Here is a 143,563-nt window from a genome sequence, read left to right as displayed (position 1 = left end):
GACTGCGACGATGACTACAACGATGCCTCGCTGCCATTTGTGGTGGCCTTGCCCCCAGCCCACAGACTCGGAAACAACAAAAAGTGCACCACCCACCCACACACTCAACTGGGGAGAGGATAATGCTATGTGTTAAGGGTCATAAAGTTAATGCAAACCAAACACTAACAACAAAAACAAATAACCAACAGGAATCAAGAAAAAAGGGGACAGCTGGAAAAGGTGCCAGCCGCAGCCACAGAGAATGGATTGCAAGGGGACCAAGTGTGCAGAGACGAGACTGTCTGTCGTGGCACGTTCCAAAGGTGGCAAACAAATGCAAAAATTCTACAAAAAGCGAATGGAATATCAAATGAAGATTTCAGAGCAAATAACTAACCAAAAACTGGAAGCATTAGTGCATATAAATACATTCTGTTCAACCCTTCCAAATGTTTCTTTAAAAGAATATTCATTCTTTTTATCTGGGATGAATATCATTTTAAACATTCATGGGTTTCGAGAAATGTTCGGCATATGTTCTTTTCAGTACAAATTCCTACACCTTAAAATTTAATTCTTAAACTTCAGTAAATAAAATTCAATTATTGAAAATAACCTATACAATATGTTGCATTGCTATAAATGAAATGAAATTAGCATTTCAGTACGCAAATCACGATATTTGTTTAAACAAAGTAAGCCCAGACTAGAGAGATAGTTGCAGACTGATCCTTGAGACATAATTTGATGAGAGACCCAGACCGAACAAAATTAAACCAAAACCTGGCACACTTCGACTATAGCCTCAGATGTCCGTGCGTGTTTGCGTGTGTGTTGTGTGTGTTTGTATGGGTTGCAAGGAAATGTAAACACGTTTTAATTAAAATACTAAGACAACAATAATAGGAGAGGCTCTTTGCCGTAGAGAATGGCCAGGAAGGATGTCAAAGTCAGCAGCTGGGCGAGCAAACCTGCAGCCACAAACTGGAGCTTGTTCAAATGAATTTGTGGTGGCTGGAGTAAGGATAGGACAGGTTTTTGGGGAGCAGCCTGGGAGCAGAAGGAACAAATCTAATCGCATTCAACGTATGGTTTTCCTAAGGATTTTGTTTGCATGTGCACGACATAAACAACAGAAAGGGGCTCCAAGACACTGAACGAAAGGAGAAAGCATAAGACACCTTCATCAAAGGCTTCCTCTGAACAATCACCTCAATTTCTCTTAGTGCAGCTGGTCTTTCGGGGCACAGGAAGCTAGTCAGTTATGTGCAAGTGTTGAAGGGGGGGGACTTAAAACACAGTCCTAGGCAGACAACTGCCTAATGGTTGTGGCTAATGAATGATGACAGCATTTAATGTCTCTCTCTCTCTCTCTCTCTCGGCCACCTCCTCCGCAGCATCATTAATAACCAGACGGGACAACAGTGACAGTACCACCAATAGTAGCATCGAGCAGCACCTTGACCAATAAAATCTAATTAAAAGCAACAACAGCCGTGATGGTTACCCTAAAAGTAGGCGCGATGCAGGACGAATTATAATTGATGAGTGGACCACAAAACAGAGGACAACCACAGCCACACCCATTTAAAATTGATGCCCACCCATAGCTGTCCTATCTCTGCGTGCTAACACTGTGGCCCTGGTTGGCCATTCGTAATGGATCCTCGGATCCACGCGGCGGGGGATATGTCTACATCTCTGCATGGACTTCATCCGCCGACTGCATCCGTCTGCTAGCTTAGTCCGTGGTATACACATAATTACTCTTGGCTCTCGTCCACTGCAAATTAATGATGCTTAAAAGCAGGGGGAGTGGGAGTGCCGAGTGAGAGGACTGCAGCCATTGTGCGTGCGGTCGTTTCTGACCACAGCTGACTGCATTACTCATACGCACCGTTGCACAATTAACTCACTTAGGCCCCGAAAACGCCACCGGTATGCCTGCGTGTGGAAATTATTAAAGGAATTTCGGGAGTTATTCAAAGTTAAGCTTAATAACCGTCAATTGAAGTTGTGGGGATTGGGTGGAGCTTTTGAAATTCCCACTACACAAAAATATTTGATTAAATTCGAATTGTTTGCCCTCATTACACGCCGTTTCATTTAGCCAATAAAAACATAAGCAAATATTTAATTTGGATATTTTATAATTTAGAATTTTAAATGGAAACTCAAATTGTTTTGCTGACATCAAAGGATGCCCCAAAAACTGACCCGAAAAACCCCACCACACCCATTCAAATGGGGTTGCGTGTGTGTAAGTGTTTGTGGGTCGTGGGATTGTCGTCATTATAGCAGGACATTCGATGTGTAACACTGATGTTGGCTTAGTTGCGGGATCCAGGCCCAAACCAGACCCAAAGCCAAAGCCAAATGGCAAACATTGGATACGATGACCGGGCGCAAACCTCAGAGAAGGCAAACAAAGTGTTGCAATCTCCATTTAGCCTACTCTGTTCTGCGAATGGTTTAACCGGAATGGGGGCGCTGCACTAAATATAATTGTAGCATTTAACTGGCAAATCGCTGGACCTTCCGCGACTATTATTATTATTAGTATTTGTTGTAGCCGCATTAGAAGTTCCCAAATTGGTTTCATTTCAGCTCTTTCGGTGGCCTTCGCATGCACGGCATCCCAATGGCCATGGAAAATAATTATGCAGGACATTGGCTGAGCTCCAAAAATTTTTCGCATATTTCAGTTATGCTCGGGACATACGTAAATACCGAATAGTGTGGAAAAACAATACAAATATCTGGCATATGCGAGGGTCACTCATACATACAAACATATGTACTTACATAGGTTCATTCGCATAGATTTGCATACGAAACGAGCTACCTCGGACCGGGGCACATCGAGCTGACGGTGGGGCTTCTCGCTTCTGTCCGTAATTATATGGAATTATTTTTGTTGAATGTCCAACGGCTGGAAAAATGAAACTAATATGGGTGGAGCTCTCGTCTACTGAGTTATCATTTTGATGTTGGTTTCGGCCATATTGAGCTACTACTAGTATGAGGAATGATGTTGCAACGAGAGTTACTGAAAAAGTTAGAAACAGAAGGCTTGGCTGGTCAATCTTCTCAGATCAGATTAACCCCTTTCCAGGACTCGTTCCCCATATCACCCGCCATTTTGTAAGCACACTTTCCAGCTTTAAGCTGCAGCAATCACTGGAGGGCTCTTCCTGACGCTGATGTCAATGTCGCCATTGACTTGGGACCTGCTCGAACATGTACCATAAAATTGGGGGAAACACTCGACTCGACAATTTTCCTTTTATGGCACACTTCGCTGACAACGGCTTCGATTTTCTCGATTTACTCGCTTTATTGAGTTTATTGCTGGGAAATGCGCTGCGAAAAAATCAACAATAAATGCATACAGATGAAATATATTTAAAAAAAAAAGTATGTACATATCTGGCATATGTACAGATATATGTATGTATGTAGCACGAAACCCTGATTATTTGGTAAACATGGTGAAACGAGGGAACCAGGACAACTGTTAAGATGGAGGGTGTGGATGATAGGACGAAAGAAGGAGCGAGTGGGCTTTTTGGCAGAGATCCTTTACTTATAGGAATCGATTGGGCATATAAGCCTATAAGTCGCAAGAATCCGTACACATTCATAAATTAAACGAAAATAAGGAATGGGCATCGATATGCTATGGCTGCTTACTCTACATTGGATTAAGTGGTACTTTGAGCATTGAAAAGCGAGGGCTATTTTGTTTAATTTTGTTTGTTTAATTGCTTCTAGAATCACTCTTATCTCTTAAGATTTTCTCAGAGATCCGAAGTCCTTCACTTGGAGAGAGTGTATTTAACTTCAGTGAGACTGGACATCCAACATATTCGTTTTTATTGTGCGTATTTTTGTACAGAGTCATATCTGATGTTCCAACAGTCAATTCGCCCACAATTTCCAGTATGTAAATGTGTTTTTGGGCGACATTTATTATGCATTTCATTTTTAATGACAGCAGCAAAAACAAAATGAGTAGACTTCCACAGACAACTAACGACTAGGGGATACTCTGGGAAAGAGAAAAGATATGGCAATTGAAATGCTCTAAATAGGATTTGCTTGGTTATCTGGTTTATCTTGTGATAAAGAAAAATAAACTTAAGAACGGATAGACATACGGACATCTGCAGCTCGGCACAGCTTGGTTTACCATGAATATATTCAATAGTACGTCATACTTTTCCAAGATTATATGACATCCCTGCCAGCCCTTGAAAATACCGGGAATAAAAAGCGAGCAGCTGTCTCCAGAGAACAACAATGCCATATTCGTATTCATACTACTATGTACGAGTATCGTAGGTAAATAACCAAGCCATGTATCTCCCCATGGATGTACATATGTTTCGCAGCGCTTATGTATACTGATGTATACATTCCGCCTATGGAGCTATAATTTTTGAGTGCTGGCTGCAGCGTCATGGCATAGAAGGGGCTGAGGCTGAGGTGGGATTCAGCCCCAAACTGCAACACGTAAATCAATCGGATCAATATATTTTACCATTTTGATTGATAAAATCATAAAATCAGGCCATGCATGAAGAACGCCAAGGGAGGGAAACCCCGAACAAGAACAAAATCGGGCAGACAAATTCATCTGTGCATTTCGTTTGGCGGTGTGCGTTCAGACGGAAGAAGAGGAGCGCAGAGGGTCCCAAAATCGGGACTCAAAGTTAAAAAACTTTAGAGATTGTATGGAAATTTTTGTTCTGTGTATCATATCTTCGTGAATTTTGGGATATTTTTTCAGAGTGCGGACGAACCTGTAATTTCTCTACCCTTTTGTTTCTACCTCGCAACTGCTGCCAAAAAAATACTTGCTAACAAGATAAGGCTAACAGCGTCATAGGAGGAGGTTAGTGAGAGACTCTCCAACGCTGAGCCAAAACTTTCACATAAACATTTTTCAAATGAAATATGCACCACTGCAGCCATTTCAGACATCAGAAACTCGCCCTGAAGCCAAAAGGGGGAAAAAAAATATCATAAATAACAGTTATTTACACATTTAATTCTCGTTTATTTATGGTGCCCGTCGAAGTGAAAGTCACTGGTGGGGAAGCTACGTGTTATAAGGTGAGCTGTAAGGCAATAAACAGCTATTATAATAACAAATATATTTGAATATGTGTATGGCGTGTATTTATTTAGATTTTAAATGCTTGAAACTATATCTACCGCCAACGAGTACAGTTGTGCAATGAATCTTCGCTGAGAAAAGTTTCGCAGGCAGCACGCTCTTTGTCCCTATCTTTAGTTATCGCTGTTCGTAAAAGGGACGAATTGATGTATTGGTTATTCCGGTGAGGAGTATTCCGCGTCATAAAAGATGGCAAAAACAAAGAGAGAAAGCGAGGAACCATGACCGCTAGTTGTGTTCTAATGTTAATTCTCGAGCTTCGCTTATCCCCCCTTCCCCTTAATGACCTATTTCTATCGATTCCACTATTAATATTGTTCAGGAATGTCCATACTTTACGGGTTCTGGAACGGTTCCTTCTGGGTGTCACAATCCACATCCATCACAAAACTAGTAGTCTTTAAGTACCTGGTATAGCCATTTAAAGTCAAAAACTTGAAATCAGATTCGAAAGTAAAGATAGGCCAGTCTCCAAAAGCAATTCCTCTTCTGAGTTCTATCCACTGCAGTCCCGTCATGAGTTTCTGTCCAGTAAGGGAAAGGGCTGTGGCCCATGGAATTGTGAGCCCACCCTCTGATACGAACATTGGAGATCGCCATCATAAGGCGGTCCTTATGCTTCCAGATTTAAAGGAGCGAGCATCCATGTCGGCCATGGAGGGCCTTTACGAACTATCACAGAAGCTAGCGGTGTCATCCCCCAGGCTGTTAGCACTCAAGGGTGTAGAAGATCAAACTGAAGATTACGACAATGGGAGTTCATCTCTCGTTCAGGTACAGCAGAGAAAAGAGATCACATGACAAGAGAAGGGCCAGCAGCCTGAAGAGCTCGCAGGCCAGGAGATGGTCCAGAGACCAGAGGGTGAAGGTCTTAGAGCAAGGCTAGAGCAGTGTCAAGAAGTTGCACCACTTGCCCCGTTACCGATTTACGCCAGCTGGTACAAAATCATACACCGAAGAAAGCGCAACAAGAAGAGCCACAAGACCTACATATTCTAAGGCTTATGTTTCCCGAAAGCTTAAGGAATTTTTATTCAATCAAACTGACACCGAAGAAGGCCCGTATTAAAAGAAAGTAATTAAATTTCTGAAGAATACTGGTAAGGATCGATCACTTTTTATAGCATTGATAGCAGGACCTCCGATCAATTCGATTTATCCACTGCAGTGCTCCTCCTGCTCTTGAGCCTGGTTTGCTTTATATTCATATTATTCTACGGCATAGAGGAATAATTGGAAAAGAATTAAGAACTTTTCAAAAACAATGAAACCTTATCAATTTTATATTTGTTACCTTTCTTACATCCAGAAATCCAACTGCTTCCCCTTTCGTTTGACTTTAATGCCACTACGAATACGATCGTTCTCGTACCTATTTATGTACATTATTTTGTTTTATTTTATTTTATTGTTTTAATTATACTTATCCCACCCACTCGCATGTGCAGAGCTTTCCAGCTCGTCAAAATCACATGGATGAGTAACTTATTCAGCATATTCCTGCACTCCGTCTATTCTCTTTCCACCTGACAATGAAAATATATCAGACCTGCTTAAGTGATCACTGGGTTCGCTGTGTTACTTATGGTTCCCATTGAGACATGGGACAACCTTATCGCTTTCCTAAGCCCTGATTTTTGTATCTAGCCTTAAGAATGGAGCTCTGTAAGTGATTATACTTTACCTACATGCATTATTATTGAGTACCTATTGCCATTGCTTAATTCCGGGAAGTTTATCTAACTGAATGTGATCCTAAGTGAGTTCTCTTTATATGCATATGCAAAATTTATAAGAGTCTGGATACAAAATGTGGTTGCTCTAGTGGAAATTTAATTTCTTCAAGGGCTTAATATCCATAAAAAATTAGCCATGAATGGAAGACGTTCTCCTCTGTATTAATTATATCCATAAATATTCTTTCCCTTCTAATTAACTTTGACGCCATTGATCCAAGCGCCAATAAGTAATTGGAATTCCTGCACCGCTGATTGGCACCCTAACAGAACAGGATGCATAAGGAAAAATGATTGAAACCTAGTAAATATGTTTGCATTTGTTTGCCTTGTCTTCGAGGCAATACTCCTTACCGACAGAACCCCTATCTTAGGACATGCCAAGACCTTACAGGGAAAATGTTTTTTCATTACGACTGGCAAGTGCGCTTTGTAGTGGGGCTCAGAGTGTTCTTGTCTGTCTCGAGTGCACTTCTCTGTCTCTCTGGGTGTGCAACCTTCCTCCGCTTTGAAGCCCTACCCGAAGAAAGTGAGGGAATTTTTCATAACGCCAAGAAAAAGACAGTGACGAGGACGATGCTGATGACGATGATGACGACAAGGACCAGGACCAGGACCAGGACGAAGACGATTCAGGGTCCTCTTCACAAATGAAGCGCAATTAAAATGTAATTTTTATGCAAATTCCGTGCATAAGTGAACTTTTAATTAATTCAGCGCGAAAATAAATGAGAACTTTGCCCATAATTATGCATTCCTTGGCCCCATCCTTCTTCAGACTTCTTCTGCTTGTTGCATTTCACCTCTTTGGCAGGAGAGCCTGCCACCTTTTATCTCATAGCAGTTTGTGGAAAGCTGTTGTGTAGCTGGAATTATGCGGAGCTTCGACAACAAGCAACTAATTATTGTTGGACAGATTTCCCACCATCAAATATACATATATTTTCTGTTCATCTGGTTATCTATGATGCAGACAATCTACCAAATAGACAATTCAGGAAATTCTAACCTTTTAAAATGTGGAATATTCTATACTGTATTTGAATGAAGTTAATGACTGAAGTCCGCCTATGAAGCAAAACGAAATGCAAATGAATGAAAAAGAACCTGGCAATCTGCCCGACTGATTATGGTCTCGGTTTGCAAACATATATTATACACTCCTCATACTGAGGTCCTCACTAAACGCTTAATTAAAATAATAAATGTTCTATTATACGAGTACCCTGAGGCAAATTTCCTTATGGATGTGCAGCCCTTTTGGCTGCCCGAAAGACCGACAGGCAGCGGCACAAAAAACCGCGACACGTTTAGCAAAAAAAAAAAAATATCAAAGTGTTAATTTAAATTGCGATACGTGATGGGAATCCAACGAAGGCGGAGCCTTCCCTCTTTGCCTCGCCGCCACCCACTTTTCTCTTCTTGCGTTGGTTTCCTGCCCCATGGCTCATGCCGCCTGCCATGTACGCCGGGACTGCGCACAATTTTATGCACGTCCAGCGTGTAAAACACCTAAAGGAACGCCATCACGCCGGTGCCACGCCCACTTTAGCTAACAACCAACCTCATTCGCCCCACTCTACCCCCTGCGGTAGTTTTGCCGGACTGGCCCCGCACTGCCATCGATTAGTTTTCATTTTGCGAACAATTTTTGCATTGGCTGCACTGATTACAGCCTGCTGAGCAGACTTTTTGGGCGGCTATAGAGGTACGTTCTTCCTCTTTTGTTCCTCTACCCCTTGCCACTGCGACCGAGCTACCATTTACTCCTTGCGGCCCATTGAACCGTGGAGCAATTCTGGTCTTTACACCATTTTATTAGTGTCTACTATCCAGACCCTCCACCCGAAATATAGCAGCTCAGATTAGATTAGATTAGTTCTGGCGATCGTTTGGGTATGTATGTAACCTCTTCACGACCTTTGGATGCCGTGAAGCGAAATCTATCCTGTAGTAGGAAAACGAAACTCAGTAAGAAACGTAGTAGTACAAATTATTATACAAGAAGAATATTCTAGTTCTACATTTAAGATGCAAAATGCAATAGTGTTAAGACTTATTAATTGGCTCTTTTAAGGCAAGTTATGGGTAAAATCCAAAAAGTGAGAGTGGTATCAATGGATACCAATGGATAACATTTACAATTTCTCTAGCTTCAAGATGAGATAAATAGGGATTATTTAAAAATCTTTTGAAAGTTGAATGAATATGGTATTTAATCGTATGCGTAGTCTGACAATAGTGGCATCCAAGAGCAACGAAAGGGGAAGCAGTTTGATTTCTGGAAGTAAGAAAGGTCAGAAATATAAAATTGAAAAGGGAAGAGCTCATTGTTTTTCGCAAGCAAACACTCACACGTATTATGAAAACTTCTTAATTCTTTTCCACTTATTCCTCTATGTCGTAGAATAATATGAATATAATATAATTTGTTAATTTAATAAATAAATAAATAAATAAAGCAAACCAGGCTCAAGAGCAGGAGGAGCACTGCAGTGGATAAATCGAATTGATCGGAGGTCCTGCTATCAATGCTACAAAAAGTGATCGATCCTTACCAGTATTCTTCAGAAATTTAATTACTTTCTTGTAATACGTGCCTTCTTCGGTGTCAGTTTGATTGAATAAAGATTCCTTAAGCTTTCGGTAAACATAAGCCTTGACATAAGCCTTAGAATAGGTCTTGTGGCTCTTCTTGTTGCGCTTTCTTCGGTGTATGATTTTGTACCAGCTGGCGTAAATCGGTAACGGGGCAAGTGGTGCAACTTCTTGACGCTGCTCTAGCCTTGAATTGTGTCCTTCACCCTGGTCTGTGGACCATCTCCTGGCCTGCGAGGACCTCATCGTATTCGGAAGAATATACGGATTTGGATACGGGCTTGGATAGGGGTTTGGATACGGATTTTGATAAGGATACGGCAATTTGCGACTTTTTGAACTATAGAGATCTTTTTTCCAAAGGAACTGGAATGTTGACTGCTGAATGAAGATTGTAGCGTGCAGTTGTGGGATAGCTGTCGTTTATGCATACTAGTATGAAGAGATTTCGTGTGCACCTCTAGCTATGGTCTGAATAAGCTCGCCGGTTTGTCGGGGTTCGTTCAACTCTCTCCTATCACATACTGACACACACTCGCAAAAAGTTTTAGGTGCACATTTAAAAAAAAAACGAGGGGGAACGTTGTGAGTTGCTGCGGACATCGCAACTGTACATTTATACCCGATACTAAGTCAGTATGGCTCTCCTCCGGCAGACGCCGCTAATATTAAACGACACGAAGCAAATTGATTTGTTCCTTTTGGCTATAAAAATGATCTGATCTGATCCAGATTCAGCAATCTAATAGATATTATCTATGATTCTTTGAATTTGTGGATGCCACAGATTTTCGCCCTTTGTGGGGGCGGAAGGGGGCGGGGCAAAGTTTTGAAATATACTTGTAGCAGTGACATATCACAGAAGTCCGGATATAAAACGTCGTTGCCCTAGCTTTTATAGTCTTTGAGCACTAGGCGCTGATAGGGGTCGGAAACGATTCCTTCTGGACGTTACACACACATCTACTTTTACCACAAATCTAATATACCCTAATACTCATTTTGAGTATCGGGTATAATAAACTAACGTAAAACTAACACCAGAATCCAGGTTTAACCGGAGAAAGAAATTGGTTATTGGACTAACTAGTTGGTTGTGGAACGTGTGGACATACTTATCAATTACTCTACTCAAATGATGAGAAACTCCGGTGTTAGTGAGTATCTCTATCTTCTCTACCCTCCCAACCTATTCTATTCAGGTAACCTAACCGTATAGACCCTTGAATATCGTTAAACAGTTTTCATTCCACCACTTCGATCATGCCTTTTTGAAGACGGACTTCTGAATTTAGAACATATTATGATTGTACTTCATAATCAAATCATATATGGGTAACAGATTCTAAGGGGGTTAGAGGTACCAATACATTATGGTTACGTTATCATAAAGGTGATATCAATAGAAAACTATGGGTAACACACAGGTTACTTCTCAGCTCAGTGCATGTATGTACTTGTTTTTATTTGAAAACTCACAACTCGTTGAGCTCAATGATGACGTTGGTGCATACTTCTAAGGAAAAGAAAAGATATTTAATACGAGTATATGCACGTGAGTGTACTGCTTTGTAATCTCAAGAAAAATGAAGGTTGCTCTCATACACATTAGTTTCCAAAACCATTATGTTGGCTGGGTTACCTAACTAAATATAAAACTGTATACATCGCCTGGCATATGAAATCTAGAGGAAAAAGGGGCGTGTGTTACATCGACCAGTAACTACGATCCTCTATGGACGTGGTCGTGAGACATGTCAGCCAGGCTGAGTAGAATTGCGCCTCCGGAAGAATCCAACAATAATGCAATCGCTGTCGCTGGCGCAGCTAAATCAGTTGACGATGGGGAACATTAGCTCCTTAGATTGACTTCACGTTGCCCATCCGATTCTTTCATTGAAGGCTCGATAAACGGGTGGCGTCAATGACGCCACGAGGTATGGCGTAGATGCCAGAAATGTTCGTTGGCTAAATATATACATTTATTTATTTATTTATTTATTCTCGATTTATTCAATCGATTCTTTGTCAAAAACTACAGCCCAACTTCTGCAAGTTCAGCTAAACGGTACTGTACCAAAAGCTCGAGGATCGGATGATATTTGGGAACTTTAACTGCATAAGCGGATGATCTTTCGCCCATTTTGGCGGAATTTCGGTCATCCATGCTCTCCCTACGCTTAAATGCGTGCGCTGTGCGCCGACTCTCTTTAGAAAGCTTTTCGGAAAGCTTACGATCCACTTTCGGAGTTACTATTGATCGGTACTTTTAAGCATTGCAAATGAAAACTATACTAATCCGTGATGTTCGACAGTTTCAAGAGAGTTTTAGTTTTTTGTTAGTTTTTTTGAAGTATAGATTGAAAGTATCTGTACACCCGGTACTCAATGACTATTAGTTTTGTGATGGATGTCGATGAATGTAACACCCAGAATGAAGCGTTACTAAACCTTTAAAAAATTTAGTCGATAAAGCTTTGTCTGTCTGTCCGTCCGTCTTTTTGTCGGTTCGTCCGTTCCGATGACCGCCTAGATCTCAGAGACTATATGATTTAATGTATATATATGTAGATCTGTATGACCATTCCTTAGTATAATAAATATAGAAATATCCTCATCTCTCTTCCACACAAGTTATTCTCTTTGCAGGGTTCCCTAAAAAAGAGGCGCAATATCAGCAGCGAGAATCTTGTGTGACAGTAATTTTCAGTTCATTGCATTAAATGTGCCCCTATTAGCTTAACAAGTACCTGACAAATAAGTTAATTCCCTTACGTGAACATCAGCGTACATTAACGCTTTTACCCGCACCTCTGAACCGAAAGAGACCTCCGACCCCCTGTGGAGGGTGCGAAGAACTCGACTCGGAGTTAATGTGGAAACGCCCCCACACTCGCACAAAGAGAAGCAGATGCCAGACAGCTCCCCTCGGCATTTCATCAACTTGGTCCAATGCACAGAAGCAGCCAGCCCTACGGAAGTTGAAGGGGAAGGGGCGAAAAAGTTGGCCAAAAATATCCTCAAGTTTTGGTTGGATTTGGCTTGTTTCTGCTTATGTACCTTCTAGAGGGTACTAAGGATTTGGCTAGATGTTTTGCATGTAGAGGAAAAAGGACTTTGCAGTCTATAGTTTATCATTTTCAATAAAGAGTCATTATAGAAGATATGTCTTTAGCTATCCAAAAACGTGCCTGAGTTCTGAAACATTTTGGGTACAGATTTGTATACATCAATGCATTTTTATAATTATAGATTTTGAAGGGTATCTAAACCTTCGACTGCCAAAGCTGTCCGCCCTTTCTTGTTTTTATTTTTATTTTGTTTTTTTGCTCATTTCCGAATACGGGCAACCTGAGGTTTGTTTTAATTTGCCGCTTGTCTATGAGGCCGAGGGGTTGCACGGTCCACAGCCATTGTCTTACCCGAAGCAAGCAAAACTTTTGCATTTTCTCATTTTCGGAAAATGTGCAAAGGGATTTGTTTTCATGTCTGCTACTGGTACTCCTGCTGTTCCGGGGATCTGTTGTCCTGCTCCTACATCTCCCATCCTCCTACTGTTACTGCCACGCATTCGTATATGATTTCTGCCTTTGTCCTGGATATACGATATGTGATTGTGTGCCTGTGTGTGTGTGGGTGTATGTTTGTGAGCTCCTTTGAGATTATTTTTGTGATGCGGTGGCACAAAAGACAACAAGCGGGGCCCCAAAACATAACCGTCCCCCACTCCAGTGGCCCCAACTCTGCAAATAAATAAACCCAAATACATCTGTTTTCCCATAAATTGTATGAGCAACTCTGTGGTATATGTACGTACGAGGGTACCTACTCGTATCTGTGTGTGTTTGAGTACTTTTAAGAACAAGTACGAGCATGTGGCTCTATATATATGTATTTGTATGTATTGGTACGAATGAAATGATATCTTGTTGGGTTTTTGTTCTGCCAGAGAAAGTTTTCGGTTTGCTGCTGCGGTTTCTTTGGCGATAATCTGAAATTATCTTTTGTGTACTCAATTTCAGGGCCACGGCTCCGGCTCTGGCTCTGGGTCACCCTAAGCTGTACCATAATGTTAAATGGTTTCCTGGCTGGCAAAATACATTTGAATATTTATAATTACACCGAGAAAATTGTTTTGTTGTTTCCTATTTTTTTTTGGCTCTTTTGTTTTTATTTTGGCTGAACTCGAGTCAAGTTGCAATGATATATTTGGACATTTCTTTAGGGGAGAACCACTTCATGTTTGCGTGTGTGTATTAGCTTCCCTTTGTGGTCGAGCATTTCCTTGTCGTCCTGCCGTGTAGATTAGATGGTGCCTGGTGGGGCATTTGCCTATTAGGCCACGTTCTCGGCTTCCTGTGGTACACTGTTTTATTTGAATTACGATTTTTCGTGGCCAGAGAGGGATGTTTCCATTTGTCCATGTGTCCGTCCCCATGGCTGGCTGTTCCTGTCCTAGACATGAAAGCTGCTTTGCTGTAATTTAATTTGTCCCACTCAGACACAAATGCATGTTTATGTGATTGTCTGAAGGGAGCTTCCCTCTTAATGGAAATGGGAAAGACCCCACCTTCATGACGATGATTTTCCTCCCACTGACTGCGGGCATGCGTGATATGAGATTATAGACCTTAATGCGTTATTTGATTTGCATTATTCACGGGGTGCCAAGAGTCAAGTGGAGTCCCTCATTATAATTGAATAAATCAGGATAGCTCGTGCGAAATTCCTTTGACATTTTCACGTATGTTTCGAGCTCTTTAAACAATTAACCTGGAGAAAACTTCTCAATCCCCGGGCTTTCAAGGAAGGCTGAAGACTGTATGTTCCAGTAAACAACTGCTAGGAGACACGTGGAGCTGCTACTCAACCAAACTCCGCTCCACTCAACGGAGTTCAACTCTTTTTTTGGCTCGTTTATTTTTGTCTGCTGGGATGCTACGGCGAATCCACCGACAGGAAGGAAATCTGCTCTTGCTCCCGCATCGTGCTTCGCTTTCCGTGGTCCGTTGTCCGCGCCGCGTGGCACGTGGCACCTCTTTGGTGGCGCGAAACAACTGTAAATACCAGGATGATGACTTACTTTTTGGTGCCAAGGTAATAAATGGCCAAAGGACATCATTGTCCTGCTGTCGGAGCTTGTCCACCGCTTGGCTGCCCACAAATTGTGTTGGAAGTACTTTCCCTTAGACGAATCCCATAATGCACTCCAGGGAAATTAAGTTGAGGAATTTCTGGAGGGTGCATAAAGATTGGGAAATAGGGGAAAGGAAAGTCTTGTACATATGTATAATTTGAAGATATAATTGAAATTATTTTGAAGTGAAAAGCGCTTTAAATGTGAGATCTATACCCTATATGCCTGCTCTTGTCAGTACTCTATCATCTTATGATTTATGTAACGTGTACAATATATTATAAATGTAATTATACTTAAGCGGGTACACAAAATGCACAAATTTAAGACCAACGAGACAAAGCTCAAATATTATTGATTCAATGGCAGCTGAAAATCCAGCCATATGCTGCCATCAGCGGACATCGTAAAGTTTTCCCTGCCAATGAATAAAAAGTAAAAACTCCCGAAAATAGTCGAAAGAAAATGTGGAAAAAGTGCAGGGATGGGAAGGGGATTAAATGGAGAACTGGACACGGGACTCGACATTAGCACCGCAGGATAAAAAAACCTACATATGTGCCGGGCCCGTGGAAAAATCGGACGCGAGGAAAAACCTACGTGAAGCTGGCAAAAGAAGAGCGACATTCGAGCGGGTTCTTGTGTGTGTCTATCTACTACTTTGTTGGAAGACATATGCTTGGCACTTAGGTGCCCTGCGAGCTGCGCGGGTCTCCTTTCTGGTGTGCTCTGCTCTGCACTATTCTGTTCTGTTCTTTGCTTACCTGGCAACGTTTTTCCAGCTCTTGGGCAAACGCTTTTCCTGCATTAGTTTTTTGCACATCTCATGGCGTTTTTACAGCTTTCAGCTTTCTTGCTCCTCCTGGCATTTTACACTCTGTTCCTGGCTTTCCTTCCACCCCTACATACATACATACATATGTGTAGCAGAATGGTTTTGTGGTAAATGTTTTTCAATTTCTTTTTGAGTGCAAAAATTTTCCGGCCACGCACTGCAACCGTCGAAATGTACACAAATTTAGCGTTTTATTTGCACCTGCTTCGCTCTGCCACTGAGTGCGAGTGCGGCTGCGGGTGCCGGTGCGACGGGTTCGAAGGTGTGTGTAAGTGCCTGGCAATTTGGTGTGGAAAGGCGGAAATGAAGCTTATTATGGTTGCCCACTCCACTTACACACTTTCGACCAAGCAAGTCAAAAGGGAGCCAAAACCTGAACCTGGGCTCGGACCACGACCACACAGACCTTCACTCGATTCGCTCATTTCACAGTTTCGCAGATGGCTTTGAATCGGTATTGAATGGAGGGGCAAAGAAGTGCCATAGTATGCCCATAGAATTCAGTCTGAATGGAGACTTCGTTTACCACATATTCTCAAGGGCCGCTCACAGACTAGTCCTTCTTTGATTAGATATGGCCCAACACATTTTGAAGCATTTTTCGCCCATTTGTGGCTCATATTTATGGGTGAGACTTCCCCTTGACTGTGGGAAAAGCGGTATCTTCTACGAAATAGTAATCCGAATCACATGCAACCCAAGATGAATGGTAATTATCTGTTGATTGGTTCTGATTTAACCATAATAATTGATTGAAATAAAATATTTTCCATGGAATGGGCAGCGAAGCACAACAATCGCTGCGAAAATACATAGAAATAGTGCATTGTAAATACAAGAAATGCGCATCAATGCATTCAATAAAAAATAAATTGACTCGAAATGGAGAAAGGAGAACGCAAAATGGGGATTTCAGAGGGCAGAACCGGAAGCGGAACTGCAGCAGCTGAACCTGAATCGGTTTTCAAGGCATGGAAAATGGCACGCTGCAAATACTTCAAGAGGCGATGCGGAATATCCTACCTTTAAGGCAAACCCAAAACAAATGAAATAACTCTACATTTTTATAAGAATTCACTAACCCATTTGCCATTGGATTTTCTCGTGACCCGCTCTCTCATGGCATACCGCTTGAAATCTGTTTGGCAAATTACGCAACCGACCCGTTGTACAGCTTGGAAAATGCCAAAAGAACTACAAGGCTGAGCGGAAAGGGGTTTCCAATACATTTGATTTGGTTTTGCCATTGCATTCCCTGGCACTGACCGCAGCTTCTTTTCTATGCTTTATGTGGAAAAGCAGGTGAAATTGTTCACCAAACAAAATGTTTGAAGAACAATCCAAATTATGCTAGAAAATTGCAGTAAAAATATGTGCTTTCACTGTCGACAAAAGAGCATTTTTGTTAAATTAAAATCTCAACCAGAGAGGGAGATACAAATAGAGAGAAATATTCAAATACAAATACTTACAGAAACGAATGAGAGATGGAGACATAAATGGAGAAAAGGAGAAAGAGAGAGAAAAAACGGAGAAACAAACTGACAGACCAGCTGAGTGAAAAGTTCATAAATTGTATGCGTGCGTGCTGCTAAAATTGTCTGAACTTTTGTCAAGGCTGCCACAAAAGCGAGATGGCGACACAGAGACAGTGCACGGGAAAAGGGACAGAGATGCAGAAAATGATGAGGAGGGGAATAATTCCTTGTTCAGAGAACGACATGTGCTGAGTGCCCCACAGCCGAGCCTGAGTTGTGGCCTCTGCTCAACAAATGTCACTCGGGCCAAAATGGAAACTGGTCGTCCGGGGTGCCGGGGTGCTGGATTGCCACACAATGAAATTTGAAATTTCGGCAATACCAACACAGCAACAGCAGCAGCACCCCCAGCAGCAAGACAAACAGCAACAACAATGTCCACATCGACAAATGTAATTGACATTTCTTTAAGCGTTCATATGTTCACATCTTGAAAATATCCAAAAACCAGAGACAAGAACAAGAACTTCTGGTTTATTCCTCGTTTTGCGGGCAAACAGCAGCATGTTGCCGTCTTAGTGAGTGTTGGTTCTCATCCAAGTACGTGTCTGGAGCGGAAGTTGGTATCATTCTCCAGGAAGAACATTGATAGCCATTCTCTGGTCAGATGATGAACATGGACATTGGACAAGGAGCTAAGCCGATGTCACTTAATCTGCAATACCATTGACAGTGGTGATGTTTGGTAATTTTCAAATATTTCTCAACGAACAGAGGTAACTAAGCGTTAGTCAAGTATTGTGTTTATATAGACCTTAGAATATATCTATAAATAGCTATTAAAATGACAGAAAATATATACATATAACGATGCAAATACGTTTCTACCCTGTTCATTACAACAGCCCTTTTTAATTTTTTTGGGGGTAGAAATTACTGCTCTGATTTATGGTTTTAACCTTCATATGCCTCCAGGAGGATAATATACGCTATCTTTTCTAATATTGCAAATCAAGTGACCTTCCCGAATATTAACGAGGTAATCCCAAGTAAGAGAGTACCCGTAACAGCATCCCCTCATAAAATCATAAAAAGAAGGCAAAGATGAGAGGCGGAAGAAATGTGAACCCCGAGCAAATCGAAAAAGTTTTCGCTTAGGCCTTATCCACACATTAAAAACTTGGCAGCTTGTTATGTTCCGAGTCAAGAGCCGATGTAGTTTCAAGAATGGGCTGGGAAGAATGGGAACCCTCTTCCAAATTAAATCCACAAACTGTAGACAAAATGCAATAAAATAAATTGCAACAATATCCGCAGAAACCGAAGCAAAGAACAAAATAGAACTTCCTTATAAATGATGTAGCAAAGGTGCTGCCCTTTTTTCGGTGGGTTGTTTTTGGAGTGAATGTAATATAAATTTCCCAAGGAGCTGCAGGCTACAAGTAGACCCTACCAAATGAAAGGTGACAGCCTGAAGAGAGAGAAAGAGAGAGGGAGAGTGAAGGGCAGTGACTATGGCTTAACAATAGTTCAGGAAAAATAAGTTAAAAACGAGTGAGAAAAACTTAAGTGCCCGTTAAATTTCCCAGCGGACTAATGATAAAAGTTACGCGACTACAGCTGCCTGCCTGCCTGCCTGCCTGCCTGCCTGTACGCCTCTCCGGCGCTACCTTTCTCCACTAAACCTCCGTTGGAATGCCTTCCCTTCCGGAATCCTTCCCGGACACGTTGCACCATTCCTCTCTTGGCTTGTCGGATTTGTTTGCTCTTTAACCCTTTCCATTTGCCGCTTGTTCATTGTTTTTTCCCCTTCTTTATTTATTTTTTTTGTTGTTCTTTTTTCTGGCCGGGAGTAGCGGTAAATACATTGCGGCATTCAAGTTAATTTACCACAAGAAAGGAGCCAGAAAGGAGCCTGAACGGAGTGGAAAAGGAGTAAGAGAACGTTGCCGAGCGGGAACAGAGGCCGGGGCAAGAGCCAGAGCCACAGGAAAGAAAAGCTGCCAAGGAAAAAAATGCAATGAAAATTATGTTGAACCAGCAAGGGATCGTAATTAGTTTACTGCCATTTAACTTGCTACATTAGTTGCAATTAAGGAGTAAATATTGTTCATTTAATGTGTAATTCATTTGAATTTTATAAGCTTGCTTGCGGCTATAGCTTTGCGAGACTATGTAGAATTCTGAAGAGGGGGATATCTAGTGGAATACAAACATTTATTGGAGAACTAAAGTGCTCTCATAGAGGTCTCAAAGATCTGTTGGATCAGGTATTTATGTATTTAGGTCTTCAATTTGAAGTAACTCTCTTCACATTTTCTATCCTTTATATATGGATAAAAATATCTTGTTGGTCGGTTATCTTAATTGAAACTACAAAGCTTGCTCTGAAGTTTTCTCCCTATGCTATAACTAATCCTTCATAATTTGGACATCACTTTACATCTTACAGCTTAATTGCGTAAGTGTCCTCTATACATTCTCGGCACTACGAAAATCTCCAAAACTCATTGAAATATTTCAAGTATTTTCCCCAATTTAATTGATGCGTATTGCTGTTGAACCTTCCGCTTAAATATTTTACTTTTTATGTCTCAGTGTTTGCCCTGGTTCATGGTGTTGATTGTGCCTTTTTGATTTTTGTTTGTTATGTGCTTTGCATAATTTAACACTTTGCCTTAAAAACAATCAAATTGTCAAGTGTCAAAAGGTTCGTGCCCGAGCAGAGCAGAGCCATGGCCATAGTCAGGGCTTTTTCCCTACGTGTTTGTTGGAAAATGTGAATAAAAATGCATTAAATATGTAGTTGTAATTTGCACACTCACACACTGAAAGTGTTGGGTAGGGATCCGGAGCCCCACCCTTAAGTGGATGCTTGTGTGCAATATTTTGCATTTGGCTGCCAGTTTTTCCGGTTTACTCCGACCACAAAGTGTTGGCCATTAACCGTAGAGCAGCCTTCTCCCTGACCTGCCTGACCCACTGACAGACAGATAGACAGACAAACAGACAGACATGCAGAAAGAGACTGAGAGAGACGTGGGCTGACGCGTGTTAATTTGAATAAATTATTAAAGCACGTGATGAGCGCGACCTTTCAACCAATTGTGGCAGCCACTACCCCTACTGCTCACCCACACTTAACCGAACGAGCTCCCAACTGGATCCCCCGCATGCCAAGTGCAATTAAGCACGAAAAAACCAATCAAACTGGAAATAAATTGCACCATAGTTGCAACAGCCGCAGCATGAAAGCTCGCCGAGAGACCAGGGCTGCCATACGGCGCACATTTTTTCTGCCGAGCCAGCAAAATGCCTCCCTCAAGGTATATTATCCTCAAGGTAAGGTAGTACAAGTCTGTATATGCTGTCTGTCAGCATCCGCGCATATGAAGGCCCCACAATCACCGAAGATTAGAAAATCAGATTTTTCGGACAGTTTTTTCTTCTGTTCAATATATCTTGCGCTCTTTGGGTGTGTATGGGTGTGGGCTTCTTTTTTTGGTGTTCGCTGGGGGTTTCCCCTTTTATTGTGGCCGCTGGGCGAAAATTGTTTGCATTGCATTCTCTGCTGATGCATGCGAATCGAGAAATATTTGCAATTTAGCAAAATACACCCGGAAGCGGTCCCGGATTGAAGCTGGAGCTGACGATTGCCATAATGATTGCGATTCGGTCGCCTATTTGTATTTGGTCTTTGCATTTCGCATTCGAGCTCCACTTTCAATCGCCCTCGAAGTGCGTGCAAAATGATGGCAATTAATGTGTTGCTCTTCTCGTTTTTTTCTGTTGTTTTTTATTTCTTTTTTTTTGTACCTGGAAAACACTGCGGGAAATGTGATGTCAATAATTTGGAAAAATTGTGTGTTTTTCCCTGAAGCGGTTGATAAATATTTTTGCTTGAAAAAGAAATTCAACGTTTTTTTGAACTAAATACACATTCAATAAAGTCAAGAGAGGTCAAGGATCGGATGACAAAATGGTAGAAAACAGAAGGGAAACTTTAAACATTAATTTTAAAATTTAATAACAAAGTTTGGATTGGAAAATTGGATCATGTATTTGAATAAATAGATAAAACGAAGAAATATTAAATATCTCTAAGACCTTATTGTCAGCCGCAGCAAATAGCTGAGAAAAAGCTATGTGATATTCCCTTAGATGTTAAATCTGATCTGTACCTTCAGAGATTCTCAACGCAATGCAAGTCTAACTTTATGTAATACATATAAAGCATTCAAAATGGATACATCGATTGGCAGACATACCCTTATTCACTACGCCAGCCCAGGATCAATTGTTGAGTGCAGTGATGCAGGAAGGGATAGAATAAAGTATAAATACAATTTGTATGCTTGATGTAATTTCATTTCCACTTATCTTGGTATTTTCTCTGCATTTTCCTTCATGCGATTGATTTATCGCACAGAAAATAATAGGCAGCCAATGCCTGTGCATCCTGTCGAAGGACTCCACCCATATCTATACATCCGTTCTATCCTCTGAGCCTCTGCTTCAGTGGGGTTCAGTTTATATTCAAATGCTTACGCTTAAATGTCAATAATACGTGAAATTGAACTGCCAATTCAATATCCACAACTACTTCGTTCGCTCCTTGGTTCGAAATCATTTCCATATAAGCGTTTTCCCATCTCTCCTTTATTTATATACATATATTCCTCTTTTTGTTGAGCAAATTCTTTCTGTTCATATGTGGAAAAAACTATTTGCAAAAGTCTCAAGTGTGTTTGGGGTGGGGTTTGGGAATTTTTGTAAACGACGGGCTGCAAATTGTACGCAGATCACATTACACTTGCTCCAGCGGACTGTATGTGCAACTGCAACTCCAACTCCAACTCCGACTCCTGACTGCCACTAGGAATCGCTTCACATTTGGCTGCACTTCCCTGAGCCAGCCGTAGCCCCCATCGCCATCGCGTTTCCCAATTTCTTCTATTCATTCGAAAAATTGAAAGATTTATTTCTTAGTTCTTTGCGATTACATTTCCACCGAGCTAATGTGTTCCGATCCAACGGCTACGTCGTGTCGTGGCAGTTTGTCAACTGTCATTGCATCAGACATTGAATGGCAGACCAGTGAGAAGAGGTGGAGGGGAAAGAGGAGGTCCCAGATACAGAGTCGCATTTCGTTGACAACTACATTGCAAATACGGCAAAGTAATCAGTATTGTGTAAATAACAAGTTATGTGTCTGGCTCTGACAAAGCGAGTGGTAAGCGATATGCAATCAAGCGAGGATAAACCCTTGAAAGGGTGCAGAGGAACGAATAAATCCTATGAAAGGGTGAATAGAATGAATGGGGGAAAGTCAATGCTATGGCATGTTTTCATATTAAATAGAGTGATAAAGGAATTTAATATAATATCAAAAAACTAATATTTTGTATGACAATTGGATATACATATTTTATAGCATACTTTTCTGCGTTTATCCAAATGCTTCTTCAGCTGAACCGGAAATGATTCAATTTTGTTACCAAAGGCCAGCTACTAAGCATCTTAAATTTAAAATGAAAGAGAAACGATTTCAACGGTTCGTTTAGTTGCCTTTTCAATGGGCAGTTGTCAGACTTCTGGACGAAGGCAAATCGTCGAGACGAGGTGAAAATATCCAAGAAAACTTGGTCAGCGGGCCAGTTAGCCGCGACGCTTGCCAATGAGAGGTTGTGTGAAGTGAAGAACACAATACAAAATTTCAATTGGTAAAGAATATTAATTGACCTAAAATATTTTTCAATTCTAGCACCAATTGTAGCCGTTGCAGCGCAAATGGATACCACGCTAAAAGGCTTCGATTAATCCAGTAAACTTCTATACTCATCTCAAGTCCCTCAAAATGGTTCCAGAAACCCTACAGGAAATCATCATAAATTTATGCAAATTATTTTCCCAACGAAAACGTTATGGAAGCAGACACGTCTGCGTGGCGCCACGGAAAACCCAAAATCAATTAAATTGATCGATTGCTTGGAAAACGGGTAGAAAACAGACTTAAAAAAGAACGATGAAATCTTTGTTGAGCTTTCACATTTCGCCCAGTTTTCTTTTACGTTTACCTTATTTGCCTTCACACGTCGTTTTGTTTGCACAGCGAAACCCCTTCTGTTTTTCCAAGACAATGACCTAGTTCAAGGTCAGGCTTCCCAAATACTTACTTCTTATTCTATCTTTTTTTTCTTTTTCAGTGGGTTGCTGACCATGAAATGGAAAGTCTTCTGCTATCTTTTACACTGAGCACAGGACAAGAGGAAAGCTAAGGGGAAAAGTGCCACAAAAGATTTCACTTTTAACGTTGAGCGGAACCATAGAAAACTTCAGACATGGAGCAAGGTGGAACTGTTGAACCAGTGGTGGTAGCCGCGGTGGCTTCTGCTTCTCCTGCCGCAGCGCCTGTGGCACCCCAACCTGTTGCTGCCACAGTGGCAGCAGCTGCTGCACCTGCTCCCGTGGTTGCTGCAACCCCTGTTGCTCCTGCTCCGACTGTAACTTCGCCGACAGTTGCTGCCCCGTCACTTGCTACCACACCAACTCCCCATCCAACGGCAACAGTTGCCACTTCAGCAACAATTGCTGCCTCAATAACTCAAATTGCTGCTCCGACTCCAGCTGCACCCATTGCTTCACCGATACCGAATGTTTTGCCTCCAACTACTGCTGTTGCTGCTCAGAGCCCATCTGCTGAGCTGCAAGCTGGTGTCCAACCCATTGCTGCGGCAACTCCAGCTACTGGGTCACCTGTACTTGCTCCAACGATTGTTTCTCCACCAGCTGTTGCGGCGATTCCCGCTACTGCGGCTACAGTACTGGCTCCAACGCCTCCTAGTCCAGCGGCTGCCACTCCAACAGCCGTGCCGATTCAAGAACCAGCTGTTGCCGCCCCTCTTGTTGGGACTACCACTATCGATGCACCTGTCCAGACTTCAATAGCGACCCCGGAACCAGTCGTTGCTGCTGTTCAGATAGCTCCACCGATTTCAAAACCAGTTGCTGCCATAATAGAAACACCAGTGGCTGTTCCTTCTGTCGAGGCTCCGGCTGTGACTCCAGCGGTTGTCTCGCTACCCGTTATAGTCGCCGTGCCAATTACGGAAACAGTTCCTGCTGCTGCAGTAATACCAGAGCCAGTCCCGCAGCCAGCTGTAGCCACCGTAGAAGCACCTGTGCCCACTCCGGTACCCCAAGCTGCTGCCGTCCCTGAAACTCCCGTGATTTCTTCAGGCGAGACAATTAGATCGGAAACGTCTGCTGCTGTTGCAGATGTACATATACCTTCGGCAGCTGCGGAGCCAGTTATAGCTACAGTCGTAGCTCCCGTAGCGACACCAGCTTCAGTTATTGCTGCCGTCCCGGAAATCTCTGCTGTTTTTGTTGCTGAAGTAGTAGTCCTGTCTCCGAAACCAGTTATAGTCGCCTTAGAAGCTCCTGTCGAAACTCCAATTATTAATGCTGCCGAATCCACAGCTTCGACGCCCTTAGTAGAGCAAGCACCGACTTCAGAACCAATTGTTGCTGCCGTCATAGTGACTCCTGCAGCAGCGATCGTGGAACCGTCTCCTGCTGTTGCAGATATACCTTCGTCCGTGCCGGAGCCTGTTACAGCCGTTTTAGAAGCTCCCACCCCAGCCGAGCCAGTCATCGAAACTACTCCAGTCCCTACTGCCGAAACTATTATGGAACCAGCTGTTGCCGTTGCAGATGCACCAGTGTCCACTCCCGAGACAGTTATAGCCCCTGTAGAAGCTCCAAAACCGATTCCAGAACCTGTTATTGTTACCGAGACCGTACCTTCTACGGAACAAGTCAATGTTCCAAACCCTGGGGCATCAGTTACTCCCGTCGTGATAGAAGTTTGTCCAAGTCCAGTGGCATCCGCGGAGCCAGTTCCTGCTGCTAAAGAGGTGGCAAGTCCGTCACCCGATCCTGTTGTTGAAACTCCCACAGCCAATCAGGAAACAGTTCTTGCGGCTGCTCCAGCTGATCCAGTAACAGTCGAAATTCCACCTGTGTTGCCCGAACCAACTCCGATTGACACATTTCAGGAGTCTGTTTTGGATCCATTAATTTCTGCTGCTGTTTCCATTTCTGAACTGGCAATTCCTGAGGCGCCAGTAGCTGCAGCTGTTATAGAATCGCCAGTAGCTGAAGATGTAGTAGAAAAGCCAAAGGTCATTCCTAGTTCTGAGACTCCACAAGCTGCCGAGGAGCCCAAAGCTTCCGCCGCGGAAACAGCTGCAGCTCCTGCAGAACCCACAGTTGAAGTACAAGCCACTGCGGAACCTGGTTCTGCTCCTACAGAGATTGCTGCCGAAGCAGAAATTCCGGCAACCATTTTAGAACCATCTATAGAGAATCCCACTGTTCCTACTGCCGAAACTAAAGTGACCGATCAGGACCCAATTACTGCCGCCGTTATAGAGACTTTAATCCCAAGTCCTCAACCATTAGTTCTTGATGTAGAAGTTTCCGTACCAGAACCACTGGATACAGTAGCTTCTCTCGTTGTCGAAGTACAGATTCCAGTACCAATTGTTGCAGCCACTCCTGAGACTCCACCGGCCATCATTGAAGCCCCAAAAGCTATTGAAGTGGCTGGGATCTCTGTGACTGTTGCGCCAGAGGTTCCAGCAGCCATCTCCACTCCAGATTCTGTCGAGGATTCCACTAAAGAACCAATAGATTCTGCATCTGCTGATCCCAGCTCCGTGCCAGTAGCCAAGATAACGCCTTTACTGAGGGATTTTCAAACGACAGATGTGTCGCTGTTGGCCATTGCGGCAACCCTAGACGCCATTGGGGAGAAGCTGAAGGACCAGAAGGATCGCAATCAGCAAGTCATGGACAGACTCTGCGAAATCGAAAAAATACTAGGTCCTCCAAAACAAAACTAACTAAAGCAACTTATTACTAGCATGAAATTAACTATAATAAAGTTGAAAACTAAACAAGTATAAATACGCAAATTCCGATTATTTTAAAGATCCAAAATTAACTTCTTTCACTCCATTTTATTTCATTTCCAACCACTCAAGAAATGAACACCAAAATACTAATAAATCAGAGCTGTTCAAGTTGTGTTTTGCACTCATTATTCTTGGTAATATTCATGAAACCAAAACAAATCGACCATTTGCAGTGTTGGGACACATTTAGGGGGAGTGGCCTCGACCAGGCAATAGAGAGGCAATTTGCTATCAGGGCAAAATTTTCCACGCCAGAAATTAGCATCTAAGAGGAGGATAAAAGAAGGAGCTCCTTGACGACCCAACCTAATAAACTCGCAGAAGGTGCAAATGAATGAATTAATTATATTCCTAATTTACTTCCCCTGTCAGCATGGAAAAACAATAAATTTGTATTAACGACTTTGATGAGTGCTTCCCACTTTAGCCACCATAATTTTGGCGCGACTGGTAATTGATAATTTCTCAATAAATAATTTAAATTTGGTCACAACGACACTCTTAGGCGAAGAAGAAGCCTTTGTCCCGACTACATTCCAAGCCCAATTTAAGACCATAAAATTCACTTTGGAGCCGAAAGTCAATCGAGAGTAATAAAACTGTTTGAATGCTGAAAATTGGAAACTTTTATGGCGGCAAACAGAAAATTTGTGTTTATGGGAGAGGAAATGCTGGGAAAAGCTCAAACACCTACGGCGATTATTCTAATCATTTGCATTGTTTTCCCATCTCTGCCCATCTCTGGAACTTTCCGTTTGGGGGGATGTTAGGGGATGCGCCTTAACCCAGAGCCACTGCCCAGCCCCCAGTAACATGTTCGACAGTTCAATACAAATCTTTAGGCCACTCACACAAACACACGGTATGTGATGGCAAAAAACTGGATGCTAAAAACCAAATTCCCATTTGACCATTTTGTCTGGAAACAATAAAATGACCTCTTCCACACATACACACATACTGGCACTCTCATCCGGATACGAGCACACATGGACGGAGAGCAAACATACGGAATCCCATAAATGTTGCAAATGGAGCAACAGAGTGGAGTTGTCATGCAGAGGCGGAATGCCTTCCTCCAGCCATGTTGCTGTCTGGAACAACAGAAACAACTACACAAGGATTTTCCTTTTTTTAGACTTTTTGGCACTTTGCGAAAACCAGAGAGCCAGAGAAGGAGACGGAGACGGAGAGCATACCCCAGTGTCTCTTGCGACTCGGATGAAGGTTACACAATCTAACCGCATTAATGCCAGGACAGTACGGGTACGGGTACGGGTCCGGGTCCAGTTCTGAGTTTGGATCCAAATGTGTAATTGTTGCCTAGAGGATTTGCAAAAAGATTTTCACTGTCATTTGAATTGTATTTAGGGCTTCATTTACTGAACTCCTACTCACAGTGTTTACTGCCATAAATGCCTGCTCTCTAGTCTGTTTAAATTGAAATTGAAATTGTCTCTGTATGGTGGGAGTAGCTGGCGTGATATGATAGTTACTCGGGGACAGTCAAACAATTAAAGAGCATGAGGGTACTGCTGATGCTGATGCTGACGGAACTATCGTTCGTTGAGCTCTGTCAGCCACAGGAACATGGAATTCATTCAACATTTACTTGTCGAGCGGCTCCCGAGTGCCAAATCAATCAGTCCGCAATGCATAAATGACACAGGCAGGTCCGACCAACCTTCACTCTGGGATGTGCGACGACTCTTGTCCAGCTGTCACACATGACCATTGTGGCTAATGCGGTCCCTTGTTGCATCACCAACATTCAACCATCACCAACATTAGAATTCCTCTGTCCCCAGTCTATGTCTATGTCTATGTCCCTTTCCCTATGCTTTTCACATTAGCCAGACAGGATGAATGTGTCCGAGTCTGGGCCCTGATGATGCCTCAGTAGTTGACTGTGTATAAATTTTGAATTAATTGGTGGCTGGTGAACATTTTTGCCTGCAATTTATGCTTTTCTGCCAGCTATCATTCTTCCTTCCGTCAGGCTCTGATTTTGGGCAATTATTAACTGGCGAAAAAAGCTTGCACTGATTACTGTTGAAGCCATTTGTTTGGCCGTAATCGCTGTACTAGTAGCACTGTTCTCCAGTTAGCTCCTGTCGCTGACAGTCCACAGCTTAATTAAAGCTCTCAACTGTCGAAGCCTCTGGCTGTGACTTCATTGTCTTGTCCTTAACTTAATAGCCATTACATCGCTTCTCTCCCTCTATCTCTTTAGACATCTTTGGTACTGCTCTTCCTTTTAGATAAGCTGGAGAATCTGTTTTCGAACTTAATTTGATTATCTTTTATGATCGGAACAAGCGTTTGTCCAATTTAATTCCCCTTTAAATTCACTGACCCACTTAACCGGGCGCATTCTTATTCAATTTTTTATCTCATGCTTGAGTAGTTTTATAATTTTTTTCCACAGCCCTTCGTCCGGGTTCGTCGGTGATTAATGACTTGTGAGGAAAAAGTGAAAGGTGCGCAAAAGTTTAAGAAGAGCAAAAGGAAAAAGATCAGCAGGGAAATTAAATTCCATGAGTCCTGCATGATTGAGTTCTATTGAGTGAAATGCAGTGCTAAGCTGAATTCTCTGTCCTTTATTGAGAATGGCAGAGGTAAGTCGTGGATTCTTAATAATGATGTTCTTTGTATTCAAAGAAATGGAAAAAAGTGTGATACAGTGCAGGAATAATCAAATAAACTCTAAAATGTTCTGAATAAAACCAATATTTCCCAAACTCCTAATTGGACTTGAGTTCCCATTAAATGGAAAATAAGTGCAACAACCATTTCCCCCATTTTTGTGGAAAAGAATTTCATGTAAAAGTTAATAATTGTTAAATTCCAATTTCGACCAGAGCTTCACAAAATTTCTGCATGTAAAAATCATACGGGAAACTTTTGCTCTCCTCTCCGGCCAGCTGCAAGTGAGAGCTCTCCACACAAAACCGGATACATAATTGTGGATACTTTGTTGGATACCCCTGAACCTGCCCCGGCACCACCCATAGTAACACATCTAAAACCCCACTGTAATGAACTCTGGTAAATTTTTGTGTTATTGACAAACGATTTTGGAGTTTTCCTTTTAATTATTTTCATTTTATGCAAAAATAATCAAGTGCGGGCCCCATCCCATGGAATGGCACAAAATGAGAATAAACAAAGGATTGTACATTTCTATAGATACAAAAATCGTTTTAATTTGCCAATGATTGTGTCTGGCAATGGATTGTTCAATTGTTTAACTGCATAAACAATAAAAATGGTTGCATCTGAGTGTATGTGAGTGCATATGAGAGTGTGTGAGAGTAAATTAAAAAGTGAATGTGTCTTGTGCATATACTACAGCCATTGTTTTACAAGCCTTTTGTGGGGGTAGTAGCTGGGATTGCGATTGGGATTGAGACTGGGGGATGGGCCCCAAAGCCGAAACTGTCAGTGACAGCGCAACGTAAGTAATTTCGCGCATATGTTACGATCGGGGAGGCGATGAGGACTGATGGAGGGAGTGTGCCCTGGCCAGGCACCATCATCCGGCGCCCGCTTTAAAGCCGGAGTTTGGCATATTCATGGCTGCTGCACACGACAAATTGAATTTTATGCAAAAGCTTCCGCTTTTCCTCCAACACCCCACTTCTAGTGCAAACTGTCTTGTCACCCATCCACCCCAGCTTTTCCCGCCTTTCCTGCCAGTCGCGGCGACATCTATGCCCTGTTCGTCTGCATTATAATTTGAACTTTTGTTCTTTTACCAGCATTCCCCACTGCTGCTCCGCTCCTCTGAGCTTTTCCGCGACATTCTTGCTCTGGGTTATCCTTGTGTTTTGCACTTTGCCATTGCATATCCGGCCAAGACGCGTTCTCAATGCGGTTTTCTCTGTTGGCCCACTTTCCTTCGTATTCCTTTCAAGCGCTTTCCTTTTTTGGCTCTGGTTTCATTTTTTTGGCCAACATTGTGTGTGAAGGAGTGCCTTTCTTCGACGTTAATGAGAGATTATGTTATCGCACTGTTAAGCTGTTTGTAGCGTCCCTTTACCATCCAAACCTCTTTCCATTTTAAGGTTTTAATTGATGTCATTTGAATGGTTACAAAAGTCTGTATAGAAGGTCTAGTGTTATTGTAATTACTAAGAGTAAATGCTTTCTAAAATCAAAATTTCAAATGAGCAATTTGCATAACTGAATGCTGAGTGCATAAAGCATTTTTATTATCAATAGAACAATTTAGGCTTGTAATTGTAATTCTTCTGTTACTAGGGCTAACAAAGCCAACACAAAATGTTGTTTAACAGTGGTGCTCTCTTTCTCGTCTGAGTAACAGACTCTCTCTTTCTCTGCTACCGCTTAACAGGAAGATGTGAGTGATGCAAAATCAAATATTGCGTATACGTCACGAAGTTTAACCGAAGTAAGTTCGGGTCACGATTCGCTGGACTATGTTAAGCTGTCGCCAGTTGGCTTAGTTTCCTTTTAGCCGGTGCCAAGCGTGGTACGTTCCTCGCTCCGTCACTTAACCTAAGCGAAACGGTTAACAAATTCAAAGATAGAAACTGATATGGTTAACAAACAAATATAACTTACAATGAGAATGGTCCATAGTTAAAATCGCTTGATATAACTTTGTGGTTGTGGTTTAATTAAATTGAAACTTGATTAACACTAATATTCTGGTGCACTCTAACGATTGCTATGGGAATAAAGATTTAAACAAATATGTTTATGTTTATAGCAAATATGGAAAAATTTACAACTACTAACCATCAAAAAGTGAAAGACTAATTATTATAATGAATTTTGTGTTCAAATTGAATAGAAATGACAAAAACTAAACCAAACTGAGATCAAAGAGATGGATCTACCGTATAGTCTAATACATTTCTTATTTGATAAGCTGAAAAGCAAATCAATAATACTACATTAACGGCAAGCCATTAAACAAACATTTCAGTAGCAACTAATTCAGTAATTAGTTGATCAATCAATGTTAAAAAATAAATTACATTTTAATCAAACTTTTATTATCATAAGAGTAACAAGAGTGCAACAAACATGTTATATTAAATCATTCAAATCTCATCAATGTCATTAATAAATATTATAATGGCAGATCAAAATTTGTTGAAAAGCTTAAATCAAATGAAAAATGATCAGACCATAAACCATAATAAATTTGAATACTTCTCATATAATTAATCTTGTAATGCTATCAAAAAACAACACCCTTGAAAAATAGCAGATAAAATTCATGGTTTAATGCCTGAAGTGCCTTTGAACAATAACAATATCAACATAATCATATATAATAATATGAAATTGCTGCCATAGTTACGAAATTGAATAGCAATTGCAATAAACTAAATTACAAGACACGAGAATTTCCCGCTTTCCGCGCCGCCGAGCAACGACTACAATAATCAAGAAGCAGATGGCAAAAGCCAAGACCAAGACCCGACCGGGGACGGACAGCAGTTAGGAGTCTTTTTCCAGAGCGCGGGACCCGAAACGGGAGTAGAAATAGGAAGAATTGTGTTAAATCATTCACACTTCCGCTGCTGTTTTGTTTGTGCAATCAATTTAATATTATTTGTGTTATCCAAGACAACCGGAGCTGCTCAAGGTCCAATTTCTTTTCCTTTTCCCTTATCATTTTCCCCTTTCCGCATTCGCTTTCCCTTAATGCATACAACTCATTCGTCCGGAACATTACATTTGTTTAACATTTGAGTTAACGCATCATTGGGCCACCTACTACTCCACGGCCATTACTTATGTATGGTCCTGGCATCTCTCAAGCTCCAGCACCAGCTCCAACTTGGACTGAGACTCAGTCTTGTGTAGACTCGCACTTAGAGCCCATCTGTTGGCTGAGACAAAACAGCATTTAAATCATTATTTCCAGCCAGACGTGGCAGAGGTCCCGACCTACCTACACCTACATATACCTAAGTATATCTATACTACACGTACACCTTGCCTGGCCATGGAGAATCCTTTCAATTCAACCAGCGCATGTCCTGCATTTGTAAGTTGACTCGGAGGGCGTGTTGGTCCGTCTGCTTATATTCCTGGATGCCCGACTGGCTGGCTGGTTGGCCATATGTACTCCTTTTACGCCCCACTAAACACCCGCATAAATAAATTTCGTTAATGCCAAATAGTCTGGGGCGTAAAAGAAAGATGAGGTAACACAAGCAGCCACAACAAAAAGGAAACCGGGCAAGCGGCAGAAGCATTTGGCCAAATGGAATGCCCAACCATAAGCTTATACAACGACACATACGAGTATCCAGGTTCTGGGAAACCTTTTCGCTTTGAAATCACCCCGCTTTGGGAAAGCAAGAATTTAGATTCGAGTGTGGATTCATAGAGAAGTTAAAATAATGATATCTCACTTAGGTTGAAATCTTATTGTTTAGAAGAGTACGTCCATAGATAATCTATGATAATCGTTATACGAGAAATCAGTTGGATTCCCGGTAGATCTGTTAATAGTAGCTCTATCGATTAGAATTCAAATTTTCCAAAGAAAACTTTTTACTTACATAAAGGGTTAATTGATTCAATCCCTAACCCATTCTCATTTCCCACATTACGGCGTTTTTCTTGGTAGTTTTGCAGAGAATTGTCATAGGTTGGAACACAATGGTTGGGCAACAAATGCCAAGAGGGCGCCCACATAGCCCCAGCCAACCGAAAACTTACACAAACATATCAAAACAGAACGCGGCACAGAAACGTTGGCCATAAACTGGGACTGGGACATGGGACTTAGGACCCAGAGAACGTTAGAAGATAGAACCTAGTACATGACCCCAGCTCGGTGGACGCTTTGTGGGAGAATATTTAAAAGTGGCCACGTTGTTGAGTAAGGTCTGCACCACATTTTCTGCTTTTAGTTGTGTTAGATTATCCCTGAAAGCTTACCGCGTGCAAGCGCAATTTGAAAATATGTTAACCATGCGATTTTGCGCGCCAAAGAACCCACTGGGAGAAGAAGATATCGCTGCAGCTCGTGTCAAGACGTATAAGCAGTATTAACAACAGCCACAACGATAACGAACATTGCCGGGGCCCAAGAGCCCCACGCGCAGGATAAATTTGCACAGGCTTCAGCTTCAGCTCCAAGCAGCCAGACAGCCGATGTGACCCAGTTAAGGGATATTTAGCTGGCCAAGGAGACACCAATCCCAACCAAGCCAAGGAAACGGGAATCGCAAGTCGCGAATCGCGGAACGCGGAACGTAGAGCGTTCCCGGACACAGCGTGTCACGGAGCAAGGATTATCAATTTGCTTGGCATTTTAATGGAGTTGGCCACGATGCGACGCGGCCTGATCCTCGTCTTGGCGATGGCTATGGCGTTGCTCGTCTGTTTGCCGGGTAAGCTCCGTCAAATATGAAATTATTTCTCACGATACATTTGTCGCATATTAAATTACTTTCTCTCACTCTCCTTCACTCACTTTCTCTGGCACATTTCTCCTTCTCACTGCGAATCTTTTCCCATGTTTTTCTGGAAAAACAATTTGATATGCGCGGCTTAAAAGCATTTTGCGGGTGAATTTAAAGCATTTGCTGCCGTGTGTACTCGTATCTTCGGCCTTTGTGCATATTTTAGCAGGCACTGTATGTTGTTGAAAGGGAGCCAGGGCAGGACATGGGTATTAGGCATTGCTCGGCTTTTTTTTTACTTGGTTTGTCTGGGGGTCAATTTAAATTATGTTGGAATTTGTGCGCGGGAATTATGGGTGGAAGAATGTAAGCTGTTTCTGGTTGTAGTCAAATAGGAGCAAACAAAATTCTTACGGAGAGAGGTGCGGGGAAATTCGCAAAATATATGCAAAATAAGCTTTAATCCCTCCACCGTTTGAGGTTTAATTTTCCAAAGGCAGTAAATTAACTTTATTTTCTAAAAAAACGGGGACTATGAACAACGATTTGAGATTTCGATTGGAAGAAAAAGTTGGCTGAGATATGTGATGCGTCAGTCAGACACATAGGTAAATGTATAATCGGAGCTCTGAGTAGGACGATGTAGTAACTTAAGTGAATACAATTAGTAGACAATTCAAAAATACATACCTATTTTAGGGTCCTGCCAAATCAATCAAATCTTTCTACCCAAACAACATCGCCAAATTGTTAACAATTTGTACCTTTAACCATTAAAAATAAGACCCATAAGGACCCGCCCTTTGATGGAGTCCTTGAGCTGCAATGTTAAGCAAAAAAAAAGCACAGAAGGAGAGAAAGGTAATTAAAATCAAAATGGCAACATGAAAAGGCACAAATTGGTAAACTAAAAGTACGGGAGGGTGAAAGCATAACGAAAGTGACTCTCGACATTTCCATCAATGAACCAAACTCGATCAAACGGTCCCCGCCCCGCCCAAAAACCCCGCCCCCGTTTTTGTGTGCAATAGAAAAAGTTCGAGTGCAGCGGAAAAACTGCAAAGCAAGGCCGAGTGGTGGGTGAGCGATGATGGGTGTGGCTGTGGATGCTTTAAATTGCGTTAAAAGCTTGGAACTTTGATTATCCCCGATCCCCCGTATCTTCTGGCGATGGACCTCTAACCCCATTTTGGTTGTTCGATTCGTTTGGCCATGAAAGTGATGGCCGAAACGCCAGAGGAGATTCCGGCAATTGAACGAGAAATAACAACAATCAAAATAACAACAGAGAAAGAGCGAAAAAAAGTTAAAAAGTTTTACTTTTGTTTAATCAAATTCTGTTGGCCAGTTGAGCATCATTCAGAGCCTGTAACCAAAAGTGAAGGCAGTCTGGAAAGCAGGCTCATACCCTCGAGAACCCAGGCCCCAAAGCCTGTACCTAGATCAACCGCAGACCCGGTTTCTCAGTCACTTATTCTACACCCACTGTTCACTCTTTCAGACTCCAGTGGACACTCTCTTTTGCTCACTTATTCTAGCCCACTTTTACCCCACTCTTGCGCCCCTTTATTGGAATTTTGTTGGCTTTTTGGCCTGCTAGCCATGCGGTAGCGATAAGTTGCTCAAGTCTCGGGTTATACTCCCACGAGATGCCATTCGGTTAGCCGCCAAAGTGGCACGCCCCGACTTAAACGCTTAACAACAATTATTACACAAAGTTACGGCCCGGTTCTGGTTCTGGTTCTGGGCCTTCTGCCTCTCGCTAGAGGGTGCCACGAAACTAGGCCGGCATTTTGATGAGAGTGTCCTGTCTTGTCCGCATCATGTCGAGTGCGGTGTGGAGTGGTGTCCCATTGAAGTGTTGAAGGGAGATTATGGCCGCACCGGGATGCGGTGCCTTGGGGTTAAGCCAATTTCCATCATCATCATCATCAGCATTAGGCTCATCATCTGAGCAACATGCCCATCATAATTAGGAACAGTGTCGAAACGTTGTCAGAACCCGGCACGGACCTCAGAGAGACATCATTCAAAGTACCCCTGCCGGGAAGATACACTGACAGAAAGGCTCTCTCCCTCATAGCGATTGTGTGGTTCTCCTCCCAATTAAAAACAATAATTTTGTGGAAAATTTCTACTTTTCAGCTGCGATTTTCCGCATAGTTCTTGTTATTCCTGCTGTTATTTTTGTTGATTGTTGTAACCCTAACAATAACGAAACCTTAACAATAACAACCAAGTACCCAAGAACAACAATGGTGGCGGCAGAGGAACTACGGTCCTCGGACCAGTGTAAGGAGGCGTTTGATTAAAACACTTTCGCCTAAAAATGCCCGCGGGACTTGAGCCCGGGCTGCTCGGTTAATTTTGGTGGAGAGAATAGGAAAGGCACAGCAGAGCTGCTTCTCAAGTTGCTCGGTAGCTTTCCCCTCTCCGCTTTCTCGCACCCTCGCCCTCTCTTCTCGTCGACCCCAGTCGAGTCAATGAAATTCTGCATGATGAGGCTCATTTTATGTGTGAGTTTCCCCCCCTCTAGTTTCGCCAGTTGCTCGCCTGCAAGGCTCATTACGCAAGTTTTTCTCCATTCTCCATCCTCCATCAAGTGCTCGACTTGATTTCCCTCTCTCTTGCCGGCTACCAACACTCTTTTCTCTCTTAACTTTTCTGATATAATTTCGGAAGGTAATATGACTTGAAGCAGACGCTTAAATTGCAGAAATAGTTGCATTTCTGACCTTATAAAGTGTACATATATATTCTCAAACAGAATTAACTTTCGCTATTCGTGTTCTGTATCTGTATCTGTAGCAGCGGAACAAATCCTGGAAATGTAAGAGTATCTGGCAAGTCTTCCTGGGCCTTACTCTCTAATTTTGATTTTATTTTTTACTTTGCGCACAATTTGTTTTTGCTGTGGTGTGGCTGTGTTCGTGTGTGTTTTTACAACTTTTTAGTTTGTTTCGTTTTCTTCTCTCTCTTTTTCGCGCACACAAAGATTAAGCAAATTTTTATAAGGCTCCCCCAAGTGTCGTCTCTTCTTCGCCCTTACTCTTCTGTCTGCTCATCCTCGCTGACACTGTCCTAAATGATAATTTTTTTCTTAATAATTTCAGTTTATTATTTTGTTTTCATTTTCCCTCGGTTCGCAACCGGTCCCAGGGTCTTTCGCCCTACTTGGAATCCTCTTGTTTTATTGCACTTTTTTACGCTGTTTTGATTTGTTTCATTGCTGGCATACACGCCCACTTCCAAACATCCTACTGTGCCGCCTTCTGTCTCTGGCCCTTCTGCGCTGCCTTGGACTTGGTGTCGACAGATGTTGGTTTTTATTTGTATATGTGTATTTGCGGGCAAATGAGTTGAAGTCATGGACTGTGGGTTGACCTACGTTGATAAGGAGATAAAAGAATCCAAAAGCTGTAGACAAGAGATATCTAAAGGCGAACAAAAATTTGATTAATTGTGGGTTAAATGCGACTATGTTTCATTTTCGTATTACTATTTAGTTGTGCAAAAACCATATGCTTAAAAAAGTTTTAAATAAAATAAAAAATATCACTATAGCGTCCTGTAATGAGATTAAATTAAATACCCTGCTACATTTCGCATTTAATTGCGTGCAAACAAGCTTTAAGCTTCAAGACTAATTAGAGTTTTCACTCATAGTTAGCTAATACTTGCCCCACTGTCCTCGGAGGGAAATGGAATTTTTGCAACTTTATTATAATCAAGTTGGCTGCAGTGCATCATTAGTGCAGGCAATTAAAAAGTTTTTTATATGGAATCGCTTTATCTTTATTGCACGTACACGAAGCATAAACATAAAACATGATAACGCACACACACTTAAACACACTTGAACACACTCATACACACACAACTGCAGACTGACAGAGAGAGAGCACCCCCGACATAGATATACGCACGACTTGGTTGGGGCTCGTTAAAGGAGGCTTTCCGAGTTTTGCATTTACTTTGAGCACAACAAAATGCTCAACTTGATTAGGGTTCTCTCCCTTTCCCATCATGGCTCAATGGTTAATGGAGAGCACTTTCCCTTGCACTCTCCCTTTCACTATATCGCTCTGTATATCCTTGTGATCGCTGTTCATTAGTTGATTAAGCGAAAGTTGTGTAATTCCTTTTCTGAAAATATTTAATAAAATTATTGATGTACTCCCTCTATCCCATCATTAATGAAAAGTACATTCTCTCAACTCTCCCGCTCAGTCTCTTTTCGGATCGTTTTTCATTAGTTTATTGAGAGAAAGTTACGCATCCGCCGCTTGTGCCACTTATTTGCTCGGAAAATCAAAAATTGCACTCAATTTTAATTAAATTTCAAGAAAAGCATTGCCAGAACCTTTGCTCGAATTTCTTATCTACAGGCTGCCAAAAATGGTCCTCTTTTCCGCTCCCTCTGTCTATCTTTCACTTTTGGAAAAGTTTACTTTTGAAATTTATGGCGCCAATTTGGCAAATTTACGTGCTACATGTGCATGGACGGATGCAGCGCGAAGCCGCATACGGGTGGCAGTGGCAACCAAAGAGCTCTCGATTTGGTTGCAAGGCTAACAAGTGTCATAGGTGCATAAATTATGGCCAATTCTCATGCGAGTATATAGTATATTTTATTGCAATTTTTAGCGGAGTATTGGCCCGCCATATGGCTAGGCTTACCCTTCGGTATCCGAGGTCTCCCTGGGTGTTGCTAGGGTACCAATCACCGACTGTAATCCCCCAATTAACAGCTTCCAAGATGAGCTTGATTTTCGGTTATAAGAGGACGGAAGGACTTTACTGTTTGCAGTCTGATTCCCCATTCAATCAATACGAGTACCAGATCGTAATTAGCTAATTAATTTCGTTTAAGTTATCAATAAAGCTCCCAAAGACTTGACTTGAAGACTATTGTGCGGGAGCAGAGCCTCACGATGACGATTAATTTATTGAACAGACATGCTCCAAGGCCGTAAATCGTTTTAATTGTTGTTGGCCAAAACTCGAGACAAATGGGGATCAAGGCATTTGAAATATATCTAGGCCCTCCAGAGAGAAGACCTTAAACAAAACACTAAGTCATTAATTTGCACTCACAATCTATTTATTCTCCTTTTTTTGTTGTATATCTTTCAGCTGCCAGCGGGGAGGGGCCTGAGCCTGGGCCAACATCAATATTAAAGAGCAGCGGGATAAATGGCCAGACATTTCAAAGAACTCAATCAAAGCGCGAGGCGACAGCTAAGGCATCGCCGGCATTAATTTCGGCGACAACGCAAATGACCCAGGCAAATGGGGGGAGTCCAACAGCGATTGGGAATACAATAGGTGCAGCTTTGGATGCAGCTTTGGATGCAGCTCCTCCTGCCACCAACGATGTCATCATTAATAACATTAACAACAATGGACCGAAGCAGGCCACAGCCGCAGCCGCAGCCGCTGCCGCTGCCACAATGGCCACTGTGACCGCTGCCCTGGAGGCGAATCTTATTATGAGCAATCGGAATATCCAGCAGCAGCAATTGCCGGAGCACAACTATAGAATCACACACGGAGACAACAATGCCACGTCCATATTCACATCCATGGCTGCGGCTGCCACAGTAGTAGGAATGTCTGCGAATGCATCTGCCACCGCAATAACAGAGCCAGCAACGACAGCCCCAACGACAACGACGACAACGAGGAGAACAACACGCAGGCCAGTGGCAACAACAACGCTAAGGCCGCCACCAACAATAGATGATTACCAGACAATAATTAGCCAGGCCGGGACCCATGCCTATCTGCCATGCAACGTAAGTTCCGTTCCGTTACGTTCCCTTCCATGATCCCATTCCCTTCAATTAGATTTCACTACTGATTGGGTTTCGGCTTTGAAATGAGAAACGAGCGAGCGACGGGTCCGATAGCAAGAGCAAGAGAGCAATCAATAGCTCACAAATTTCTAGGGGGATATCAACAAAGGTAGAACTGGGCACGAAATTCCCTGAAAATTCAATCAGCCAGCCCAAGGAAAACTCTTTTCTCCTCTGTTTATTCAACAGAAAATTGCTCGCTGTAAAAATATTTGCTAAACATTTTTTATTAATCATTGATAATTCATAATAAGCAGCTGATTATACAGGTCTCTGCTTCTGCCTCCGCCCTTGCCTTATCAGGCCTCGGGGTTGGGGTGGAAATTGGTATAGGGATCGTGACTGGGGGTGGGGGTTGATGCGACCGACTATGGGAAGTGGCATCGATTGGCCCGACTTCCGATTTGAATTTTTTCTCATTCCGCCGGGCTCCAACTTTTTAGCGCTTTGAACTAATTTACGCTGGCCGCTGTCGGAACTAAGGGAAAACAAAACCGGAAATTGCCGATGTGGATGCTGATGCTGATGCCGATGCCGATGCCGATGTGGATGCTGATGCCACGCCCTGGCCAAAGGGCATACACAAGCAGTTCAAGTGGCAGAGGCAGCGGAAGACACATTATACCCTTAAAAAGGGCTTATGTAATATTGAGTAGAGCTCAGAAAGGGAATAAAATATACATATACAAAAATATGTATAGATTCAACATCACGGTATCTGGATATATACTATTGATCGAAAATCAAGTTTTTATATGAAAACGCAGATTATTTCTAAGAATTGGGATCGTATCGAAGTCATAGAAATAATTTAAAAAAAAAACTACTAATTTTTAAAAACTAAAAATGTGCCAAAGATAGTCCAAGAAAATGTTACATATTGCAGATTTACACGCAGGAACAATGGTTCAAAAAGGGTATCTCAAGTTTCGGCGAGTCTAGCCATCCTCTTTTCTTGTTTTTGTTTGAAGCTGCTCAAAAACGATGACCCAAATTGTTGGCACTACTCGTATATACGTTTATGTATGTATCTGAAATATATAAGTGTTTATGTACGCACAAATCGGTAGAAGGATCAGGGGAGTGGGGAGTTCGAGAGAGCTGCTCTGGCATCCGCTAATAACTTAGTTACTCACTCGCTCCTTGGCGATGTGCCTGCTAAATTCAGATCCGCATGCACATCCGCAGCTGCATCCACAGCTGCATCCGTATATTCGCGTCTCGCATTGCAAATTATAATTGGCGCTGCTGGATGCCACTGCTACAGTGGCACTGCCACACTGCTGCTGCCGCTGGTTACTGTTTGGCCAGGAAATTACTGGCAAGTGTCTGTTTGCAGAACTTAAAGTTGAAGAAATAAATATTCCATCTAGCTGACAACTGCAGATGCTCAAACACAAAACTGGGGATACTTTCAGCTGATGCTTATTCAAATGAACTCGAGTGTAAAGGAAAAGCAGCAGGGACTAAAGAGAGGGATGCGAGGTTCTCGGTTTAGTTTAGTTAATTAAAAAATGCAACTTTGCAGGGGAGTGGCAGGCACAAAATGTTTTTATTTGCACACCTTTGAAGTCGAATACATTTATCAAAAGTATTTTTTCGATTTACTTTTCCCCTTTTCATTTTGAATCGTTATTTTTCTGGCTTTTGGAAAACGGAAAAGGGATTTTGCTTCAATAATTGTCGGAAAATAAATGGAAATGTTTTGATATTAAATATTGTTGAAGAAATACAAAGTCAAAATGACAAAATAATTATTTATGGTTGTCTAAAATACACAAAGGCAAAGAAGGTCATGGAAAAGGTTAAGGATATTTGTAAGGTTTCATTTTATTGAATATTCAGCTTCCAGTCGTCTCTTCTATTCATCACACCATTCTCCCCAAATTGGTTGGCAAACTACCTGAGCTTTATCCAAACTTTTTTTGAGCAATATTAGTTATTGATCTAGAATTTGGATACCATACCCCGCTACCTCATCCACTTCTCAACTACAAATAATCACAATGAAATAAATACAAAATAAATCTTATATAAAATCGAATTCCCCATAGCTGTGCATCTTCCCCTTAGCGCTGAGCTCCTACCCACTTCCAAACCTCCCCGCAAAAAACAATCTACTATAAAATATTTATCAGATAATTTGAATACACCCACACTCACACACACTCCGAGCTCACTCGCTTTTTGGCTGCTGGAATACTCGTATCGGCATCGTGCGCGAATAAATATGTATATGTATTTATATAGTCGAAATAATCTTCAAATCTGCTTAAACCTAATCAATTAATAATATATTTCGGGACCGTGGGCGTCACAAAGAGGAGCCGCACGGCGCACAAAAAAAATAACGAATCGAGACGATACAGAAAATAAAAGAGAAGGGAACCCGCAAAAATTCTTTGCCTGCAAGCACTTGAATATTTTTACCCAGAATCGACAGCCATCATCTCTCCACCTCTCAGAAAACTCTGTCATTCAGTCTTTTCTTTCCTTTTTTTCCGGCAAAGTCAGCGAAAAGTTTTCTCTCCAATTTTTGTTGGTATGTTTTTGCTAAGGATATGAAGGCAGGCACTTTGAGGTGTATTGTTGTGTGAAAAGAAAGAGGAAGACCGTGCACTGAAGAACCAACAAAATAAAAGAAATTATTTGCAAACAAGTTTAGACGAAAATTCGCAATGTTATGAGCAAACTTTGTTGTCTGCTCGTCTGTGATGGAAAACGATGCTCTGCAGACAGGGCCTCAAACCAAACCAAACCAAACCAAACCAAAGCCGACGATGACGATGACGGCACCAGAGGGAACATAAAACCAAACGAGACAAGGATATGGCCATGGATATGGGCTACGACTACGGCTATGGCTATAGCTACGACTTTGACTAGAGTTTCAGTCAAGAGTTCTTGTGACATCAAGGAAGTGACACAGTTTGAGTTGCAGTCTAAAACTAATTAACAATATTTAAATGGCAAACATCTCGGGCATCTTGATAGTCCGCCGTCCACAGAAGCCATCACTTTATGGCGAGCTGAACCGCAATCTATGCCAAACAGCGAAAATTTAAATTAGCTAATGCCAGGGCCATGTAGCCGGGAGTGCCAGGCCGGTGGCAGTGTCACAGAGGGATATTTGTCAGCCTCAGGGACAAAGCCAGAGGGAGAGGCATCCCCAGTGCCGCGTGGGGCAGGTCTCTTACTTACACTTGCCACGTACTCGAAGTCTCCTGACTTGGCTGGCTGCCTGGCTGCCTGCCTGCCTTCCTGCCTTCTGACTGGATAAGCATCTTCACTTAATACCGAGTATAATGTCGATGCTGAGCCCCGATAATAATGTCCTCAGACTCCAAAGAGTCCGTGGCCGTGGCAAAATTTAATAAACTCTCTCTCTCTCCCTCTCCCCCTCTGTCCCGTGCACAGTGACTGCGATCAAATGATTTTTCGATTTGGCTCTTGATAGGTGGCCAAATCATAGTATACGTACAGGATTTAATCAGTGAAACTCAAAGAATTCGGTGGAAAGTATATGTAATTGTACTTATTGAAGGGAAAATAATTAAATGTGCCACTGTATTGTGGGAAAAGCTCTTCTTAAATGCCATTGTCCTCTTAAAAATGAGAATAGGAGAAGTTTTTCGGCTGAATCTTACGATTTTCTTTGATGATTCCTGTCGCTGCCTTCCAGGTGATGACAGGAAGCTCATATTGAGATGATTTGTCAGTCAAGCGGAGATGTTCATATTCATTTAGAAAGGATAGTTTTTGACAGCACGTGCTCCAGAAGTAGTAACAATTCCACATCCACTGCCTAATGCCACTGCCATGGCGACAGCCACGACAACAATAAGACCAACAACAAGGACATAAAACCCAAATGATTATGGTATCTAATCATGACGTTGTTGTTGTCGTTGTCGTAGTCGTAGTCGCCGACGTCGTCCTCGTCGTCAGAGTCCTTGTCTGGGGGCCCTGACACCGACAATGTAGTTGATGGCAGTGGTTCAAAGACTGTCATTTGCCTCTGTCACGATGCGCCAGACGCCTTCCTTTTGGCCAGTTACCACAATGACACCCACTCCATTGATTATGATACACTGAGAGAATAGTTTGACGATTCGGTGCATCATAATGATATCTGGCAGGTTACGGTTTCTTCAGTGTAATTAGTGGCGTACCTCTCAGTGTCTCTGCTTGCAAAGTGGCCCAACAGATAATGTTTATTCATGTAAGGTACGGGCGTATCCTTACAACACGTTTCCCTGAGAAGGTAGGGAGGGAGGGACTTCCCCTTCATTGGACCGTATTTAATGTATATTATTTTGTTTTCGTTGAGCGAAGAGTAGGCCCCTCCGACAAATTGCTACTAAATTATTATTGCCATTATTGACACAAATGAATCGACGTTTTATTATCGTTATTGTTTACCGTCTTCTCATTGACCCAAGCCCAAAACCCTCCTTAACCACCAATTTCTCCCTCCTATCCTCCTGTTAAAGTTTACCCAAGAGCCTTACGAGAGCAGAGGTGGATGTGAAATGAGCCTCAGAGCAGTGAGGTGGTTACGACACAAACATGGCAAAGTTCTGCTGACATCATCATCATCATCATCCACTTCCTGCTCCGGGGTCTCGGACAGCTGGGATTTACTGTTTGAATTGCTCTGTGTGTGTGTGTGTGTGTGTGTGCGGGTGCTCAGAGAGGAATAATTGAATCAATTTCAAAAATTGAAACCAAAATTTCGAGCCAGTGCCCGCTAATTGAAAGTAAATTTGCTATACCATTCGGCAGGTCAAACAGCTGGTGAAGAAGCCCATCTCCTGGCTACGCATGCGGGACGGCCACATACTTACGGTGGATCAGACTACGTTCATTGCGGATCAGCGGTTCCAGTCGGTCTTCTCACCGAATCCGGAGAGGTGGTCTTTGCAGATCAAGTATGTTCAGGTCAAGGATGAGGGCACATACGAATGTCAGGTGTCCACGGAGCCCAAAGCCAGTGCTATTGTTCATCTAAGGATTGTGGGTGAGTATGGTTGGGGATTAAGGAAAGATGTTCTTAGTTTAAGGGTGGTTTAAGGGTTTTGTTTGTGTAAGTCTCTGGAAGGGAAAATTAACAGTACTTTATCTGGAGCTATTCTTTACCAATCAATCACATTTTATTATAATAAATAATCTAAAATATTATTAACTAGAAGCCAAATCTAGAAACAATTATCTACCCACCTTTCACGTTTCAAAACGCTCCGAGAGGTGGTAAAGCCAAGATCTTTAAGAATTTCGCGGTTCCCATTAACTGCATTTAAGTGTTAACCGGTTCAATATCCAATTAGACATTTATCGAATTAGTACACAAACGATGTACTTAACATCGAGTGCTCGCCACTGGTTGTAAACCAAAACCGCTGCTCAAACATTCCATTGACCCAGTGGCCTCCACGAAACCGAAACTTAAACCAAGCCCAAAATCAAAATCAGAACTCTGACCTCACCTATAAATCTTCAATGACAGAGACAATAAATCAATGACCGTTGCACTTGCGACTGAGGCAAACTTTGAGGCTGCCTGTGAGTGATTGTCCTTCCGCTAACCCACTCTCTATAGTATATGTGTATGTCTCTCCTCTTTCCTCTCAATCCCTCTTTCTCAATACAGAGCCGAAAACCGAATTAATTGGCGAGTCGACGCGCCATGTGAAGGCCGGAAGTCAAGTGAAATTGCGTTGCATAATTAGCCAGGCACTGGAGCCGCCGCTTTTCATTAATTGGTTTTACAATCAGAAGCAAATCTATTTGCATAATCGTCGCGGTTGGCGTACGGAAATTGAACGGATCGATCTGCCACCGGAAGTGGCAACCACCACAACAACAACGACAACGACAACCACTACAACGACTACGGCTCAAACGACGACAACAACCATGGCAGCAGCAGCAACAGGAGCCGCCACATCATCGGAGTCGGCTAATGGTTTGGGTACCATAACCCGCTCATATATATTAGATGCCATATCCCTGAATGATGTGGCTGGAGTTGGAGTCGGAGTCGGAGTCGGAACCGGGACTGGAGCTGTCAGTGAAATGACAACGGCTCCGGCAGTGGCTGATGGAGGATTCGATATTGCAACATCTTTGACTGCTGGTGCTGGGGCTGCCACACCCACAACAGCAGCCTCCGTGCTCACCTTGGTATCCACAGGAACCACACAAGATGGTGTTGCATCCACAGCAGATACCACAGCAACAACAACCACTTGGCTGCCAAACACAGAGACGGCAACGGCAGCAGAAGAGGCAGCAGCAACAACGGTGATGACTACAACAATGCTGCCAAGCAGCAGTTTCATTAAACAGATAACGGTAAGTGGCTTACCACACTTGTGCCACTCCCCCACATCAGCACTCTGCCCCATCCTTCACACTTGCCACTCACCCTTCTACCCAGTACAAATTTTCACATTAAATACCTTTTCATTACGCAAATTGTCGTGAATGCGTGGCAGGTAAAATAATTTGTATTATTAAATTTTTACTGTCAACGTTTGTCAAATTATAATTTTTAATATTGCCCCAGAATTCCATTCCCCTCCTCCACCAACATCCTGCCAGAAGCACGCTAGTTCTTTGTCTGACTACTGTCTCGACAACTGAATAATGAATATAAATATATATAAATATATTATATACTTATATACTCCGGTACGTATCCGTGCGCCTTTTCAGACGGCATCTCTCATCATTCCGGCGGTGGTGAAGCTGGATTCCGGCAACTACACTTGCAGCCCCTCAAACAGTGCGCCCCGCACCATTGTGCTCCATGTGCTAAACGGTAAGGGGAACAAGGGGAAAAAGGGGTACACCATATATGTATATATGTATCTATAGAGGCGCTGAAGCTGGGGCAGATCGGGGTTGCCTTAACTGTTTTCTGTATGGCTCTGCCAATTGAATTAAGTTTTCATTTAGCTTAATTGAATTTTATTCGGACGCGTTTTTGTTTGGTTTGACTTTTGATTTTCGCGAAATTTACGCACAGTGGTAGGAGATGTATGGGAATTTTTAATTTGAAAATATCCAAAGTGTACGCTCAAAGAAATCTTGGTGATATCTGAGCGAAATCGATTGATAATAAAAAGCAGAGACATAGCATATCCAAAATTCTACAGTAAAAATACTAAAAAGAGGTTTCGGCGAATTATCTTCGACTGGTTCCCATAGAAACGTACAGACGTAAGTATAAATATCCGTTGTTAACGCTGATCCAGAACACATATTCTCTAATGGATTAGAAAATTATTTTTCTCAGAGTTTTAGTCATCGCATTACACTCCCCCTTCATCCTTAAAAAAGAAAGAAAGAACAAATCATTCACAATGTTACACCATTTTGTTTGAGGCTTTTCCGTGCCGCACAACCACTGTGGCTGGCTGTTCCGAGGGGTTCTTATTCTGTTTACACAATTTCCTACAATGGCAAACACAATGGCAGCGAAACGAAACGAAATGAAAACCAAAACCAAACCAAACGAAACGAAACGAAACGAGACAACGGGTCGAGACGAGACGAAACGAAACGAAATGGTTGCAGTTTTATTGTTATCTCGAAAATAGCCACAATTGCGTTATTTGCTCAATGTCCGCCGGGCAACAGGAGCAGTAGGACACAACAGTGTCCACCCTCCATTTTCAGTTGGAGGATGAGGATGAGCCAAGGACGGTGACAACAATGACAGTGATGCCGAGGTAAATGTCCGTGACGCTGGAGATGGAGATGGAAATGGAGATGGAGACGGAAATGGCGATGACTGACCTATAAATGTCGTCTCCAAATAGTTAGCCATCTGTCTGGATATCCATCTCTCTCAGAGTCTGCCTGGCTGTCTCTGTTTGCTGCTCTATTTGTCTCTCTGTTTGGTCTAGATTGTCTCTTGGATCCCACAAATTTCCGTTTGTATTTAAATCGGTTTTTGGCTTTCCTTTCAGCTGACTACTGTTGTGGGTCCTGTTGCTGAAACAGTTCCCGATTCTGTTACTGTTTCTGTTCTTGATTCTGGACTCTGATCCTGTGCCTGCTCTTTCCTGTCAACTTTGACATGTGTTCCTCTCGCATTTTTTGTGACGCCTGTCGTTTGCTGTTTGAAGCATGCTACTTAAAAGCTGACAATCCCCACTTTTCAGAGAGGCACTCCCTTTGAGAGGTAAACCAACAAAAAAGATGCTGAATGATGGTGACTGATGACACCTGACGCAGGACAAGAGCAGATTCATTTTCGGCCAAGAGCGACTGGCAGTTACAAGTTCCTAGCCTCCCAGACCAGACCAGACCAGACCAGACCAGACCAGACCCGCTGACAATTCCAGGCTACAAATAATGGCCATAAAAATGCCGCCCTCACAGTGGGAGACTTTCGAGTGACGGAAAGGACATGACAGAAGAGCAGGAGGTGTCAAGTGGTGCTCATGTCTAGGCCAGAAAGGGCAAACAAAAGCCCCCCTCACTCAATACTGGTATTTGTGTGTTGGCATTTTTTGAAAATTCAATTTACAATTTAATTTTCTGCAAAATTGCTCCATTGTAATGGAGACAACAAATATCATTTATAACAATGAATTAATGTATTTTTAATATTCGACTAATTGGCGCAGATAAAGGAAAAGCTTCGAGCTCTTCACTCTACCCAGTTCTTTCTCCCCATTAAACCCGTGCAAATGAGTGAAAACATGTTAAAGCCCCCTGGATAATGAAAAACATTGCTCTAGAGACATGTGTGCGTGTGTCCGGGTGGGTGGGCGTGGCAGGGTGCGAGAACAAAATGAAATTATAGGCTGGAAAGAGCGCCTATGCTCTGCCGCCCCTGGATGTACTTTTATATATTAATACAATTTTACATACATGGATTTTATGCAAGCGCCAAAGGTTAATAAACTTAATGTCATTTCTGTGGCACAATGGTTGTGGCATTGTGAAATTGTTGCTGTTGCTGCTGCTGCTGTTACCGTCATGACAAATGATTATTAATAACTTAATGATATTATCATTTATTTATTCAGGGATTTTTATTTTAATTGCACTCCTCTCTGTGATTTATTAAATCAGCAAGAACGAGTCCGTCCTAGTCCTGCCTCTCCTTCTACTCCATGTGGCATAATTAATTTGCTTATTTCCCCTGCACCCTGACGCTTGTCCCTTGCCACAGGGTAGTCGTCATCTATGGAGTGGCAATGTCAGAGTGCGGTTGCCGTTTAAAATTATTCAAGTTTAATTATTTTAAATAAATAATTTCATACATATTTGTCAGGCACCGCGCACCGCATTGCATAACGCTTTTGCAGTTCGCTTTTATTTTTTAGCCCTGCTTTTCGATGACTCGCCTGATTTTGTTATCGCTACAGTGGTTATGGTAATTGATATTTGGGTGTACTCGAGGGGTGTCTGAATAGCTGGCGAATACAACGTCCGACATCATTATTCATTTGGCATAATTGTGGTGATTTTGCTGACACTCCGTTTGATCAGAAGTTCTACTCTTGCACTATATTTCCAGAGCAATAGAGATTACAACATCACATTGAAGACTCCCGGTGCAAATAAACGGTTTCCCTTTATTCATATTCATATGAGAATTATCCTTTAATTTCAATGAAACTCGAAACTAATTTATTATACATATTTTGGGGGGAGTTCCGCGTGTCTAATGAGGTGGTGGGAGATCATACATACGTGCCAATCGGGTTTATTTGCTCTAATACTTTCAGTTCATTTTGGGGCCATGTTTATACAATTTCAACATTTGGTTTTACGCGCATTTCACGCGAACGCCACAAAAATCCATCAGACATATTAGCTATGCACAAAATTCGGAAACATACACAATCGCCCACTCGTGTTGGCCATTCAATTTTTCAATAGAAATATTTAATTACAATGGGCACTTTATTTGCCCAATCGAATGTAGAGGCTGTGTGTCAGTATGGATTCATTTACAGCCTAGAAATTGATTCTGATGGGTTCAGCAAGGGGAAATTGGTTGGATCCTAGTGTAATTATTGAATTAGTTTTCCTGTATGGCGGTGGGATACATGCTGGTTCGTGAAAACCGCAACATTTTGTACCCTCTATGATCAACTTTACACCTGAATTCTGTATTCCGCTCTGATTTCACATTTTTGCAGGTGAATATTCCGCCTCGGCCATTAAGTCGGGGAGCGTCAGCTGGAGAGTGCTAATTGGATGTCGGGGCTATTTGCACTGGCGGAATGTTTCAACGCTTCTGACACTTTTGTGGATTATTAAATTTGTGCTGGCCATGGAAATCTGCCAGTTGAGAGCCAACAAAGCCACCGCAACACCCATCATCAGCTGCCTCCGGAGCAGCAGTGAGCGGACTCTGGGTACGAACATGGACCAGGTCTGCCGCTCAATCAGCGGCACAAAAGTGGCCGAGGACAAGACCTGAGTCGCGGGTGCTACTCACCTCGAATTTTATGCTATAAATGAGGCTATGAATTAAGATTTTATTCGATGTATTATCCCCAGAAAAAGACAAAAAGACAAAAGACAGACATTCATCCCGAAATGCATTGCATACCAAATAGCTCCATGAATTATATGAATACATATACAATTAATAATTGTTTGCCGTGTGAATGTAAATGAATGTTTAAGATCAATATTTCTGGTGCCAGGCATATCGTATATTTCGATTTAAAATTTGCAAGAATTGTGTAAATAGCAGGCACAGTGTAAAACCCATAAATAAATTAAGAATATTTTACTAAATTTTTATCAATTGGAATCCGACATGGTTGTAAAATATTTCAGTTAAAAGAAACCAATAAATACTTAACAAAAAAAGAAAAAACTATAAGCAAGAATAATATAAACCAATGGAACTGCTCTAGAACGAAAATACGATATATACAAATTAAGAATTTCATTCATAAATAAATTAAAATTAACCTTATATAAGATATTGCCTATAATTGAATTAAAATAAATATTTTTCTTTACTTTACCATTTCAATGAGTTTCCTTGAACTATAAATTGTAAATATGTATGTATAACTTTGGATATATTATAAAAACCTGATTTCCCAAGACTAAACATTAAAACAAAAAAAAACAAAACAAAAATGATAAATAACTATGTAAATAGGCGAGTGGTACTCGTACTGCTGTTCGTTGAAAGAGCCCCCGCATTCATCATTAAACTACATGCATATACATATGTATAACCGAAGAAAGCCAAAAGAAAACTAAATGTACACATTAGTTAGTATATAAAAGACTTACTACAATTTTAGACGCAGCAAAACCGAAAAGAATAAAACCAAAACTTAATCAACAAAATAAACAGAATTGTATGGAGTTTTCTGCAACGTTGCGTATACTTGATGTACAGCATCACAAATTTGAAATGAAACGCCAAGGCAAACGCAAACGCAAATGCAAAATTTAATTGAAATTGCGATGGTAAATCAATTGAAATGAAATCAAATGAAGTGTTTGCAATAATTCTTAAGCCATTACAAATAAGTGAGATGCAAAAATAAATAAAATACAATTTCTTCAATGGAATTTTAAACTGCTTTTAGTTCTTCTTCTTCTTTAGAAATATATCCATTTTCACACTGAATAATAATCTCACACAACGCAATGTTGCGGTGTTGAAATGTGTAAATTAGTTGAGATATCTGTAGACCCCAAAAGGGTCAGAGAAATAGAGATGTATCTCCCTTTTTTCCTGGCAATATTCATGCCAACACATGCTCCCAGGTCCGGTTCCGGTTTTCGGTCCAACTCAAATATTCAAACATTCGCCTCGGAACTGTGAACAAGTTTGTTAAATATTCATTCATACTCGTAGCTGGACCACAAGCCAGTCCCAGTCCCCACCGAGGTGTCATCTTCTCGTAAAGAACCCACAAAAAACCAACCAACAAAAAATATAAGAGAGAGGGACGGACACAAATTATTCACTCTTACAACACATTTAACTAACGACGGACTCCCTCAAATTTGTGACCATGCCACACCAACTGAATGTCAAAATATTTCCACCCATGACTCAGCAGGCAACTTTTTCCGGGGTGCATCCCATTTCAAGTAATACGAACAAAACGAAACGAAATGAATTCAGCAGTAATTTTCTGTGGTTATTGGGCAGGAAGTGGGCGTGGCCATGCATAAACCAACTTTTATGTGAGCTATATGGAATGTGGCTATACGGATAAATGGATTTTGGTTTCGGCATTAGTTGAGTTAAGAGTTCGTTTTCATAGTCAATGGGACCCCAATGGGATTTTGTGAATTTTAAAAATATTTTTCTCATCTTTAATTTTTGTTAATTTCATTAAGTGAAATGTGTAAATAAACAACTTTTTATAGAAAAGATTTATTTCTAAATGAAATTGAAATTTTAGCAGTATACTTATCCACAATTTTGAAGAAATTTTATTTTTTCTTAGAGTAATTTTCTTGGTTGAATATTTTAAATGAACAGATTACTATATTTATTTTAAGCCCATTTTCTTTCTCAAAAATCACACATTTTATGCAACTTCTTTCAGCACATAATACATCAGTTCTGAGGAATACCACCCATTAAAGAGCCGCAATATGTCCACAAGTTGACCCACATTTTGTCGGGCAAAAGAATTATTTCCATCTTTGGAGTTCTGGACCCCCTCCCCACCATTAACTGCACAACATGAGAGGTTGCTCCATGGCGTAGGTGTAGGGGTAAGAAAGCAAATGGAAAGAGTAAATAGGAAAAAAATCAAAATGAAAATGAAAATCGTTCGTGGCATTTGTTTCACAAGCGTATGCAAAGTGCCTGAAGAGCTGGGAAAAGTAGTGGAAATTGGAATGCGAATGAGAACCGGAGGTGGCGACCCTGAGCGGTGAAATGAGCACAAATATGGCATAAATCAGGCTGTACAGGGAGTATGTACAAGAGGGTGCTCTCCCATCACAGTACCCCCCTTTTCCAGTGGATAAATCACCCTCTCCTCAGTCGTTGTCAGCCAATCATAGTTTTCACACTCTAGTTAACATCATTGTCACCGAGTTTCAGTCACTCTCAGCCACTGTACAGCGAAAAGATGGGAGGAAAAAATCGGTTGACGTTTGCAGTTTGTCTCTTACTTTCCCTCTCTCTTTCTCTAACGCGCCTCCTTTTCACCCTCTCTTTCTGGCCCTGTCTCTGTATTTGGTGCACAATTTTCCAACGAATTTCCATTGCGGCCACCCTTTTCAAAAGGAATTCTGCGTTTGTCGTTTTAAAAATTTCACCAACGTTGACATTTAAGTTAATTTGCATACTACCGCACGAAATTTGCCCCTGATGGCGGTGTGGCAAGGCTGCCTATGATGATGGTGATGATGATTATTATTATGACAATGATGAGGGGGTCGGGGTCCTGGACTAGGACCATCATTGAGGATGAGGACTCGTATTGTCTCTATTCTGGGCTATGCTTTCAATGGGTATGAATCGTCGGCTCTCTATCTCTTTATATTTTACTCTCTTTAAGCACTTTTCTCTGTACCTTTGTCTCCACATCTACTCCCCCATTCTTGCTTTTTCAGTATTTAAAACTAAATGTTGCCCAATTACACAAAGAATTTACATACAATGCTCGTTCCCATAAATGCAAAAATATATTTGCCAACATCTGCATAAACAGTGCGAGGCAAAAGTATAAGACAAATTTTAGAGATCTACAGATGTTCGAATGGTAAATGTTTTCACTTTTGGAATTGGATCATCTTAAGGTAAGAGAGGAAAGTATAGTTTTTATAATCTCAACATCTTTTTTGTTGAGCGCTGCTACATGTAATGTTGTAAGGTTAATTTTGTTCATTGTAGTTCAAATCTGCAGCTCCTGTTCCTATATAGACTGAAGTTTCAAATTGGTTGTGCTTTCAAAAATGACTCGCCCTAAGAATCCAATATACAGCTGTCTTATGTTCATGCCATACACTGTAGTCTATGAGCGTTTCATGCTTCTATAGGTCCTGCAAGTCTTTTTGCGTCTGTCTTAGAATTTCTTCCTTTGTCCTAATGCTGGCGTCCTTCCGTCTGCCTCTTTCTTTATTTCTAAGCAATGTAAATTAATTTTAAAAATTAAATACAATTAAACAAGGAAGTTTGAGCAATGTTACGATATCCAATGGGATACATGCCATCTTATCATAACACGTTGATGGCTCTTAACAGTTAAGCATCTCAGCTTAGGGCTGGACTATAAGCAGCCTCGTAGATTGCTAGATGCAGCAATACGTTGCATATTAATCAAATCCCGCGCTCAAGCTGAGAGTTGCTGCAATTTGGCTGGATTCAAAAGACCATAAAATATTCCGCTACCCAGCAAAGAATGACGGCATCCTCTGGCCCATACCGCTATCCCATCCCACATCCTCGTCACCATCACACGTGCACATCCGCACCAGCATCCACATCCACATCTACATCCTCACCAGTTTCCACATCCCATCCACAAGGGATCACACTTGTCTATGCGCGTTTAGCACGATGGTTGCCACAAGGCTTTATGGTTGTGTGGCATCGCCGCACGGTGCTGCCACCCAACTCGTGGCACCCAATTTCCGGTGCTTGCGTAAATACATTATGCAGCTTACAACTACTTAACGGGGACCGTGGGTGTGGGTGTTGGGTGGCTGGTCATAAAATAGCAAATTCAAGGTGCAACTTTTGTCGATACACGGTCCTGGTCTGGCGCCTGCACTGACTGAAGCTTCTGGTCCTGCTGCTACTCTTCTACCCCATGCTCCTTGCAATATATGCAATAAAAGTGCACGGCAAAACTGTGAAAAAGGTGAAGATTACGCACTGAATAAGAATACACTCCCACAGCACCGTGCCACCACACCCCACAGAGGAAAGTTCCGCGAGAGAGCTCACACTCACACTCAACCAAAATGCAGGCAGACAGCCACACAGACAGACACTTTGAGGCACATGACAAACATGTGTGATACGCCACTTGCCCCTCGACAGCCGCGCCGCCATTTCTATCTGCATTTGCAACAACAGTCTTCCTTTTGCCAGCTCTCTGGCAGTGCCTCTGCCCCTACCCCACAGCCTGGCCCACTCATGAAAGTTAAGGACTTGCATAACTTCTGGCATTTATGTGCGCTTTTCACCTGCTTGCAACAGCTTCACCTACTTTCCCACTACCAACCGACGCCAACGCCCACGCCCACGCCCATCCATCCCATTCACACCCGGCTCCCGCTTTTCCATGCTTCATTACGCTAATGCCGTGTTTTCAAATTATTTTACATGCTGCCTCAACCATCCCCGCTACCACATCATCCTGCTTGCAAGTGGAATTCTTTTCGTTGTTTGTTGCATATTTAATGGGGCTAGCGGAGGAGCGGTTAGAGCCATGGCTGATTAGCACGATGGAAACTAGTTTAGCTCACATAGTTCCGGGTTTTGTGCATAATTTAGTCAGAGATGATTAAACAGCTCTCACAGGGAATCAATAGAGAAGATGGATATCTTTTATAAGACATCTCATCAACGACATATAATCATAAAGGAAGAAAACGGCTCCCATCTGTAGGTAAAATCCAAAATGTTCACAACCAAGACCTCCGGCACAGCCTTGCTCACAATTATACGTACAATAACTAAGATTGGATATCATCAAATTAATGAATGTCAAGAGCAAGTCTTTGGGGCTAAGGCTAAGGTGGCTATGGTCTGGCAGGTATACCGGCAGGTTGTTTGCTTTACATAATTATTTCATTAAGTGTTTTGGCGGCGACTGTCAGGAGCCAGAGAGTCACCCTAAGGACATGACCTGCCTATTGGGAGTCCTTTTCACTTTTCCACTTTGGTACTTTGGTAATACCAGCATTTAACAAGTCAGAAAGCTGCAGACATTTCACAGCATTCGCCTTGACCTCAGGCACTGTCGGTGGACGGAGAGGTAGAGAGTAGGAGATCTGGCATAGCTCATTAACAAACATTAGTTGCAAATGTTGTGAATTACTTAAGGAATTAATATTCCATGCTTCACACACACCCAAAAACACTCTCTCGGGGGCTGGGGGGCAGTCAGTACTTAATCTCCCCGGAGGCTTCTACCGCTCTCTCTCTCCCTCTGTCTCCCCGACAGCAGCTAAATGAGCGGTAGTCATAAGTCCTGCTGCACACACAGCCATACATATACGAAAGTATACACATATACAGACATACATACATTTGTCTATATATTTCTTAAATCCTGCTCTGGGTTTGTACTGTGTACACTCCGGCGTATACTTAATGCAAACTAATTCATTTCCACATATACCTCTCCTTCGGTTATCATCGCCTTCATCATTAGAACGATGCTTGTCTGGAGCGCTAGTTAATGATAGTTGACCCCCCCTCATCGACCCCTGATTTCCTACCCGCCGCAAGCATATTGAATTAATGAAAGCTTTTTGTCTGCTGACCAAGATATATGCTCTGTCTTGTCTACAGGATTTCCGTTCCCACCAACGGAGCTCTCCTTTTCTGGTATCCTTTATAAGTATATAAATTGACTTGAAGCAATCTAATCATCGGCCGCATTGTTTGTCCCTTCGATGCTTGGGTGTGCTAAGTGATTAATAATTTACTATGATTTTGGGTTAACGATGCTAAATCAATGGATTTTCCTATATTGCTCATTTTGGGGGATACTTTTATGGATATTAAAGTGTTTCTTAAACTTAAATGTGGGCTCTGAAAGGTGTGCTTAAACTGCACATGGACATGACTCAATACATAAGTGTTCTCTAAGATTTTATTATCTATTATTATTTGTCTAAATATATTTGTAAACCAAATTTGTATTTGGTTTACTGTTAAAGGTATACATTCTGTTGACTTCGGATTATATTCCTTGAAATGTATTTTTAGCACAATGAACTTCTTCTCTTTTCATAACCCACAGCTGTCTCGGGGTTTTCATGTTTTCCATTTTCCCAAAAAACAATTCCCTTGGCCACAAGTGCAACTCTTTCTTGTCCGACTCCTGCCGCAACATCCTCTGCCTTCAGCACTCAATCTCTGTTTCTGCTGAGATTTTTCTCTCTACTCTCTCCTCCTTGCCTCTTAACCTAGTGTATCCTACTCCTTTTCTCTTGTTATAAGTACTCTCAACTTTCTCGTGCGTTCTCCCCTTCTCTTACTGTAAGTTCTTCCAATTTTCCTTCACGCATGCAATTCCTTTTAAGCGGCTTTTGGGCCACTCTCCTTTACTCTCCGCCCAATCCGCTCTTATCCTTCTAGTTAGTTATTCCTAGTTTTTCAATTTTTTCTCTTTTAGCTGAATTCGGGCAGAGAACAAATACGGAAATGCAGATTTCGCATAAACAGAGCACGTACAGAAAATTAAAACAAGTCATAAATGCGAGCGCTCCAGCAACAAAAAGAATTTTGGCCACAAACACAGATGGGGAATACTCGCACTAGGAACAGAGACGGATAAAGGGAAAACGAAAACCCAAACAGAATAGGTTAGCGATAGGGGAACGGAACCAAAACAAGGGAATGGAAGCATTTCAGATCGTGTCTTGAATATTCTATGATAGTTAATTATATCGGTGTTCTGCGTCCTGGCTATGTTTGTGTCTATGAGGAACACATTCGGAAATTCTAAAGATTTATTTATGGAATGACAGGGGGAATTAGCCAAAAATGCATTGGTGAAGAAGTGGTAAGGGTAAGGGTCTCTGGCAAAATGTGAAAAATAACTTACGCCTTTTTATGTGAAAAATATTGAAATATTAGTGGATGGAATGGGTGGACTCTGAACAGTGGCAAAGGATACCGATACCCTTAGTATGCCGGACCCAAAGGATTCATCAGCGGCAACAGCTGTTGACTGCCGTCGCTGCCGAAAATGTTAGCATTTTGCGATGATGTATCGCTGGCATCATTATAACAGCTGCCAGAAGGTACCCCTATCCTTTCAGCACCGCTCTGTCCCCCAGCAGGAACCTGGTTTGGGCATGAAATTTTTGGATGCGTTTTCACCCGAGCCCTGATGGGCCAATGGGACGGGCCCCATTTGTGCGTGCCTTGGGTACTTGTTGTTATATTTATCACAGAAATGTACTTTATCTTTGCCGGTGCCCAATGCGCGGAAAAGAGGAGAGCCCAAAGAGAAAAACCAGGGAAAGTGATGGAAATCATGGAGCTGTGGAAAAAGGGAGACGAGATCCAATGTAACCCTATACCCCTGGGCCAGCACATCAGTCACCAGATGCTGCGCAGGGCATTGTGTCTCCTTCAGCAATTTTGCATTTTCTCATCTGTCTGCGAACCGGATGTTTATGCAGATTTACATGTAAATTAAATTACATAAAAATATCTTTCTTTATATTGATATATATTGTTTGGAGATTAAACTTGCATTATGAACCCAAACAAGCAGCAAGCGAAAGTTTTATCGTAAAAGAATCTTTAACAGATGTTTGATTTTGATGTTTATGGGAGAAAGGAATGCTGCCATGCCAGCATGTATTTTTAATGATTTACTTCCATTTTGATGGATGGTAATAAAAAAGTGCTGGGGCTTTGTACGTCTGGGTGTCAGGGAGGAATCGGAATGGGCAGGGAACAGATTGAATGTACTTCGAGAGGAGCATTCAATAGGTTCGCCCTCTTGATCAGCGTGAGCTCTTCACTCTCACTCTCTGAGCTTTTTGCCAGAGGTGTTTCCACACTTTTCATCCTATTAGGGAGGACTTTACACCTATTTTTGTCAGGTCTCTCCACACTTTTCATCAGCTCCTCCCACCATTAGCGCCACCAACACCTCGCCCATCTCCATACACAGTCCCTCTCTGCTCATAAATTTCAAGTCGCATATGCAAATGTCAGTCAGACTCCAGGATATTGATTGAAATGCAATATTCTGGACGCGGTGTAACTCAGTAATTTGCATAAGTCCATTACTGACCAAAATGACAAACCCTGGGAGAGAGCTTGGGGGCGGAGGCGCAGACAACTACTACGAATAGGTTGACCTGCATTTGACCAGATGCAAAATTGTGTGGGCCTAATTCGAGGTCGTTGCTGATGACGTTGAATATGCGGTGATACGGAACATGTGGAGAGGCTGCCGGCTTCTGTGTGCAGGTATTTTGAGAGGCAAACATCTGGTACATTCTACATGGAGCCCATGATACATGGTACATACCTTTTACATGGATTACATTATTATGTAGAAATTCAAGAACAGAAAATTTAGGCTATAAATTGATGTTATCGTGAACAATGTCGTTGAAGGTGTATTGTTTCCAAACAACCAGATATGTCTCTTTAAATCTGTTGCTGTATTTACCAGCCACGAACTCTCTCTACCGCTGCTGGACATTTCGGAATATCTAGTATTTCTATCAAACTCATCTAAGCTCTGCACAATTTTATAAATTTATTTTTCCTTCCCAATTTCCGTTGGCATGGTAAAAAGCTTTTCGCTTGCAACTGATTCACTTGCATCTATCTGCCATTTTATTGTCTAAGAGATACATCTAGAGGAATATTCAAGTGTATACTATATGAATGTGTAGAGAAGTATATTTAATATGGGACATGACAATATTGTCTTGGCCTTTACCCACAGAAAACGGAGAACAGAGCAGCAGATTCTGTTGTTTCGCTTTCCCGCCGACTCTTCCGGCAGACATCATTATTTCTCAAGTCAAGTGGATGTTGCGCTGATAAACTCACAGAGCGTGGCAGTTCCCCTCTCCTTGACCCCACAGTCCCAATTCCAGTTCCAGACCTTGGTTAGGAGGACGACAGCATCGTCATCGTCTTTCGTTCTGCTTTGGTATCTTTATCCTTTATGCAAGAAAAAAATGGGAGAATAAAACACGATTCGAGTAAATAAAAACTCAGAGCTTCTTGGAGCTTGAGCATGAGCAAAGTTGATGGCAATAAAGAAAATGCTTACAATTTATTGATTTCATATTAGTAGAGAGCTGACGACACACATACCCAAACACCGGATCCGATCACGACGTACGTAATACGTATGAATAAATTTACAAACGCCTGAAAGAATGCAACAAAATCTCTGACTTTACTTCGCCCGCAATTTTGCTGTTGACGCGGAAGTTTTTCGATTCTTCTTTTTTCTTCGTTTCGGTTAATTCCATGATTTCAATTTACCCAAATGTGGGTCAGCTCTTTTTTGGGTTTATTTTGGGTAGCCCTGCTAATTTGAAAGAGAATTTGAATCTTTTGGGCCGCAGAACTTGCTAATTGAATCAAATCGTCTTCTAATTGTTGTCGAGTTTCGATTTCTTTTAACAGAATTCGTATGGTTTAGAGAGTGGCGGAAACGGGCAAACTTTCCACTTGACTTTTAGCAGCAGGATATTGCTCTATTAGGGATTATTCAGATAACAGCACGCAAAAACATCGATATACTTACTCGAATTGTTCTGCAAACAATCCATCATTTAGGGCAAATATTGTGTTGCCTGTACAAATTATAAACCAAACTTTTGAATGCCAATTTGATAAGCTGATTTATGCTTCATGTTTGGGCTGCGGTGCGGTCCTCCCTCTCTGAGTTGACAGGGAAATCATTAGGCTAATGCGATGGGAGGGCCTGCAAACACAAACATTGGAATTGGCAAACAAAAACGAGCTGTGCACATAAATTAAGCCGGAAATCAGTAATCCCATTGATTCCCAGCTATAGCTGTAGCTGGAGCCCCAACGATATGCAAAGTTAGTTCGTTCGGTGATAACAAATGTGGAACAATTATGGCCGCATTAAGCATATGCCCAAATGGTCAGCATTCCTCGACCCATGCGTGTGTGTGGGTGTATGGGTCAGTGGAGTGCACCGTCAGTCGTTCTTTGGATTTGCATAAATCCAACCACATTTATTCAATAAGCAACCCACACACGCACATTCACACTCACATACTCGAATGGATGAAAAAACAGCAGCAGCACTCGACTTCGTTTGGGCTTTAAGACCACTTAATAATCCGCTTGGATGGGTTAAAGGGGAGTCGAACAGAGGCTCCTGCTCCTCTTACTGATTGCCCGCACAACTGGCATTGATTTACGGAGTGGACTAACCCCAGATACCAAACCCTTGCCCAATCCCAATCCCAATACCAATCGGGTATGCAAATCGAATACAACTAAATGTAAACACATACAAATGCACTTGGAGATGGAGATGGAGATGGAACCTTAGTTCCATTTCTATTTTTCCGATTTGATTTCGCAAGGGTTCTAATGCCTCAGTGGCTGGGACTTGAACAGGGGAAGCAGGACTACAACTAGGAGCAAGAGTAGGACGTACTGGATGTCTGGCAGACATCCTTGGCAAACTTTTGCTTCAACGGCTTAACTTTTTTGCACGTGTAGCTGGGCAGCAGGAGCATGAGGATGTGGATAAGAAGTAGTCAGACCCTGCCAATATACACTTTTAGTTAAATTCAAAAAATAAAAGAATCTTTTGTTCTTTGGAAATCCCTTAAAATGTTTTTTCAGCCCCTTTTTAGACGGCAAGGAACTTTCCTCATTTGCGGGAGAATTGAGTGGGTCTGGGACTTAACTTTGTGTGGAGATTAAAGGCCGGTTTAAGCTTAATAAAACACACCTTTAATGACGCACCTATCAGTCGTCCTAGTCAAGGTCTAGGGAGAACAAAAGTACCGCACCCACAATAAAGGTAGATAATCAATCAGCCAGAGATATGCAAATGATGTGGAAAACCTTGACGAAAGATCGCCCAGGTAGACCGCAACAGAAACCGTTTAAACCGACAAAATGCACCAGACAACAATGGGCCATAAACGCATTAACAGTAATGGCAAACAAAAAGAGGGGCAGAGCCAGAAGATCAACCAGAAGACAGATCATGTCACACCTGCGCACGAGTGACTAGCAACGTGTTGGACCTCGAGCGTCCAACGCGCTCCTACCTGTGTGCAGGTGAGCGACCCAACATGTTCGCTTGCATTTCTTCGTTTTCCAGTTCCATCGCGCAGCCCCCTGAAAATGGGTCAGGCTATATAAACGCAAGTTCAAGGCGATCGCCGTTTCAGACAACTTCAGCAGCCGACGCAGCAACACCACAAAACCACCAGCAATAGCACCACCTTAAGCGGCAACAGAGCTTAAGAGCCTCCATCGCGAAGTGAAATCCGAAGTCTCTCGAAGTGGGATCGAAGTAAACGAAAGTTGGTATCGATCGACAAAATATATAGAGAGAGAAATTTTCCAGTGCAATTTTTGGGTGAATTTTTAAGTGAATTGTGTGCTTGACAATCGCGTGCTGAAATTTTTCGTTTTTCCAGTGCCAACGAGCCAAAACTACACTCCCCTAAAGGTGTAATTAAAATTTTGCTTAATTGTTTTGAGTTCAGCCAGCTGAAAGACAGCGGTATTAACAGACAGGTGAGAGAAATTTTTTTACAACAGCGCAAAAAAATGTCCGACTAAACCAGTTTTTAATGGAACTGTGAAAATTGAAATGGTTTAATTCAGAGACATTCCATTCAAGATTTCAATTATTTGTTCAATTTAATGAAAGCGATTTTAAATGGTGAAAATTATAATTTAATCTATGAGCTATTTTGGGAGTTTACTAAATTTCAAGATACATATTTCATCATTTGTATATGTCATCTTCGGTAAAAGTTTGCGGATATAGTGGGGTGTTTTTAATCATGAAACAAATATTTTGGAATGTTGTATTTCTTGGAGATTTGTATGACTAATTTATGATGTAGTATTACATTGGATAAAATATGTTTAATGTGAGATCGAATTTTAATTACTGTTGTTTCCGGTCCATTTCTTTCGATTCCGACATCTATTGGGGATCCGTACTTTAATTTACATACCACTAATATGATTATGGATCTGCTAAAGACTAAAACATACTTGGAATTATTTTCCTTAAATCTATCTAAATTCTGAACAGTTTATAATACTAAATAGTTTCGTTAAATGATTTATCATGGATATGCTACGACTACTTTCCGCTTAAGAGCTCTGCAATTTATGTAAAGGACCACATTTAAATTTTATAAAATATTATGCGACTATGACTAAAGATTCTTTAGATTAGTGACGCGCACTTTCCCTTTGAAGCACTGCACTCAATAATCTCCACCAAGATCACCTGATAGACTTCTTATTTCGCAGCTTAAGCCATATCGTCTTTAAGCTCGATCCACACAACCAATTGATTAGCACTGTGTCTACCCCAGGGCCATAGTCCACAGCCTAAAGCCAGAACCAGAACCAAAACCTCAGCAGTAGAAAGTTATTTACAATTGATTGAATGCCACAGTTCTGTCCCGTCGTCGTGCCATGCGTTTTGTTTGTCCAACAAATTGGGGCTTTATGGCAACAGCCAAATATTTGGGTCAGGCCTAAAGAAATAACAGAACTTGAAGCATAAATAAGCAACAAAAATGAGCCGGAGAAGGGGCGAGAGCGAGAGAGGAGAGAATTTCTGTTAAACGAGTTAACAACTTTGCATGAAAAAGCAAACAGAAACCCATCGACTGGACCTAGCGTGGAACATGTCAAAAGAAAGAGAGTGGGGGGGCGGCGGCATGTGGTAAGCAGAGACGCGTATGTGTGGTGCGGGTCGATGCGGTGTAAGGTGGGGGACACTACCAGCCGGGCACGCACTCTTGGCCAAGAGGCAACAGACCCGGCTACGTATGGAAATGTGCACTGAGCCCAGGTTCTTTGGAAAGCAAACCGATGTGAAGCAAACCTCCAATGTGCAGTGCTGACGCCGACGATGATGATGGCCCCCCACTGACCCAATTGGGCGCCTGTCGCCCGTCTGTCCACCTTTCCAAAGAATTTTCGTTTTCTGGCCCCCTCTTTTGGCGCTCTCAACTCTCCTTTTGTGGAGGAGGCCTTGCGGCCGTTTTGTCTGTGGCCTTGATTCCATGTGCTCTTCACTCTCCTGCTCTTTCTCTCAGAGTTTCTGCTGTCTCTGCTGGCCAATTAATGCCTGTCTTTTTGACAAGTCTTTTGGGCCAATTTCCTATACAGAATATATATTTATTTTATTTATTTAATTGCCTGTAAAAGGTCACGTTTGTCTGCCATTTGCTTACCAGTTTGCTTGGCATTCAACCCATTTTCTGATTTTCTGCTGCCGGCCCTTTATTTATTTCTTATCGTCTCGTCTTCTACCTTGAAGCAAGTTATTTTATTTTATTTAACTTCTTCTTTTTTTTGCGTTGGTAACTTTCATTCATTTATCGGTTTGTTGTTGGTTTTTGGTTTCTTTTGGCATTTTGCGGTTGTAGTTGTTGGTTTTGCTGACTGGCTGGCTGGCTGGCTGGCTGTTCGGTTGTCAAGTAGAGTGAGGTGAAAGTTTTTGCTTTGAAGCTGTTAAGTTGCCTTTGGAGTCGAGTTAAATTGAATTTGTTTTCGTTGATTGCACTCTGAGAGAATGCCTTGAACCTTGAGGGGGATATGTTATCTGGCAGTGTGGTTAAAACTAAGGCAAAAAACATTGCCTTTCTTTGACACTGCTATGACTTTCAGGTTGCTATGACAGCCGCAATCTGTGTCTCAGCTGCACTGCAGCTGACTAATAACCATAATGGCAATGGCAATTGCAAGTGCAATTTGTTCTGCTTTCTTGCAGTCGCCAACTATATTTATCTGTTGGATTTGCAGACTGCATTTTGGGGTCAGTAAAAGTTGGAGACAAGTTTTAGTCAACTTTTCTGTGCCTGAAATCCCTTTGGGTATCATTTCTGTTTGCCGTCAGATTGCGTCACTTTGGAAATTTGTTACCAAATAATCGATATAACTGGTCAACACTCTTTACCCTCACGCACGAACTTTACAGACGAATTAAAATTCAGTACACTTCGTCAATCATTTGGCCAAATGCCAACAGTTAGCTAGCGGTTTTTCATTCGAGGTTGCTGACCAGCGATACAAAACGAAAGACTTAAGCCACAAACTGGCTAGAAAGCAGTGCATGCCAATTAAGGTTAAGTACGCCACACTGAACAATTGCTATTTATTTAAAATTGTTAGCCTCTTCTTGGTCAATAAACCTTGGCTCGGATTCTGGGCAAAAAGAAAGTGAAACCTGCATATTTTTGTGGAGGCTGCTCTGCTCAAGTTTCTCTGCGGCGCGGCGGTGGCCGGAAACCAGTCCATGACTGTCCAGAAATCTGGCTAACGCTCTTTTAGGTCTTCACTGAAGAGAATGAATGATTCACAAAAGAGCAGAGAGCACTGGGCATGAGCATGTATCTATTTATCTCTGCCTCTTTCTCTGTATCTGTGCTCACTTACCGCAAATCACGAACATTTTTACCGCTTTCTCATCTTTGACTTTGACCAGAAACCCGGTGGAGCATGCCTCGGCACGAGACCGCAAACGAAACTGAAAATAAATATCACATAAATTACAATGATATTTCTCATTTTACGAGTACGTCCAAAGAACTTGGTTATTGTTATACGCGTATATCTATTTACTCCCCCTCTTTATAACATTTCTCTCTTCCTCTCTCTCTCTCTCTCTCTCCCTCGTCCTCTGTGTGTTTTTGCGGTTTCTACACTTTCTAATTTGCGACTTTTGACCAACTGCAGCCGTGTAATTGCTGCTCTCTGTATTGAAATGGCGCTGTTGCTTTGGCGGCTTTTTATATAGATTTTAATTGCCATTTTTAGACAAACGATTTGGTGCTGCTGCTGGCCATGAAAGTAAGAGTTTCGTGTGAAGTTTCCAATTAATGTTTGCGTGTTTCTTTGACGTGAAAAATGAATAAACAGAAGTTGTGGTGGGAAAGGCGCAACGATTGGAGAGAATTATGTCACAGAAGATGGTTGTCATAAAGATGAGAGTTCTTTGAGTCAAGCCAGTAATTTTCCCATCACAATCACAATTTCCCCGGCATTTTACCATTTCTCTCTCGTATAATCAATGAAATTTCTCTGCCACATGCAGGTATCAAATCCTCAGCCATTAATTACCATTATCTTAACGACTCGATCACGCTTGCAGATCTCTGGAGCTGCAACTGGCTCTAACAGCTTTCTAAATTTACATGACCGCCGTAATTTCCACGGAACTGTGTCGAATTGTGTCACAAAACAATCAAATCTCGATTGGCATAACCGTGAGATGGGGCTTACTGCTGATGCTGTCTGATTAATGATCAGCCAATTTACATTTCAATGCAGTCTGACCCATTCTGGGAGCCTGTTCTCCGGCGGCCGGCAATTAAATGGAAATCAATGCAATCTCTGTTCTGCCATAGGCATTCCTCTAGACTCTAGACTCTCCACTCTAGAGATTCCCCACAACTCCACACACACTCGTTGGCTTTATTAATTGTAACGGTAGCCTGTTGCATGACATCTGAGCAAGAGAACCGCTAACTGGAACAGGTTCTTGCCACAGCAACAAAATAATATTAAAAAAGAAAAAAAAGAACTGATCGGGTCAGAAATAATGCGAAGATGAAAGAACTTCTCCCATTCACATCCCCATTCTAATTCGCTCGGATGAAGAGCTCAATTCTGGATGGTTCCCAATGCTCCTAATACCATGCAAAACTGAAACTGTGATGATCGCATTGAGGAAGTCTCTGCTAATTGCTCTTACTTGGCACCTCAGCTGTGCGCCCCACCTGTGGCTGCTTTCTATGTTTCTCAACTTGGGTAATTTCCCTGCCGCTTCTGCCACAGAAACCACTGCATGGGCATGGGTATGGCATGGCCATGGGTATGGGTATGGGTATGGCTATGGGATGGGATGGGATGGGATGGGTGAACAGGTTCAGTTTGACCGACACCTTAATTGGGAGCAGTTAGACTAGTTTCTAGCTGTTTCGGAAGCAAACCTGGAGACGCTTTGGGTTTGGCTTCGGCTTGAGCTTTGGCGTTGGCTTTAATTACGCTCCACAACAACTTTCTTATCTGGTTTCCATGGAAATTGTAAAGTAATTTTTGCTCCATGAGAAATGGAAAATTTTTGACAATACCTGTGAGAAGCTTTTCTATTTTTTCCTTATGTTTTGGGTGCCAGTTAAAGAATATTTGAATGGAAATGAAATGCTGCACTACTAAGATGGGTTTCTTGCAAGACAATTCTTTATTTCAATGGGTGAAAGTGTAGTTCCAGAGAGGTATTTACAAGTATAAATGTTATTGTGTGAACTTTAATATCTAAATTCAAAAGTAAAAGAAAGAACTGACTTGTATGATGAATAATCTACAATTCCTACAATTGTTTACATTTTTGAAGACTTCAAATTATGACCAATATGTATGTACATACGTATGTAATACTCGTAGCATAACGAAATCAGGGCAAGCATGTGCCACTGAAAGGGGACGAACCTAATTTTAATGCCCGACTCGTGCGGCAGTTCAGGAAACTCATTCACACACAATTGGGCAATGTGAAAGTGTTATGCCAATTGCCGACATTGCCGTTCGATGAATTTCAAATTATTTTGCTCTGTCCTTTGCAGCAGTCATGTGGAATCAGAGTAAAGTGCACGCCTATCTGCTGCTCTCGATAGTGGCCAGCAATTGCCTGCTGACGACCTACGCCTTCCCGCAGCAGGAGGTCTACCAGAGACAGCACCAGTTAGCCCAATCCCCAGTCTATCGGGGGGAGGAGAGTGCCAGGAAGTTCGCGGTGAAGCCGAACGCCTCGAAGAAGGTAGCTCTGGATGACATCGAGGACGATCTGGAGAACAATCAGCTGCAGGAGACTGTGGGCGGTCCGGGCGGATTCACGTGGTCCAATATGCTGTCCACCGTGATGACCATGTTCTTCAACGGCGCCGTGAATGCCCCTTCGAAGTCCGACGATGTGGATTCCTCGGTTGGACTGGGTGGCAGTCCCTGGGCCAATGTGATCTCCATGGGTAAGTCTCACCCGATAGCAGTTCTTCGTCGGACTTCCCATGATTGATCCATATATATATATATGTATCTCTTCAGGTCTTCGCATCATCAACACTCTGTTGGGCGGTGGAGCCCCCAGTGATGGCATCGATAAGGTTGACAACGGCGGATCTCCCATGCAGGTAAATCGATCGATCCATTAGCCACATAACATGGTGTACACTTACTGATTGCTTTTGTGCCACTTTTGTTTTGCTTTTATCGTAATACGTTGATTATTCGTTGATCTTTGGATCGTTCATTGTTTCGTTTTACATACATACATACATACATATATCTAAAATCTTAAATTTATACTGATTCTGGGTGTTTGGCTCTTCTTATTCTTTCGATTATGTTCGTTTCCCGCATACCGCCTACCTCCTCTACCTGTACCTCTTCCTCTCTAATAAATCGCACAGGGCGTATTGGTGGCTGTGATGTCTGCCGTTTTGGGCTCCAGAGACCCCGATCAAGTCAACTCGATGGCCAAGCAAGCTGGCGAGGTAAACATCTTTATTGCTTTCACAAAACATACGACAAAATCAAGAAACACTAGGTAACAAGATCGGGGAGGGGATTGCAGGGGAGGATTTCAATAAATTTGAAGATATGTTACAAGATATTGTCCTAAAGCTTCCAGATGGTTTACTGGAGAATTTTCAATAGGATTGTAGGTATATTCCTAATTATAAATCATTTAGATTTAAGTCGAAATGCTTCAGGGAAAATTGGGAGGCTTTGAAGTGAAATCTTCTAAGAATAGGAATATTTATGAATTATTTTTAATCAAAATTATGAATTAAATCAGTCTAAGATCAAAAGTTACCTTCCTTTAACTCACGCCCGAATCTTGTTGCCTAGTGCTGAGAATGTAAATGTTTTATATGCACATACACACACACACACAGACCACACTCTTACACCAAACACTTACACATACACCGCCACACGCACACACTCACACTACAAACACTCACACGCACACACACACCTTTTAGAATTGGCACAAGCAAATGCAAGACTAATTGACTAATGCTTCCTCTGCCCCGTTCCCGTCCCCGTCCCCGTCCCCAACCAAAACATAAACACACACACACACTCCACACACACGCCTTCCACTGAACAATGCTCCCCCTTCCACAGTTCATTCAGATCGTGATGAATCTGCTGGACGCCCTGAAGACCTCCTTCTCGCACCGCTCCCTCACTGCCCGCTCCCTGGGCAAACGTGACTCGGTGAGCGACGCCGTCGTCGCGGGCATCTCCCTGATGAAGGGCTACGTCCGCACCTACCGCAACTCAGAGGACAAGTGCACGCAGCGCTACATGTGCGATGCCAACACGGAGTGCGTGCGCGAGATTGGCGGCAGCAGCATCTTCTGCCAGCTGGGATCGTAAGTCACACGGCAGAAGAAAAACACCGCCCTGAGATATTTTTTAATCACAACTCTCTGCCCCTTTTTAGTTACGCCACCAGCTATGTGCTCGGACGCAGCAGTGGCGGCAGCTTCGAGGAGCTGTACGACGCTGGTCGCCGAGGGCGCTCCGGATTTGACTGCCGCCAGATGTATCTGGAGTGCAATGAGGTCTAGATCTCACTAGACCGGGGGGCTAGTGGCTCACTAAACTTCCTTAGTGCTAACGACTGGACTTTTCTCTTAAATAATTTAAATTAATTTATGTACTTCCATTTAGACCTTAGCTATTTATATTATTTATTTACAAAAATTCTGTATTTATTTGCGTTTCTGACAAAAACAACAATCCTTACAAAATAAATGCATTGAAAGACATTGGTGCTTTTTCAGAATAAACGGTGAAACAAATTTGAACTTACGTTTCGCGCTCAAAACTAGAAACAGTTCTTGTTCCAACAGTCTGGCAGCACTGTTTATTCAAAAATTGCACCACTTGGATTTACTTTGTAAAAGCAGTGTACCTAAGCAGTCCAGCAAAGCAGTACTCATTTCAAGCGGTGCAACTAGTTGAAAGCAGTTCACTAAAGCAGTGCTTAACGTAATTTTGAATCAGAATTTATGTCTAAGTACGCGTACGTCACGTGGCCTTAAAGGTATACTTTCACAGGTGAAACTTTGCAGCTAAATATGCTGTTTGTAAATTTGCCTTATAGCTCCATGTTTCCTGTTTATTTAACAAGAATAATTATTGCGATATCTTTCACCAGTTCAGCGCCAAAATGCTTCAAGTTTCGTAATGCCCCTAATGAGTCTGTGTCTGACTAATAAATTGTATCAAAATAAATTCTCAACTTTATACAACTGTTTCTATTTACAGCAAATATATAAAATAATTTGTTTCTCCAATTTACGAATATATCAAAGACAGTCATCAAAATATGCAGTTTTCAGGCAACTTCTTGGCCATAAACACCCAAAGACAGGGTGGCCCCCATGTTTTGTCTTTGCTGGTGCAATAATTTAAAAACTGAGCCAAAGCAAGAAGGTGTGTCTACTCCACTTAACATCCATCCACCCATCGTCGCCTTGACAGCAAAGTTACCGCCTCTTTGGAGTTTCTTTGATGCAACTTGCTGCCGTCTCGGTCTCGGTCGTTGTCCTGGTTTTTATTGCTTATCAACATTCAGCAGCAGACATAAGTGACAGCCCCAAGAGATGGCCAGGGATAGAAGTCCTTGTGGCAAGAGAAAGTTTTACAAAAAAACATTAATTCACATACCTGGGTGCACACGGCAGCTTCTTTGGAGTAGGCCATTTTCGGGGGGAAGACAAGCAGGAAAACTTACCAGGCCAAAGGCAAGGAACTTGTCTTGTCTCTGGGCCACTGCGCAGCTGCAGCCGTTCACAAAGTTTCTGCAATTTTGATAAATGCCAAGGCACAGCTGAGATTTATGGGACAGCCGGCAACGCCGACGCAAAGAAAATGTGCACCAGGCAATTGGAATATACGGAAACTTAACTAAACTCCGAAGGCATATCTTCCAGTGGATGAGTTTAAGTGTGTGAGTTTGTGTGTGAGTTTGTGTGTGGGTGACAGAACAGAGAGCCTAACCCACATTTAATGGGCGGAGATGGCAACATTTTGTCCAATGCAACAGCAGCAGCAGAGGCAGCAGCAGTGGCAGCCTCCAAAGTTATGATTAATTTGTGCGGCCAAGTTTTTGCTACTGCTGGGGAGTCTCCTGCTGCAGCCCACCAAAAAAAGTTGTTCCATCTACAGAATTGTTTGTTTCCACTATCTGCAGGAGCAGCGGCAGCAATAGAGGCTGCAGCTGCAACAGCAGGAGCCTTCTGTCCGTAATTAAAGGCGCTTTCGACCAAATGGCAACCGGCGCTGGCGCTGGCACTGGCACTGGCATTGGCTGGCGATGCATCGCTTAAAATTCCATTTAATTACGTTGAGTGTTGAATGTCTTTAGTGCGCTAATTAGAACTGCGCGCAAAACTTTTCTCGGACACCAAATGTACTCCCAGACAGCCGCCCCACGAAGCGCCTTGGCTGTCTCGCAGCAAAACTCTGAAAATGAAACAATCGAATTTGGACAACGATCTAATTTGCACCAGAAGTAGCAGAGCTAACAGCTGCAACAGGAGGAGTGCCGTGGCAGCATCTGAAGTCCATGCTCGAGCATGAGTTTGACATTTTTGTCAGACTGCTTAAATTGTTTTTCGCAGATTATAATTTACTTCTTGTCTGGGAAACAAATTAAGTCTGCCCGCCCGGATCTGGGTGGTTTTTAATGAAATTTCAAAGTGTTGCTGATGGCTAATTGTTCTTGGTAGAAATTAAATGAAATTAATAGGAACTTTCAAAAGAGTTTAACAGGATAAGTAAACGTAAGTTCTTTGATTTGTTAACGTTCTTGGTAACCATTTCTATGAGGATTTATACAGATATTCAAATGATTGAGTTAATTATAGATCCATTGAGAAAAGAATTGATTTATTACAGAGCGGATTGTTGATGACAGCTCCATTTCCATATGAGTTGAACTGAAATGTGAGCAGCATTCAACAATTGTTCAATCGTTTTTATATTAAAATAAAAATACGGTTAAATCTGTAAATTGAATAAACATTTTCAATAAAATTGTCATTTCTGCTCGCTGCTATTATATATTCATATATCGTGCATATACAATGCATATCATGCAAGCCAATAAAAATTAAAGTACACGCATTTCTGTTGCCATAATTTCTGTTTGAAAACAATTAATTTTCTTCTTTGAGCTGTAATTAAATCCGGTATCAAACGTATCAAATATTATTCAATAGCAAGCTAACAATGGATTTTATCGAAATTGCATTTTTAAATGTACATAAATGCTCATATCTTTTGGAAAATTTAATATCATTTGTGTCCAAAAAACAAGTTGAAGGTGTTCCCTTAATCACAGAAAGAGACATGGAAGCCAGATAAGTTTTTTATCAACCTTATTTCCTACACTTCTTGTCCGAGCTGTCAAAATAGGTTCAGCATTTCGAGTCAGAAGAGAAGGGATCTGTGACACACAAATGTAGGAAACTTTTGCCCGACATTAGCACTCTGACACGAGCCGAAAAAAAACTACTGCATATTTATGGTAAATCCATGGGGAAAACGGAAAACCTAACCGCAAATCAACAGAGAAGCACACATTCGCACACGTACAGTCAGCAGGTACATAAATGTCCATCAAAGTCGCTGGCAATTATTTTGATATTTGCACAAGCATTTTTTGATTTGATTTCCTTGTTGGCTTTGTCCAAATCAATTTATTTGAGCGGCCAAAAGTGAGAAAATCTGTCTGATAACCTCAATTTAAGAATAAAAGCTGTAAAAATCAGTAAAAATCCCACCGACAAACAGTAAAATGGCTAAAGCCCGGGAAAAAAAGAACAGGTGAATATAAATTTTTGCAAAAATGGTGTCGCCTTAGGCGTCTGGTACAAAAATTGACCTATTGAAAAATTTAATGTTTGCATACAACAATTTCCTGCAGACAGAAATAACAATGACAACAATGAGGCTGACAACGAACCTGAACGTGAACGTGAACGGGAACGTGAATGAATGTTCTGCTGATGCTGACAACTACAACAAACCTTTAGGGCTGTAAAAATTGGTAGAAAATGAAACCCGAAAACAAACCACAGGCCAGGGCAGGGCGACCAGGACATCCAGGACGAGTGGGGGACAGGACACAACGCCGGAGGCGGTCGCTGTACCACGGGAAGCCACGCGGGTAGTTAAATCGATACACTGGGCGTATAAGCGAAACAAAACCAATACCAAAAGGCGACACACTGCCGGAATTTGCATTTGGCTTCTACCTCACCCCTGCCCCCCGCCAACAGCACCACCACACTCCACTCCAATACTGACACGCTGCGGGCCCTCCGGCAATGTGTGTGGGGCATGTCAGTGGTTGTCACCATCAGCATCAGCATCACCAGATCCACAGGCAGAGCCAGCACCAGGGCCAGAGACAGGAACCAGGGATATGGCCTAACTCTGCCCTGCTGCTCTGTGCTGCTGTCAGCGTCGACGATATTGGCTTTTTTCGGGATTCTCCCCCCGTGACAACAGTGCGGGCGAACCGGCGGCTGGGTGTCACTCTGGAAAAATCACAAGGCGCCCGGCATCCAGTAAACGCATTCTATGCCAGCTTTTCACCCCATGGCCCACGGACCAATTCCAATTTTTGAGCTGGCCTGGCAGGTCCGCTGACGACGACACCGTGTCTTATATCACATGTAAAATGAGTTTTCTTTTCGGTCTCCCAAATGTTTATGGTTCGCTTTATTTTTTCATGAGACATCATGGCCCAGGCGCGCCCTAACAAACAATCAACCGAAAACCATTAAAAAATCAGGTCATTTTATGCTGGTGAATTTTCATAAATTTCTGAACAATATTCTGCCATATTTGACGTCACTGTGGGGCTGCCGCCATCGAGTTTTTGTTTCAGGGTTTGACAGGCGATTTTGCGTTCAGTTCGGACAAGTTGGAATTGCTCAAATTTGCGAAAGCATTTTCGAAAAAAGTTCGACCCTACAGAATGTGGTTTCAAGTGGAACTTATTCGCATTCATTGTGGGCACAACTTTTTGCACTCTTTCGACTTGTGTGAAATATATTGAATTATTAACGGCGAAAAAAGGTGGAAATATTTAAACGAAATAACCGATTTTTGGCAGCTGTCCATCCATTCTTCCATACATCCAGCCTCCGGCTATTTTGGTGGTTTCCTTTTTGCGTTTGGGGGCGGGAAAATATCACAAAAACCATTTGGCTACAAACTACATTCCGGTGGAGAGGTGGAGGGGAAGCCTGGTTATAGGTTTCTTCGCCTTATCGACTCCATTGGCAGAGCCTTTGCTCTCCTTCTCCTGCCGTCGCTGGTTGATGTAAACAAGCTGTCAAAGCTGCCGAGAATCGATTTGATTTCCTCAGTAATGGTTCCTCCGGCTTCCCTACACAACTTTGGGGCCAACTGTTTTTGTGGTCAAGAGTTTTGTGAAAATATTTATAGAAATTATGTTGAGGAATAAAGTACAAGGGCAGATATATAAATATGTTGAAAGGTAGTCGAGAATAGTCCCTAAGAAGTTAAGTATTGTAATACTTTTCCTACTCACTGTATAGGAGGTATTAACCTGTTTAAAAGGTCACCATTTTGTATCTACAAAATGTTTAAGTGCTTTTCTTGCAAACCTTCTTTAAATATATGCCATTAGTGCTCTGTTTGTTGTTTCTTTTTCTCAAACTAAACAGCGATAACTCTAAAAGTACTTAATTTTGTTTCCTAACATTTAAAATGTAATTGAAGTTCAATCCTCTTTCAGTTAGAACAAAATCTGGCTTAAAGTTTGCCCACTCGATTGCCTCTATCCGGTTTAGCCTCACCCTTCGAAGCCTGAGGCCCGAGTGGAATTCGATTTGGCCACTTTAATTACGGCCGCGTAGGGCATTCAAACTTCCATTGGCCAGAGTCACATCCGCCGAGAGGAGATAAGTATTTTGCTGGTCCTACTATCGCTGTAGCGCTCCCCTCGTTCCACCCTTCCGCAGTTCGGACAGCTGGAAATTTGGGCAGAGCCCCATGTTAGTGATATTTTCCCATACATATACTCGTACTCGCACTCGTATATTTGTTGGTATTTCGGTTGCCTCTTGCTCCCGACACAAATTGCTTAAAGTGGAAAATTGCTGGCGCTGCATTTGTGTCCTGGATCCCCCAATCTGCCCCAGAGGATGGCGACTGGCGTTTTGGAGGATGAAGAGTGTGTGTGGTGCTGGACCCACGATTCGTTTTGGTTTGGTTTGGTGCCTGCATCTATGTATCTTTTATTGGTTCCTTCTATCTCTTCCGCACTTTCTCTCAACCTCAACCTCAGTCGCTGTTCGTTGCTTCCTTCCCAATCAAATCAATATTCGATTGATGCGAATGCTATTATCTTTTTATTATGAACATTTATTTGCCATTGACTGCTGCTCAATTTGCCAGATAATTTTCATGTTGCGCCCCCGACAAATTAGTTCCAGCCATTGACGACTAATTGATGAGGGTCCTCGGACCACTTGTCACCGCATCGATTTGCCATAATCTATCACACATCCTGAGCGATTGGTTAACTTTTTTGGGGGAAATATCAACCCTTTTGAGGCAAGTCCATCAACTGATTTCTTTATCGCCATCGATACGGCTCCAAGATGTTTTATGAGAAATAAATGCCTGCCGGCCTGCTTCATCAGCAGTTGCTACAAAGTACGGATCGCAATCTCATAAAGCCAATTCGAATATTTGCTTAAGAAAGCCATAAAAAAGGGCACAGGGATAAGCCATAAAACCATGTCTAGTGTGAGTACGGGGGATACTAAACATTTCCCTTCAAGCAACCTCTGACACTCACTGACACCCAAGGCCCCACCGATACTCGTAATAAATATGTTAGGCCATAAAAAAGTTGGCTTGGAGTTCGTTAAACCAATGCCCGTACTCCAAGCTAAATCCAAGTGTAAGCCAGGCCTGTTCGACTTTTTTAATTGTACTTGGGCCAATAATTTTCTATTGCTTTTTAAACGCTGCGCTACGTGAAGAAAATAAAACAATTGTCGGGGTCACCATGCCGGGGCGCCTTCCAGGCATCACCGAAAATTAAGCCAGTACCACAAACGGTGTAAACAACATATAATTTGATTGTTCCTTCGACAGGGTATGGTGAGCATTTTCTAATTAAAATTTGTACTGCAATTGCTTTAATTAAAGCCGCAAGGTGAGCGCCAAACTTTATGGCCAATACAAATTTTGGGCAGGATTTTGTGCTGGGTGCTGGAGCTACTCCAAATAACTTTTTGCCAGACAAACTTTACTTGGTAATTTATTGAGTTTGCATTCGAGGGCAGCTTTTAATTAGCAGAAGGACGAAAGATTCTCACACCAGGAAAAATCGAAGCTTAAGTAAATTGTCAACACCGACCGGAATCGGGACTATGCATTATGTAGCAACTTTTCGAAGAGGATTGGCTGAATGACCCAATCTCGGGAGCTAAAAACTTTTTATTTTGGCTCCCAGACAACACACTGAAAACAGGATGTGAACAAGGATTCTCTTTAAATATTCAGTATCTTTTGCTTTAGTACGAGTATACCTACTCTGGTTACTACTCTGGCTTCAGGCTATTTCCCATTTCAGTTGATGGGATTTTGGTGGAACTTGCATAAAAGTATTTGATTGAGGTAATTTTCTCTTGTTTTATTGACAGGAGATAAAGCAAAACTGACTGAAAACCTTTAAAAATCGTATATATGTATGTATTCATGTTTTCTCTGCTGTGTTAAATGCTTAATTAGCATAATGCAGTGTCTCTGTGGAGGGGCTTGTCAACTGACAGAACCTTTCTCTCAAACTCAAGACCCTTCCCCAATTAATTTATTACGAACTTCCCAAACGTCCTTCCCATCAGACTGCCTTCCCATTTATACTGTATCACACCTTCGATCTCCTGCAACTGCTCTTCCCTAAGCGACTTTACCACTTGCCGATGACGAAAGAAATTTGCTGTGAAGGCAAAACTTATTATTTTGCTCTTCAAGTTGGTCCTGGTTCTGGTTCTGGTTCTGGTTCTGTTCCCGGTCCTGGGTTATCTCCTGTCGAACATCATCATCAGCAGCAGCGTCAGGGGTATACGTATAGAAGCGGCATCATCAGCATCAGTGCCATCATCATAATTTGCTGGCTGCGCTTATCGAACGAACGCCAAAAAAGTTAAGAATAATGTACACTTCAACATTTGTGCCATAGTTTGAAAAGAAAAAAATTCTGCAAAAGATTGCGGAAGGCATTGGCTGAACCCGTGGCGGCAGAGGAAACAAAGGCCCAAGCCGAAAATAGCAAACATAACTTGTGGAAAGAATTTTAGGGGGCTTCATCTCATTCTTTTTTTGGGTTATGGTAGGTCTTCCATGTTCCTTTTGTTTGTCCTGCGAGTACGTACACAACGGCTTACACTACGCTGTGTGTGTGTGTTTGTACGAGCTGTGTAATGCAAATGAAATGAGTTTTTGTTCAGCGGTTCAGCGAGGTATTCATTAAAGTTCGCTGATTTGGGGCCCACAAATTGCACTCGCCGATGGCCAATGGCAGGCTCCACAGACTGCCAAATGTGCAAATATTTATAACTGCAAACAACAGTGGGGCAAATTCATCGGCTCTAATAGCCTGCTGCCAGTTGGAGGAACACAATGTGCGGTTGAACGACTCTACAGAGCAGTCGGCTCCCATGTGGAATGCTCTTTGCATGGGTGTCCCTATCCCCATCCGCACACCCATCATCATCATCATTTGATTCGATGCTTCCGCCTGCGTGATCCTGCTGCTGCTTCCACCCAAATGCAAATGTTGTTGATAATGATTTGCATTTACGCGCATTACAGCAAACACATTTCTGGGAGGCCGATGGTAAAGCCGCGCTGGACCCGTATCCAGGATGGGCCTAGTTCGGTTCGCAAATGCGAAATGATTGGGATTCTTTGGACAGAAATTTCTTTTGCAATGTAATTTATCTTCCTCAAATTGAACTGTTCCACAGATACATCGTCGATAAGAGCACACTGACGTTCATCTGAGGCCTTAAATATCCAGAAAAAGTGATTACCCTTAACTCCTCTCACAGCTAACTCCTCTTCAAGAATACCCAGCACATCTTCTGTTGACTCTAACAATTTTTGGTTCAATACAATTATCTAAAGATTTTTACTGATTTATTTACTTGGGATTTATTTACTTTATTTTGCAGAAGTTTAGGAGCTCCGCTTTCCCAAATTGTGGCTTATGAGGTTTGTCTTTTTAGTTGTTCTGTTTACAGAAATGCGATACCGCAAACACAACTCAGTTGGAGCTCAGTTTGCTCTGTCAAAAAGTAAGCCACGAGAAATACTTTCCCCGAACTCAAATGCTTCGGGGCAGTATGTTCCTAAAAAAAATATGTAGAAAAGATGGAAAAGTTCAAGCTGAATGACCCAAGTGCAAGGCAGAAGTAGTGGGATACTTTCAGACATCAAAGACATAAAACGCACTCACACTTTGCGAGAAGAGAAGGGGAAGGACCCTTTCCAAGAACAGAACAGGAGCTTAGTCCTTCAGGAGTGGAAAAAAAGGACGAACACACACTCTCCGAAAAGGAAAAGGAAGAAAAAGGAAACCTCCTCCATCAGGGAAAGTGAGAAAACGAAGAAAGACTGTCTCGCTGTTAACCCAATTAAAGGGGCGTGGGTCAGCATCAAGAACAGCAAAAATTGTTTCACGAGAAACGGTCAAGTCTGCGCCGGATGTCATTCGCTGCACTCGTCCCTGCTTTTCATGTAGTCTCGAGCCATTATGCCAAGGAAGCTGCCGCTGCCCCCTGGAGAAAGCGAGAGCAACAATAATAAGTACGTAAAAGTTATTTCGATTCTCTTTCGATCCGGTTCTCGGAACACTCTTTGAAAGCGAGTTACGGGAATATGGGGAATAAGATGGTGGCACGATTTAAAAGCCAATATTAAAAAGGAAATATTAAAGATTGTAGTATAAAATAATTATCAGAAATTGTATAGTATGATATCGCCTCAGCAGAGTATAAGGTTTTATCAAATTTCCTTCATTTTTTGACTTGAGATGACTTCAGTAATTCGATTGACTGAGAGGGAACGAATCAAATGAAAATTCAAATAAAAAAAGCCAAAGCCTGGAAAGGGAAGTGATGGCCGAGAAGCATTTTAACGGATATTGAATATATTTAGCGCAGAAAAAATACGAATAAATGTTAGATGAAACTGTCACGCTGCAAGTGTTCACTTGACTTTCACTTGCGCCATTTTGTTCGTTTTTCCATTTGCTGTTGCTTATCTTAAAGTTTTATTTTTTTGGTTCGTTGTTATTTTGTGTGTGTTTTTTTTTGTTGGATTTTATTTTTGCTCTGCTCGAGCGTAGAACGTTGAGCGCTGAGCAAGGACATTTCCAACTGGCTTCATCTTGTTTGACTTTTCCTGCCTTGACGGGGAGCTTGCTGAGTTGTTGGACTTAAGCCAGCAGCTCTCTTCCTCTCTCTCGCCTTTCGGGCCACCATTCCTTCCGAATGGCTGTCGTCGGGCGAGTCAGTCATCAGCATCAACATCAGCAGCAACATAGTGAAAAATATTTACTGCCTTTCATCCTACCATCTCACCATCTCTCTGGTTCTCTTACTGTTTCTTGTAAATTGCTTCGCTCACGTCCAACCAACACGATTTGCCTTCCATCTCCTCCTCATCCTCCTCCTCCACCTCCTTCGCCTTGACAGGACAACGACAAATTTTACGTGTTGTTTCTTATTTTTACTTCATACTTTTGTTGGTTTTATTTTTTGGTTTGTTGTTTTTTATGCCCATCTCTTGGTGGAGATGTGATTTCCGCTGCAATAAAATAGACTCTCTACCTTAAAGGCTTTATGGGCCCTGGAATTCGCCGGTTTATGGTTTCTGTTTCTGTTGTTTTTATGCACTCCACCATTCTCCATTCTCGTTTTGGCCAGGCTCTAAGTTTTTGGCTCATTTGTGTTTTCTTTTCGTCACTTTGATGTCCTGCGATGGGTCACAGTAGGAGTTAAAGTGGAGCCCAAATTACCATAAAATATTCAATTATTTATGCATATCGCAATTGGGGAAATACTTTGCTGGTCGCCCTCTTTTATTAGCCCTCTGTCAACTGAGGGTCAAGACGGTATTTCTTGGGCTATATTAAATCAGGGACTTGGGTTCCTTTTGGGTTTATTTTGTCAGTGGATTTTGTTAAGCTTTTGGATGGGGGTTTAGATATTTAAAGTTAAATTTAGAGAGACCTATAATGGTAGAAAGAGATTGCTCTTAATTTAATGAAATTATGAAGAAACGGACACTTTCTATTATGAAAGTTCATTTCAGCAATAAAGGAAGTTGATTTCCAAATAAATTTTAATGTGTAATCAGAGCACCAGCAAACAGACTTTAATGCCCAATACCTGTATATAAAAATATTTGTTTGAAACAAATTGATGGTAATAATAATTATATACACTAATTATATTTCAGCTAAAACCAATCAAACATTTCAGAGTTCAAACAAATTAAATGAAAAACTGTGAAAATTGTGACGCCCAAAGAGATAGAGCGATACGTATAGTCACATTGCCAGTGTTTGACACAATAGGTATGTATATTTATGAATATTTTAATCCACACAGCACTCAATTAGTTCAAGTTTGATAGCTTCCATAAATGATTTACCATTCTGATCGGAGAGAGAACACAGAGATTTCAATTGAGTTTCACATGATTTATTGAATGCATTTTATTTATGAATTTTTTTTCTTGATTTCTGTGTTAAGTTTTTAGTGTTTTAATCATTTGCTGACAATAATCTAATTATTGATTCGTTTTCACAACTTGAAATGGGAAAAACTCCTTCGTGTATCTATGACTAAAAAATGAATGTACAGTAGATTGAATTGTATGGGGAGTATGGGGAGTACGAGTGCGAGTATTTGACACGCAGTCATGAGAGTTATGGTAACATTTAACCTAATTATAGAATCCTGCTGCCATCTCTCTACATTTCTGCTATTTACAAGGCCGCCTTTAATTAATCTCTAACCTAAATTACGTAACTGCAGATGGCGCAAAAGCTTACAAATAATTGGAAGCCGGACACCAATGTCCGCAGCATCCAAGTCAGCATCCTCGACCGCGTGTCCGTGTGTCCATGGGTCCCGTTTATTCAATAGGCGAGTCACGTCGTCTGGGGTGTGTGCAACGGTCCCTGCAGCGCCCCAAGGAGTCCCAGGAGTCCCAGCATCCACAGCATCAATTGGGACGTGCTTCTCCCGCTGGTGCTCGTCCTTGTCTTCGTCCACGATACCGATGCCGTTGACATGATGGCCGATGCGGAATATTCACCTGTTGGGCAATCCGTAATTCGTGGTGGCGACAGTTGCGATTAATATGAATCATTCGACCTGACACACATTCTGTGTGATGGCGGGGGGTTGGTTATAGAATGGGACTTACCGCTTAGGACGTGCAGGTCCACGGAGACGGAGACACTGTTTGATGGCTGGCACGTATAATTGCCGGAGTCCTCTTTACGCACGACCGGTATAATTAATGAACCGATCTGCAATCAATGTTTATCGTCAGTGGGAGCTAACTAACTGCAGGACCGTAAACACCTCACTTACCGTATTTTGATTATCACCCACTGTCCCAAAGATATTGCGATCGAGCTGCGTATACCACCCAGTCCGCTCATCGCTCTCGCTCACCTTCTTCTGGCCCCGGAACCAGATGATGTATTTTGGGGGATCCAGAGTCCCCCGAACGATGCAGTGGAGGGCCACCTTGCTGCCGGCCTTAACGAAGCGACTCTGATCCCCAATTAGCTCAGTCTTGGGTGCTGTATGGGGATTGGAAATTTACATTAATAAGGGTGGATTTCATGGTGTTCGAAGAGTACTCACTGACTATCTCCAAATGCACTTTGGCACTCAGCTTCGGTTCCGTGGCCATTTGACACTCGTACCCGCCCGCATCGTCGGGCACTACGTATTTGATCTGCAGCGACCAGGTGTAGTCGTGATCTTCCTGGAAGATCGACTGGAAACGCTCATCCGCTATAAAGGTGGTCTCGTCCACACTGATAATGTGGTTGTCGCGCATGCGCACCCACGAGACGGGCTTGTCGGAGAGGCGATGTATCTGAGAAGAGACCAGACAGATAGATACATAAATGGTTGAGGAATCAGAAATGGTAGAGAATTTAAGCCATAATTGAACTGTCAGCTAAAATCGTAAGCACGTCAAAAGAGATTCTGGTAAGAAATATTATAGAATGGATACAGAGGCTGTGATGAATAGATAATTAAACGATTAAAAACCGAACTGAACGACAACTCAATTGCTGAGAAAATTATTGAAGCGTGAAATTATCCAGCAAAAGCTTAAGCAAACTATCATTTACATAACTATTATTATGTAAAACCCTGGCCAATCTGCCGCTAATGAGCCTTTACATTACACGAATTTCAGTCGCTGTTAGCTAATCCATACATGAATAATTACCAAGGACCCGGACAGAGAATGGCACTAATCCGAGCACGTTGCTCTGTCGTTCTGGTGTCAGGTTAAAAAATCTGATGGCTCAAGCGCATCAGCAGACAGCAAATCAGATCCAAAAGAATTTCTAACGCAAGGAAATGGAAATGAGGTTGAGGCTGGAGGATGGCGGATGTAGGATGGAGTATGGAGTATGGAGGATGGAGGTGCTTATGTTTTTGCTGAAATATTCTTATAGTTATCTGTTCTTTTGCTCTTGGGCTCATCTTCGTGGCGTGTTTCTCTTTGGGGCTTCTCATCTTTTGTGGAGTGTTCTGCTCGGGTTTCCTTTCCGTTTCCGGTTCTGTTTCTGCTCCTGGTTGTGGTCCAACACAGATCAGCATAATTTCATTTGCATATCAACAATTCATTCTGTTTACGTTTATTTTTTATGACGCAAACAAGGCCCCCGGACCCAGCCCCAGACATAGAGCGAGAACCAGGCGCAGGGCCGAGCCAGGCATCTATTTAACGTTTACAATTCCATACAATTTATTTATTTTTGTACGCCCTCTCTCCCATTCTGTTATGTTCTGTTGTTGGATTGTGTTCTACAGATACAGATATATATTTATATATAGATATATGCATATGTATGTGTACATCTGTGGAGGAAGAAACACCTACAGACGCATGTAAATTTGATGTCTGTTGTGGCTGTATGTGAAACACATTGTGCAGGCATGTGTATGCATGCAAATAAGTGTGTCTCTCCAGCTGTATCTGTGGACTGTATCTGCGTAGATGTGTGAAAGTCTGCGCCTGGAGTGCGGGTGGGTGCAATATGTAAATGCTAGTTTTATCTCCGGTCCGTTGAAATTAAAAAGGAATTCAGAAACAGTCAGAAAGTGAGAAAAGGATGAAGAGGCTGGGCCACTGTGCGACATTCACTCTGTCTTCCCTTCGTCGGTCTTCAATTTTGAGAGATGAGTCAGTAACTGAGTCAGGGACGTTCTACGAGTACATTGAGTGGTTTCAGTTTTCATCGCTGCCTCTTCATGGAACTCAAAGCTTTAAGGGTTGGCTTATGCCTTTAAATTTTGCCAGAGTGATTAGGATTTTGGGAAGTGTTTAGATAAGCTTTGCAAGTGTCACAGCACTTTCTTGCAGATAATTGAACTTGATTGTTATTGTCCACGTGGAGCGGCCAGAAGCTTGTAGGGGATGCCAGTAATGGGCATAGGGAATATGAACATCATGTTTGCTGAACTTCATGTCTGTGGACTTAGGTTAGGTTTTGAGGGCAACAAGGGACAGTCGGTACGCCACAGAGGTCCAAATAGAGTGCTCTTATATGGGACAAAGCAGCATGGGGCTAAAATAAATGTAAACAGACACGGGACTAATAGTTTGGAAGTCTCGGACACGTTGATGGTGTACTGTTAGCAAGAATTGGGCACTTTCCTTTGCTGATTGACGTTTTTTAAAGAGTAGCTCTTTATATAGCTCTTCAAAAGTAGCACGCTTTAAGCGGCTTAACCGTTTTCGCAGCTATTTATGACACGTGACACTTAATTCAAATTTAATACTCGCAATTAAATGTAAGCACATATTAAAAACCCCTTTACGGGCGATACCTTTAAGGCTTAGCTGACTTACATCACGCGCCCTAACCGAACCCCCATCGACCCCCAAAGCCCAACGCCAGACCAAGAGATTATGCGACACACAACAACGGAGGGGATTCTGGGGGGGGCCAAGTGTGACGGAGGGAGGAGGGAGAAAGAGAGAGAGATTACTCACTCACCTGGCATGGCATGTAGGCGTGATTCCCCATTTGGGCGGTGATGTTTAGCACCGGCATTGTCAGATTCCGTCGCACCGCCTGCCCGTCCCCGTCCAGGGCCGCCCGGTGGGCGGCCAAGTACGAATGCTGCTCATCAAACATTCGCCGCCGTTGCTCCTCTGGCGACAATGTCGCTGCCTCCGAGGATGCTGCTGCAGCTGCTGCGGCTGCTGCTGCTTTGGTTGCCTCTTCTATTGCCGCCGCGGCGGCGGCCGCTGCATCGGCTGCAGCGCGGTAAGCTGGCAAATCCGCTGCCGCAAAAACGGGAAATGGTGGCAGGAAGGTGGGTATGGAGAAGCCCTTGGTCAATGAATCAGCCCCACCCGGATGCAGTAGCGGCAGTGGCAGCAACGAGTTCCTTTCATCATCCTCTGCAGGGAGCTCTGCTCTGCCCAATGCTGGGTTTTCTGATTCCTTTTTCTGGTTCTCTGCTGGCACCGTTTCAATGGAGTTGTGGCCATCCGTTTCCGTTGATGCTGGATAAATTGTTGATATGAGCATCGCCGCTGTCGCTGTCGCTGTCGCTGTTGCCGCTGCTGTTGTGGTTTCTGTCGTACGCTCTTCTGCTGCTACTGCTACTGCTGCTGTTGTTGTTGCTGCTGCTTCTGTGGCTGCAGTCGCTGGCTGTGCCGCTTTCTCTATTTGCTCTAGTACTTGCTCTTCTGCGGGCCGAGTTGTTAGCCCAATTTGTGCTGACTTGGTCGCTCCCATCGTTTCCACACCAGGCGCTGCACCTTCTGCCAAAGCTGTTCCCGCTGCTGCTGCTGATGACATGCCCCGGGCTACGGCCGTGCTTGTTTCCCCTTCGCTCAGGCTCGTTGAAGCCGCCTCGTATTCTGTTGTTTGTTTTTTTGCTGTCGTCAAGTTCCTGGCTGTCGTAATTAGATCGTTGTGTGTTGTCATTGGCCTATCTGACAGTGTGGATCTCGGGGCTGGCATAAGCTGTGTCCGTGTCTGTGTCGGTGGTTGTGCCTCTGCCTGTACCTGCCCCATTGCTGGTCCCGGCTCTGGCTCTGCCCCTGCCCGTGGCTGTGGCTGCGGCTGCGGCTTTGCCTCGCTGCAGGTGACAAGTTCTGTGGAAAATGCAAAATAAACCAGAAATTGTTTGGACAATCCTTAAATTGAAGCAAAATATTTAACGAGATTTTTGTGGTAAGATTTGGGGGTGTTCCCGTACTTTTATTCATAAAATAATATGGATTAAGTAATATAATGAAATATTTAAATTAGGTTTTAAATTACAATTTTAATATGCTTAAAGAAGGTGGAAAGCCGGAACTTAATGCCTTGATCCCAGCAAAAGTAAAAATGAATTTGTTTGAGTTCCCTTTCGTTCATAGATCAGATTTTTAATTTCTGACATACACACTTGGTTATCGCATTAAAAATACGTGTTAATTGAACCGAATTTGATTAAATGTAAGCCCAAAACAAATTAAATTATATTATTATACGCAATTTGAATATTCAATACTGCACGCATTACAGGAATTTTTTTTGTGAATAAAATATTCATAAATGTAGGCAGAATGTGTAATTACATTACACCCTTCTCCAGCCTGGGTCAAAGCGGAAATGGATATGCCTTTCGTTTATATTTAATGCAATTTACTTGAAAATGCCATTTAAAGGAGATTTTAGATTTTATATTTGTTATCTTAGGATGAGGACTTTTACTAACTTTCTTTGCTCACCTACCCCTTGCCCTATCCTCCCGAAAAGATTCACTTAATTGTATACAACTTTTCGCCTTCTTTTTAACTTAAATCAACAAAATTTAATCTTTGCTGATTCTAACTCGTTTAACCATCACAACACCGTTAAACCCATTACACAATGAAAACTCCTATTAAAATGTAATTCTTCAAATCAAAAAAGATTCAAATAAATGTATATCATAAATTCTAGAGGCCTCTCATCAAAGCCAAAATTATTGCAATCATCTTACGCACGGCGCATGAATTTAAATTTCAATAAAAAAAATATCAACCTCTTTCTCACTCTTCTCTCTGAATGTTTGTGTCACACACAGTCGCACGTGTATTTCGTTTCAGTTAATTTTCAATTACGCTTTTATGCTAATTAAAATCATAAAAATTTGCCGCTTAATGTCACTGCCTGTGGTGGCTTTCGTTTCATTTTGTTTCTGGTTCTGTGTGGGCTTTTTTTAGTGAATAAAAGTTGCTTGTTTTTGTTACTTTTGGTTGCCTTTTTCCTTTTCCTTGCCCGGTCTCTGTTTCCCTTTTAAACTTTTCCTCTTTATGGTTTTCCACTGTGCTTCTGTGCCCTAGAAAAAAACTCACCGACAAAAAAGAAATGGTAACTTTGGCTTCATAATCATCTTATATACACGTGTACCCCAGCGTCCTTGGCCGGGGGTTTTGGAGGGAAATTAAAGGTCCACACAACCCCATCCGCCACCTGGCTTTAATTACCAAAATTAAATGCAGCAAAACAGCACAAATATTTATATTTATTTTATTAAATTTATGATATATTTTCATTTCAATTGTAATTATTTTCCAATCATAAATTTGTCATCCGTTCCGTATCTGTTCGATGTTTGCACAATTCATGGGCGAAAATAATTTGATTTTTAAGCGGTATTTGTGAATTTCAAATAAAATATTGGGTTCGAGAAGATTTATAAAGTGGATCATCCCGTGCATTTTTTTACCAGGTATCGCGCAGTCGAATACCAGAATCAAGACCCTGGCATGTTGAGCTTGTTTGTTTTCTTTTGTGCAAATAAATTGAAGGCCCATCAATTTGTGCGAAACTTTATTAAAAGATTACAAAGCTAATAACTTCAGGCAGTAAAATTCCAAACACCAACCCATCAAAAAAAAGAAAGAGCATCTTCCAAAACTAGGCGAAAGCCACAGGAATGATTAGCTCAACACTCATCCCACAACCGGAGGAACTTTCTTTTTTGAGCAACTTTCTGCCCCGACACTCACAGAAGGACATGTTTGTCCTGGGGCTAAGCACCCACTAAATTGTGGGGGTGTGTGTCAAGACCTAGACTAGGAACAGGACCAAGTCTTGAACTTGGCAGCGAAGTCATTGAAGTGAAAAGTTTTTGAGCAAACCACAAAAACAGGCAACAAGAGGGCGGAATTGCGGACTGCAGTTGAAATCATTTCAATTTCATCAATTTAGAGAAAAAATTCTAAGAATTTGTCGTTTGATTAAAGGTCACTAAATTTGTTTAGAAGTTCAAATTATTTTAGAAATCCGATTTTGTAAATATTTTGTTTAAGGAAAATATAACGGATATGCTCCTTGAAGTCACACGACAAGTTTTGGTCCAATTTAGGTGATACAAGAACCTCCATACAATCATTTTAGAAGCTCCCATCCATAGAATTCATTTTCGGACACCAAAGAAGATATCCGCTGAAAACATAATTGTAGTTATAATAACGCCTAGAGAAGTGTACACTCTCCTCTTTCCATCTTAATTTTCGTATGTCCTCAAGCGCTCATTTCGGTTAACCTTTAACCTGCAGAATGAACTTCTTACGGTAAACCTACCTTCAATACCCATTCAAGCCGTAATATTCGTGATAGGAAAACAAACTCATTTGCGGTTACCTTCAGCCCAAGCCCAAGTGCCACCTTTACCCCTGAGGATATCCCGGACAAGTTCAATGCTCAATGGACATGGGGGCCGGGAGCAGAAGTCTACGGTTTTGTGCTGATTTCAGGGCTAAGATTTCAGTGGCTTGATAAAAAAGAATTTGCATTTTAAAATTATTTCATTTCACGTTCTTGTCAGAGCCAATGATTTAGGTGGGGCAAGCCAATTCAACCATTCTGCTAGAATCCATTCTCGTGTTACCTTCAGTTTCAGTTGGCCCGAAAATCTACGTGTCTCGCTGGCGAGAAAAACCCAAAAAAAAAGATGGAGCTTCCAAAGAGAAGAAAAAGAGAATCCACACAGGGCAACCGCATAAATTTCCCTCACGAAATCATTTCCAGCGGATGCGTGTGATTTGCCTGTGTTGATAAGGTCCAACCGAAGCCCAGTTTCAGGCCCAGCCAAAAAAAAGGTTCCCAGCGAATGTGAAATTTTTGTTAAAATGCAAATTGAAAATTTCACTCCCCCACGCCTTTGAAAAAGAACAAAATAGTAAATTTAAAATCTACCCAGAACTGTAGGTGCAGTTTTTCGCTTTTCCTTTTTGCTCTTTATTTGGTTTGTCAAGAGTTCCAATCCTTGAAAGGGATCATCCCAAAGCCGGAGAGAAAGAGTTGCTCAAGGCAGAGTTTGCATTTTCAATTAAAACCGATTTATCAGGAAATCAATTCGGTTTTGATTTTCCCTCAAAGGAATTTGCCATCCAGCCAAACAATGAACAAAAAAAGGCAGCAAATAGCAAAAACGAATTTTATTTTTGTGCTACATTGAGTGTTAGTAATTCGTAAGAAGCGAAGAGATTTTAGTTGATGTTACGACCAAGCAATACCCTTTTATTTTGTGTGTAACAGACATCTACAAGAAGACAGTATACTCTTTGGCCTCCGGGAAAAACGCTTGTCAAAAAGGAGCATGGGAAAAGAAATACACAAGAGAGATGGCCATGCCACAAAACTATGCCCCTTAAGCCGATTAATTTTCTGGGTTTCTGCCGTGTTCTCCCTTTTGTTTGCTTTAGCACAGGAGATGAAAAAAGGAGCCCCAGCATGAAGTGTGATCTAGCCATTTACCGCACTTGACAATAGTCGGAGAGACAGACACGCAGATACACAGCAGAAAGAGTGAAACGTGCAATAACACTCAAATTGTTTTCTTGCTCTCCGTCAGTTTTCAGGTTTTGCCATTGCCCCCCGTTGGCATGGCAAGTGGCCCTCCCATCCACTCGACAACACTTCAACGGCCCCCATTTGTGGGTGCTGTTCGTCCGGTGAGATTGGAACTAAAACCCATATTTTAAGCCAGAATAAACTGCTCGCTCGGCTTGGCTCGACTCGACTCGACTCGAACGCCGGCTGAATAGTAATGCTCACAAATTAGGCACACGGCCACCGCTGGCGCAAAAATTACTCAAATTGCCTTTCCACTCGACAGAGATAGAAAGGGAGAGAGAGGCACAAGAAACTACCAACAACAGCAGCAGCAGCCGCTGTTGTTGTAAATGAGTGTGGTGTGTGTGGGTCTGGGTTTATGTAAATTGTGAAATTGGTTTAGACAACTACAAAATGTGGTGCCGCATTAGACTGGAAGACCATCAGCATCGTCAATGTCATCAGCTTCGGCGAACAGTGGAACAGTGGGTGACAGCTGGATGAAAAATGAACAAAATAACAGCCTCCAGTGGAGAAAGAACTTGTTTGAATGTCAGTGCTCATGCTCAGTGGTGACTTATTGCTTATCAAAAATTTTGAACGGAAGAACGACAATTACAAGTACAAGATTGGGCTCTGCAATTATCCAATATATCCGAGCAGCAAAAGCTGTAAGAAAAACGTATTCTTCTGAATCCATTGAAACAATAGGCAATACTCATCTTCATTGGTTTGGGTTTCTGCTTCTCTACCTTTTTTTCCTTCTCAAAAACAGATCTAATCATAACAGATCGTTATCAAATGAAATTATTTGCTTTTGGGCGTTTCCATAAACATAATTAAAACATAATTTTTAGCAGACCTAAAGTTCTGTATAAAATCAAAGAATGACTCAGGGCAATGCAAAAGTTATTCTCACAACGAAACCCCATTCAAAACTATTCTCATTTAATAATTTCAAAAGTGGCTAAGCCCTCCCATGGTGCAGGGCTCTGCCATATGCCAGGCAGCAGCCGTCCTGGTTGGTTGCAATGACGCAGATACCTGAAGGGTTTGAGAGGTGGAGAGAGACAGAGAGATAGGTCCAGACTCGACCATATGGTGCACCCGTCCTCGGCACTTTGACCCCTTAGTTAATATTTCATGGATTTTGCCTTTTATGGTGTCCACAGAGAAAGAAGAAGAGCACAAAAAACTGATTGGATTTAGGATTGAAGCTGCACATTTTTTCTTTAATATCGATCAACTTTTAAAACTACAAAAACCACCTGCAATGAGCTGCAATTTAATTAAATTAAATATTTTCTTAGTAAAAAAATGTTTAATTTTGCTGTTTCCTGCATTTTATTTTTTTTGGTTCAATAAAATTATAATTTTCAGACATTATTAGTTTTGTTTTTTTTTTTAGTTTTGCCACGAAAATGTGTTTATAAAGAAAATTATTTGAATTTCAAATAAAGACTAAAAACAACTAAGCGAAGTTCAAATTGTTTTAGCGGAATTTGTGGATGGAGAAAAAAACTTTAATTGCAAATTATAAAAACCTCTCCTGCGGCTGAGCACTCTTCCAATTCAAGGAATTTCCAGCTTGCTGACCCGGCAAAGGTCAAAAGGTGATAATCTGCACAATCTCCCCGGCACGTGCATCATTAGCGTGGCATCAGGACTCTCCAGGACACTCGCATCACATCGGCTTGGGCCGAATGTGAAAACTTTTGCTGGCTGGTCTTCTTCACATTTCATGTAATTATAAAAAATATGCGTGCCCACGACCACAACCATGCCCACGCCCACACCTCCACTTCCCCCCAAAAAATATAAAACCAGAGTAATTACATATCAAATAAAAAAAAAGTCAGGGCTTCTGCGAAGGACAAAATGGCGTCGACGTCGTGGCCATAATTAAAACGTCGAGCCCTGTTGGCCAAAGAAGACACCGTCGGCCACTTGACTCTTGGCCAGAGCTGAGGCTGAGGCTCCAAGCGAATCAGTATCCTTATCCGTATCCGTATCCGACCGTGGAAATACGCAAAGGAACAGCCCACACACAAGCCACAAACACAAACTTTTCATTGGGGAGCACTTTGGATTATGGCCGCCTCGAGTGCACATAAAACACGAGCCCGAGGACGAGCATGAGGACGAGCATGAGGACTTGGATTGCTGCATCCATCTAACTTCGCTTCTGGGAACGCATAGTGTGTGGGTGTGTGGCGGATAGTTATATCGTCAGATTTCTGCCTCTCTTGCTGCGGGTTAACCATCCTAATGAGTCTCCTTTGGGGGCCGCCAAGCAATTAAAGTTCAAATGAGCTAAATTACTTGCTCGGAGACACATCAAATGGGGCAACATTTACACGAAACCCACACCCAAAAGGATATCTAACAGAGTCATGCAAAACCTTAACATTTGTATTGTTTTCTACCCAAAAATCTGTCTATCGCAGAATCTGTTTATCTCAACGAAAAACTGTAAAAACCGCCTAACATTGCATTTCGTATAAAAGAAGTATTACAATTTTCGCTAAAGAACCATGAAATCTCACAGAACGCTCAAATTCTCTGCCAATTGTTTTACTCAACATACTGGGAATATTCATACAAAGCCTATTGTGTTTCGCTCAGGAATAAATAAGAAATGTATTTTTAAAATGTACAAAAAGAGTTGTGTTGTCCAATTAAAGATGCAAGATACCCACAGCTTCAATAACAATGCCATTAACAATATTTGCTTTACCAACACGTGTAACACGCAATACACGAAACAGGACAGACAACAGTGCGTGTACGCAACAGAATACAGACAAAAGTGCGTATACGCAACGCTGGGCAATGCTCCAATTTCAATTTACGGCGTAACTGAAACGGCACCTCAAAAGGGAAGAGGCACGAGAACGAGAGAAAGAAAGTCGCCTTCTGCGTGTAAAAATACGTAGGACACGTAGACCGAGAGGAACACGATGCCATAAAAATAAATTGAGCCGAGGCAGAGTCACAGACAAAAGTGGGTGTACGTACGTACAAGTGCCAGGGTTTCTGGAAGAGAAAGCCATATTGAACATGCCCACAATCGCCCTTCCTTTGAGCTCTTTCCCTGGCTTAGTGTAATTTTCACAGTGACACCCAACATATGTTTCAGTTTTGAATGAATTCTGGGATAACGGCAGCAGAGAGCAATTTTCCACTAAACATTTCCCACCGCCCACCCATCCGCAACCATCCATCCACACAGACAGCCAGCCACAGACGCACAGGCCACTCGAATAACGGAGCTCTCACCCACTCAAAAGCATCCACTTGAAGCCACCCACACCTACACTCATGCAAATGTATCTTTAATGCGTGTTTTCCTAGCGCACAGATACAGATACGTATTCCATAAGATTTCATGGCTGCTCTCAGCCAGCGTTTATTTATTTATTTATTTATTTTGTGAGCATTCGCATTCGGTAATTGTTTATTGATCGATTTGATAAATGCCACTTTAAATACAATTTTTGTACTCATCCCCCACCCTCGTTCGATTTTTTGCTGTGCTCAAATATTTATGGGAATTCCAAGCACTTGTGATCAAATGTCATCGCAATGTGCATAAACATAAATAATTTATGACACAAAAGGTTCAACGTGATGAAGATGAATCAGGCTAGAGAAGACTGTCTGCTGGGGAAACTCCAATGGCAGCACGAAATCTTTGGGGAAATTAAACGGGTAAAAAATTGTGTTGAGATATAAGTTCGTTTTAATGAATTTAAGTGGATTGATTGTGGTTCTTTGGGGACGGGACAACCTCTAGGGTTTTTTTCCAAAGGATGAACTTGATGATGTTTATAAAATGTATAATATATTCATTCATAATTTATGAGCAATTGTATTGCAGATACTCGTGTTCCACAATATTTGGCATCAGTTTTATTCAAATTATATTTATCATCTATTATAAGCTTAAACATTATCAAACGTTTCCAAATATATCCTGAACTGAAATGTAGCAACCATTTCTCCATAAATTATGGAAATGAATGCCAGAAGTTTCTTGTATCCCACATGTTTGCATTGGCTTCATTAAAGCACAAACTCCTTCTGCTGTGCCTTTCCATCTCTTTCCATTTTTCCATATAAATCAGGGTAAATAATTATGCGAAATCTCAAAAAGATATTAGAATATCTCTTATGGCTGCTGTGGCTATCTAGTTGATTTTTATGGCCTCTAGGCTAAATATTTGGCCAGGGAGAACTGTTCTGCAATAAAGGATAAGGGACAGGGACAATAGAGGAGTGATGAGAGAGGGTTTCAGAGATAGAGGGAGGACGCTGCAGGGCAGCCATAAATAAGTAGGCGAACGTTGACCAAAAACAAAACAATTTTTAAAAGGACCTCCTGCCGGGGCACAGTCTGTCCGGGGTTCGCTTTCTCTGTGCCCCAACCCCATCGCCTGCTGCGATTCATAAATTTCCACATTCTGGCCTGGACGAAGCCCTCTTTCTGGCCATTTTGGCCTAGAGGAAGCTCCTAGCTCTGGCCATTCTTTTTGGTCGTTTTTGTCTTGTTCTTTTCACACTTCGACAAGAAATGAAGACAAGGCTCGTTGACTGCCGCTGCACTTTGTCATTTGTGGGTCATTTCACGCCATGTCTTTTCCTCTCCATCGTCTGGTCCTCTGCTCTTGTCTGAGCAATTAAATGCCCCTCACACACGCATACACTATTTCTGTTGCTGTTGTTGTTGTCTTTGATTGCCCAAAGCGTCGACGCTCTCCTGCCGCTGCAGCTGCTGAACGGTTACTCCTTTGGACCCTCTGAATAATTTAAGCTCACATTTTGCGAGCCAAAAGCGCATCAGCTGAATGGCCTTCAGCCCACAGTGTAAGGATGTGAGCGTGTGTTGGAGACAGGAAATTGTTAGTTGCATGGCGAATGAGGCACAGTGGGTGGCATAGCCAGCACAATTCATTGTTGCCATGCATTGAAACAAAAGAAGAAGGCTTCAAACGATAATATCACTGTGGTCTACCCGGAGCACAGACATGTTTTGAATTCGAATTAGAGAAAAAGAAATTAATCTTTAATAGTAAAAATAATAATTACTGCTCTTTCCTCATTTTGACTGTAATGCAGATCCGAGTGGTATAGGTTTTAATACCTCTGGGCTCTAAACGTAAAATGTACACCCTCCAGACTCTCAAATATCTCAGTTTTAGGTTCCAGCTACACACGAAAATGGCTATATCAAGCTTATCAATAATATATACTCTTATATGCCTTACAACCGCCTTCGCACAGAAAAAAAAGTACTCACCCGCTACTCTCAAATTTTCATAGCATACATTTTAGGGCCCCACAATGGGCAATTCTTTTTATGGCGTTGCCAACACGTTGCCTGGCAATTTGTTCCACCGTTAGATACTTTGTTGACCTGTGGCACTGTCATGTGTCGGTCAACCCCTCCTTAGCATCCTGTGCCGCCAGCCTGTTGGCTTGTGTTACAATATTTTCCGTCATCAGAGGCCCAGATCCAGGGACCAGTACCAGGCCCAGGACGAGCCTGAGGCTGAGGTCAGCTGACAATGTATCTGCCACACTCTCCTGCCATCCACCTGCCTTCAGTGAGCCCGGGGCAAGCTCTTCCTCTGTTGCTGTTGCTGTTGTCTGTCCACAAACCCATTTATAATTTATGAAGGTAAGCAAACACTTTTGGCCCTAACAGCAACGACCGCACACAGGACACGACATGACGACCCCAGAGCTTCCTCTCTTAAAGGATTTCGGGGCCATTTTGCCCAGGTGATGGGCCCAGGATCAGGCCCCAAGTCAACCTGTAGCCCGCTTTGATTTGAGCCACAACTTTGCCGGCACATTCCCGAAATTAGCAGGCAGCCAGCACAGTGCAAAGACAACGCAAAAATCTCTATACGCAAAGTCCCCACAAAATTACCAAAAACAGAAAAAGAGAAATAGAAATAGAAACCAATTTTTTGGCCGAACAAAGGCAACAGCAAGACAAACTTCAGTTGCATTATATTTTCTACTATTTTCGGTTGGGAAAATGGGAGGATTTTTGAGGGTAGGGAATGGTAAAAGTATGGGCTTTAGAGGTTGCATCCACTTTGTTTCCCCATTCTGTATTTTCGCATAACGAGTTGCAGTCAAACTTTTTGAAAGCGCATTTTGTTTAGTAGGGCCTTAAAGGAGGCAGGGGATGGGAGAGAAATTTTAGAGAGGGGCTCCAAGCTAAGAGTACAGAGTGTTGATAGAAGGCAAGGGCTGGGCCTTAGGGGTGCCACCGATGTGCCACTGAAAATGTGTTTATTAAACATTTTTTGGCAAGTTTTCAATTTCGTTAATGTTTTCCCCCCAGGACTCATAGAGCAGGAGTACCGAACTAGAGAGAAAGAGAAATTTATTGTTCTATTTTTGCCATGATTATCGGCCGGCACGAAACAACAGTTGAAAAGCAGCTGCTCCTACTGGTGGTGGTGGTGCTGCTTCTGATGCTGCTGCTGCTGTTGGGGCCCCAACCGGGTTAAGGACCTGCTGCCAACTATTTCTCATTCTCGTAATTTGCGGAACCGTCTAAAGAGCATCTTGAAACTTTTGCTGTTGATTTGTGTGCACAAAGGTTCATAAATATGTACAATTTACTTTATGTGATTTAAAGGATAAAGGATAAAAGGAACTTTATGCGAAATGGGGTTTTGAATGTGGAAAATTAAGGCTCAATTCTACTAAATAATCTTGTTTTAATGCAGAATTTGAATAAATGGTCTATGTTTTAGTTCAACTAATGAGCTTGGAAAGGAGCATGTTAATTTCAAAATAAGCATATAATGGCAGCAGGTCACGTCATAAACAAAATACAGTCTATCTCCTACAAGGCCAACAAGCACGCAGTAATCACATCTCTAAACATGAACAGGACCCGACACAGGCCATCCCATAAACAATATGGGTCCTCTTGAAGTAGTCACATAGAAGTCAGTCGATCATAAGTCGAATCGAACACAAATCTGTTAACATTTGCGGTATGCATGCAGTAGGTGTCTATCTATCGCATCATCCATTGTAAATTCACAAACAGCTTTTAATAGTTTTCTATAATCATCGCTCAAGAATAATAGACATATCACAAGGCCTAGTCCAAGTGTTAATTAAAAGCTTTTAAATCTGCCATTAATATTCCCTTTACAGCATTGAAAATTAGTAATACCTTGTCGGTTTCAGTCCCAGCTTAAACGATTTCAAACGATTTTTCTTTGGCCAATTGAATCCATTTAAACGCAACAAAAGCATGAAATTAATTGAAAAGACTTCGGGAAGAGGTTCCCCCCCATTTAGCAGAAAATGTATCCATAGGAAAAACAGAAAACAGAAAAGGGAATTCAAGGGGGGATATACTGTGCCCGTACTCTTACTCGTACTCGCACTCGTATTATGGATATGTATGGTTAGGGGCAAATTAAATGAACATCTCATTAGGGCAATGAAGTTGACTTAATTATGTTCTGAAATCAAATTAGACTCGAAACCCAAAACAAAAAGTAAGTTACGAAGGCAGGGGCCTAACCAGAGAGGCGATGTTTTCCAGGATGGTTTCTATAGCAGGATTCCCTGAGCGGAATGCCTTAATACAATTTTAAGAGTAGCGTTTTTCAGCACGAGTTTAAGGGAGTTTCCCCTGTGAAGAGGAAATGAATGTCGGTAGAATGAGTTTTAGTACAATTTCAATAAAAAATACCTCCAAATGATTGCTTGGAAAGTTCTCTCACACACATTTGATCAAATTTAAGCGCCATTGTTTTTCCTATTTTTGCAGACCCTCATTTTCTCTGGTAATCTAATTTCAGCTAAATCAAATAAAACAAAAAGGAGACCAGGACCCCTCTCAAGCCCCAACCACAGCGACGCACCTGCCCATGCCACACAACGCACACACACACACGCCCCCTCTCTGTCATCAATTGTCAAGGACAAGTGAGAGAGAAAGGCAATGGTATCTCTCTTTCCTTCTCTGTCGCACTGCTGATCCAGAACTACTAAAATAATTTGCCAGCAGCCATGACGCGTCTAGGGGACCCGACCCGCTTACAAGTGCCATTATCCCAGTGTGTGGGTGTCTTTCTATGTGGGTGTTTTTGAGTGTGTGTGAGTGCGACATGAATGCGTTAAATTAAATCAAAAATGTATGAAAGTCACACACACACACACAAAAAGAAAGATAGAAAGAGAAGTGCCCCCGAGCTGTACTTACGCATCCCAAAGCCGAGGACCAGAAGGGCTGGAAGGAGATCCAGCCAAGACGCTGTCCGTGTCCTGGTGCTACGTAAAAATTGGCGACGTTGGACTGAAGATGGTCCGCCCACATCGCCTGCCCTGACTGTCATCTCTGCAGTTGTCAACGTGGCTGTCCTTCGCCGAACTGTGGCTGTGGCAGTGGCGCTGGCTGTGGCGCTGGCTGTGGCTGTGGCAGTCCCAGTGGCACAGTTCCTGGCTGCAATGACACTTACAGCGCCTTTTGTGCGCTCATTGTACGCCTGCCTCCAATTGGGACTCGTTTGCGGCATCGAATCTGGCTGCTCCGACTGCTCTGGCTGCTCCTCTGGCTTCTCTGACTCCTCTGTCGACTCCTTAGCAGACTGGGCTGATTGCACTGCGCCGTCTTGGCTGGCAAACTTTGTCGCATTCTCTGCGAAATCTCTATCTCTCCGTCTTTCCCCAAAATCCCAGTCGAAGTCTCAGATAAATAGGTTTATTGAATTAATACACTTGGGGGTTGGGCTGCAGCGCTCCCTTTCTCCATTTGGTTTCTGCTCCACTTTACTCTTATTTTATTCGATTTTATTTTTATTTTTATTTTGTATTTTAGCCAGAAATTGCAACTTTCTTTTATGGGTTTTTCGCAAGTTTTTCGCTGCGTTTCCAGCAAAAATGTTCTTGCATTTTCATTGTTTCGTTCTACTCGTACTCGTATTTCTCTCTCTTGCTTGATTTATATATTTATTTAAGTGTTTTCGGTTCTGCAGAGTGGTGAACTTTTGTTGGCACTGCAGTGGCATCAAAATAAATAAACAACCATCAGTATTTAAGTTTATGTTTTATGGAAAACACTGTTGGGTGCTTTCAATGGACTTTCCAGGAAAGACCTATCTGCGCTTTTGCTAAGTGAATCTTGCCTAATTCTAAACCAAATGCTGTTGGCCATAAAAGGGGAACGTGTTGTTTAGTTTACGGAAGGGTTTTCTAAGAAACCATAGCAGAAAATGTATACCAAAAATATTGAGAAAACTTGCCGACTAATTGGACACTTGATCCCCAAGAGATTCTTCAATTAATTTAAAATATTAAACCCAATCAATTTGGATAACTAATAGAACTTCCCAGATTTTGCTTTAACTCAACTTTTACAAATTCAATCCTTTTCCGCAAGGCAGCAAAAAAAAAACAAATATTGCCATAAATTTTTAATTAAAATCCTACCAAATTTCACGGCAAACAAACAGCTTGCCATGAAAATGTAACATCCTTTCTCTGAATCCCTTTCATCGTCTGCTCCAAAAAAGGCAAAGGAATGGTGGGCCGGGGTGTCGGCCCTTAGACTTTCCAAGAGATATAAAGAAATCAAAATTCAGCAACTTCTTTGCCACTTACACTCTCATAATCGTTTTGCAATTAATAATGTAAAATTCGCCGTATAGCTTCAAGTCTCTCCCACGCTCCTTTTCGCACAAAAGTTAAAATATTGCACGGTTCCCATGCAAAACTATCACACAACGAGAGGGTTCTCAATGACTAATGGGTGAAAGTTTTCTGGCGTACAAAAAAACTCTTGAAGAACTTGAACCATTTATAGTGTTTAACAAGTTTCGCATTGCTTTTCAATGGGTTTTCTTGCACCCAAGTTTTCAGTTTAAGGCTTCTTCGTAATAAGTTACAATGGCCATGTGGCCGGACTCACGAACGGTGGCTCCTTTATACGAGTACATATATTTCTTATAAGGCTTATATTTAACGATTTAACACGTGAGAAAACATTTACACTTCAGTAACAATTTATCGCATAATCCGGTTCGAGGATACTTTTTATTTCACTTTCTTTTGCTCGGGTCCACGAGAATGATGCACAATAATCCCTTTTTTTACATTACTCCTCCTTGGAGAAATCCCCTGGCTGTAGCTGTGGGTCTGGTTCCGGAGCTCCTTGTTTCGGTACGTTTCGGTTCAGTTCTAATATCCATTTGAGTACAACGGGAGCAAACAAATTTAAAAAGTGATTCCACCAAAAGACACTCGGCAGTTGACAGTCGACACACTCCACGTTGAACAACCGACGCCAGGACACTCCACTCGCAGGACACCCAAGAGGACACCAAGTGGTTTAACTTTTGTCTTAATTCTTTCTCCCTTTCTCTGTTATGGCTATCTTCACTGTTTGCCCTTTGCTCTGCACTTTTTCTTTATTTGTATATTCACTCTTTTCCGTCTTTTGTCTTTGGGATAAACAAAGAGCACACTTTCGGGGCACGTTCAATTGCAAAACGCGGCAAATTGTCTTGTGGCTGCCACGGCTTCCTTTTCCATCCGAGTCACGTCCGTACGCGCAGGATGCAGATTTTCTACTAAAACGCGTGCAACGAGCATCAACGTCAGGGACCAGGAAACATCCCCGCTTAACTCCTGGTGTTCTTCAACGTTCGTTTCGTTCCTACTGGTCCTTCTCCTGCTAACAGTCGTTTAACGTTTCATTCCTAATCGGGTTTCCCCCTGCTGGCAGTCCTTTGTCGTTTCGTTTCTGTGTGTGATTCCCCTCTATCGCTTCGTTTTTGCTAGTGTTCCCCTGCTCACAGTCTTTCCCATTTGATTCCGTTCTGTCGTTTGCTTTACTTCTCCTGCAATGTTCCTTTTCCACTTCGTTCCTGCCTTATAGATAGGGTAAGCACCTCTGGTATCCTCACACTAGATTTCCGCCGGTTGTTTGTCTGCGCCTGCGCTTCCTTCCATTTCGACTAAGTGGGCCTAACAGAAGATTTGGAATTTATTTGTTTATGGCTCGGATGCTATTTGTAGATGGCCAACACAATACATGTGTTTCCGGACACCCAGACCCAGACCCAGCCCCAGCGGCAGCCCCAGCCCCAGCCCCTGTGTGTCCTTTATGAATATCGAAATTTGTCCGCTTATTAAATGGGATCAACACCGACTCATTGACACAAATGCATAAATACATATGTATGTGTGCCAGTGCCAGTGCCAGTGCCAGTGCCAGCAAATTGTGCACTAAGTTTACCCAAACAAAGGTTGATCTTAATTAAAGAGTGTAAGATAATATTGTTACATGTAGTTTCCGGTTCTAGTGATGGCTTTAAGGTTATAAGTTAACCAAAGAGATAATTGGAAACGTAGCTGGAGTGGTGGAATGGTGACCCCATAAATCACAGGGGCCTGACCACTTTGGCATTCGGTCACTAAATTAGCTTAGGGCCTTTAGAAAAATCATCGCCTTTAGGGCCAAAATTTACGGCCAAACTCTGGTCGCAGCCATTGTCTGACAATATGCCATTATATAAGAGGGTGTCTGTGGCATTCCGTGTGGGTCTTTGGGGTGGGAGTTCGGGTATCTCTGGTTGCGTGATAAACGGGGGCCCACGACTAAGTATAATCTTGTGTGTGCGCGCGCGAGCGAGCTTTGTTGTCAAAGAGCAAGTAACAAATAAATATTATTGAACTTTTAAGTCCCCAGGGGGCGGCCAATATGCAATTGACGCCCAGTGCGGATGTGCGGATGTGCGGGTGTGGACCACGGCCCCGTAGATAAGGGGGAGGAGGAGATGGCGATGGCGGTGGCGGCATGTTGCGTCCTCACAAAGTGCCAACATAAATTCTTGCACAGTTCAATTTATTGTGTATTGACACAGCTTACGGAGAAACAAATAAAAATGTTTGCCAAAGTGCGGGTGGCAGGAAAGGTCCTGCCCTGCGCTACATCCTGGACTAACTGTGCTCCAGGAATGTGGACGGAAGCTGCCTGTGTCTCTGTGTAAAGCCTCGCGGAGTCAGGGACCTCTCCAGGCATCCGGCCGCCATTGTTATTACCTCTTTGTTGTGTTTACACGCCATTTGTGGTATTTCACTCGTTCACCAGGCGTCCCAAAAGATCCTGCGGGAAGGTGTTGGGCCCCCCGATGCTATGCGGGCCAGATGGGTAAAGGAACTTCTGGGTGGATTGTCGTAAAATTATATTTGAAATGCAAATGCCGGCTGGTCTTAAAATGCTCAACTTTTGGCTCACGAAATAATCAAAATATACTTTATGTCGCCTTTTCAGCCACTGAAAACAGTTAGTCCCAACCCAGCCGCTAAAAATTCCTAAAGCCGGCGATTTTCAGTTGGAAAACAAAACAGAGGATCGTAAAAGTTTAAGTGGTGCAGAACGAATGGGAAATACACTGAATGAAGTCGGAAAGAATGTAAGAGGAAAAGAGCCAATTTATGGGGAATGCTTTGCTCCTCTTAGTGTTACCTACCAACACTTATAAGTATGTGTTCCCATCAACAGAACTGTTTGTGGCCCTATTCAATACTGCGAAAAATATATAGGTAATGTTGTAATGTTCTTTATAGCTTTTCATACATTCCCCAAGCTTCTCAGGGTATGTTTGCACATATATCTTTGCTAAGGACGCCTGCCATCGTCAATCTTTAAAAATGTTTGCAGCTGTTAATTTTAGTGTTTTGGCATTATGTGCCAGACTCCTAAATATAACTGTTGTTTGTCGAGCCACTTTCAGTCTGTCCAGAGCTTGAAATTGAAACAAATACAAGTTCCGCAACGGATGGAAGACAATGTGCCATTGCACAGCAAGTTGTTCGTACTTGTACGACTGTCAATATTTCAATATTTGCTTCATGGATTGCTTTTCTCAATTTTCTCAGATTTCTTCAGACTTCAATTTACTATATGCATGCATATTTACACTGAGATATGCTATTCCCCCTTTTTCCTTGGCCATTTTCCAGTTGTGTGTTTCGTTTTTTTGGCAGAGTGCCCCTGCCCTGTCCTGCCCTGCCCTGCCCTGCCAATGCCACTGCCACTGCTCTCTGAATATGCGAATTTTCTAGTTGACATTCTAGACAAGTTTCTGATAGATACAGATACATATGTATCAGCATAGACGAGCAACAACAACTGGAAATGCATCTTCGATATTAAATATTTGTCAAGAGAGGGTCTAGCGAAAGAAGAGATGAGATTTCGGGGTCTTGCTGGGGGTAAATACATATAAAATCAATAAACCAAACTATTTATTAGATGTTTATGGCAATATTAATATACATTCGAGCTTGTTAATACGAAATGCAGTTTCTCGAAGCTCATTCAACTGTTAGTTTGTTTGCACTGGAGCGCCAAAGATTAAACGCAAACTAAGGAAAACTGAATTTGGGAGCCGAGTCTTTTTCTACCCTTACAGATAGATAGATAGATAGATACATATGAAAATGGAATTCAAACATTTCTGTAATAACTTCTGTAAAAAAAATGAGAATATGTTAGCAACAGATCATGTTTTTCACTCAATCTCTCTCTCTCCCTTTCACTCTAAGACCGACGCGTCGCGACGCCATGGCTTAGCGTTGCCTACTTTTAGGCTTTTGTGGAAAGTCCGTGTCAAGAGTGAAAGCCTTTGTTGTGCGATTACCATGTCAGTGGTTTGTACTGCCGCACACAGAGTGTTCAGAGTGTTCACTGTATAATTCCCTTTGTTCCATTCCCATTCTTTCCGTGTTCTTTGTGCAGCGAAGCAGTTTAAAGTTCAAGAATCAATTGGAATGGAGTGCACACAGCAGCTTGACGATAATTTCTGGCAGTTCCCTTGCAAATCAAACCCAAACGCACTTTACGCTTCACGCTTTTCATTGCAAATTCGAAAAGGAGCAAAGGAGAAATCGCTGCGGCAAAGCGGGACCAACAAACTGCTAAGTAAAACGGATGAGCGTTGCAATTAAAGGCAAACAAAACGCGTAATCGAATTCTGTGCAAATGGAACACAAAGCGAGAGACAGATAGTGATTAAGAGATAAAGTTAAAAGAGAGCTAAAGTGTGGCATGTGGTAGGGGAAAGGTATATCAAATAAAAGGTAGGTATCTAGTACAGCTCTTCGGTTACGTTACCCTTTAGCAAATGCATTTTATGCTGCATCCACGCACAGAAATACAACTGAGCTGAGTGGCAGTTCCTCTCTCTTACCCTCTGCCTCATCTTCTCTTTGGTATACCTTGGCTTGTGTTAGGCGGGGGTGGCGCTCCAAGGGAGGCCACAGGGTTAATTGTAACCGCTCTAACCCTACTTTTCCCAGCAACAACAACTGCCGATCCACTCGAAGCCCTCGTCTCTTTCCGTCTGTCTCTCGTGCTGTATTTTTTTTCGCTACCTCTATTTATCCTATCTCTGCTTTGTGCTTCGCTTCCCTTTTGTGGCAAATCAGGATTAACGGTAAATATAATTACTGCACCCTTTGCTCAATGGGGAAAACTGTGGAGAACACAGGGTCTGAAACGGGGCAAAAGGGGACGGCACCGACGGCAAAGGCCACGTGACGTTAATGACATTGTCGTGCCGGTTGGGACTGAAACCACCGGACCCCCGCTTGGGTCGTGCGGCGATGATGCGTACCCTTAACTAATTTGTTCTATGTTCGACTTGTGTCTAATTAATGAAGATTGTCTCGCATAATCATAACGGTTAAATTTATATTAATTTCTGTGGGTCTGTCTGGGCGCCTTTTTCGGTGTTTGTCCAGGGAGGGCCATCTTTTAAGTGGCTACTTGTTAACATTTTCTCGTTGGAAATGAATTCTTTTTGGTTAAACGTTGGGGGAATAGGGACTTGTGATTATATATGTGGTATTTAGAGATGAAGAGATTGGGTCACCATCTAATTATGCATTATACAAAATGTATTGTTGTATTTGGAAGATTTTAGAAGGCCCGCTGTTGAGCAATAGCAACCTAGAGATCTTCAAAGTGTCAAAAAGAGAGAGAAAAAAGAGGTATACAATTAATACAAAATCAAAAGAAAACGCGAAAAATACTGACTTCTGTACAAAAAAACTGAAATATCAGAGGAATTTTTTATTCTGTCATACTCCAAATAAATATGTGAATAATACTTATGATTAATAAATAAATGCATTTCCTATTTCATAAAAAATAATCAGCATATCAGTTGGGATATTTCAAATTTTTCTAGCTCCGATATCAAGTATAACCTATAAAAAATGACACAAATAAAATCAGAGTTTAAAAATAGCACATAATTTTCCTGAACTAAGCTCATATTTGCGAGAAGAGCTGCCAAATAAGTACAGATTTCGTCTGGAACAAACCTTCCGGAACTAATCCTCTATAATAAATAGGTTGTCCGACTTCTGGCTGAGCTTCCAGGGCTTACTTAGCTGCGAAAGCCACCAAACTGTAGCCCCAATTAAACGTTAGCCCCACAGCTTTTTCCCAGCTGAAGCTTTTCCCCCACAACAAACGATAGTTAGTAACACAAGTTGGCAACACAAATTACCGCTTATCAGTGGTAAGAAGAGTGCACACATACTAGCAGGCGACTCACAAAGCTTCGCGAGCGGGCGAGCGGCTGAGCGGCTGAGCGTGTAAGCGTATGGGAACGTTCGCTCTTTCGGTGGCTAATAATTCTCTTTATTTCTCCACGGGAGCCCGGGCCCCATAGGGGAGCTCAATAGGTATTACGCCGTCGACAATTCGCCGCTTTAGTTGCAATCGAAGTATTGAGACGACGCGGTCGTGTGCGGTCCGGTCCGTGTAAAAGCAATAATATAACAGTTCTCAGGCAAACGAGCGGTTCCCAAGATCCCGAGTTCTATTTGGTTTTTATTTTGGTTTCTAATTTTTGGTTCGGCTTTGATAAAACTTGTGTGCTTAAACCAATATTTATGTGAATTTTCGAATTCAAAATAAAGCAAAGCTAGTCAAGTGCAACTAAAGTAAGCTTAATAAGAGTAATAACAGAAAAAAGCTAACTAAAAAAATAACAACAAGTGCCTGACCACATGCAACAGCTGCAGCAGAGACTGCAACTAAACAAATCCTAAAGCTTTTCGTACAAGCCGGCTTTGAATTTGAAGTCGAGTTCTAGTTCGAGTTCGACAGCAGCATTAACGGCTCAAGCTCGGCTTCTCTTTGGCTTCTATTTATGCGCCTTGGTCGGGTGAGTGTTTTTTCTCGTTCTCTTCCCTCCTCTCGCAATAATAACTTGCAAACAGCTGCCGCAATATGCACAATTTGCTTCCCCTCTGGCAAACCCCTTGCAAAAGTTATTTTTTCTCAGAAAATTGTCGAGCAGATCGGGGCTTATCTGCTGCAGTCTCAGTTTCGCTTTTCTTCGCCCACTCTTATCCATAAAAGTATGGTCTTATAAGCACTTATTCATAACGGTATTTGTGGGTGGCCGCTTATGTCGCTGCTGAAGGGTTTTTGTGCCCAGTCATGGTTGTAGCTACAGTCATTCCTTTATCTGTGGATCTTTGGTCAATGACTTTACCTTAGCGACTGACATTGGCCTTGATTAAAGACTTTTATGGGGTGGCTAAGATATCGAGATATATAATAAGAGATATAATAAGGAATATATAATAGTCGTAGTCGTGGTCTTTAAGGCAGGAATGAGCATAATTCTTAAGTTGTAAATAGGTATTTATGTGTATATTTATTAAGCTATGTATTTATAGTTGCTTACAACAATTTCGAATTCTAAAGAAAATTGAGCTTCCTCAAAATGTATCATACTAAGACCTGAAACTAAAGATTTCTTCATTAACCAAAAGACTTCAATATTATGCAAATATTTTAATATATTCCTAAAGAAATGGCTACTGTAATTAGCCATGACAATTTGATGAATAGCCCAAAGCAGACATCTACATCTCTTCGTCTTCCCCAGAAAATATACCAAAAAGATTTCTTCTTAAGTTTTCAAAGAATGTTCATAACAAAGAAATGACTAACTGACGATGTCACCGCTTTGAGATATTCTCAAGTGCTGAAGTACCAATTGGGGTTGTTTTCAATTCACCTTTGGGGACCCAGATTTGGCTGAGTTACCCGAGAGATTTCTGTGTGGATGGATAATACAAAAGAATGATATATGAGACCAGTCGGTTAGCGGAGGAGATGGACTGAAGTTGTGGCACAGAGCGACACGTGTCCAAAGTCTATTTCTTTTGATGATCATTCCCCAAAATGATGTCATCGTCTATTCCCTGTCTCAAAAAGTTTCGCTTTAAAGAAATCGCTGAAAAGAGAATACCGAACAAAATAAATTTTTAGCATTTCCCACTCTTCCTGCTCCGTTTCTTTAATTTTTTTTTTGTTTTTTGAATACTTTTGCGGTTTCTTTTCAAATTGTTTTTAAATGTTTTTTTGTTTGCGTTTTGCTTGCCGGTAGTTAACCCGCGACATTTAATAATAATTACTAAACGCAAAACTTTAGTAATTATTATGAGCGGAACGGAGCAATTCTTTTGCTGACACCAAGGAATTTGTTTGTGTTTGTCAAAGTGGAGATAAACGGTGAAACAAGACTGAGATAAAAGAGTGAGACTACTCTCATTGTATAGAACTCCCAGAGAATCAAAAACTTCAGAGTTTTTGGAGTTTCCTAGGAATTTTTACACTTCAAATATATGAAATACATGACGAACAGAGGTAAAAATGTTATCTTTTTTAATAGTTTCAAACTTTTTTTTTGTAAGTCAGGGGACCTTTTCGGACCCTTAAGTGGAACAAACTCAATAAAGTATAGCGAAAAAAAAACATTCCATTTTAAGATTGTTCCTAAGATCTTGAGGTCTTCTAAGTTTCTCAAGCATTTCATTCTTTCAAAAAATTTCGATTTCTTCAGCATCTTCTAAAATTTCCCCAAACACTTCATTCTTCTGATGATTATCTGTGCCTGTCTCTTCCCTTGACATCTTTTGGGAGCTCTCCTCCGGTCGCTATGCTTTCTTGACTCATTCAAACCTTTGGAAATCGTTTCTCTGTGAGACAAAGATAAGGCATTGAGAGATACAAATTTGTTCTCCCCACATATCGTATGAGATAAGTGGAGGAAACAACAGAACCAAGCAAGAAAAAAACAAAAACAAAAAAAAACTTCCCAAGGCAAACAAATTACAAAACGCGATACTTTTTTGTACAGGGAAAAACCAAATAAAATGGAGAAACCATCAACGAATTAGAGACACTCTGTCTGATTAAAATATAAAAAAACCATAAGACTAATTTTGGATGCGAATTTTCAAATTATTTTATGACACTAAATTAGGATTTAAAGAATTTTCTTTCTCTCAAAAGATTACAGAATAATTTTAAACTTTATTGATTTGAAAAGAATAATTTATTTCTTTTACCAATTTATTTTTCATATTGTTTCTCTAATTTCGTGAAAGATTTAATCATACTTAGACTGAAAACCCACACACCTCCGAAAGGGTAGCGTATATAGCCATGTAAGTAACTTTAATGAACGTGTATTCAAGCAAATTACAAAACCAAAGGCCAAAAGTGACCAACTAAAACTGGAAAATAAACAAAATTTGCTTTAGTTCTGGACTGGTTATATAAGAGGAGGAAAAGATAGATAGATGGAAGTATGCGAGTAGTGTAGATGGATAGGAGTTAAGCAATAGAATATATGGAATACAGAAACGTAGATAGATAGATTCATGTTTAAAGATAAACTACAATAAGTAGTTAGAATGATACAAATCTAGATACAAATTGATATAGATATAAACAGACCGAATGTTTCCAAGGGGAGAGGTTGGTGACAAATAATTAAAATAATACGGATAATATAGAGTGGAGAGTGCCTCAAACAGATACACAGATTGAATACTTTAATCACTGATGAAGATGGCCTTGAAATCAGAATTGCTTTCGTTCCGCCACACTTTCTTCATTCAGGCAATCAATCAACGCGCAAGAAACTTGTCTCAAGTGCTTCCACGTCCCATCCCCTTCTGAACTTGCGGATACCCCTCACATTCCTCACTATCCATCCTTTTATCGATACGCTATCCGGCGCATTGGAGACACTTGTGTCAGCTCTGATTGACACACCCGGGACTACAGCTCAATTTTTTCGAAAGACTCCCACAGAGGGCGTCCCATCTGAAGGAGAGTCCAGCCATTGCCTCGGCTATCTCACTGTCCCGGGGTACAGCCACGGTGCCAGCACTTAACTGTGCACCAAACCAACCAGAAGTTTGGGCGGAGGGGAGGGAATTCCGTGCCCCTCAGGTGGGGTTTGTGTCGCCGAATGCGGACAATGGACAATTGGTCAGTCGGCTCTAAGTGCAAACCACACGCCAACCATCGACAATAACCAGCAGCAACAACGACCACGACTACGACTATGACTACGACCACGACCACAAACGACGGTCACTGTCAAAGGCAATAGACGGACACGCAAAGGACGAGGACGAGGACGAAATGCCAGGGTCCGGGGAGGAAGTTGTTAGGGCAATCTCGTAGCCGGAGGCAAAAAAAAATCGAACCAGAGGGAAAAATGTTGAACATTGAATAAAAGTTGAATGTTGGTGGGCCTCAAAGTCCCAGACATCTGACCAACTGACCTGAACACTCGTCAAAAGAGAGGGAAACTTTTTTAGTTGAGGAATTTTCCCGCTCATCAAATCAATTTGCAAAAGAGGAAAAATCTAAAAAAGAAAAGTTGCATGGCCAACGTTTGCATAAGCTTTTGGAAACCTCCCCCTGAACACCACTTCGCCTTAACGCTATTAAATTATAGTCGATATCCAGACAAAAATATACTCTCATCTATGGGCAAAGCTCGGACATTGATTTACCCTTAACTCCAAATGCATTTAGGGGGTGTACGATAGGGGTGCCCTCCCGAAAGGCCAAACAGTAGCAGACAAACAGACAAAAGAGAGATAGAATATAGTGAAAGTAAGAGTAAAGAGAATATAGTGAAAGTAGGAGGTAGGGGAGCAATTAGAGTGAAAGTAGGAGAACTAAAGGGAAAGTTTAAGGCAGAGTTTGTGGACAGTCCACATGGATATGGCGACCCATTCATGGGGCTGCAAATTATAATCGGGACAAGGACTCGGCTTGGCCATAATTCCGATTTGGTTGAGGTAGTATTTTGTGGTAATCAAAATGGTCGAACGTCGCTAATGGACTGTAAGACGCGAAGGCCTGAAACAGTATTAGATAGGAGCGAAATCGACACAAGGAAGATTATTGAAAGCAACTCGAGAGGTTAACTTTTCCAGAAACAAAGAAATTACTCCACAAATCAAATGGAATTTCCCGACCTAAATCTCGTTCGATATGTTCCCATGATTCACTTAGCAGTGAATCATTTTCATAGTCATTACAAGCAGATGAAAAGTAAAAGGCGCTACTTAGATAACTTTTCAAATGAACAAATGTTTGCTTCTGCTTCGGCTTGGGGGAATGAAATTTGATAAGTGGAAAGATCTACCTTATACCTTTTTTGTGTCTTAGACGAATGGAATAGGTAGAAAGCCTTTTGGACAGCGATCTAGAGATCTCCGGCAATACACCTTTCCAAAGTCTCCAATCTCTAAAAAATTTGTAGCCATCTCTCTAAGGCAAATTTGTATTAAAATAAAATTCAAACTGCAATCTCTTTACCTACCAAATCGAAGCTTTCTCCTTGCGGAAAATATGTTTAACCTTCTCTCGTAGGACTTAAGATTACCAATTCTATCCAATAACAATTTATTTTTAGCCTCCACTATCGTATATCTATCTTGTATGTACATTTCTCCTACCCATAGCTTTGCCCCATTCTAGAAATCCCGCAGCTCGAACCCGCATTTCTCTTGGCATTTTTAGCGGCAATTTGCTTTAAGCGTTATAGCCACCTCCCTTCCTCCGGCTACATGTTCCTTCCATTGGATACATAATTTCGCTATCTGCTGATGTGAATCGCTTCAATAGGAGCGACTCGCTGTAGAGTGAGAGACGGGGAAGGTGTGGAGTGAGAGTCGACGAAGGTGTTCCCATCACGCAATCCCTGGCACACGCACAGTAGTGGCACCCCCACAGCTGTGTGCCCCAAATTCCCCATTCGATTCCCAGAATGATCTATCGAATGCTTTGGGAATCGAGGGACAGATGTTCTCGCACGGAATGTCTCACTGCGATGTGAGGTTCAACAAGTCTGGTGCTCAAGAACTGACAGTTTTCTCACACCTGACTCTGACTCTCCTGGCCACCTTCCACATTTAGCCACGTGTCACCCTTGAGTCTCTGGGTTTTTATACCCGATACTCAAAATGAGTATTGGGGTATATTAGATTTGTGGTAAAAGTGGATGTGTGTAACGTCCAGAAGGAATCGTTTCCGACCCCATAAAGTATATATATCTTGATCAGCATCAATAGCCGAGTCGATTGAGCCATGTCTGTCCGTCCGTCCGTCCGTCCGTCCGTCCCCTTCAGCGCCTAGTGCTCAAAGACTATAAGAGCTAGAGCAACGATGTTTTGGATCCAGACTTCTGTGATATGTCACTGCTACAAAAATATTTCAAAACTTCGCCCCGCCCACTTCCGCCCCCACAAAGGACGAAAATCTGTGGCATCCACAATTTTAAAGATATGAGAAAACCAAAAACGTAGAATTGTAGAAAATGACCATATCTTTAAGACTGCGGAATCTGAATTGGATCGTATTATTATTATAGCCAGCATCAAGAAAACAATTTCATTTTTTCTCGCCCTGTCTCTCTCTAACACACACGTAGCATAGGCGGCTTTGCTTGGAGTAAAACATTAGCGCCTAGATCTCAGAGACTATAAAAGCTAGAGCAACCAAATTTGGTATCCACACTCCTAATATATCGGACCGAGACGAGTTTGTTTCAAAATTTCGCCACACCCCCTTCCGCCCCCGCAAAGGACGAAAATCTGGGGATATTCAAAAATTTCAGAGACTATTAAGGCTAGAGTAACCAAATTTGGTATCCGCACTCCTGTTCGATCTTACTATAAAACGTGTACCTCAAAATTTCGCCCTACTCCCTTCCGCCCACAAAAAAGACGAAAATCTGTTGCATCCACAATATTGCAGATTCGAGAAAGCTAAAAACGCAGAATCATAGATAATGACCATATCTATCAGATTGCTGAATCTGGATCAGATCAGATCATTTTTATAGCCAATAGGAACAAATCAATTTGCAGTGGCTACGCAGCGCCCGACGTCACGCTCAGACTGATTTTCTGTCTCTCTCGCACGCACTCTTTGTCGTGTCGTTTAATATTAGCGGCGTCTTCCGGAGGAGAGCCATACTGACTTAGTATCGGGTATAACCGTAGAGTTGCGGTGTCCGCAGCAACTCACAACGTTCCCCCTCGTTCAATATCGCATCAATATTTGATGGGACAAAGCATATGCTCCCACGATGCCGGGGATTAGTGCCCGCGCACGGTAATTATCCTCGCTGAGTCCTTTCTCAGGACTGCCGCCAAGAACGAGGAGGCCTCAGGACTCTCGGCATGTATATAACTAATTATTGATGAGCAAATAATTGCTGTAAGTTACGGCATTCACCGGCGCTTAGGCTGCAGTAAAGTGAATTTACTGCGTAGATGGAAATTCCATCAAGGGATAACAGGATAATATATCTTTGGATGATCGACAGATTATCTTAGAACTATTTTATGTGACATCTAGTTCTTTTAGAAGCGACACCAAACTGCGAATTTAGAGAAAAACGATGGGACCCACCGCATGACGCGCGAATCGGTTGGGTGCATGCATAAAAGAATCCCCTAATATGTGTCGCTGATTGTAGCCCCGCGTAAGTCACTGAAGGCCATTATATAGTAATAATTATATATTCCTTGATGTATAATCCAACGTTCTAATGGGCTCAAATTCGATAATTAGCTGCGAAACTTTGTGGAACCCTAAACCTGTTTGCCAGGACAGACGTTTCCATATGGCTAAAATTTCCACACAACTCAATTATTCCAAACATTTAATGAGTCCCGACCCCGAACCCATTGAACCACTCTCCATTTTTTTTTTTTAATGGTTGGAATGGGTGGAAGGTGTGGGGGGGGCCTGCACTTGACCTTCGTTGCACATTTTCTATTCAGAAATGTTTGTGCCTCGTGCCTTGAGTCCTGGCATTCAGAGTAAATGAAATGCAGCCTAAATAATTTATGCGAATTTCATGGAACGAAGCAAACACTGGCAAACGCTAAACAGGTTGCTCCACTGACCAGAAAAGGGGGCTCACTCAAGGGGAATTAATTCCTCTTCAGATCTCTTCAATACCACCTACAGATACTACACACAGATGGTGCTCTAATTGCTGCAAATCAATTGAAATTGATGCTTCCACATTCAATTGCATTGATTGCCATTCATTTGCAGTTTGCTCGAGTTACCAGACAAGTATCTCGCAGCACACACAATGGGGGCGCTCTATACACGAGTCATCCGTTTCACTCGTAATACATTTATCTGATGGATTTGCTTTTAATAGTTTCTTGGATAACAGATCTTTAGATACGTCTATCTGACAGTTGTTGAAATTACTGAATGATTCGTTGCAAATGAATGGCAGCCATGCACATTTTTGAATCATTTTGCATCATTAGGTTGATAATCAAGTTTATGTGGCAATAAAAATATAGTTGCAGCTGCTTGTTGGCAGTATTTAAACTCATACAAAATATGGCTTGAATGGGTAGTTATTATTGAAACGTGAAAGAAACTATAGAACGTTCATACTTCTACAGATACTGCTATTTGTGATATTTTGACAAACGATTTTTAATTGTTCTGTGGGTGTATGTTGAATCCTTTCGGCATATCAGCTAAGTTGAGACCCGAATGATTTTAAAACCGCCAACAAGGAACTCTGAAATAAGTTCTTATCCATAAACATAATCGTTAACCATCGTTTGATGCAGAATGTTCAAAAATTAATAGTATTTCAATACCTCTAAGGCAGTTCTGCGGAATTATACAAAAATAGGGCTTTTAAGCCCATCCCCCTGAAAAAAGACCGTACACAACCTACCTACCATTCCATCTTCTTTCATTAAAAACTAGTTCAAGGCTCATTACGTCTAAAAATTTCCATCGTGTGACTAAAGATCCATAAATAGATATTAAATAATGCTATATTTGCCATATAACGAATGAAGAACATCAGAAATAATCGGATATACTCCACGGATGAGCGTAATTATACATAATTCATGTATCGTTCATCCATAATGACTTCTCCCTGCGAATGCGCCCGCCGGACAAAGTGGGTTAATAATTTTTGGACTACATATTAGAGCTATTTTTGTTTCTGTGTTTTATTCGGGGAGTTTTTTGAGAATTTTTGGGGAAGGTCTTTGGGGAGCCATTAGATTACCATTCCAAGGAGGCAAGAGGCAGCTGTTGATTATTATCGCATAATATTCGATGGAGAAGTACAAAATATAAGGGAAACGATTAGCGAAAACTGAAAATAAACCCTGAAAATGCTAGTGGACTAATGAAGCCAGACGAATGGCTGACGAAAAACTAACATTAGATGAAGTTTTCCTGTGCTTCGTTTTTGGGGTAATGCATTGGCTAATATTTATTTTACTTTACTTTTTGACAACTTCCTGAACAAAAGTCATGACGCTACACAGCGGCACAGTTGACCCACAATTAAATAGCGAATGCCTGGAGTGTTGGTAATCTGTAATGTTCGTTTACTTGGAAATTTTACTGGGACTTGCCGGTTAGTCATTATACACATAGTACAGCATATAGGCGGAGGTATAACTCTTAAAGGGTATACATATAAAAAGCATCCGATCGACAGTGGATCGGATCGAGTGACCTACAGGCGGGGAATGGCCATTCCACGGACAAATCGTTCGTTTGTTTATTATTCATGAATGGACTTTTATTATTCGCAATTAGCATACGGTTACCCTAACATATTTGGGAGTATATAGGCTATGGTGTGGAGAAAAATAACTTAAATATGCTTTCAATTCACTCGTTCATTTCAAACTGTTCACAAATCTTTAACTGTTCCCAACGTTTTGCTATTGGATCATTTTTCTAAAGGGCATTCTGAGGGCATTCATTATTCGAGTCGATCCCAATATCGTGTGTCGCTATCCGCCGGGTACACTTGCACTCGCTTTGTTTTGCCATGCCGTTTCCCTTTTGTGCTTTACCTTCTGCTTTGTTTATGACGATACCAAAGCTTTACTCCGTCGCTCTTCTATCTCTCTCTCTCTCTCTTCCACAATCTTTCTCTTTCACTCGCTCTCGCTCTTGTCCCTCAATTCCCTCTCTTTCATTCTCTCCCCAGCTCTTTCAATGACTCACATTATTGGCTAAACGAATCTTTTTGTTCCATTTCATTTCAATCCGTTCCGTTTATTTGATTTTATAGTGGTTTCATTAATTCACGATCATTATTTTGTTAGTTCTGAATAGGGCTTCTGTTTATGCAATTATGAAGTATTACAGGAAATGATGTAAACGTTTGCCATTCAATTGGCACAAATGGCTTAAAGGCTTGTACCAAATCACGAATGCGAGCTGTAGCCTTAATGATAAGTTTTTTGGTTTTATTTATTTGTTTTTAAAGAATTTTTCTTAAACATAGACTTTGGACAAATAAATTATATAATAAGATACAAAAATCATATAAGCGATTACCAAGAAACCTGCGCAAATGGCTTAAAGCCTGAAAAATATGACGAATACAAAGTGTGGGTGTGGGGCAAAGGTTCTAGAAATACCTCAAGGACACCTTCGCTTGTGCTGGGGATATGTTCAATAACTACTATTACGTTAGGCCGACAGCTGCTAATGGACACATTAGCCTAGCTCCTGCCAGCCTCGCACCTCCCCCATAAAATCAGCTCAACCGTGCGACAATTAGCATGTGAGCGCATCAAATTTTTAATAGCGCTGTCAAGACCAAGCCCAAGTTCATTTTGTTTGGAGGAAAAAAAAGAAAAAAATATAAAAAAAGTTCGTTCCAGCTGGGTGCTAGACAAGCCTTTCCCATGTATGTCCTGTCATGTCCTGTCGTTGGCTCGACCTTCTCCAGCTGTCCAGCTGACAACATTTAAAAAAAGCTTTATGACTGCATTAACAATTCATCAGAGAAATATAGAATAATTTAATAGAAAGTTTTTACAGACTGATGACGAATCATTTGAATGCTTACTGAATGCTTCCACTCTCCTCCTTTGACTCTTCCTCTGTGCCTTTAGCCTACGGCGGCTCGACAAGGCCAACACATGGAGGTTTACGTCCGTCCAGCGCCAGCAACGACGACAAACACCGACGAACCAATAGCCAACGGACAGCCGCAGTTGGAGCTGCAACCAACGCAAGCGGAGACGCAGCCGGAAACCCATACACAGATACAGACGGATACGCATACGCAGTCGGAGTCCAGAAGCTTCAGATGCCACCAGGAGATTGAAAGCAGCTGGCGATACCACAGCACAGATCTTTGTTAAGGACGGATCCTAAGTTTCGCATCTACTCATAATGGGCACAAAAACTCAACCGCAACAGGCCAAAGGTGAGTGGGTGATTCAAGAAATTCTAACTTATTTTGATGGGAAGAGTGTATATATTTTTAATGAGAGTGTTCTCAAAAGTTTTCAATGAAGTGTTTAATAATATTTAAGAAACATTATCAAGTGCAGAGCGGATAAACAAAAGATACTTAAGCGCAAGTGAAAATCTTAAAGTATAATCTAAATCCTTCATTGGATTTTGTAAAGATATTGTAAAATTGTAATAATCCGTAAAACAATGAGGATTTAACGAATCAAAATATGTGGCTAACAATCTTCTTGGAAATTCCTAATCAATTTTTTTCCTAACGAGTATATCAAGTGATCAAAAATGTAGAGGGGTATGTTCCAATTAATTTAGTACCTGGAACGTACATACATATCTATTATTCATATCTATTGATTCAGCTAAGAGATGTTCCCAGTACATCCTATTTGACCAAGTGGGTAGATGGTTTTAATGACAAATAGAATAGTTGTGAGATAATCTACATCTTAGTTTATATTCATTAAAACTGGTGACCGTCTTCTTGCATTCATCTCAAATAATGAATCCCCTGCTAAGCTACCAAATACAAGTATTCAAAGCAGATTCAGAGTCTGAAATCAATTTCCAGTAAATTGAATTCCGCAGAGGAGATGCACACAGCTCCAAATTGATTCACCTTAAGCCTTTGGCAATCTCTGATTAGGAAATTACCACCTCCACATCCTTCCATTCGCTCCCACAACCCCACTCTTTTTCCTTTTGATAGGGGGTGGCAAAAAGTTGAACAGTTGTTACCCATTTCGGGCAGATAGTGACCCAGTTCCTGAACCGTTACCAAACCCAACTGCAACAAAAAAAGAAAGAGAGAAGAAAAAACTTTAACAAAAAAGCAGCTGGTTGCCCGTTTTGGCCCTGACACGATTCGAACCAAATCTATGGGTGTGTTCAAGTGAGTCTTTGAATGGGTGTGTGAGTGTGCCTTTGTTTGACGAAGTAGTATGCGTGAGGCCACCTTGAGCTTGGCCCAAACGGTGCTTCGATTTCTTACGCGTATTGCTCGCTCAATGAATGAATTGAATGAATATGAATGCGAATGTGAATGAGTGTGAGTGTGAGTGAGTGTGTATAATTCCTGGCGTGGTGGTGGCCCAAGTCGAGCAAAAATAAACAGCAACAAAGTGCTTTTGAGTTAATGCAATCATTTCCTATTTGTATACAACACTTTATTCGGTCATGATTTTCGATTTTCTTCTTTGTGTACCATAGACAGTGCGTATTATAGTTTTCACCAGATGTTCAGAGAGAATGGAGAGAATGCTGATCTATGTTACCTATATTTTATACCCTATAATTTATGTGCATATACATATGTATATTATTCATCCCCAATTTGAAAGATATTTTTATTATTTTAATTAAGGTTTTATATGGTTAATCTTAAGATTCAATCACAATCTGATCACCATTTCGACTGCATAATAGAAAATATTTTACCTATTTTTTTAGTTTCAATTAGACAAAGAAAATTGTTCTAAAACACCCTTAACACCCTCCATTCTTCTGTTTAACAACATTTTCAATGTTTTTGTTAAGCTTTTGCCTTTATTATCGTTTTATAGGCAATGAACTTTTAGCTAATAGATTTATGTATGCATATATTCGTCTGTACACCTGTTGGCATCTTTAAAAGAATTCACGGAATTCAGTTTTTGACAGTAACCGCAAACTAAATTTCCATCTACATCATACATCTAGATGTTGGCTATACATACATATGTACATACATATGTATGTATGTATATAATCCTGTCGGTCTCCCTCTATCTTGCATGCTCTATATTTGGTGCAAATTCCGTTCATTTTTTTGGCTTTGCTCTGCTTTTGTTCTGTTCACGAAAAAAAAACAACAAAAACTAAGAATACAAATCCAAAATCAAAGTGTACCTCAAATCATACCCTCCCCCACACACCCGCGGCAATCATTCATTAGCCCATATGGACCCGCTCAGCAAAAGCTGACATTGACATTCACGCTCTCAAATTCAAATGCGTTCTCTCTTAACAGTTTCTCTCTCTCTCTCTTTCGTTTTTTTTTATGTTTGTTTGATTCACGTGCATTTTACCAGCCGGAGAGACTGAGAGAGATTGGGATTTGTTTGCTGGCCGCTCTTACTCTCTCTCGCACAAATTTTATTTATTTTCTTTTTGTTTTGGGTGACTACGGAAATTTGCTCAACATTTGCTCATGTTTACGCCTGAGAAATTTGAGATATGTATGACCTGAAGTGGGTCGTGGGGAATTCGGAATGCCCTACAATTGGGAATTATTGAATAAAACATCGATCTGCTGATTCAACGATCACTTGAAGCCTAAAATGCTACGTTGTGGATATTATAGAATCTATAGTGTAGATTTACATACATATTTGCACATGTATAAAATACGTACGTATTGATTTTGACCATCCCCGACTCATCGATCGCCAGAAATTAAAATGTCCTACAATGAGAGGTCTCTATGGCGGCTTGGCATAAATTAAAATTTGTAATTACGCTGTGAACGAATAATACAATGGGAATCAAATGAAAGCTGGAGCTAATGAAACAACAACCAGTATGGCAGTATTGAATAAATTTTACTGTTGAACATTACTGATCAAACAGAAGAAATTATAAATAAATTAGTAGGCTGGAATAAAAATATATAAATGTATTGAAACCGGCTTAAAACGCTTATATTCCCCATTGATCTCTTGATTACTTGATTGATTTTTAAACAATAACTAGTTCTCATAGCTTTTATAATTACCCACAAGCTCTGCCGCTTCCTAAACAGTTTCAACTTCAATTTTCGCTGCCGCGTTGCTAGGCTGAACTTGTACAGGGTGAGACATTGTTGCTTTTCGAGATGCAGATATTGTCTCTCACCATTTCTCCATAGCTCTTCTCTTTCACCTATACAAACGCCTCGGTATATAAATATTCCACCATACCAAATCGCACTCTGTGAATGCCTCACCCTGTACACATACCCTCTGGCCTAGCTGGCCTAGGTTGCCTTGGCAGCCCCACACGTTTTGTTCGTCGTGCGTCCGACATTGCCTCCTCGGTTTCTATGGGCTTGCTTTGGGTCGGTGGCGTCGCGACGTCGACGTCGTCAGCTAGTTGCTGGCGGCGCTGCGCTGGGTTTTGCCGTTGGACAGTGTGGCCGCACCGCGCTCGTCTTCTGGCAGTTGTTGGCCCGCTTCGCTTAGACTGTTTCGTGCTTTTTGTTCAACGCGATTCTCCGTTAAAACCAAATAAAACTCACGAATAAATCGTAATGGAATAAATATACAAATTCTCATACTCGTGATTAGTGAAAGACATACATAAGAAGCGGAATTCGCTGCTGCAAGAGGATTACATTACTTGAAAAAGTGTAAACGCAAACAGTGCAAAAATGTGCTAAAAATGTACAGATAACATTTGCGGTGATGTCGGGGCGGGGGACAGCGTGCTGCTTGCATCGCCGCCTTGTTCTTTTGATGATGCATTTGGCACCTGGCACTGAAACAGGCCCCCCCACTTCCCTCTCAGGTCCGACAGCGCCTTGGCAATGCCCTCGTCCTCCCTATGCTCTTGTTTTCTGTTGTCTCAGCATAATTATTGAGCCTTCCATCGATTCTTCTTTTGGCATTGACTTTGCTTCTGTCTTTGCCTTTGTTTTTGCTTGTAGTTAATTTGCTTTTGGTAATTGAGCGTTATACCCACTTTGACCCCTCCACCCGCCGAAACCCGTGGATGACGCATGCGAGTGAAAAGAGAAAACAACAAGAACATTTGAAGGAATTGTGTAAAGAGAAAACAACAAGAACAAGGAGGAAACTTTGAAAAGAGAAAACAACAAGAACGCTAAGAAACTATAACGAAATTTGAGCAAGAAGCAGGGAGAAAAGCAAGCAGGCTACATTAAATAGAAGGTAAGGCAAACCAAACAGGAGCCCAACAGTTCTCATGCATTGCCTTACCTTCTGTTTAATATACCTTGCCCCAAAGAAACTGTAACGCAAAGGAGACTAAGAAGCAGGACAGAAGGCAGAGCATATTTACATTCACATGCATGACTCATGTTCACAGCAGGACGTCGTGACATGGAAGAGAAGAGAGAATAGACAGGAGGTCATGTATGAAAAGAGAAGCGTGGTGACAGCGGTGAAGTAAGTAGCCGGCTTTGTTGTTGCTTGCCTGACTTCATCCAACTGTGACGCGAGAGAGAGCGAACAAACCCAGAGAGAGAGAGCGAGCGCAAATCAGCTGTAAATGCAAAGGCAAAGGGACCTTGGAACGTAGCAAGCAGACCACGAAAAATATGAAGACCTATAATTTGTGCTCCGAAGCCTGGATACCCTTGCAGAACCTTCTACGGTAGCTAAATATAGTACCCGGTTTTGATACAGCTTATCAGTATCATCAAGGTTCGAGAAGCTTTCTTTTTGGTACTGCAAACATTTTCTCCAAATCATATTACCTTCTGAAAGAGTACCGTTTTATTGAGCAGGGTGAATTGCAATCGAACGAATATCAATTTCGGGCTTAATCCATGTAGCTCGAAACTTTTTGCTTCCCTTATTGTTTTCCAAACAGAAACTTTCTGGCATTGCAACTTCTAGTCTCATCTTCCGTTTTGCCGTTTTTTGTGTTCTCCCCCACTCACAGGGGCGTTGTGGCCTTGACAACAGTTTTGACATTGACTCTCCAGCAGCTATTAGAGAGAAAGAGAGATTGAGAGAGTGTTCTTTGCCTGCAGCTTCCTTCCCATTTTGTTACTTTGTTTGGTTTCCATTCAGCCTTCGGCTGTGGGGCAGGAACACCTGTTGCTGAATATGGGAATGCGTTGAGCGTTTGTGTTGTGTACAAACTTTTCCAATTTTGTAGCTAATAAATTCAGCAATCCAATAAGGAAAATTAGTTTCAAGCGACTACTAAATATGCTAAAAAAAAAAGATATTTAGACTATTGCTATGTATATTATATCCATTCCATTCATATCAAATCTGATTGATCTGCCTTCATAGTCACCGTATAGTCGTATGCCCATCATTCTCTACGGATACCGTGTAAAATCAAAGCCAAATTATGTTTATTTGTTTATTCTTCAAACATTCTCAGACGCGGCACAGCTGTCGAGAGGTGGGCATTTTCCAGAGGGGCAGGCAGTCCACCAAATAAAAGTGATGGATGGCGTCCGACCCCCCATGAAAGTTTGTTCGGTGCCAATGGGTTTTCAATTGCATTTTAATCTCACAGCTGCGTTGGCAACGCGTTAGTGTCCACTCCTCCCCCCAAACATACGAACATACATAAATGCATATGTATGTTTCGTAGATCGTAGAATGAAAGATAATGAAGAACTCAGATATAAAGCAAGTTGCCTTGAGAGCTTAACAAAAAGCTGATCATGATTGGTGGTGGCAAGAGGTGCAGCGAGGCAGCCCGACGCCTGCGCCAGCGTCCGGATACATTGGAGCTGGCGGTGCTAGATGGACAGCGGGCTGAAAAGCAGGAGGATGATCAGACCCCATCCGGAGCAATCGGAGAACCAGCAGTAACAGCAACCACTTCATCATCTACCAAGAAAACCTGTTGGTTCCAGTTTGCAAGGAGCTCCCGGAATCGAAGGAAGCGCCTGCATTGCGAGGAGGATGAAGAGGAAACGGAAAATGGGCGGAAGGCTTGTCTCGCTCAACCGGAGGGCATGAATATAGGCAGCTCCACGCAGACCATAGCCACACCACTGATGATAGGGGATAGCTTCTACAGTCTGGCCACAGAAGCCCCAAATCCTGCAGGAGATCCAAAACCCGATGACCAAGAGCAGTACAAGCAAAGGGATCCTTCGGTCGTCTCTGAATCGAAATCAACGCGTGGTCTGCGGCGTCTCTCCCAGCTACGAAGACGTCGCAGTTCCTACTACTTTTCGGGTAATAGAGAACGAGGAATACACGACTAGATTAAATAGTTTATATAAATTTATAGTTTTAAATCGAATTCGTGCGAAATCTTCTTAAATATTTCCGTTTTGTCCACAGAGAATGAACGCAGAATCCGCGCCAATGACAAAGAGTTTAATCTTCAGTACAAATATCATGTAAGTTCCTAAACTTCAAGTTAGCCAAATAAATACTAAGCCAATGCATCTTATTTAAAGAACAACTACATCAAGACCTCCAAGTATTCGGTGTTCACCTTCCTGCCCTTCAATCTTTTGGAGCAGTTCCAGCGTTTGGCCAACTTTTATTTCCTCTGTCTGCTGGTCCTCCAATTGATTCCTGCAATCTCCTCACTCACGCCCGTCACAACAGCTATACCTCTGATTGGAGTACTCACTCTGACAGCTGTCAAAGATGCCTATGATGATATTGTACGTATGAAAAGAGCTCTGAAACCGCTCAGATCTTCATAGAACTCTCTTCCTTCCAGCAACGACATCTATCCGACTCGCAGGTGAACAATCGCAAGTCGAAGACCCTGAGGAATGGCAAACTGGTGGATGCCAAGTGGTCGGAGGTCCAGGTGGGCGATGTCATCCGCCTGGACAACAATCAGTTTGTGGCCGCCGATATCCTGCTGCTGACCACATCGGAGCCCAACGGTTTGTGCTTCATTGAGACGGCGGAACTGGATGGGGAGACCAATCTGAAGGCCAAACAATGCCTGACGGAAACCATCGAGCTGGGGGATCATCATGATGCGCTGTGGAACTTTAATGGCGAGATCTTCTGCGAGAGACCCAACAATCTCCTGAACAAGTTCGATGGCACTTTGATCTGGCGCAATCAGCGATTCGCACTGGACAATGAGAAGATTCTGCTGAGAGGTTGTGTGCTGCGGAACACCCAATGGTGCTATGGCGTTGTGGTCTTTGCCGGAGTGGACACCAAACTCATGCAGAACTCTGGAAAGACGCAGTTTAAGAGTACAGGCGTGGATCGCCTGCTTAACTTTATCATCATAGGGGTAGGCAACTCTGAAGAACTGAAACGAACTGAAAGAAGAGAATTTTCATATATGTATGTATTTGTTACCCTTTTCAGATTGTTCTCTTTCTGGTGTCGATCTGTGCCTTATTTGCCGTTGGCTGCGCCATCTGGGAGGGTCTGATAGGACAGCATTTCCAGGTGTATTTGCCCTGGGAGCATATCATACCCAAAGACTATATCCCCTCGGGGGCCACAGTCATTGGATTGCTTGTTTTCTTCTCGTATGCCATAGTCTTAAACACTGTTGTGCCAATCTCGCTCTACGTTTCAGTAGAGGTAAGTGCATAATACTCGTACTTTATCCTCTAATTAATTTGCCATGCGATCTCCTCCCCCCGCAGGTAATACGCTTTATACAGTCGTTTCTCATCAACTGGGATGAGGAAATGTATTATGCACGCACCAATACTTATGCCAAAGCCCGCACCACCACGCTCAACGAGGAGCTGGGCCAGATACAGTACATATTCTCGGACAAGACGGGCACTCTCACCCAGAACATCATGACATTCAACAAGTGCAGCATCAATGGGCGCACCTATGGCGATGTGATTGACTTGCGAACGGGAGAACCCGTCGAAGTCACTGAGGTGAGTCCCCCGCCAAAGACGGCGATTTGGAATGGGGATTTTGGTGTGGATTAAGCTACTTGAACCTCTAACTTCCTGGTTGAGGGATTCTGTTGTCCTTTGTGTGTGCGTTCGTGTCTCTCTTTTAATTTGGTGTCCGTTTACTTGCACTGTCCTGGCGACTGGGGGATAAATCAAACTTTTACTTTGATCTCCCTACACCCGGTCCCAGTTCTTAGTCCCTTTTGTTTAATTGTGCGAGAAGCAAAGCAATGCAAAAAAAGAAAAAAAAAACCCACTCACATTACTCGTTATAGCAGCAAACAATTTTCCACAATAGCCCCAGAAATCCCGAAGAGGTTCCCACAGGAACAGCTACATCAACAAAGCAGCCACCGCTCATCCTGGTGCACAAAGCCGAGGTCCATGCGAAGAAGAGCTCTGTGATGGTCACCGCCGAGGGTGAGACACAATTGGCCAGCAGTCCATCATCTGACAGAGCGGAAATGGAGCACTCGGCTCCGCTGCCGGCACCGCAAGACCCCCAACGGAATCGGGGACGCAAACAAGTGCGCTATTCGGCGCCCAGCAGGAGCCAGGAGGAGGAGCCTGGGGGGACAATCCCTGGAAGATTGCCGACCCCTAGAGGATTGTCACCCTCTGGTTATGACAGTCAAAGGAGCAGCAGTAGGAGCAGCGGAGGAGGATTGGGTGTCTGCTTTAAGCGTAGTGGACCGGGGCTTATGCAACGTCAACTGTCCAGCACAAACAGCAGTGACAAAGTAAAGATCTTGCATGACAACGAACAAACAGAACCACACATGCACCACCACAACCAGCACCACCAACAACCACAACACAATGGCCGGTTGGTCAAGCTCAAGTTCAAGAAATCCCCATCAACAACATCGCTGAGTGTTCCCATCTGTCTCAACCACAGCGCTACAGAAGAGCTGACGATGCAGGCACCGCCAACCGCACAGCACCAAAGCACCACCCACCAAAATCACCACAATGAATCATTTGCCACCAATTGGAGTTCGTCGCGTCAGAGAGTGCACGTATGCATGTCGCATGTCCTTCAATCAACACCCCATTTATCCCTGTACTCCATCTGTCTGTACATTTGAATGCCTCTGTGTGCATGCGATGTCTGCAATCTCGCTGATTATTCGATTACATATGCATTAGCTGCTTACAACCCAGTAGCTTAAATATATGCATGTCTTGCACTGTCTGATGATGTATATATATCTATGCACGTTCATGTATTTCCTAGTAGAACATTGCTTCATTGCACAGCGATTGTGTACAGATTGCTTATACTGGTGACATTCCATATATTGTTTATTTGAAACATGTATAATCCCTATTATTTTGTTGAAAGTCAGTACAAATACGTTTTGGTGTATATTATTAAATTTTCGAATTTATTTAGTTCGATAATCGAATTGGAAAAAAACTTAATTAAAATTTAATTTTTTTTTAAAAGTCAACATTGAATTCAAAAAACTTTCATAGATTATTGTACATTTTTGAATATCATACATGATCGAAAATCGCAAGTTGGAATATTAAACTGTTTAATATCGCGTACAATTATTCAAAAATATATAACATAGACTTTCAAAATCTTGAATTTAAGAAATTATCGTTAAATAGGATGGAGTGTATGTTAAAAACCCTAGGATTCCACCAATATACAACCTTTGAACATCGTTAATTTCGAATTTTCGTTTATTTTAGAAACTAACAAAATTTATTTTATTTTTGTGTTCCCCTGCGATTACATTTTATGTATTAAACAGAACGTTTTTCTTGTCTAATAATTTGGGATTAATATCGTATATCTAACAGCGTGCCTTTGCTTTGTATCGTATACAGCCAAGCTTCGCTTAACATATCAGTAAACAACAGATATACCCACAAATCGTAAGATCCTCTATGGTACTTATCATCTAATCCTACACCCTTTCGCAGGCACTGCAATGCGTCGACTTCTCAGCCAATCCTCATCACGAGAGCGACTTTCGCTGGTACGATCGCACGCTGCTGGATGCAGTTCGCTCGGATGAGGAGCACTCCCACGTATTTTTTCGTCTGTTGGCCCTCTGCCATACAGTCATGGCGGAGACTGTAGAGGGGAAGCTGGAGTACCAGGCCCAGAGTCCCGATGAGGCGGCTCTCGTGGCGGCTGCCCGCAATTTTGGTTTTGTATTTCGCTCACGAACACCAAACAGTATTACCATCGAGGTGATGGGTCGAATGGAGGTGCGATCTGTTAGAGTGGGAATTTGAATATTAAATAAAGCGAATCCCACATGCACTCTTTCAGGAATACGAGCTCCTCAACATTCTAGATTTCAACAATGTCCGCAAGCGTATGTCTGTGATCCTTCGACGAGGCAACACCGTGGTGCTATACTGCAAAGGAGCGGACAATGTGATATACGATCGATTGCATGGCGGCCAAGAGGATCTAAAAGCCCGCACACAAGATCACCTGAATGCAAGTTCGCCTGAATATCAAACATTCATATAGAAATTACGATAATCTTCCCGCAGAAATTTGCTGGCGAGGGTCTACGCACTCTGGTCCTGGCCGAGCGGCGTCTCACTGAACAATACTACAAGAACTGGCGGATTCGGCAGCAGGAGGCCGCCTTGGCTATGGATTCGCGTGAAGAGAGGTTGAATGAGATATACGAAGAGATCGAGAGCGATATGCAGCTGGTGGGCGTGACGGCCATTGAGGACAAACTGCAGGACGGGGTGCCCAAGGCTATTGCAAATTTACAAAGTGCAGGGATAAAGATATGGGTTCTAACAGGAGACAAGCAGGGTGAGTGGGAGCGGGGTATCCTTTTAAGAAATCAAAAATAATGAACGATCTTAATCCCCAGAAACGGCCATCAATATTGGGTACTCCTGCCAGCTGCTGACGGATGAGCTGGCGGATGTCTTCATAGTGGATGGAAATTCCGTGGAAGAGGTGGAAAAGCAATTGAGACAGTTTAAAGAATCTATCAAGATATACAATCGATTTCGACCAGGAGGTGAGTAAATCCAAAAAGGGTGCAGAGAAGAGTCTGAGCAGTACATATCTTGTTTTATAGGAACCGAAGCCCTTTACAATAGCGACAGCAACATGGATCCGCTGAGCGTGACCATGACACAGACCTCGGTCTTTATGCACGAATCGAGCAGTCCGCCCACGCCGCCGCCTCCGCCCGCCATATCGGTGGTTACCTTTAGGTGGGATGACAAAAATAAGGATAAGAAGGGCGGACCGGACAGGTAGAGGGCAATCCAAACACACAAACACTTTCAAAACTTCTTTATTTCCAAAAAGAGAATAATTTTTCTAGCTAAAGTGAAAACTTAACATCAAATAGAAGAGCTAGAAAGTCTATATTACTTCTAAAATTTCTTTAGCTAACTCTTTTGAACTTTTGTGTTCTTTTTTGTATCTAAAACGAAACTATTATTTATATTTTATTATTTAATCTTAGGGAAATCTTTTATTTTATTTTATTTCTTTTATTTTTCTCTTTCTGTAACTAAGTTTTAGGATATTTTATTTCCTAGTTTTAGAAATGTTCCTTTCTTTTCGGGAGATACCATTATTATATTCAGATGAAAACCTTTTAGTATTACCCACCTAAGGATGTTACCCTCTATTGGTACTTGTTCCGCCCGTCAAGTAAAATATTTATATACATGTTTTATTCAAATCCAATTATCTATATTTGTTGAAACATCTGTTTGAGTTCTGTCTGTATGTCTCTCATTCTGCCTTGTATAAAACTCGAAAAACAGAAACCAAAATTCAGAAGCACCAAATACCAAAAACAGTCAACCATTCCTTAGTCTTGTTCATTCCTTAACTCCTTTCGTTGTTGTTTTGTTGTCTCATCTAAAGTTGTTTGCATGCCTAACCTTTTGTACATATAACTCATTATGGTCTACCTCTCTCTTTGAAGTATACTTTGCCTTGTTTGTTCTATCATAACATTTCCATTCTTTGTGCTTAACGTGCAACCCCACAACAAACTTGTAACTAACTTAAGTTTCTGTACTTCTGAACAGCGCCGAGTGCAACGATTTGTTTGGGGATGAGAAGAGGAGCTTAGATGATGGTGCTGCCTCCATAGTGATAGATGAGACCACTGGCTTTGCTTTGGTCGTTAATGGACACTCACTGGTTCATTGTCTGTCGCCGGAATTGGAGATCAAGTTAGAGTTATAGTTCTCTACGTATAAAGGAACGTGTATCATTGTATAAATCTACTTTTTCAGATTCCTGGACATTGCCTCACAGTGCAAAGCGGTTATCTGTTGCCGGGTTACTCCGCTGCAGAAGGCTCTGGTCGTGGAACTTATTAAGCGTGCCAAAAATGCCGTCACCCTGGCCATAGGCGATGGTGCCAATGATGTATCGATGATAAAGGGTTAGTTTTTACCTTATGGAATCCTCCATCTGTAACCTTTCCTTTCCCATTTAGCTGCTCATATAGGTGTGGGCATATCGGGTCAGGAGGGTCTTCAGGCTGTTTTATCCAGCGACTATGCCATTGCCCAGTTCCGGTATCTGGAGAGGCTCTTGCTAGTTCATGGTCGTTGGTCCTACTATCGGATGTGCAAGTTTCTGCGCTACTTTTTTTACAAGAACTTTGCATTTACTCTGTGCCATTGCTGGTATTCGCTATTCTGCGGCTTCAGTGCTCAGGTGGGTCCATCAGAAAATATCTCTACTTTATCTCATATAACTAATGTATATAATTCTCCCTCAGACCGTTTTCGATCCCATGTTCATATCGGTGTATAATCTGTTCTACACTTCGCTGCCGGTTTTATCTTTGGGGATCTTCGAGCAGGACGTATCGGATAAGAATAGCCTGGAATATCCGCGTCTCTATACGCCGGGTCTTAGGAGTGAACTCTTTAATATACGTGAATTTATATACAGCGTGCTGCATGGCGCCTTTACCTCTCTTGTCCTGTTTCTGATACCCTATGCCGTCTATAAGGATGGTGTCTCCCAAAATGGTTATGTATTGAGCGATCACATGACCCTGGGAGCCGTTGTGGCCACCATACTCATTGTGGATAATACAGCACAGGTAGGATGTACAGTTTTTCCCTATCTGAACAGCTTCTCAGTTCTTAACCCCTTTTAGATCTCTCTATACACTTCTTATTGGACCATTGTGAATCACATAACAATTTGGGGCAGCTTGGTCTGGTATTTTGTGCTGGATTACTTCTATAATTATGTCATTGGCGGGCCTTATGTGGGCTCGTTGACTCAGGCTATAAAGGATCTTACTTTTTGGATGACAATGTTGATAACGGTAATGGTACTGGTGGCTCCTGTGTTGGCGTACAAGTATTATCTTCTCGATGTCCATCCAAGTTTGTCGGATAAGGTGAGCATTCTCTTGTAAACCTTCTCAAGAATTTAGTCTTATGTTCCCTTCTATGCTTGTAGATCCGCCAAAAATCCTTAAAGAAGATCCATTCGAGAGCCTCCAGCGATGTGCGACGTACTGCATCCTCACGTCGTGGACGTCGCTCTGTACGCTCTGGTTATGCCTTTGCTCATCAGGTAAGATTAAGCCTTAAGCCAATTTCTCTTCCCGGACTAACTTCCGGTGTGTTTGCAGGAGGGTTTTGGACGTCTCATCACCTCGGGCAAGATCATGCACAAGATGCCGCAGGACTTTGCCTTTCCTCTGGGCTTGGGCACGAAGAAGACTCAGGCCCTGCACAACAATCTGGCCTCTGCAGATCACACCAAGGCCAGCAATTCTTCGGGTCACCACATGGGCAACAACAACAATACCAATCAGCGGCACAATCAGAACCAGAATCACTCATCGATGGCGGATATAAGTGCCGAAGGACGTGCGGCAGATGCAGGTGGCAGTGGTGCCAGTGAGGATATAAGTCCTCGGGCGCCCTGCCAAGATCTGGATACAATTAATCTGTAAGCCTTCGAAATGGGTACTGGATCGTAACAAACACCAAAAACACTATAAAGAATTTAAGTCAACGAAAAGGGTTACAAGTTAAGAGTTGAAGTAGGATATAGTATGGGTAGATATAGTATTTTTATGTGTTTCGTGCGAATGTGAGTCCTAGAATCTAGTAGATCGAACAAGAACAAGTATTACAAAGAATGTCTATCGGATTCGAAAGTTATACCCTCTTTTACACTAAGATATATGTAGTTGAAGGTGGATTATGTGTAGTTTAAGGTTTATTTATAGTTATCTTCATAGTATTTGTAGCATGGGAAATCATCATCCAAAGATAACCATAGTATCCTCCATAAAGACCCTTAGTTAAGTCGTCTCCTAAGTTTCCTCTGTGTGATAGAATCCCTGTTTAAAGTGGTTCGGAAAAGATTACAATTGGTTGAATCTATGCTGAGCTTATCGGTATCTCTAGCCAAGTAGTTTCCTTAAAGGCTATCTTAATCCCTTGACAATCTGCTGGAACCAATCCCTAAGATATCATTCATCGCGACCCCGTCCCCCACAGAAAGCACAAAAATCTCTTCTCCCACGTATTTATCTCATTGTTAATTGCATTTAAGCGAGTGAATCTTTTGAAACCCTAAACCCTATAGAGTATGATTGTGAGTACGTTTGAGCATAGACTTAGGTATAGAATAGAGCTAAATGGAGCCTTAAATGGAAACTGTTGGATAACTGAAAGTGTACTTAAATGCTTAAATGCTAATGTCGAGCTGTGTGCTTAGCCAATAGCTTACTCTTACCCATAGATTAATGATTTCGAATCGCAAAGTCCACGGCTATATACTTTATTCGCCTCCCCAACACACAGAAAACTTAAACATAGGCAAGTCCACACTTCTGTGTTCCTAATTAGAGTTTTTAGTGAATAGTAGAGCCTGTCTATGCATTGCAGAGTCCCTAGGAATAAGTCTTTTTTAACTGGGTTTCTCCCATCTTTGTTCTGTTGTTTTTGGGATGGGCTGTGGGTTTGAAGAGGTTACAAGGGTTCATAGTGATTTATACTTAAAGAGTGCTTACAATCTAGAGGTTAAACATAGCTTTTCAGATATAATACATAGATCTAGCTGTACGATTATGGGTAAATATTTTTGCATGACAAGAGTTCAAGTAAGCTAAACTTAAATATTGCAAATTGTTGGCATGAAACTTAATTTTAATGTGCAAATTGTTGGTATACAAAAATAAGAACACACAAAAAGAGAAAACATTTTATTTTTATCAAACATTTTTAGACAGAAAAAACTACCAAAACTTGTGCTAAGAACATTTTTAAATGATTAAATAAATGCGAAATATTTTAAAAAGAGAGAAGAGCACTTTTAGTGTTTTAGCAAGGCGATTTTATTGCCTACTTTTAGGACGATCATGCACATCGAACGATAAAAGCTTGTCTCGTATTTGTTTTGAGATTAATGAAATTATTATTGTCTTAAGCCATTATACATAGCTCCCTTTCTACATAAATTTCCCCCAAAACTCATCCTCATTAAATGGGGTTTATCTATTTTCTGATTCTGTTTAATTTGCGTAACAGATTACACTTAATTCATTAAGAGAAAAGTTCGACTCCTCCTCCGAAACAGAAACCGACAGCAAACTCAACTTTCCTTGACTTGTTCACGCCTCATTAGCTGGACATTAAGATTATGCATTTTTTGTTCAACTTTTTGGTCAAATTTAACACACGACTTGCTCGGAACTTTGTAATTAAATCTGTTACAATCAAATTGCTTGCCTTTTATGGGTCTCACTCCCTTTATCTGTCTCTGAAGGAAAACCTTGAAGTTGTTTCGAGAAAAATTTAAGGCGTTGAAAGTAAGTCAACTTAATGTCGCTTGAATATCCACTGCGCAGAGGGAGAGAGTCAGGGAAATAGCGATAAAGAGAGATGGAGTACTTTGGAGGGAAAAATCTTAAGGAAAAAAATGTGATGCCATTTATTTTAATTTGCAAGAGTCAAAATGTCGAGATTTAAAGTGAGCAATGAGTGTGGCCAGAATGCGACGCAGTTCAGGCCAAAGAGAAACTGAAAGACATGCTAGCACAAGGATAGAAACAGAGAGAGAAATAGAGATGCAGAGAGAAAGAGACAAATAATAATGTTCAAAAAGAACCCTCATTCCTTCGTTGTTTCCATCAAGAAGGGTCCAGCCATTTAATTGATTGACTTATGCCCCATAAAAAATGTTCTTTTGAAAAGAACCATCATCAAATGTTGAATCTTATTTAGGTAGCGAATACTTCGATTAACTTAATCAATGAAAATCGCTTTGAATGTTCTATAAAAATCTTAACATGCAGATAAATAACTGCCAACTGCTAAAAGGGATCAGCGGCAATGGTTCCCTCGGGTGCCAGTAGATGTGGCCATAAAACTAAATTGATGCACTGTCCCCCTCCCACCGACCAGTCAAAAGGTCAGGCAAAAAATACAACGAAAAGAAAGAAAATCATAACAATGTTTTATTGGTTATTTATTTATGTATTATTTTTGGATTAAACTTGAAGATATATGTATTTCAGTCCTCAGCAGCTTATGGACTTACGTTTTGTGGTTTACGTTGAAACACAAATAAGGGCTTATTTATCTGAAGACTGTACGTTTCCATCTGCTTTAAAGTCAACAAAACACCAATGGAATTCACCTGCAGCATAAACGACATTGAAAAAGTACACATCACACAGACTGGGCTGTCGAATATGGGTGGGATGTGGACGAGGGTCCTGTAAGTACAGTCATCAGTCTGAAAGTTCCTCTCGTTGGGCTACTTTCGGTATGCTGAGTAATGTGAGTGCTTCCGCTTCCGCCTCTACCTCTGCCTGTCTGGGATGGGTTGGGTTGGGTGTGTGTGGGTGAGGGTGTGGCTGGACCAGCAGCCACTTCCGATGCTGCCATCGCTGATGCTCCTCGTTTTTAAGTACCTATACTTTTACAGAAGGTATATTGTGTTTGACCAGAAGTTTAAAGCATAGAAAACGCAACTATGCTGCATGTTAGTCTCTCAGTTAGGCTACGAATCTTATGATTACTCAAAAAAGAATATACACCGATAACCTATTGGTTTCTGAAGGTAATATCACCAAACACTACATCAAAACCGTATAGCTATATAGTATTTCTACCATTGGAAAGAAGTACATATCTTTAAGAGTATCAAAAGGATCAACCTCCCGAGCCACTCTTTCCTTTCCCTTTTTTTTTTTGTATTTATTTTAACAAAAAATTTCAAAATACTTAATACTCAATTTGCTCCACAGAGAAATGTTATGCCAGGCGCGGCAGGGCTGGGGCGGGTCGGGACTGAGGGGATGTACATGTGTGTTGTGTTAACTGCTCACCACTTGGCCGCCTTTTTTACTGGGGGCAGCAACCCCATCACCCACTTCGTGTGTGTGGCAACTGTGAGATAAAAGCATCTTTAGCAAGTTGAATAACTTGTTGGTATCTCCCTGGAGCTGGGAGCTGGATGAAAACACTTGCCGCGCAAATGGTGCTTGAACATATTCCACTTTGATTTCGTTTTATATTATTTCATTTTCTGTTTTTTTTTTTTAAGAAATTAAATCCATTCAACATTTTGCGTGGGACCTGTGCCTGGCATAAATCTGGCAAAAGGAGCCAGATACAAAATGGGAAATGGAGAGGCTGGAGAAGTAAGAGTGCTTGAGGACTTTTATGCCTGGCACTTAACCGCTTAATTACTCATTATGCTCTCAGTTTATCCAGCCATTTAATCAGTTATTCAATGCAGGGCCGGGCCGAAGGTAAAGGCGCATTTAATGAATAATTGAGCCAAGCCAAACGGCAATAAAACATTTATTAACAATCTCAGCAGCCAGTCCTCGGGATATCTGTTGGGTGGGCTGCCCTCGAGTGTAATTTAACATTGATTCCGTGCATTTATCGTCCGCTGCACACCGTCTGTTTGCTATCGGTACACAGATATGAAAAATGTATCTGCATATTGTCCGTGAATAAATATTTTCCCATCATAAACAGAGTGTGGCTCCAATATGCGTGTGGCATGTATGCCATTCATGCCTGATGAAGAACTCGGATTTCGAAATATGTTAGGGCTGTATTTCAGTAATTAAATGGGCCAGAGGTATGCGATACAGGTACTTCACCCCAGATTAATAGCGATATTTAATGGGAGAGTTTGGATTTCATTGAGGAACATTAAAGAGTTGTTGAAAAGGGAAATGATTTATTATGGATCTTATTATTATTGTCTTCAAAAAAATCTAGAAGATTGCCTATCATAGCCTCTTTAACCTCATTCATAATTTAGATGGAACTTCCATCCGTTGTATACTTCCTTCCCAAAAGTTTTCTACTCTCCACATCTTTGTTGACCCAAAAACACTCCGACCCTCAAGGCGACCACGTCCTTGCTACCCATTTGTCAGAATCAGCGCCCCGTCGTGACCCAAAACCACGTGAGTTACTTACAACGAGAATGCCCCTCCCGAAAAAGGAGAGCAAATCGAAGCGACAGCCGTAACAAGTTCGACGTGATGTCAACAAAAGCCAAGCAATATCAACCTAACAGGAGACTCCTTCACCCACACACACACTGACACCCACACATACGTACACATCGTACTCCTGCAAGCACAAAGGCACACACGTAAGCCGGGAGAACTTTCATTATAGGAAACGTCAAAGTTCGTGAAGGAGCCCACGCCAAGCACTCACTCACGTATGATCCCTCGCTCTCCCTCACTCTATTGGAAATTCCTTGCATCGATGGGGTTTCACAAAGTATTGTAATTGCATTTGCATATGACATTGCATTTAGGTTCAACTTTAAGTAATCCGACAAACTTTAAAGAACTAAGCCGAAATGCAATTCCTACTCCTAATGCAAACACTTCAGGATAAACACCAAGTCAAACATTGCTAAGAAGTAATATCTTTCAATTTGTTTCTGACTTTGTGACGCCGTCCGATCCTCTCTTTGACTTCCAGTCCTATCTATCTGCCTCTTTTTTGTGTGTGCAACAAAGTTGGGTTAATAAAATGATTTTAAAGTTTTCGCTGCCATGGATACGACACTTTCTATTATGCATTAGGGAACGGCAACAAAATTGTTTTCAACCTTTTTACTTTGGCCATTTTTTGTTGTGCTTACAACTTGTCTGTGATGCTGTGAAGTTTTGCAACAACAAAGACGTATAAAAGTATATGCCGGATTTGATAGGCCGAAGAATTAGATACTCTTGCAGATCCATTGAATAGTAGTTGTCCGATTGGGAGACACATTAAAATGAGAAGAAACACCAATCTAAAGTTTACTTAACATTGACTTGTCTTTTCGAATCATCGAATCATATTTAGATATAGAGGTCGTAGAAATGGAAAAGTCGCGAACCCTTCTATTAGTTTGAAACTGTTCGAAATAATTGTTAAACTTTTATTGTAAACTTTTGTTAATATATATAGAAATACATAAAACACAGTGTTTAGATTCCCGTTGTTCCGACTTCTAAATGTTAGTACTGCTTAGATATTAGCCTTGGTATAGTCCCATCCCGGAAACTGCAACCGGCCTTAGGAACTAAGGCCCAACTGTTGATTCTAATCAGGACATTTAGTATGTACCTCCTTTTTTACTTTACAAACATCTCAACCAAACCGTAATACCCACAGAAAGGGTATAATGAAAATAGCTAGGACCAAGTGGAGTCAAGTGAAAGGCGACAAAGAGAGAAAGGGTGGCAACGGGAAGTGGAGAATGGGATAAAAAAGGGAGGAGTATGGAGGAGAGAGTTGCAAAGAGAAGAGCATAGTGGGGGCAGAGTAAGATAGATACCGTTGCTGACAGCTGCTTAAGTGCGAAATTCGATTTCGTATTCAAGGGCGTTGTCCACTCCAAGCCAAAAAGAGACAGGGAGAGAGCACAAAGCAAAAAAAATTCATGAGAGATAAGGTTTAACACACCGAAAACTGATATACCCTTAATTGGATGCTAGTAGTACCTAAAATATCTTTTTGGTAATCTTCTCAGCATATGGCACTTAAAAACTTATATGAAGCTCGGCAAGGACCTACATTCTCATATACTTCATATGGCCTATTTTCATAGGAAGACTTTTTATGTGGACCTTGGGAAAACCTACACCTACTTCGAGGGTAAGACACAAAAGGAAGAGGGCTGAAGAGCTAAAGAGTGAATAGAAATTACTTAAACTTGTAATGAACCAAACACCAACGCTGAAGCAGGAAAAAAATACTGAACTTGTGAAATTTATAGAGGCGTACAAGGACATTAACAAGAGCACAGACAGGAGAAAGAAATGGGATCAGGGGCAGTGATAGAGATATAAACTAACGAAAAGGAGAAGTGGAGAAAGGAAAGAGCCCGCAATAAAGAGATAAAACTAGAACTAAAGATAAAAAAAAACATGGGATGAGTGAATACCATTTTACAAAAAAGTACCGTTCGTCCTTCAGAAAAGCAGACTCTTGTGAAACTATTCAGAACTCGAAAAAAGCCCAATGAATGGCTTAAATGCCACTTGAATGGAGCCAGGGCCGCGAATTAATTTTCGCTAATTGAATGTTAATTAATAAAATGCAATACGAATGCACCCGAAAAAAAGCTAGTGAAATAATGAGTGGATAACGTCGAAGTGGGATAATTGTTGACTGAATGGCCATTTACAAAGGCCGAAAAGGGACAGCGAGAAGGACACGCGAAAGAGACAGCCAGAGAAATGCCGAAAGAAAAAGCGCTATAGCGATATAGAGTGGCTGGAAAATCCCTGCGAGTGCCATCAAGCGATAAAGTTTTAATTTCCATTTGATGGCTGTTAGTGAAGCAGCATACAAATTATTTTTTATATATTTATATGGTTTTTTTTGTAGTTATTTGTCGGTCTGCGTCTGTGTGTAAAATATGTTTTAATTAAAAGCCAAGTTGTATAGTTTTCCCCTGGCACGCTCTCGCTGCGATTTCCCCAAAGCTGGACAAAATCAGAACTGCAAACAAACAAACAAACACATATAAATTTGTTGAGCGACGGAAACGCTGGCAAAGACCAAAAAAATTCCCTAAAGTGGAAGGCCCCAGTGGGCAAAAATGGCGAATGAAAAACGCAGTCAAAGTACCAATTCCACTTACTCACTCGCACATACTCACACTCTCTCTCCCACTCACAAACTATTTACAGATGAGTTGAAGTTACGGTGGAAATACCCCAAGGGCTGAAGCTACAAATAGATATTTAACTTTTGTGCAATTGAATTGGTCCTCCCCCACTGGGAAGCAGCGATAAAAGTGGTAAATATTCCCGGAAAGATTGGTAGAAATCGGGAGTGGCATTGGTACGGAGAAATATGGCAAAAAATAGGAGGACTCGAAAGAGAGGGTGTAACAGTGGTAGAAAGCGAGGAAGAGGAGCTATTCTTCATCATGCCATAAATGAACCACGACCCATATGTTGTTAAGTTAAAAAAAAACAGGAATTAATTTTGTTTGCGCTGGAAAATTTGGTGCCCAGACGAATTTGACAAAAATTATCATAGCTAAGTTTTTTTAACAACTCTCCCTCATGCTCTCCCGTAGCTAACAATTGTATGAATCTAGTCACGTTTTCATTTAAACTTTTCCTACAGTGTTCAGGCTTCTAGTTATTTTAGTCGTTCTCCTAAAGTCAGAGAGTTAAAATCGGTTTTTTTTTTCTAAATTCAAAATTTAATTTTTGTGTTTTTTTGTTGCTTTTTTTTCAAAATGGGTAGATCACTACTAAAATCTCGATCCAACCAAGTGCTGAAGTGTGGGGAGTTCTATTTGAAGGTAAGGATCTGCCTTAGATCTGGCAACCGTAACCCAAATCCTTCATCAATGGTGTGCAGACGAACCCGCAGCTGAGCTCCCTGCGAGAGTACAGCGATAGTGGCAGCCTCAAGGAAGTGCTGGCCAAGAAGATACCACAGGAGCGCGATAAGATGCTGGGCATCAAGTGCCTGCACGGCGACAAGAAGTTGGGCGATATCAAGGTGAACAATGTGATGGGGGGACAGCGGGGTCTGCTGCTCCTCATGTGCGACACCTCATATGTGGACCCCAACAAGGGGATCTTCTACCGCGGGATAGCACTGAAGGATGTGTGCGCCAAGCTGCCCCGCGTCGAGAAGGATAGCAAGGAGGGCACACCAGAGGGAGCGTTCTACCTACTCACGTCTGGGAAGATGCCCAACAAGAAGGAAGCGAAGGACGTCACCACGGAGTGGCAAAAACGGGGCAAGCTCCCCGACTACTGCTTCAAGCTGCTGGACAGCATGGACAAGGGTATCCATCCGATGGCCCAGTTTTGTGCAGCCAGCGCCGCTCTCAATCCGGAGAGCAAGTTCGTGGAGGCCTACACAAAGGGTGCGAAGAAACCCAAATACTGGGAGTACATCTTCGAGGACTCCATGAACCTGTGCGCCTACCTGCCCACTGTCGCGGCGGTCATCTACTGCAATATCTTCAAGGGCGGAAAAGGCAACCGCAAGTTGGAGTCTTCTAAAGACTGGTCTGACAACTTTTGCAATATGATGGGCTACAAGGACAAGAGCTTTGTGGATCTGATGCGACTGTATCTCATCCTTCATGCCGATCACGAGAGCGGCAATGTCTCGGCCCACACCACCCAACTGGTGGGCTCGGCGCTCAGTGATCCCTATCTATCGTTCTCGGCGGGCATGTGTGGTCTGGCGGGACCCCTGCATGGACTGGCCAATCAGGAGGTCCTGGTGTGGCTGAACCAACTAATCGAAGCCATTGGCTGTGAGCCAACGGATGATGAGATACTCAAGTTTATTAATGATACGCTGAAGAGTGGTCGGGTATGTTCTACCTCCTCCAGCACCTCCAATTTGGAAAACCATCACCAATCCATACACTCCTTCAGGTCGTTCCCGGCTATGGTCATGCGGTGCTGCGTCAGACCGATCCTCGCTTCTCCTTGCAAAACGCGTTTGCGATGAAGAACTGCAAGGACGATCCGAGTGTTAAACTTGTCACACGCCTGTGGAAACTCATACCCAAGGTGCTTAAGGAACTGGGGAAGGTAGCCAATCCCTATCCCAATGTCGATGCCCATTCGGGCGTGCTCTTGCAGTACTACGGCATGACTGAGATGAAATACTATACGGTTCTCTTCGGGGTATCCCGTGCCTTGGGGGTTCTGCCGCAACTGATTTGGGCTCGAGCTTTGGGTGCTCCCATTGAGAGGCCAAAATCGTTCACCACAGATTTCCTGTGCAAGTTCCTTTCTAAGTCGAACGACAAGAAGGGTAAGAAGTCAAAGAAGGGGCCCAAGAAGTGTTAAGAGTGGAACCAACCATAAAGAAGGACTAATTTGGCAAAATATAAAATTCAAAAATTGGCAAACATTGGGGCTTAAAATAGACCTGAGCTTTCGTTTCATATTCATGTGTTTGACAAGAGGTAATTGGGTTTTGCTGTCACTCACTGCAATCGTATAATGTGGTTTCAGACTTGCTTTGATATGTGGTGGAGTGAAGGAGAGGGATGGATATGCCACCTAACAGAGGCATGGCCCAGCGAGTACTAATTATGGGCCAGGCAAAAATACAGCTTTGATGTCTGTGGCTCAGTTTCTCCGCCAGTCTGTCAGTCACACGCCACGTCTCACATTTCCGTCCAACTCCTTTCCTCGGCTTCAATCGCAGCCATTAATTAGTTGTGTAATAAAATCTCCAGAATAATTATAATAATTAATTACTGAATATTCAAATGGATTTCCGTTGAGTTGCAATTGACGCTCTGCCAGAAAATCTATAGTTTGTGGGGTAAAACCACTTGGAAATTCGGTGCTGAAAAGCAAATTTCAAATTCAATCTTTGACATGACAAAGAGCAAGCCTGCTTCATATTAAGGGCACATTGCTGTTGTTTCCCCCTGGACAAATCAAACTTATTAATATGTGCATATAAAGAGGGAGCTCCCCACCGCACCGCAATGAATACCATCCAATGTACTCATGATTATTGTAATTTTTGTAAAAGCATTCCATCAACTGATTGATTTCTGTCCAAGTTCCTCTTTTGTTTGTCTCTCGGCCTTTTCAGCCCGATTGTATTCCACTCTCTCTGGTTTTTTTGTTTCATTTGTGGAAAATGTTGTTATTTCTATGAGTGATATTTTATTGTTATTTCCCTCTCCGCAGCAACGGCCTCCCTCTGGGGGATACTGTGTCCCTGGCTTCCACTTGAATGCGATTTTAATTTTTATATGGGAACACATTTGTTGCCTGTTTGTTCCACTTAACAAGTGACCCAATTTAGTGGTTGAGAAAGTGGTAAAAATAATTATGCTGGGAATTGAATGCGCATATCAATTGATCTTTAATACTCCAGCGAAGATTCGCATTTCTATTTCGAACAAAAATGTACAAAAAATATTGAATTTAAATCCATCCACTTTAAACCCTCAACGAGCCTTGACACTCGACAGAACCGCATTAATAAATTTCCTCCTGCATTAAATGCTCGTAAAATAATCATGATTATGAGATATTTTTTCCCTCCATCCTTAACATATTATTAATTGCTGGGAGAGCACGGGAGATTTGTGGTGAGGCGGGGAGGTGTGTGGAGCGAGAGGTGCTTCTGGGTAGAAAGACCAGAGGAATGAGAGGAAGGAATGTAAATGATAAAAGTTGAAATATGTTTACACAAGTTTGCCGGGGAAAAGTAAGCTGCAAAACGTTTTAATAAAAGCATTTACTATTTTCGCCCGCACAGTTATTTTATTGTTGAGGGAAATCACACAAAAACTTTTTTTATTGCAATTTTCCCCACCAACGCTCACCCACCAGCCCACTCAGCATGTGTGTGTGTGTGTGTTTTTTTGTTTAATTTTTTTTTAACATAATTTGAAATTGGTTTGGAGTGGGGTGTTGGTGGTGTTGGCAAATGCAGCGGCACGGTCTGGCTTTGGCCTTGGCTGCTCAGAAAGGGAAAGCGTTCCACTCACCCACACGCACACTACTACACACAAACACACCCACTTGAGCACGGGCACTCACACAGACACACAGCAAGGGGGCAGGGTAGTGTTCTGTCCGCGAGTGAGTGGCGAATAAAACACATCCGCATCAGCCATATTCCGTCCCCGTTCATGTGGTCGCTGCAGTCCTGCTCCTTTCCACAGACCCAAAAAAATAATAGAACCTAAAAACGCTATTGTCGAAGATAACGACTAAAAGGTACCCTAACACAAACATATTTTGCACAACGAATATGAGAGGAAAATAGATAGATCAATAGACTATCGGGGTAGGATGAAATTTACAAGCTTTATTAAGAATACCACAGGTTCTTATTTATTTTTGCTCATTTGGTGATGATTTGGCTTTTATTTTGTATATGATATCTACATATTTAGTAGATAATTGAAGCGGGAATAAAGTAAGAATAATGAGTACTGGCGGTCTATTACTTAATCTTTGCACAGGACCTTCTGTCTGTTTTAATTGTCTGATCGGACACTGCTTGCTCGATGCTGCTTCCATCATCCACAGATATACAAAATACCTTTTTAATTTACAAGCACTGGGTATAACAATATATGACTTTTCCAATGTATGTGTCTTTTTTTTTGTCTGTGCTCGTGTGTATCTATGTTTAGGGAAAGTGCGTGTGTGGTAGTAGTCATATAAAATGTTCGCACATATGCCAAGTTGCTTTCAGCCATTTGCTGCAATATTAAAACAAAAGTAATGCGAAAGTGCTTTCCAACCCATCGCCACCCACTGCCTCCCCAGCCCCAACCCCACTATTCCACGTATTGCACCCCCCCTGCACCCTTGACCACCCATGGCACTCGAAGGAAAAACAAAACCGTAGATTACAAATTGTGCAAAATTGTGTCTGGCAGGCAACTATGTTTGGATATATTTTAAAAACTGACCAAAGTATGGCATTTGCCATACCCATTGATGCGGATTGAAAGAAGGAGTATGATGGGATTGAAGATGAAGATGGAATTAGGGAATATTTAGAATAATTTTGCAAGGGATTACGTTGATAAGTGAATTGGAGGATTGTTTCTAAATTGGCTTATACTTATTCAGATTTTATTTGGATAGAGATGTTGTTAAATTAACAATCTTTGAATTTAATATAAATTGTGTTCAGGAGAAGACTGAAGAGAAGAAAGGTATAGGTAAATAAAGATGTTGCGACTCTCATTGTTTAACATTAACCCATCTTTCCCATCAAAACCGAGATGAAACAACCAATCGTAGCCAAAGGGATACAAAACATTCGATTCTCTGCAAGGACATATGTACATCTCTCATCGCTGGCACTCTGTTAATTTGAATACAAAAAGTCTCTTGGAAAAAAGCCACTCGAGTGTTGAGTGTTAAAAAGTTTCGCTTAAAGCCCCTTCCCTCCCTCTACCACTCTCTCTTTTTTCTCTGTATTTTGGCCAACAGCAGTTTGTCTGTGTGGTCTCATTTCATTAACTTCCGCCCAAGAAGCCAGAAGGAGAAGCCAAGCTGAGGAATTCGCCATGGACTTGTACTCCTTTCTGTGGCCCCCCCATATCTCTATAATCACTTTTCTTGTCGGCGAGCAGTACACGCAGCTGAAATTTAAATATTTCTCTCTATTCCAGCTCTCTGAGGCAATTTTTTATTTTGGCCAAAGCCAAGAGGGAAATGCCATAACTTCCTTATAGACCGAAAACTTTATGGCTCTGGCAGCAGCTGCACTATCATCCCAAAAACCCCTCTCTCCATTCTCCTTGTTATTGTATTATAATGGTCTCTGGCGCGAGTCGGGGCCTGGGAATGGGAATGCTCGGGATGGATCTGCGTATGTTCTATTTTTTAAGATATGCAAAATAAGTTGCAGTTACTCTCAACAAAAGCATCTCGCAGACAAACACATCAGACTATGTGGAATATAACAATGTATATGTGCAGAGTAGATATGTATGTACACATACATACATGCTATTACACCCTCTAAGAGGGGCTATGACTTTTAAGAGATAAAACTTTCAAGGAAAAGAAGAAAGCGTTTTCTTTTGGCATTTAAAGCGCTATTTTTTCTGCACACTGCTCGAACCCCAGTAATTGGGTCGGTACATATAGAAGTTTCATATGCTTCCACATCACTTGGCTTAAGTTTATTCAAAGTTTATTATTCTTCTGACATTATTATATAATAACGATGGTTTGACAAGTGTATCCGCAGCTTCGACTTGGGAAAACCTTTCTGCACTTTTATATGTATTTGGCTGAGTAAAAAGTTTGTCGGGTACGCAGGAAAATTATAATTCTTCCTCTCTAAACAAAGACTCGCCCAAGGAGGAGGAAAGGACATTCTTCTGAAAGAGCAGTTGCCGTTGCAGCTCCAGCGGCAAAGGCAGTTGCAACAGCAGCACTGGCACTCTCTGACAGAGTGCCAGTCACTGTTGGCTTCCATTTGACAGTGGCCAGGAAGTATGCCTGTCCGCTCGATACTCAGATAAATTGCATTCCCCTGCCGCACGAGAGCTGAACTCGTGCTTCTTTCATTTCCAATTCTCTTGCCACACAAAAATCTTGTCCCTTTATCCCGTTCTTTAAATATACTGAAAACGTTGCCTGAATGTTGATCCCTTTTTATGAGTGTCATTCAAATATTCGTTTGAACATAAAACCAATTATTTGTGTACAATATTCTTGTGTGTTTGCCATTTAAAATAATTGTTTAATTAGTTCGATATGCGGCTCTGTATTTATTGGCCCATTGAATCCAATGAACACGTGTTAAATTAAATCACTTTTAATTACAGGTTAATTAAATATAATGCATACTGCATGGCCCTATCCCTACTGTTTCTGCATTGTTCACAATTAAATGGCTTTTTCTGATACTTGCTTGTACTGCTAATGAGAGTTGAAAAAATGTAAAGAAATTAATGTTTTTTTAATGGTGGAGAAGATTATTGAGACAAGAAATTAAATTTGACGGGAATATGTTCCGTTATTAAATCATTTCTGATAACAATAATAAATAATAGTTTGATACTTATATTTATTTAATATGTATTCCCTTTGCGGACTATCCTATCCAGGAAACTTTTCAATCTCTCTGTTGATTCTTTTTGCCCCTTAACACTGGTACTTTTCAATTTAGTTAGAAGTTAACCCCCCGTTAACAAACCCCTACCCCAAGCAGTTTTAACCGATTTATAATGTACATAAAATGAGCTACTGAAACAACAACTTTACGAGCAAGTGCTTACCTAACATAACTTTCAAAAGTTTCTAGTTCGCCTTTTTACTCCAACATTTTCTAGCAGTTTTTCCTTGTCTAGTGCTCTACATCACCAGCCCCCCTTTGTGGCATGCTACCCCCGCCGCTCGCTATGGCTCTCTGTGGCGCTCACTATTTCATTTTCCAGTCGAAGAAATATTCGCACATAGTTTTGCCCGACGGAATGTGCTAAAAGTGCCGGCAGGTAAAAATAATTGCGATTATACTCGCCATTTTTCCGCACAGCAATGCTTGAAAGGTTGTGAGTGGCGGAGGGAGTAGTGTAGGAAGGTAAAGGAGAGCGATAGAGGGAGAGAGAGGCAGAGAGGGAGAGAGAGAGTGGAGTATAGCTGTCTAGGGCAGACAGAAGATGGGGTATATACTCGTAGATGCCTTTTCATGATATTTGTGCATGGGGTTCCCCAGTATTTCCCACCATTTCGCACATCGCACATTCTCTGTGCCCTGGGGGGGAGCCCTGTAAAGGGTATTACGATTTTACTATATTTTTGAAATATACAGTCTTGAAAGTCTTGGGACTTTTAACACCATATGGAATATATCTTCTTGATCAGTATCAACAACCGACTCATTACCAATATGTTTCTGTCCATATCTTTCTTTATATATCCGAAACTCAAAAAGAGTATGGGGGTATATTAGATTTGTGGTGAAAGTGGATGTGTGTTAAACCCAGAAGGAAGCGCTTCCGACCCCATGCGCCTCCTGGC

General features: G+C 41.9%; 6 protein-coding genes and 2 long non-coding RNA genes across 28 annotated transcripts; 7 read left to right on the top strand and 1 right to left on the bottom strand.

The window, feature by feature from the left end:
- The first annotated feature begins 22,598 nt into the window (after positions 1-22,598).
- On the top strand, positions 22,599-26,037 carry LOC108157679 (calphotin). 4 transcript variants are annotated; one of them, XM_017289845.2, is made up of 2 exons: positions 22,599-22,671; positions 23,155-26,037. In XM_017289845.2, the coding sequence occupies exon 2, from the start codon at positions 23,290-23,292 to the stop codon at positions 25,855-25,857; it is 2,568 nt and encodes an 855-aa protein (XP_017145334.1). In that variant the 5' UTR covers positions 22,599-22,671; positions 23,155-23,289; the 3' UTR covers positions 25,858-26,037. The 4 variants fall into 4 exon arrangements, with proteins under 4 accessions (XP_017145334.1, XP_033245722.1, XP_033245723.1 ...); XM_033389831.1 differs by lacking the exon at positions 22,599-22,671 and adding an exon at positions 22,750-22,772; XM_033389832.1 differs by lacking the exon at positions 22,599-22,671 and adding an exon at positions 22,802-22,947.
- Positions 26,038-30,410: 4,373 nt separating this feature from the next.
- Positions 30,411-50,749, top strand: LOC108157746 (mucin-5AC). Of its 3 annotated transcripts, none has more exons than XM_033389795.1 (7): positions 30,411-30,493; positions 32,832-33,314; positions 38,463-39,124; positions 43,970-44,204; positions 44,835-45,538; positions 45,902-46,007; positions 49,351-50,749. In XM_033389795.1, the coding sequence occupies exons 2-7, from the start codon at positions 33,239-33,241 to the stop codon at positions 49,632-49,634; spliced, it is 2,067 nt and encodes a 688-aa protein (XP_033245686.1). In that variant the 5' UTR covers positions 30,411-30,493; positions 32,832-33,238; the 3' UTR covers positions 49,635-50,749. The 3 variants fall into 3 exon arrangements, with proteins under 3 accessions (XP_033245686.1, XP_033245688.1, XP_033245687.1); XM_033389797.1 differs by having other exon boundaries at positions 30,424-30,462; XM_033389796.1 differs by lacking the exon at positions 30,411-30,493 and having other exon boundaries at positions 31,099-33,314.
- Positions 46,829-48,408, top strand: LOC117187344. The gene is made up of 2 exons (XR_004472052.1): positions 46,829-46,920; positions 47,161-48,408. It is a non-coding gene; the product is annotated as an uncharacterized LOC117187344 (long non-coding RNA).
- A 10,509-nt stretch (positions 50,750-61,258) lies between the features above and the next one.
- LOC108156041 lies at positions 61,259-79,791 on the top strand. Of its 4 annotated transcripts, none has more exons than XM_017287307.2 (7): positions 61,259-61,458; positions 61,520-61,619; positions 66,704-67,102; positions 67,179-67,264; positions 67,544-67,627; positions 68,268-68,518; positions 68,590-68,917. In XM_017287307.2, exons 3-7 carry the CDS (start codon positions 66,706-66,708, stop codon positions 68,714-68,716), a joined length of 945 nt encoding a protein of 314 aa, XP_017142796.1. In that variant the 5' UTR covers positions 61,259-61,458; positions 61,520-61,619; positions 66,704-66,705; the 3' UTR covers positions 68,717-68,917. The 4 variants fall into 4 exon arrangements, with proteins under 4 accessions (XP_017142796.1, XP_017142795.1, XP_017142797.1 ...); XM_017287306.2 differs by having other exon boundaries at positions 66,701-67,102; XM_017287308.2 differs by lacking the exon at positions 67,544-67,627 and having other exon boundaries at positions 66,701-67,102.
- Positions 79,792-79,859: 68 nt separating this feature from the next.
- On the bottom strand, positions 79,860-98,920 carry LOC108156040 (pneumococcal serine-rich repeat protein). 2 transcript variants are annotated; one of them, XM_017287304.2, is made up of 7 exons: positions 97,954-98,920; positions 96,557-97,349; positions 83,479-84,590; positions 81,098-81,335; positions 80,819-81,033; positions 80,649-80,754; positions 79,860-80,537 (listed from the first exon to the last, which is right to left on the bottom strand). In XM_017287304.2, the coding sequence occupies exons 2-7, from the start codon at positions 96,867-96,869 to the stop codon at positions 80,371-80,373; spliced, it is 2,151 nt and encodes a 716-aa protein (XP_017142793.1). In that variant the 5' UTR covers positions 96,870-97,349; positions 97,954-98,920; the 3' UTR covers positions 79,860-80,370. The 2 variants fall into 2 exon arrangements, with proteins under 2 accessions (XP_017142793.1, XP_017142794.1); XM_017287305.2 differs by having other exon boundaries at positions 98,261-98,920.
- A 5,175-nt stretch (positions 98,921-104,095) lies between these two features.
- Positions 104,096-129,768, top strand: LOC108156038 (phospholipid-transporting ATPase ID). 12 transcript variants are annotated; one of them, XM_017287298.2, is made up of 20 exons: positions 104,096-104,537; positions 114,625-114,941; positions 121,000-121,058; positions 121,119-121,331; positions 121,391-121,927; positions 122,005-122,226; positions 122,292-122,540; positions 122,837-123,580; positions 124,500-124,790; positions 124,855-125,028; positions 125,085-125,361; positions 125,423-125,575; positions 125,636-125,774; positions 126,609-126,755; positions 126,819-126,970; positions 127,025-127,248; positions 127,313-127,642; positions 127,700-127,948; positions 128,011-128,127; positions 128,186-129,768. In XM_017287298.2, the coding sequence occupies exons 2-20, from the start codon at positions 114,908-114,910 to the stop codon at positions 128,510-128,512; spliced, it is 4,638 nt and encodes a 1,545-aa protein (XP_017142787.1). In that variant the 5' UTR covers positions 104,096-104,537; positions 114,625-114,907; the 3' UTR covers positions 128,513-129,768. The 12 variants fall into 12 exon arrangements, with proteins under 12 accessions (XP_017142787.1, XP_017142791.1, XP_017142790.1 ...); XM_017287302.2 differs by having other exon boundaries at positions 104,097-104,537; positions 122,837-123,301; XM_017287301.2 differs by having other exon boundaries at positions 104,097-104,537; positions 122,837-123,301; positions 125,636-125,816.
- LOC117186988 lies at positions 118,391-119,858 on the top strand. Its single transcript, XR_004471810.1, has 2 exons — positions 118,391-118,890; positions 118,967-119,858. It is a non-coding gene; the product is annotated as an uncharacterized LOC117186988 (long non-coding RNA).
- Positions 129,769-136,211: 6,443 nt separating the features above from the next.
- On the top strand, positions 136,212-137,984 carry LOC108157758 (probable citrate synthase, mitochondrial). Its single transcript, XM_017289939.2, has 3 exons — positions 136,212-136,365; positions 136,425-137,399; positions 137,465-137,984. Exons 1-3 carry the CDS (start codon positions 136,300-136,302, stop codon positions 137,882-137,884), a joined length of 1,461 nt encoding a protein of 486 aa, XP_017145428.1. The 5' UTR covers positions 136,212-136,299; the 3' UTR covers positions 137,885-137,984.
- Positions 137,985-143,563: the final 5,579 nt, after the last annotated feature.

Source organism: Drosophila miranda, chromosome 2 (assembly GCF_003369915.1).
Source record: "Drosophila miranda strain MSH22 chromosome 2, D.miranda_PacBio2.1, whole genome shotgun sequence".
Classification (NCBI taxonomy): Eukaryota; Metazoa; Arthropoda; class Insecta; order Diptera; family Drosophilidae; genus Drosophila; species Drosophila miranda.
This window is presented reverse-complemented; position numbering and strand designations above follow the sequence as displayed.

What these genes read in the sequence shown, in the direction of transcription:
- LOC108156040 (XM_017287304.2), bottom strand. Translation starts at nt 96,869, where the DNA reads ATGCCGCAAACGAGTCCCAATTGGAGGCAGGCGTACAATGAGCGCACA. An exon ending in GGTCCTCGGCTTTGGGATGC is followed by an intron (nt 84,591 to 96,556) that starts GTAAGTACAGCT and finishes CATTTTCCACAG; the next exon opens with AACTTGTCACCTGCAGCGAG. An exon ending in ACGCCTACATGCCATGCCAG is followed by an intron (nt 81,336 to 83,478) that starts GTGAGTGAGTAA and finishes GTCTCTTCTCAG; the next exon opens with ATACATCGCCTCTCCGACAA.
- LOC108157679 (XM_017289845.2), top strand. Translation starts at nt 23,290, where the DNA reads ATGGAGCAAGGTGGAACTGTTGAACCAGTGGTGGTAGCCGCGGTGGCT.
- LOC108157758 (XM_017289939.2), top strand. Translation starts at nt 136,300, where the DNA reads ATGGGTAGATCACTACTAAAATCTCGATCCAACCAAGTGCTGAAGTGT. An exon ending in GTGGGGAGTTCTATTTGAAG is followed by an intron (nt 136,366 to 136,424) that starts GTAAGGATCTGC and finishes AATGGTGTGCAG; the next exon opens with ACGAACCCGCAGCTGAGCTC. An exon ending in ATACGCTGAAGAGTGGTCGG is followed by an intron (nt 137,400 to 137,464) that starts GTATGTTCTACC and finishes ACACTCCTTCAG; the next exon opens with GTCGTTCCCGGCTATGGTCA.
- LOC108156041 (XM_017287307.2), top strand. Translation starts at nt 66,706, where the DNA reads ATGTGGAATCAGAGTAAAGTGCACGCCTATCTGCTGCTCTCGATAGTG. An exon ending in GGCCAATGTGATCTCCATGG is followed by an intron (nt 67,103 to 67,178) that starts GTAAGTCTCACC and finishes GTATCTCTTCAG; the next exon opens with GTCTTCGCATCATCAACACT. An exon ending in ATCTTCTGCCAGCTGGGATC is followed by an intron (nt 68,519 to 68,589) that starts GTAAGTCACACG and finishes GCCCCTTTTTAG; the next exon opens with TTACGCCACCAGCTATGTGC.
- LOC108157746 (XM_033389795.1), top strand. Translation starts at nt 33,239, where the DNA reads ATGGAGTTGGCCACGATGCGACGCGGCCTGATCCTCGTCTTGGCGATG. An exon ending in GTTGCTCGTCTGTTTGCCGG is followed by an intron (nt 33,315 to 38,462) that starts GTAAGCTCCGTC and finishes TATATCTTTCAG; the next exon opens with CTGCCAGCGGGGAGGGGCCT. An exon ending in ATGCCTATCTGCCATGCAAC is followed by an intron (nt 39,125 to 43,969) that starts GTAAGTTCCGTT and finishes ACCATTCGGCAG; the next exon opens with GTCAAACAGCTGGTGAAGAA.
- LOC108156038 (XM_017287293.2), top strand. Translation starts at nt 120,369, where the DNA reads ATGATTGGTGGTGGCAAGAGGTGCAGCGAGGCAGCCCGACGCCTGCGC. An exon ending in CGTCGCGTCAGAGAGTGCAC is followed by an intron (nt 123,581 to 124,499) that starts GTATGCATGTCG and finishes ACCCTTTCGCAG; the next exon opens with GCACTGCAATGCGTCGACTT. An exon ending in ATCCAAGTTTGTCGGATAAG is followed by an intron (nt 127,949 to 128,010) that starts GTGAGCATTCTC and finishes CTATGCTTGTAG; the next exon opens with ATCCGCCAAAAATCCTTAAA.